We start from the raw sequence: 105017 nt of genomic DNA on the forward strand, positions 1-105017 counted from the left end.
CCCAGGACTGTAAAAGCCCACCGCCTCCCCCAATTTGTCCCATTCCACTGAACCCTTCTTCCTCACAGGAATGGAAAGGAATACTTGGATACCGTATACAGTGTTTGTTCTTTCCATTCTTTCCAAAGAATAGACTGAGCCCTGGTAACCATCTCAGCTTTAAAAGGCCAAGGTCTCCCACTGCGTCCAGGGTCATCTCCATCTGGCCACTGGTTCCAGGTGGCTCTGGAGGAGAAGGTGAGGCAGGTGGCCTTGCACAGCCCTCCCTCACTTAAAAGCAGTTCACTTGCATGTCATCTCCCTGATGTTAGAGAACTCTTGGAGAAAGAAGGACAAACAACTCCTCTTTCTAAAGAACAAAAAGATTAAATAGCATATAATAAGGCATTCAGCTCATGCATGCCCATTGCTTCTCTTCTCCACCCAGGCACCCTAACCAGTCCATAGGCAGAATTCCAATAAAGACACAGTTAATGGGTTTATCCCCTGCATGGCCACTCCTATGAGAAGGCAAAGAACAAATAAAATACAACTTAATTTCTAACTTGCATATGCTTGACTTGTATATGTAGTAGAGCCAGTCAATAGAATGACCCAAGAACTCTGAATCCAGATCTCGGCTTCTCCTCATGGTATGAATCATGGAGCTATAAATGGGTTCAGACAAAGATTTTATGATTCTAGTTTTTTAAAGATACTTTTAATTGCTTCTTACTACTATCCCATTCATCATCCTACCCCTGGAGGCAAGTTACATCATCCTACATCCTGGAGGGTGGTGAAGTAGACAGAATGCTGGGCCTGGAGTCAAATCCAGTCTCGGACACTGGGTGAGTCACTTAACCCTGTTTGCCTCAATTTCCCCAACTGCAAAATGAAAATAACAGTACTTCCTTCCTCAGGTCCTTGTGAGGATCAAATGCACCATGTAAAGTGCCTAGCAGAGTGAGTACCAGGCAGCACACAAATCCTTAATCTGTTCCATCGCCCTCCTCTCTTCCTCATCTCTGACCTTGAGACCTTCAGTCCTCAATTCACATGGCTGAGAATTATAGCATGTCCTTTTCCCCGTCTCATGTCATCTTCTTATGGATGGGGCCAAGGCAAGGCATGGACACAGATACAATCAACTAATGGTTTTAGGTCTTTTATCCCCCATTCCACCGACCTGGGCATAAGGGATAGAGAGCTGTTCTTGGAGAGAGGAGGACCTGATACTTTAGCACATGCCGGCTGGGGGACTCCGGGCAAATCTCTAAGACTGCAAGTTAAAGAGAAGGGACTGCTCTGCCTGGGCAGAAGACATTTCCTATAGGAGGTTCAATCCCTCTTCTCATATTGTCCTCCCTCTCACTCACTCACACACACATTCTGTTTTTGTTCAGAAACTCTGAAGATCTTCCCTTCTCAAACTGATTTTTCTCTGAAGTCAGACTAGGACATCTGCCTCAGTTCTTACCCAGCCTTTACTTGCCTCAGACAAACTGAGATCTTAGCTTAAAAAGGCCAGGGGCTCCCACTGTGCCCTGGGCCTACGTAGCCAGTCTTGTTGATCTATGTCTTGCCACTGGACTTCGATGACTCTGGAGGAGAATATGAGACTGGTGACTCTGCACAGCTCTCCCTCACTTCAAAACAATTCGCTTGCAAGTAAAAATATGAATGATAAACAACAAAAGTCCCTATCTTTAACAAAGGTTCTGAGAAAAACACTTTGTAAAGCACAAAGCACTTTAGAAATAGGAGTTATAATGATGGGAGCTACCCAAAGAATAATATAGATAATACTTTAACACTCTTAGAAATAAAAAAAAAAACCCTTTCATATAAATTTACTGAGCCTTTGTTTAACAAAGCTGCTTATCCCAGGGACATGAGAATGAAGCTAGATCTAAGACATACGTTGCCCTCCCACCCACCCCAGCTCAATTCTGCCTTTCCCCTCAAAGGTATCAGAATTTTAGGGGTCCTGCTGAGTACCTGAAGCTATCTCAAGGGGCCTCCAGAGCTTGAGCCATCCCTTATGCATATTTAGCAGAGGAAGGGACCTCCAAAAGTCTCAGAGACAAAGGGATACTATTATTCTTTGGCTGTGTGCTAGAAGTAAAAAGATTGTTCTATAGCGTGCAAATCCAAGGTTTCATCTTTCCCACAGCAGACACCGAGCAGAAAATGACACCCTGCAAGCATCAGCAGCCCCTCTCCACCCCCAGCCTATTATTATTCTTAGAAGGTGAAACTGTGGTTCAAGAAATAAGACATTCAAAAACCCAGGAGGAAAACTATCACTGCCCCAGCTTTTCCTCCTACGGAGAAAGAAGCAGACAAGAGGAGGAGAGGCAACGTCCTTGATGCAGTTCTGGGAGGCACTCTGGACTAAAAGCACCTTCTTAATCATTCTGCCCTGCCTGAAACAGCTCAAGGATAGTTCAGTGGATAGAGCACTGGAGTCAGAAATCCAGCCTCATTCAGTTACTAGCTGTGTGACCTTTTACAAGTCATTCAACCCCAGTTTCCTCATCTGTAAAATAGGGATGATAATAATAGGGCTTAGCTCCCAGAATTGTTGTCAGGATGAAATGAGTATTATAAAAAGCTAAGTTACATAAGCTACAAATAAGTGTTATATAAATGTTAACTATTGTTATTATTATTGTGTTGTTTAGTTATTTTCAGTAATGCCCAATGCTTCTTAGGTTTTTTGGGCAAAGATACTGGAGTGATTTGCCATTTCCTTCCCCAGTTTATTTTATAGATGAGGAAACAGAAGCAAGCAGGGTTAAATGGCCTGTCCAGAGTTGCACATCTAGTCAGTATCTGAAGCCATGTTTGAACTTGGGAGGATTATCCTTCCTGACTATAGATCCAGTATTCCCCCACTGTGCTATCTAACTGCTTATTGTTATTATCATTATTACTTGGTCCCAAATCCCTACCATTTTTAGTTATACCAACATTATTACACCACAAAAGCAGGGGATGATTTTGGGGAGATTGACGTTCAAGTATGCATGTTTCCTTGTCCAATTGTAAATCTAAAATCCTTTAGCCCTATCCCATCAGTATCATCAAAACAGACTATATTAGACACTACATACAGCTCCATTTTAATCAGGTTAGCTATTATCATTTTGGAAGCATTAAGGAATATGTGTCCGATATGAAAGGGGTAAGTTTCGGTGGTTTGGGGCTAGATAGTTTAGAAACAGTTGGATAAACAGCAGGTACTAGGAAAGAGGGATGGGACATTAACCAGGACAGGCAAGTGTTGTGGGGTGCTCAGCGGGGACCCTGGCTTTCACCAGGACAGCATGAGGGCCTTGAACCTTGAAAAACAGGTTTTGTAGAGTATCACTGGTGTGATGGACCATGGTTTTCACCCAAGGCCATCTCCAGTAGTCATGATCTCTATCTGGCAACTGGACCCAGATGGCTCTGGAGGAGAAAGTAAGGCAAGTGACCTTGCTCAGCCCTCCCTCACTTAAGTCCAATTCACGTGCAGGTCATGGCATCCCCTCCGTGATATCATGGTCATCTTCAAGAACAAAGGACAAACAACAACAATAAGCTCCAATCAACAGGGCAGTGAGGAGAGAATGTGAGAAAGGAGAGCCAAGGTAAAAAGAATGAGCAGACATGGGAAGGGGAGATGAGGGTGGGGGTAGGGAGCTTCTCTTGCCCCTTGAATAGCTAGTCAAGGACCAATTCAGTTCAATCAAAGGCATAGCCCCTTTCCATGTCTATCCCTTCTTTTCTACATCCTATCTACTCCACATTTCTGAACTTCCCATATGTACACCTCCCCCTAGAGTTTGCAGAACATGGATAGAGGCTGATTGTACATAGAAATCAGCCAGAAAATCAGGAACTCTGATCAGGAAGGTGGGGATGGGAAGGGAAAGAAAAGAGATTCTCCATTTAAAAAAAAAAGAATACGCAAATGAAGGAATGAATGAAAAGAAAGAAATGATGAAAGAGAAGCAAGAAAGGAGCTGAAGAAAAAAGAATGGGAAATGGAAGGAGGAATTAAAAAGAAAAGGTTGGAAGGAGACCAAAAAAAGGTAAAGAAAATTAGGATAGAAGAAGTAAGTCCAGAAGGAAAAGCATGGGCTTGGAAATCTAGGTTCTTAGCCCACTAACTAGATATGTAACCTTAAGCCTCTTCACCTCCCTGAGCCTTAGGGTTTTTTTTAATTTTTATTTTATTTATCTTTATGTAAAATGAATCATTAGAAGATCTTTAAGGTCCCTTTCAATTTAACGTTGTATAAAACTACCAAGGAAAAATATCTTGTAATGGTAAATAGACATTTAAGTAATTTTTCAAATAGATAATCTCCCATAAATGATAAATGTGATAACTAATTATTTTGAGTCAATTCCCAGGAAGTATGTTCAAACATCATGTGTGTGTGCATGTTTTTAAAAAGAAACAAACTCCTGGTAAGATGGACCCTTCCAGGTACCCAGACAAAAGATAAACATAATAGACTTGGTTCACATAGACACAGCCAACAGCAGCTTCCTACCCCTCACCTTCAATTATCTGCTTCTCTCCCCCTCCCTTTGATCAGGACAGCATGATGGAAGAGAAAAGGAAAGTTTAAAGACAGTTAAAAGATGCATAGGTGCCATGGTTGTCTACATGTTTTAGAGCAAGAGTTCACTTTTAAATGTATTTTTGATTTATCAGAGAATTGCATTAAAATTTTCATTCTCTAAATCCTAGAGCAATAAATTCTGGTCTCTATTCTCCCAAAGTGATGCTAATGTATAAGGTTTTAACAACTAACAAATATAGGGCCTTTTAAGTTAGCCTGAATATCAATCAAGGCTGTGATGTGGTTTATTGTGAAGGAGAGATTTTGGTTTAGATTATTAGCTGTTCTCCAATCTATGCTCCTGTACAAGTCATCTCTTTGCCTAAAACTAGCTTCATCTTTCCTCTCTGCCTATTAAAAATGTTCCTCACCCTGAGGCACCTGTCAGATTGGCTAAGATGACAGAAAAAGATAATGATAAATGTTGGAGAGAATGGGGGAAAACTGGAACGCTGATACATTGTTGGTGGAATTGTGAACTGATTCAACCATTCTGGAGAACAATCTGGAACTATATTCAAAGGGCAATTGAACTGTAGTTACCCTTTGATCCAGCAGTATCTCTACTGGGATTGTGTCCCAAAGAGAATGAAGAAAAAAGAACCCACATGTGCAAAAATGTTTATGGCAGGCCCTTTTTTTATTCTTTGTTTTTTTTTTTTTTTGTCTATTTTTTAATTATTACTATGGCTTTTTATTTACAAGATATATGCATGGGCAAATTTTTTTCAGCATTGACCCTTGCAAAAACTTCTGTTGCAACTTTCCCCCCTCCTTCCCCTCACCCCTTCCCCTAGATGGCAGGTAGTCCAATACATGTTAAATATGTTAAACACAATATACATATACATATTTATACAGTTCTCTTGTTGCACAAGAAAAATTGGACTTATAAGTAAGGTAAAAATAACCTGAGAAGGAAAACAAAAATGCAAGCGGACATTAACAAAAAGAGTGAAAATGCTATGTTGTGGTCCACACTCATTTCCCAGTGTTCTTTCATGGTATAGCTGGTTCTTTTCATTACTGAACAAATGGAATTATTTGGTTCATCTCATTATTGAAGACAGCCATATCCATCAGAATTGATCATCATATAATATTGTTGTTGAAGTGTATAATGATCTCCTGGTCCTGCTTATTTCACTTAGCATCACTTCATGTAAGTCTCTCCAGGCCTTTCTGAAATCATCCTGCTGGTCGTTTCTTACAGAACAATAATATTCCATAATACTCATATACCATAACTAATTCAGCCATTCCCCATCTGAAGGGCATCCATTCAGTTTCCAGTTTCTGGCCACTACAAAGAGGGCTGCCACAAACATTCTTGTACATACAGGTCTCTTTCCCTCCTTTAAGATCTCTTTGGGATATAAGCCCAATAGAAACACTGCTGGATCAAAGGATATGCACAGTTTGATAACTTTTTGAGCATAGTTCCAAATTGCTCTCCAGAATGGCTGGATGTGTTCACAACTCCACCAACAATGTGTCAGTGTCCCAGTTTTCCCACATCCCCTCAATATTCATCATTATCTTTTCCTGTCATCCTAGTCAATCTGACAGGTGTGTAGGGATATCTCAGAGTTGTCTTAATTTGCATTTCTCTGATTAATAATGACTTGGAGCATCTTTTCATATGGCTAGAAATAGTTTCCATTTCTTCATCTGAGAAATGTCTGTTCATATCCTTTGACCATTTATCAATTGAAGAATGGCTTGATTTCTTATAAATTAGAGTCAATTCTCTATATATTTTGGAAATGTGGCCTTTCATCAGAACCTTTGACTGTAAAAATGTTTTCCCAGTTTATTGCTTTCCTTCTAATCTTGTCTGCATTAGTTTTGTTTGTACAGAAACTTTTTAATTTGATATAATCAAAATTTTCTATTTTGTGATCAGTAATGATCTCTAGTTCTTCTTTGGTAATAAATTCCTTCCTCCTCCACAGGTCTGACAGGTAAGCTATCCTATGTTCTTCTAATTTATTTATAATCTCATTCTTTATGCCTAGAGCATGAATCTATTTTGACCTTATATTGGTGTACAGTGTTAAGTGTGGGTCCATGCCTAGTTTGTGCCATACTAATTTCCAATTTTCCCAGCAGTTTTTGTCAAACACTGAGTTTGTATCCCAAAAGCTGGGGTCTTTGGGTTTTAAACACTTGATTATTATAATTATTGATTACTTTGTCCTGTGAATCTAATCTATTCCACTAGTTTATTTCTTAGCCAATACCAAAAGGTTTTGGTAACCACTGCTTTATAATATAATTTTAGATCTGGTACAGCCCTAGTAGGCTACCTTCATTTGATTTTTTTTTTAATTAATTTCCTAAAAGGAAGAAGATATAGGGCCAGATAATTGGAAACTAGTGGGAGATCAACTATGTGAATACTACAATGATAAAGGTCCTCATTCAATTTCCAAGGAAACATTCTATACATACAACATAATACAATTGGCCTTAAAGAAACCTTTTTCTAGGAAAAAGAAAAGTTTAAAGAACATTCACATGAGGAAGTGTAAGGAAAAAGAGGAAGACAAAGGAGAGATTAAAAGCGATATCACCAGAGGGCATGAGGAGTTAAGGATAAAGGGCGTGTTGAAGGGCATAGTGATTCTTGCTATCACAAGGCAGCTTCAACCCTGCCTAAACTGAACTAGTTCTTGATACACCCCCATCAACTTCACCTTCCTGGATGGAGGAGGGAGGAGTAGTGGAAGGGGCAGTGACACCACCAGCACCTCCCCCCTCCCCCCAGCAGTCACCCCCTCCTATGACTAGATTGCAAAAGGCAGTACTTAAAATCACGGAAGAAGGGCAGGATTTAACTGATTTGAAAATAGGAATATATCCTGTGATTTAACAGTTTGACTCTTCAAGTCAAGAAAGTAGAAGACTTTGAAGAGTTGTATGCAGCTGGGACAAATGAGATACTCCCTGAAGAGGTGAAATCTGTTCCTCTCCAGCCTATGCATCCCTTGCCTCCAAGCACAGTAGGCTTGACCATTTTACCTCCTAAGAGTGCTTACAAAACAATGTTCATCCATACACTGATGTGGGAAATTGGAGAATGTGTAGATAATATCCCAGTCACTAATACAGGTAGACAATGTGTGACTTATCACCCATTGGAGAATGTGTAGATAATATCCCAGTCACTAATACAGGTAGACAATGTGTGACTTATCACCCAAGAGAAGTAGTAGCATAAGGTTTGCTGATACAGACTCCTAATAAGCAATCTAGTGATAGTTGCCCAGATTCTGATTCCAAGCAACAAAATCCAGGAATATACTGGACAGCAGCTGTGACAGCTGTCTCACTTATGCTCACTATCTATATTAATGGCATACCATTAGAAGGATTGGTAGACACTGGTGCAGATCATAGTGTCATTAGAGGTGCCAGCTGGCCCAGTCACTGGCCAAAGATTAAAGCAGACACCTACATGTCTGGCATAGGAGGATCAATAGCAGCTGAAGTTAGTGCTATCCCTTTGAAATGGATATTTGAAGGTGAAACAGGAGTTTTTATTCCACTTCTTTATGGTTGAAAAATTTCCATTAAACCATGGGGAAGAGACATTTTACAGCAATTAGGATTAAAAATGAGTGCTTTTAGGCAGGGCTGCTGTTGAAGGCCTGCCAACACTTTCACGTGTTCCAATTCAATGGAAAACTGATACACCAGTGTGGATAGAACAGTGGCCCTTAGGTAGCGATAAAATTAAGGCCTTATTAGATATAGTACAGGAGCAACTTGACCAAGGACACTTACAACCTTCTCTAAGTCCTTGGAATTCCCCAGTATTTGTTGTAAGAAAGAAATCTGGAAAATGAAGGATGTTGACTGATTTAAGAAAGGTAAATGAACAGATGGAAACTATGGGAACTCTTCAGCTGGACTTCTACAGATGCATCCAAACATAATATTTGTGCTGAATACTCTCATGACTTAACTATAAAGAGAGTAGTCAGAACTCCTTTTCAGTCCACTCAGCAGAATGAATTGCATGCAATCATTCTAGCTCTTATTATCCAGGAGATATAAATATAATATCTGATTCAGCCTATTCAGTAGGTGTGGTACAAAGAATTGCCACAGCCCAAATAAAATTTGTAGCCTCTAATATATATCAGCTTTTTAAGGAACTTCAAGAGCAAGTGAGAAAGCATCCAGGTAAGATTTATATCTTGCATGTCCACTCTCATAGTGGACTTCCAGGTCCTATTTTTGATGGTAATTCAAAGACACATAGCCTTCTAACCATGTTTACCAATACTCCTTAATTTCAGGAAGCCCAGGAATCCCATTCTAAATACTATCAGGCTGCTCGAGCTTTGCGTTTACAATTTGGAATAACAAGAGAGGAAGCTAGGAGCACAGTAAAAGTCTGTACAGCTTGCCTTCCTTTCCATGCTCCTACACTCCCTCCAGGGAAGAACCCTCGTGGTTTGAGACCCAATGAGATTTGGCAAATGGATGTGACCCATTATAAATCTTTCGGTCGTCTGTCTTTTATCCATGTTGTCATAAACACCTTTTCAGGATTCACTTTTGCAATACCAGCAGCAGAAAAGACAGCTGAGGGGTCACTGAATTCCTCACACAAGCATTTGCCATTATGGGTGTGCCACAAGCAATAAAAACAGACAATGGTCCTGCATACACCTCCAAACATTTTGCACAGTATAAGATTTTACACACCACTGGCATATCTTTTAATCCTCAAGGACAGGCAATAGTAGAGAGGATAAATAGAGACATTAAGCTGCTCCTCCAAAAACAAAAGAAAGGGGGAGCCACAAGTAACCCTAGAGAACTTCTAAATCTAGCTCTTTATACAATTAACTTCTTGATTTTTGACAAAGATGCACTGGCTCCGGAAGATAGGTTTTATAACACTCCCCCTCCTCCGCCCCAGAAAGGCAGTGTCCAATGGAGCAGCTCCATTATCTAAAGATAGATAATCACCAGGTGATGTGGAGAGATCCAGGAAGTGGTGAATGGAAGGGACCAGATAGGCTAACTGCTTGGGGGAGAGGGTTTGCTTGTATCTCTACAGATGGAGAAGGAATCAGATGGGTGCTAACAAGCTGTATTCACCTTGTCCATTGGAGAGAGACAGAGCAGATCCTTGAAATGAAGGAGAAGACCCAAGAAACATCAAATGGTTCCACTGCTGACTGTGCCCACCACTGAATAAGCCTGGCAATATAGCATTTGACTCATGGACATAAAAAATTGTAGGACTTCAAAACCCTCAGGAATCATTGGATTCTCTGAGACATAATAAGACTGTTGTAGGACTTGAAAGCCCTCAGGAATCATTGGATTCTCTGAGAAATGAAAAGATTGTTGTAGGACTTGAAAGCCCTCAGGAATCATTGGATTCTCTGAGACATGATAAGACTGTTGCAGGACTTCAAAAACTTGCGGGGGATCATTGGATTCCCTGACATGTGAAGCAATGGACAATAGATTGGTTTTGGACTATCTCTTGGCTACTGAAGAAGGTGTATGTGTGACTGCTGTTTACATACCTCCTTCTAGGACTTTTGGCAACCTTTTACAACACCAGGTTGATTTATACTGTTTGTTATACCGTTACTTGCTTGTACAATTCATGTTTGTTACACAACATTGAGCCTGCACTGGCTGTGGAGAGAGTCATCACTAATAGCCTGTGTGTTATTGCTGTGTGCTTGTGTAATACCTCCCATGCTGATGGGTTTGTGCATATCTCTAGTAAGACCCTTCAGCCCAGAAACCCACTAGCAACCCCCACATCCCTTTGGTTCTTTTCATCTCCACTCCTGAGATGTCCGGGGTGGGGGGTGTGATCACCTCCCCTTGGGGGCTCTCACCTCTCTGAGAAGTCAGGGATGGCGTGGCCACCTGTGTTCTAAAACACAAGAAAGCAGGAGATATAGAGGGCTGAAAACTGAGTTGATGCACAGAGATCCGAGCACTTAAGGCTAATTACCAACTCTGCCCACTACTAATTACCAACTGCAGGCTTGATCTGCTGTAGAGGAGATTGGGTGGAGGATTTGGATGGTGGAGTGAGAAAGCCAGAGTCACTTCTGGCAGACAAAGAAGAGAGGTCATGGAGATTCTGCCTCCGTCCAATTCACTTCTACCCATAAAGACCAAGGATTTTTGCTTATGCTGACTCTGGCTGATTCTAAGGTATCCAGGGTGCTAACTAGGTCATCACAGCTTGCTGTCTTGGGGAGATGAGGAAAGGAGAGAGGGAAAAAATTTGGAACACAAGCTTGTGAAAAGGGGAATGCTGAAAACTATCTTTGCATGTATTTGGAAAAAATAAATACTCTTTTTAAAAGGGGGAAATAAAGAAAAATTTCCTTTTTCTTTCAAATGTTGAGTTCAGGCACTACCTCCTCCATGAAGTGTCCCCAGATTTGTCCTTACTACATATTATCTTTCCCCACTCAGTTTTTCCAAGTTCCTTTTACCCTTGTGATTGATTACTAGCACACCTTATTTCTTGTATTATTTTTATTTGAAATACTTTGTTAGACCATAGACTCCGCCAAGGCAAAAACTCTCATTTTTCATCTTTGTATCTCCCATGCCTAACAATGATGCCTTGGGTAAATTCAGTGCTTAATCAGTGTTGGTAAGAGTTGGACAGAATTGTTAGGAGTAGAAGTGAGAAATTGAAGGCTACAGAAGGAAAGTGCTGGATATGGAGTCAAGGATTTCTGAGTGCTACTTAGTACTTTTTTGTCCTGGGAGCAAGGCTTTCAAACCCTCTGTGCCTCAGTTTTCTCACTTGTAAAAATGAATCTTTGAACTAGTTTAGCTCAAAGATCCTTTCAGTCTGAAATCTATGCTCCTACCCAGTATGCTTAAGTGACCTTAAAATTCCAAACTGAGGGGCAGCTGGGAGGCACAATGGATAGAACAGACTCTGAAGTCAGAAGGAGTTCAGATTCTGCCTCAGACACTAGCTGTGTGACCCTGACCAAGTCATTTAACCCTGTTTGCCTTGCCCAAAAAAAAAGGTCCAAACAAGGAAACTGGGAGGGTGGGAGGGGAAGGAGAGGGAAGGACTTATAAGAAAGGTCTGGTTAAAGAAGATAAGCTTTATTATAGCTATAACCTCAGAAAAATAAAAGGGAGCTTTTGCTGACCCAGAGAAGTGAAATGATTTGATCTTTATCACACAATTAGTTAATAACAGAGTTGGAATTCATGTTGCTCTGAACCTTAATAACAAAGAAAAAACAGAAGGGATCAGAGAGACAGTGCAGAGAACAAGTAGGGCAAAATAAGAAAAAAAAGGGAGAAGGAAGAAGGAGAATTTGAGGAAAGGGCAGGCACAATGGATAATGGAGTTCTCTAATAAATTAAAACATTGTATATTAGAATATAATAACAATTAAAAACAATATTATAATAGCTAATATTTACAAAAGAGCAGTTAAACAATGGAGAGTGTGCCAGGCCCAGAATCAAGAAGACTTGAGTTCAAATGTAGCCTCAGACACAAGCTGTGTGACCTTAGGCAAGTCACTTAACTCTGCCTCAGTTTTCTCATCTGTGAAATGAGCTGGAGAAGGAAATGGCAAAACCTCCCCAGTATCTTTGCTAAGAAAACTCCAAATGGGGTCATGAAGAGTCTGACATGACTGAAAAACAAACAAAATATTTATAAGGGGCTTAGTATGTGCCAGGTATTGTGCCAAGCCACTTTACAAATATTATCTAATTTGATCCTCACAACTCTGAGAAGATATTACCCCCATTTTATACATGAGAAAACTGAGGCAAACAGAGTTAAGTGGCTTGTCCAGGGACACACAGTAAGTGTCTGAGGACAGATTTGAATTCCATACTTCCTAATTCTAGGCCCCAACATTCTATCTACTGTACCACCTCACTACCATAATGAAAAGTTTTATATTTTTCTTGTTATATTACATTAATATAGGAGTAGGAAAGAAGGAAAAAAAGGAGCTGAGACTCCTCAAGGAATAGGATTCAATGACTTTTAAGGTCTTTTCCAGATCTATGATCCTATAAGAAATATCTAGACAAAGTCAAAGTTGGGGAAGGGACAAAAAGAGACAAGCTTTGTCACAGTCATTATTTTCCCTAAGACCTAGAGAAAAAGAAAAGGGAGTATTTGGTTGGCCCACATAAATTTTTTTTTTATTGAGGGCTAATACTGGACTGAAGTAGACCTGACACTGGGCAGACATAAAGTACAGCCCTTCCTGCTTCAGTGACTTTACTGTTAATGATAGATGAGCAATTCAGACACATACTCCCTTTGTAGTAGGACTTTCCACTAAAGTCCTCCTCTGAAGCTTTATTGGCATGTGGAGGTCACCCAAGGCTATGCTAGCAGACTCCATATGCTGACAAGCTCCACAAAGCTGGAAAAGATTCCATTATGTCCCAGACACTGGCTGAATATCTGTCACACAAGGACCAGCCTCACTAAATGCAGAAAGGCTCGAAGAGAAGCCAATAGCTAATAACTTTATTTTAATCCCAGCATTTAATTTTTTTTCCATTAACAAGCATTTATTTTCACTCCCTCATATCTTCCCTTCCCAATTAAAAAAAGAAAGAAAATACTTGAAATGTACATAATCGTGCAAAATACATTTTCACATTGCCCAGGTCCAAAATGTATTCCATTTAGCATTAGGAATCGATAACTTCTCTTTCAGGAGGAAGCATATTTCTTCATTGGTTCCCTAGAATCATGTTTTGGTCATCATACTTGCTGGAATTCTGGAAGTTATCAACTTGTCTTTACATTGTTATTTTTATTGCATAAATTGTTCTGGATCTGCTTACTTCACTCTGCATCAGTTGACACAAGTCTTCCCATATTTCTCTAAAACCATCTTTTTTTAATTGTTTTTTTGTTGCCCAGTAGTGTCTCATTATCTGCAAATGCCACAATTTGTTCAGCTACATCCTAGTTGATGGAAATCCCCTTAGTTTCCAACTCTTTGCAACTACAAAAACAACTACTATAAATATTTTTACACATATGGGTGCTTTTCCTGTTTTTTTTTTTTAATCTTTTTGAGGTAAAGACCTATACACTTTTTTTCAATAAGTGAACACTTATTAAGTGCCTACAAGGACCAAATACTATGCTAAGCATTGGAAGAGATTCTCAATCATTTTGAATATGAAATAATGTTTGCTACAATAATAGCCAGAATTTACATAATATTTTAAATACTTTAGAACTATTCATTTTTACAACAACTCTAGAATGTAGGTATATTATTTTTAAAGCTTTTTATTTTCAAAACATATGCATGGATAGTTTTTGACATTCACTGTTGTGTTCCAATTTTTTTTTCCCTTTTTCTCTCCACTCCCTCCCCTAGATGGCAAGTAATCTAATATTTATTAAACATATGCAATTCACACACACACACACACACACACACACACTTATGCTGCACAAAAAAAATTCTATCAAAAAGGAAAAAATGGGGAAAAAAATCGAGCAAACAACAACAAAAAGAGTGAAAATTCTATGTGGTGATCCACACAAAGTCCTCACAGTCCTTTCTCTGGGTGCAGATGGTTCTCTCCATCACAAGACCATTGGAATTGGCCTGAATCAGTAGATACTATTATTATTTCTATTTTACAGATAAGGAAACTGAGATAAAGAGAGATTAAATGAGATAGAATTTTTAACTCTGATCTTCCTGACTACAGGTCCAGCACTCTAAAGTCAATCCATAAATATTTATTAATGTTATTAATAATTATTATTCACCAATTAGTGATATTAATATTAGGTACATATTGATATGTACCTAGCCCTATGCCAGGCCTGGATATGACAAGATAAAGATATCATTGGGTCAAAGGATAGATACAATTTAGTGACTTTGAGGCCGTTCTAAATTCCTTTCTGGAATGGCTAAAGCCGTTCATAGAGCAATAGGGTATTTAATGTGTTTTTCCACAGCCTTGCCAACATTTGTCATTTATTGTTTTTTGGTTATTTGACCACAGCAATTCAGAAATACAGCCCCGAAGGCTTGGAAGGTATTGTCATCTACAAATGAGGTGGGAAGAATTAAGCAATGAAATCAGAGTTCATACTAAATACTTTAAATTTCCAAATTACATAAAATGAGGAGCTTTCAAAACATTGTGACTCTAGTGGAAGAAATTAAAATAGCAGGGGAACAGTATATATAGTATATAAATTTCCCATTATTCTATCTGTTTTCAAGGATCCTATAGATGTGGTGATTCAAGGCAATTCCAATAGACTTGTGATGGAAAAGTGCCAGCCACATTCAAAGGGAGAACTATGGAAACTGAATATGGAACAAAGCATAGTATTTTCACTTTTTTTGTTGTTTTTGATGTTTGCTTGTTTGTTTTTTCTCATGTTTTTCCCCCTTTTGATCTGATTTCTTGATGAATATGGAATTGCATTTGTTTAATCTGTATTGGATTGCTTGCTGTCTTGGGGAGAAAGGGGGAAGGGAGGAAAGGAGAAAAATTTCAAACACAAGGCTTTGCATAGGTTAATGTGGAAAACTATCTTGGATGTATTTGGAAAAATAAAATGCTATTAATAAAAATAATTAAGAAGATGTTCATAACCCAACAGTTTTTTTAATTTACAAAAAGGTGGCATTTTTATCTACCCATTCTATAAAATATTAAAGAATAATAACAGGATTATGACTTTTCCCAGGAAAATTGGATGGTGATGATGATGAGGATGATGATGATGATGATGATGATGATGATAATGATGATAAGACAAATTGTGTGGGCCAGTGGAAGAATGATAGATTTGGAATCAGAGAACCTGGATCTGAATTTAAGCTTTTACTTATTACCTTGGGTGACTTTAGGGAAGTCATTTAACCTTTAGTCCTCAATCTTCATCTATAAAAGTAAGGGATTGGACTGGATAACTTCTAAAGTTCCTTCTAGCTTTAAATCTATAATCCTATGATGCTTTCAGATTTACCAAGACTTTTACATATGTTATCTCATTCGAAAAAAATATTTTAAATGGCTCAAAAGAATCCTTGGAGAGAAAGACAAATAGAAGACAGTGGTAGAACATCAATGGCTTTTGCCTAGGTAAGTGTGACCTTCAAGATGAAATACAACCACCCTCCATCCCCAGTGTAGTTCTGGAGGTGAGCAGTTTTTAACATACCTGGCAGTCTTATTTCTTTCCTCCCATTACCTTCTAGCTCCAAAGCTGAAGTTTATTTTGGTATTCAATAACGGGCAGGGGGAACAAAGTTAACCTTCTTTCATCCTGAAATGCCCGTGTTTGACAAGACCTGTCTCCTAAAAGCCCACAAGGTGGCTGACAAAGGAGTCTAGAAAATTTATTCCTGCTACAAAATAAAATGGTGCTTTGCATGTAGCCACAATGAATGCAGCCTATAATATATGCATTGAAAGGGCATAGATTGATGGCTGCCATTGCCTGCTGACACCCCCTCCAAGTCCCCACAATAGTTTGCAAAAGAAACCTTTTCAAGCGTTCCGTGCTTTAAGCGGTCCCACATCAAAGACTGAGGCTGTTGTCAGTGGCCGGTGCCTGTATTAAACAGAACTTGTTATACTGCGATATCATTTACTCCTGGCACCTACCTGAAGTTTACACAAAGTGCCATCAATCCATCTGGACATTTTTATGAATTGTAATTAAAGGTACATACCCTACACAGGGGAGCACGTCCTCTATTCACTCGACACTTTAAGTCCGTTTTATAGCAGAACTCTGGGCACTGCTGAGTTGATTGCACTCACAAGGTCCAAAATGGAACTCGGTGAAATTTCCTTAGGGCCTCTACCAGAACAGAGAAGCAGACAGTGAAAAAGGAGGTCTAGAGACAACCTGGGGCTGATGGCACTGGAGGGGAGCCGAGAGAACATGAGCAACGCCTGCCCTGGACCCTGGGAAGGCAGAAAGAGGAAGAGACAGAGGCAGAGAGAAAGAGCAACAGGGAGACAGAGGGACAGGGAGATAGAGAGTGAAACATGGACATATTTAGAGACAAATAGGAAAAGAGGAAAAGGAAAAGGAGTAGAATGAAAAAGGAAAAGGGAAGAGAAGAGACAGGCAGAGAGAAAGAGCAACAGGGAGACAGAGGGACAGGAAGATAGAGAGTGAAACATGGACATATTTTGAGACAAACAAATAGGAAAAGAGAAAAAGAGGAAAAGAGGAAAAGGAAAAGGAGTAGAATGAAAAAGGAAAAGGGAAGAGAAGAGAGGCAGAGAGAAAGAGCAACAGGGAGACAAAGGGACAGGAAGATAGAGAGTGAAACATGGACATACTTGGAGACAAAATAATAGGAAAAGAGAAAAAGAGGAAAAGGAAAAGGAGTAGAATGAAAAAGGAAAAGGGAAGAGAAGAGAGGCAGAGAGAAAGAGCAACAGGGAGACAGAGGGACAGGAAGATAGAGAGTGAAACATGGACATATTTTGAGACAAACAAATAGGAAAAGAGAAAAAGAGGAAAAGGAAAAGGAGTAAAATGAAAAAGGAAAAGGGAAGAGAAAAGACAGGCAGAGAGAAAGTGACAGTGAGACAGAAGAATAGGGAGATAGAGTATGAAACACAGGGACATATTTGGAGATAGACAAATAGAAAAAGAGAAAAAGGGAAAAGGAAGAAAAGGAAAAAGAAAAGTTATGTGACCCTGGGTATATAAATGTATAAAATAAGTAAACAAATTAAACATTTACTGATGATAAATCATAATTTTGTGACCCCCATATTCAATTATGAAATCCCACATGAGGTTATGACCCACAGTTTATGACCTGGATGACCTCTTGAGGTCTTGGCCAATTAAGAAGCCCTGATCTCGTCCAATTCTTTCATTTTACAGAGGGGGAAACTGAGGCCCAGGAGGTTAAACAGTGAGATCAAAGTCACTCAGACGCTAAGTGGCAGAGTCCAGAATCAAATGCAAGTCCTCTGACTCCCCCAGAGGTGCTTCTTAAACTGTACTACCCCATCTTCAATGACAAGAGTGTCTTCTTACTGTCTCATTATAATTCTCTTTAACCCATTCTGTCTTGAACAATTTCTAGAAGAAAAAACAAAGCATCCCAAGAAAACAAATACATGTGGCTCAAGCAATCTGCTCTTCTCCCATCCTTCCCTTTAGATCACTCTACAATATCAAGAAATATTTTATTTTCAAAATTCCCCACTACGGCTGCTTCCTTCCCAGAGGATGATCCCTCCATGTCAATTGTCTTATACAAAAAGGAGAGATGGGACATCTGGGGGGAAAGCAGTCAGGACAGAGACAGCCTCTTTCCCAAGATTGAATGGGCTTTATATTTAAAGGGTCCCTGAGCAATAGAAATTAAAGGAAATGACATAAGGAAATAGAGACTTGGGGATATGGACCACCACCATGAATATTATTTATCAGTTGGATTTTTGGAGAGGTGGGATAAAAGTTGAGGGAAAAAACCATAGGGCCTGTATGACTTTAAAGCCTTTTTGTCCAATAGTTTTATGATTTTTGACACTGAATCTTTTTTTTGACCCTCAAAATTCTTAAAGAGAAGCCAAGGAGAACTTAGTGTGAAATGACATCCCCCAAGGAGGTTATTATAAAAGGGTAACTTTGGGGGGGGCAATTGGGGTCAAGTAACTGACTTAGGGTCACACAGCTAAGAAGTGTCTGTGTTTGGATTGGAACAAAGGTCCTCCTGGCTTGGTGGGTCAGGCAACTTTTTTAAAGATAAATTTAGGGGTAGCTAGGTGGCGCAGTGGATAGAGCAGCAGCCCTGAAGTCAGGAGGACTGGAGTTCAAATCTGTTCTCAGACCCTTAACACTTCCTAGCTGTGTGAACCTGGGCAAGTCACTTAACCCCAATTGCCTCAGCAAAAAAAAAAAAAAAAAAAAGTAAATTTAGCAGGATTAGCTGAGCGAGGCAGCTGGTGACAGAGTGGGTAAGAGTGCTGGACCTTGAGTCAGGAAAACTTCAAATCTGGCAGCAGATACTATCTGTGTGACCTTGACATTCTATTTGCCTCAGTTTCTTCATCTATAAAATGGGGATAATAACAGCATCTCCCATGGTGGTCATGAGGACGAAATGAGATAATAATTATGTACTTAGCACAATGCCTGGCACATAGAAAGCTCTATATAAATGTTAGTTATTAGTATTAACCTGTAGGAACCAAAAAAATGAAAGAACTAAACTTTAAAGGGCATGCATTTACCAATGAAAAACCAATATATAGCTGGAATATCATAATAGTTTCCTAATGGATCTCTTTGTTCCAGTTTCTCTTCCATGCAGAGGGGCCAAGTGGATATTCCTAAAGCATGTCTGACCATGTCACTCCCCTTCTCAAGAAGCCAGAGTGGTTCCCAGTTGCCTTTAAGATAAAATATACAACTCCTCTATTTGATATTTAAAGTCCTTTATAGTCTACCTTTCCAGGCTTATTGGGATTAGAGATTTATAAATGAAGGAGCCCTCACACACTATCTGATCATATAGATGAGGAAACTAAAGAACAATTTCAGTTCAAGTTAAGTCAATTGCCCAAAGTCTCACGGGAAGAAAATGTCTGAACTGAGATTTGAACCTGATTTCATCCAGCACTCTTTACTATGTTAGATCTTTCCCTTCCCCACCCCTTATTCCACACTGATTTTCACACACTCTTTTCCCGCCAGACTAGTATAGCTGAAATTTCTGTATACAACAACCCCGGCTCCAATCTCCTTCCTCACCTTTACCAGGCTATCACTGTTGCCTAAAATTGGAGCATTCCCAGCTGTTCTCAAATTTCAGTTCAAGAATTAGCTCCTACAAGAACCTATTCTGATTCCCCCGGTTCCTACTGCCTTACTCTGAAAACTGCTGTTTACTCTTTATGTTTATCTTTCTGTGTTTTGTGTTTATGCTGTTGCCCAATAAGGTAAGAACTCAGTCTGTGACAGATGGCTCCATGTTGGCAAACCACCTGAAGCTTTTGGCTCAAAGTCAGTTCACCCAAATCTTTTTGCTGTGGTTAAAGGGCCCATTTAGGCTATAGAACTTTTTTTTTTTTTTGATCAGCCAACTGGAGGCTTGATCTGGTCTCTGGGAGTAGGACCAAATCAAATCAAGGACAAATTAGAATTTTCTGGAGAATCCTCTGGGCCCTACACAAACTCAGAATTTCATAGTATATCTAAATTTTTAGATTTCTCCTCACAAGTTCAAACTGTTTTTAGGAAAGGCAATTGATGGTCCAAACTGACCTGCAATTGGCAAAGGGACTGGCAGACATCAGTCAGTCTTAGATAAGAGAGATTCATGAAATCCATTAATGAAGGCCAGGAAAAGAAGCATCAAAGACAGCTGGAGCTAGTTTCAAAACTGCCAATGGACTGGCTTTGTGTTTGTCAACCCATTAGTTTGAGATCGGAGTGCTCAGAAGATAAGGAAACTGAGGCATCAGATCTAAATGGCAAAGTAACCACCATAAAAAAAAATTGTCCACATCTCAACAGTCTCCCCTTAACCAAGATGCAGAGGAGTAGGGTGATGAGATTTAACAAGGAGAGGCAGACGAGAAACCAGGTCATTGTGAGAACCGTGATAAAGCTAGACAGGAATGGTGGGACCAAATTGTTCAATTAGCATGGCAGACACATTCACAGGGTCTTCCGGTGGGGGTGGCAGTGAGGCAGTCTTGCCCATCCTGGATTCTAGACAGAGCCAGGACTCAGCTGCGAAGTATGGCAAGGTAAAGTATTTTGTACTCAAGACCTGTCAGTGGTTTTGGTTTCTTTAAGCCTGTTTTCCCTTTCCTTTACTAGGATATATTTGCTCAGATAATTTCCCTATTTTCCAAATGGAAGAATAAGGTTATAGTGAAATAATAGCCCTAAGTCCTTCCAGAATTAAATTTATAATCTTATAATATCCTTAAGGAACCCATGAACCCTCTGCTTAGAGGCATGCTTGTTAGTTCCCAAAAAATCAAAATTCCCATTTACGCCATCCATGAAGAGTTACAAAATACCTTCCTTGCAATAGCTTTATGAGTTAAATAGTCCAGGTGTCATCCTTTTTATGGGGGAGGAAACTGAGGCTCAGAGATTGTGGAAGGAAGGTGAATTACACAGGGAAAATGTTCTTTATTCTTTCTTCAAGGGGCAGATAAATGTGCAAGGAAACATGCTACACAAGAGTGTTATCCTCGGGCCATAGCGAGACAAGTATCAGAGGAGTAGGAAGATGAGGGGCTTAAAAGATGAAGGAAAGAGACACATCCCATCATGTATTCTGGGAAAAAAGGTCCTGGAGAAACACAAAAAAATGACTGCTCCATGGAACAGATACCAACACACCAGAGAGAATCCACAAAATGCTGGTAAGACACTTTATTCTCTGAAGGTCTATACAGAAGTTAACAGCACCCATGGGTACCAGGCACCCAAAGTCCATTAGGGAACAAACATTTACAAATCTTTCGCGTTCTAAGGACAGTGGACCCTACACAAGCTCTTTTATTCCAGCTCTTCGCTGCTGAAGACACGGCCCTTTCCCCGCTGCCTGAGAGGGATCGGCAGCGGAGGCTCATTGGTCCTGTGTGGGCAAGACAGGCTTGAAAAGCCAATAATTTGTGTCGATTCTTGAGCAGACAAAACTTGAGCCTGTTCCTTGCACTCCTGACAGACTCAGTCTTGGCCCCGCTGCATTCCCCACGCTTGCTGGGCCCTACCTGGTTAATTGGCTGCTGTGTCCGGTTTAATCTTTCCTTAGCACTTTGCACCAGGCGCCTCTTCACAGGACATGGAGGCAGCTGGATGGCTCAGTGGGAAAAGCATCTTCCTGGAGTCAGGAAGGTCTGGGTTCAAATCTGGCCTTCGACACTTACCAACTGAGACACTTAACCCAGCCCGTTTGCCTTAATCCACGGGAGAAGGAAATGGCAAATCACTCCAGCAGTCTTGCCAAAAAAATCTCCATGCACAGGGTGGTCCATAGAGAGTCAGACACAACCGAATGACTGAACCACAATTAGAGCACAGGAACTGATGAGGAAGCCCGGGGTTTGAAAACCATTTCTCTTTCTGCTCCTTTTGTCGCCTCGTCACCCCTTTGGGCAGCTGGCTGGCCAGGCTTTGGATCTGTAACCCCCCAATCCAATTCCAGCCTTCGGTCAGAAGCAGCGGCCTTCTCTCAATGTCTAAGAAGCTGGGAAGTAAAGGGAGCGCAGAGAGCATGTCTTTAACAAACGTTCAGGGCCAAGGAGCACAAAGCCCACTTGGGTTATGTCGTCTGTAGAGAGCAGTTTACTAGGGCAGAGAAGCTGCCCTTCTCCCAGGCTGGGGGTTTAACCCGTGTATTTTGTTTCCTACACAGAGAAAATCTTTGTTCTGCAGTCCCAGACTGTCTCCTTGATGCATCACTCACCTCGTGGACATCCCTACTGGCCACACGAATGACTAGGCAAGAGTGGGTGGCTGGCTGCTGGAAGCACCCCCACTGCTAAAAGAAAAATCGAGTTTGTGCCCCATTCCCCAAAGCCATCGTTTCTACAGATGAAGGCTATACATGCTCTGATAACGGCGATACAAAGTTAACTCTCAGCCCGTGTCTGCCCTTGGCTCTCCCACAGATCATCAGCCCAAGATCGCGTCCCTCTATTGCCTTTATTTTTTGGAAAAGGGACGTGAGAATGGCTTGAGATGGAAAGCCCCCGTGGCATACAAGAAATACTACTATGACTTCTGTCTACACCAAGAGTATGATCCTGGAGGTCATGCTCATTGGGTAAAGTACCAGATAGGACCTAAAAGATTGGGAATTATTTTTAAAATATGCAAATGACACTCTTGACTTTCCAACTGAATTTTAAAAAAAAAAAAACAATTATTGGGACAGGATGTAAGTGCTCAAGACGAGAGGCTTGGAAGTGGGAGATAAGGCAAAGTAGGAAAGAAAACAGTTGTATCACTGAACCTAGACATGTGGCCTGGAAGTTGTACATTCCTAAATGCTCTAGACCAGGGTTTCTTAAACTTTTTCCATTCCAACTCCTTTTAACCCAAGAAAAATTTTACATAGTCATGGGTATATAGATATATAAAAGGTATACAAATCAAACATTTACTGATAATAAATCATAATCTTGTAAGCCCCCACATTCAGTTATGAGACCCCATTTGGGGTTGTGACCCATGATTTAAGAAGCCATCTAGAAAGCTCCCCAATAAATTCTGGATTTTTGATAAGTTACAAGGTTCTAAAGGAAATGTTGGTAGCACCTTCATCCCAATTCTATCTCCACTCTCTAAGTATAGGAGTGGGAAGAGGAGGCAAAAGAAAAAATTTATCTGATTTCAAGGTCCTCCCACCCAAAAAAAAAAAACCTAACTTCCATGGAAGTCCTTTTTGGAAAGGATGTTTTCCCTCCAAAGTCAAGGACCTATCAATCACACATGCATGTCCCAGTGATACTGAATGTCTTGGAGAGCTGCCTATAGTTGAGAGATGGTGACTTGCAGAGTTAGTAGGAGTCAGAAATAAGATTTCAATGCAGGTTTTTCTGGCTCCAAGTCCAGCATTCTATCTACTATGTCCCACTCAAAGGTGAAGGAAACTGAAAGGAAGCTCAAAATATTATCAAACATCCCCAGCTAGCTAAATAATCAGTCAGATGAGCGCATCTCTACAGAAAGGGAGAACAGTGGCAGAGTAGGTGCCTTTGTGTGGTGCTAGGAGGCTTCCTGCTCTATCTGCCCCACTGGCACTCTAATCTCACCTGGTTGGAGATAATATAGTTTCCCCCGAGGTTCCCTGCCCTTAGCTAAAAGGTCACTGACCTAAGCATCCAAGCCTGTCTGGGGACCCACATAAACACCTTCCCAAACAAATAAGCTGTGAAATAAGATGGTCACTCACCTCGGAGGGGAATCCCTGTCCCCTACCTGGGTGAGACCTGAAGACTCACCGGGAACGGGCAAGATATGAATTTTCTGGAGCTCTCTAAGCAAGTCTGGCTGGGAAGGTCTAGCCTGGACCCTGAATTCTCCCCGGGCCTTCTGTGTGGAACCTGGAACCATCTAGAAGCTGCCCCCAGCCTGAAGCTGGTTAACTCAAGTTGAGACTCCCTGAGCCTGCCCCAAACTCTAAGGCCACAGGGACTGGGAAAAGGCCTGAGTCCGCAGTGTGGAATTGAACACCCTGATACCCAATTTCCAGAAGTGCCAACTTCCTTTGGGCTGATTTATGATTGGCACAATGACCTTTGACTTTCCAGATTCTACCTTTCCACCTTTTCAGAACAATAGCCTCCAGGTAACTCCTCCCCAGGCTCAATTCTGTCAAATTACCACTGATTCATGCAGCCCATAGACATCCTATTCCTGAGATTAGGGCTCTAAATCTCTTGCTCCCTCAAAAATCAACAAATACTAGTTCTTTGCATCTGAGACCCATCTTTCTTTATTCCTTCCCAATCCCATGCTATGCTCCATAAAATAAAAACCTATACATTCCCATGCAAGAAAATGACCAGTAGAACCCTGAGTAAATATGGGACATCATTTAGGACTTCTCAAAACCTGCCTCCCCAAAATGTCTGAAACCTTCAGACACACTTTGAAATTGATGTATAATAATGTAAATATCACATTAGTGCTAATTTATGATTTTTTAAAACCCAGAAAACAATGCGTCCAAAGGGGAATTCTTCATACTTTAAGAATTTTCTTTAGATGACTACAGAGGGCAAAAGATTAATCCCCATTGGCCCCATCTATTTATTCAGCTTATCTCAAATTGGACCTAACAGTCCCTAATGGCCTTAGACATCTCTAAACGGCTCTACCCATTTGAGTATAACGAATCTGAGCATTCACAGATGGGTTTGGACTATCTTCAAATGGGCAGGTATTCATATACAGACTATAAAATACATAATAAATTCCCTGCCTTTTCTTTCCTTTTTTAACACCATCACAGAATAACTCACAATTGATTGTGTTTATGATTTTTTTGTTTGTGTTTTGTTTGGTTTTGATTTTTTTATAAAAATACCTTTGTAAACTTCTCTGGGGATAAAAGAGTGCAAGAAAATAAAACCTTAGAAAAATAGGTGTTTTTTTTTAATTCTACCTCAAAATAAACTATGTACATCTGAAACTCTATAGGCCTATTCTACCAGTAGTTTCTTCCATCCGAAAAAAAAGAGTTAAAAAAATAATTGCCCATCTCAGATCCATGTTTTATCCAGCTGAAAGTTCTTGAGCTGCAAATGGTCTCAAAATGGGGGGGCAGTGGCCCTTTTGTTCCTCCCCCGACCCCCAACCCCCATCCCTACTACGCCTCATTGAAAGTTTGAGTCCAAGATGTCCTGGAGCATCTTGCTGACTTGCTTTGGCTGTCCAGCAGCACAGTCCCGCAGGCGGGTCCCCATTTGCTCGTAGAGGCTCTTGGTCAGCTGACATACCACGGAGCGGACATTGCCGCTGTGCCCCGGCAGGACCCCGTTCCCAATCATGTTGTTCAAGAAGTACCAGAGAACAGGGAGGACGTGCCGTTCCACACTCTGAGGCTTCCGAGAGTAGACTGAAGTCACTAGCACTGCGGGGCAGAGGATGGAAAGGAACCTGAGTCACAAATTGTCTCCCGGTACCACCTCCCACCTCATGTGTTGGCTATGGTCAGCCATCCAGGACAGCCCATTCTGGGAGGCCAAACTGACCACAGCCCCTCCAGTTCCATGCACCAGCCCCACCCCCAGATCCATGCCGGCACAATCAAGAAACCTGGGATACCAAGAGTAGCCCGCCTGGTCATCGGGGAAACTGAAAGAGTTAGTGGGCATAAGACACACTCTGGTTTGCCTGTATCCTAATTATAATATCCTTATTCAGTCTGGGTCCATCCCCCATTGAAGACTCATTATACATTATTCCTTCTCTTTTACTCAATGTGAAGCCATTCATAGTTCCTTCTGCTTTCTACAAACTGGTATTTCATCTCTGGCCCCATGTTTGGAAGATGCGGGCTCTTCAAGTTTGAATCTTTATCTTTCCTCAAGCTTCTAAATCAAAGATTTTCTTGATTTCCCCCATCCCCCATGTTGTTAAAGCCTTGTCTTACCCAATTCATCTTTTTTTTTCTTATAGCTTTTTATTTACAAGTTATATCCATGGGTAATTTTACAGCATTGACAATTGCCAAACCTTTTATTCCAATTTTTCTCCTTCTTCCCCCTACCCCCTCCCCCAGATGGCAAGTTGACCAATACATGTTAAATATGTTAAAGTATAAATTAAATACAATATTAGTATACACATTCAAACTGTTACTTTGAAATAATGTACAATTAGTCTGTGAAGGAAATCAAAAATGCAGGAGGACAAAAATAGAGGGATTGGGAATTCTATATAATGGTTCATTGTCATCTCCCAGAGTTCTTTCACTGGGTGTAGCTGGTTCAATTCATTACTACTGTATTGGAACTGATTTGGATCCTCTCATTGTTGAAGAGGGCCATGTCCATCAGAATTGATCATCATATAGTAGTATTATTGAAGTATATAATGATCTCCTGGTCCTGCTCATTTCACTCAGCATCAGTTCGTGTAAGTCTCTCCAGGCCTTTCTGAAATCATCCTGCTGGTCATTTCTTACCAAACAATAATATTCCATAATATTCGTATACCACAATTTATTCAGCCATTCTCCAATTGATGGGCATCCACTCAATTTCCAGTTTCTGGCCACTACAAAGGGGGCCACCACAAACATTCGTGCACATACAGATCCTTTTCCCTTCTTTAAAATCTCTCTATTCCCCAATTCATCTTGTATTTATTTACTTGTTTACTTGTTTGGATACCCAATAAATTACCAAAACAAAAACATTAAGTGCCTACTATGTGCCAGACGTTGTACTAAGTGCTAGGACAAAGACAAAAATGGTCTTTATTATTAAGGAAACTTAAGAGAGGAGACAATATCCAAATAGGTATGTACAAATGAAATCTAGGCAGGATAAATTGCAGTTAATCATAGAGAAATGAAATTAGCATTGAGGAGGACTGGGAAGGCTTCTTTCAGAAGATAGGGTATTAGCTAAGAAGAAAGTCAGGAAACCAGAAGGTAGACTTCCAGGTCTGGCTGACAGTCAGTGAATATGCCCTAAGTTGGGGTATAAGGTGTCTTGTTCAAGGAAAAGCAAGAAGGACAATATCACTGGAGCACAGGGCACATGGAACAGATAAGGCAAAAGAAATCTGCAAAAGTAGAAGAGGGCTAGCTTATGAAGGGCTTTGAATTCCAGAGGAATGTGTATTTGGTCCTGGAGGTAACAGGGAGCTACTAGAGTTTATTAAATAGGTGGGTATCTGTGCTTTAGGAACATCACTGTGGCAGCTGAGTGACTATTACAACAGTTTAGACATTAGGTGATGAAGGCCTGCAGGGCAGCAATATCAAAGGAGAGAAATGGAAATATACAAGAGATGACATGAAGATAAAAATCAGTGAATTGTGGCAACTAATTGGAAATAGGGTAAGTGAGAAACTGAAAATGATAGCTAGGTTGTGAGTCTGGGGGACTAGGACAGTGGAAATAGAGGAGAATTTAGAAGAGGAGAGAGTATGGGGAAAAAGAAATTATTTCAATTTTAGATATATTGAGATGTCAATGGGAAAATCAGTTCAAGATGCCTTATAGGCAGTTGGTAGGAGAGATATTAGGGCTAGATAAATAATTTTAAGAAGTATCAGTATAGAGATGATAAATGGATCTATAGGAGCTAATGAGATCACCAAACAAAACAGTATAGAGGGAGAAAAGAAGGGATCCTAGGACAGAATCTTGGGGGACGTCCATGTTAGTAGGTGTGATTTGAATGGAGATGCCCCAAAGGAGATTGAAAAAGAGTAGTCAGATAGGTAGGAAGTAAACCAAGAGAAAGTGGTTTCCCAAAAACCTAGACAGAAGAGATACTCAAAAGCTACCCAAAGATAAATTAAATAGGTAAACAGAATAGATAAGCTAGATAGATGATAGATAGATAGATAGATAGATAGATAGATAGATAGATAGATAGATAGATGATAGATAGATAGAAATAGTACATTTATTAAGCCCTTCCTATGGGCCAGCACACTGACCTAAATGCTGAGAACACAAATGGCATGGAGATATGGTGAAGGCCTGGCCGAAGGCAAGACAAGGTCAAAGCCTATCAGAACTCAAGAGTGGATCTAGGAATGGAATTCAAGTTCTAGAGGAAAGAGGAGGTGGAGATGATGGCCTGATTGGAGAAAGCAGGATGTGGAACTGGCCTGGACTGTAGTAGAAGCTTCAATCTAAACTAAATCAATCAATCAAATCAATCAAACTAAAGCTAAAGCTAGATTGTTAAAGTTGTGGAGTTAAAGTCCAAGGTTCCAAGGGGAAAGGGATGACCCTGAGTAGAGATCACACAGACATAGTGAGGAAGTGCAGTGGAGAGGAGATGTATGTGAAGATGTTGTGGAGAAGAAATGACAAGTTCTGGCAACTGACTTGACGTGGAATAATTAAAAGTGAGGAGTCTAGGATAACACCAAAATTGCAAACCCTGGGGGACTTGATGGATAGTCTTGCTCTTGATAGTAACAGGAAAGTTCAATCAGAGCTGTCCCATGATGGAAGGAATCAATTCAACATCAATGGAGGTGTCCAATTAGAAGCTGGATGAATACTTGCTGAGGAATTCCTATATAGAAAAGACTGTACTAGATCTCTCCCTGAGATGGCTTACTAGCTCTGAGGGATTGGAATTTTAAGATGCTAAGACTCGTCTCTATTATTTTAAAGAGTTTATTGAAAAAGATAATTCTGTTTTAGATATATTGACTTTGAAATGCCTCCAAGAATCAAGCTTGAGATATCCAATAGAAAACTGATGAGTGGCACTAGAGCTTAGGAAAGAGATTATACTAGAAATACAGATTTTTGAATCATATTCATAGAGATGGTATTCAAATCCATGGGAGCTGATGAGTGAGAGAACACATAGAGAAAAGAGAAATGGGACAAGGGTAGTTAGATGAAGAGATGTGGATGATGAGCCAGCAAAAGAGGCTAAGAAGAAATAGTCAGACAAGTATGAGGAAATCCAAGAGAGGGGAATATCACAAAATCCAGTGGAAAGAGTTCCCAAGAGAGGTGGTCAACAGAGCTAACTGCTACAGAAAAGTTTGAGGATTGAAGACTTAGAAGAGGATCTTAGATTTGGCAATTAATAGATTACTGGTAACTTTTTAAATAGTAGTTTATTTTTCCAAATACATGCAAAGGTAATTTTCAACATTTACCTTTGCAATACCTTGTGGTCCAATTTTTTTCCCTCTCCTTCCTCCCCTATGCCCAAGACAGAAAGCAATCCAATATAAGTTAAACATGTGCAATTTTTCTAAATATATTTCCATATTTGTCATACTGCACAAGAAAAATCAGATCAAGAGGGGGAAAAGCATGAGAAAGAAAAAAAAAAAAAACAAGCAAACAAACAACAACAAAAAAAGGTAAAAATGCTCTCTTTGATCCACAGTCTCCATAGTTCTCTCTGTGTATGTGGATGGCACTTTCCATTATAAGTCTATTAAAATTGCCTTGAATTCCCCTCTTTGTTGAAAAGATCTAAGTCCATCACAATTGATCATCACATAATCTTCTTGTTGATGTGAACAATGTTCCTTCGATCAGCATCAGTTCACATAAGTATTTCCAGGCTTTTCTGAAATCATCCCGCTCATTATTTCTTTTAGAACAATAATGTTCCATTACTTTCATATACTATAACTTATTCAACCATTCCCCAACTGATGAGCATCCACTCAATTTCTAGTTTCTTGCCATTACAAAAAGGGTTGCCAGAAACATTTTTGTCCATGTGGGTCTTTTTCCCTCTTTTATTATCTCTTTAGGATACAAACCCAGTAGAGTTATTGCTGGATCAAAGAGTATGAACAGTATTATAGCCCTTTGGACACAGTTACAAATTGTTCTTCATAATGATTGGATCATTTCACAACTCTACCAACAATGCATTAGGGTCCCTTACTGATAACTCTGGAGGGTATAGCATCAGTTAAGTGATGACGTAAACCTGCAACATGGTTTAAAACAGAATGAGAGAATGAAAGAGAGAATAGTTTTTTGTGTAGAAACTTTTTTGTTAATTTGGTAAAGAAAGGGAAGAGAGATATAGGATTAGTGAGTATGATAAAATCTAGTTAGGGTTTCTTGAAAATAGAGGAGACAAGCGCATATTTGTAGACGGAAGGAAAGGAACCATTACACAGGGAGAGAATGAGGATTTAGAGTGAGAAGAGGGATGAGCAATCTACTAGAGAAGATAAGAAGATATGAGGTATCAAGCAAAAACATAAAGATTTAGTGGGGAAGACCATATATTTCATCAGAGATTAGAACTAAGGAGGAAGCAATGGGGAATAGTGTCAAGACTTATAAGAAATTGTTGAGGACTTGAGAGATAAGGAGAACAGCATAAAGTAGAGATTATGTTGAATGATCTTGGATCTCAATTAGGACAGTCACAGAGATGCCAGGGAAGAACTGAGAATAGACAAGAAGGCTTGGAATAGTCATGGTGGAGAATTCCTTTCTCAATTAGGCAGGAATAAAAGTATTATCTTGATAGAGTGAAGGGCCTTGTTGACAATGGATAACAAATCTGTCATGGACCCATCAGCATGGTTGTGACTTACTCCGGTTCTATGCAGCATCTGAGTGAAGTAAGAGAGGCAAGTAGTAGGAGCATTCTAGGGTTAGGGTTTGGTAACATATGAGCAGCTATAGGAAGATGAGGGGAAATGATTCCAAGGTCAAGGATGAGGTTGGGAGAGGAGGAAAGAAAGAGTATTTGGGGCAGGAGTGAAGTCCTGGGAAAGTACTGGGGAGTAGAAAGTTTGGAGGTCACAGGGAGGACAGAGAAGCAGCTGAGGAAGAATAGGAAAAAACCCCATCAAGCTCCCTGATCTCTGAAATCCTAACATATCTAGCCAGAGCAAACCTAAATACCTAACATAAATAACATACTAAATACAGAGGATAAAACCATGAGAACTAGAGACCAATATCACTAATGAACAAAAAATTTAATTAAGATCCTAGACAAAAAAAGTGGACCATCATAGCAATATGTTCAATAAATCAATCACTAGATTAAAGATAGACCAAGGATACTGGGTAGTTCCATATAAAGAAAATAACACAGTTAATCATATTAGAAACAAAACACTCCAAATCACATGATTTATACCAATAGTTGAATTAAAAAAGCCTTGACAAAATACAATGCTCAGTTATGCTGTAATCTGATAGCACCATTTTCTGTAACACTCATTTTGTACCTAGCATACACTGTCTTGTATAATGGTGATAATGGTGGTGGTTGTTTGATTGTTTCAGGCATGTCCAACTCTTCGTGCCCCCATTTGGGATTTTCTTGGCAAAGACACTGGAGTGATTTGCTATTTCTTTTTCCAGTTCATTTTACAGAAAGATGAGTCTTTTCGACACCAGGCCTGGCAACTTAACCACCTAACTGCCCCTAGCTGCCTCTATGGTGTCTAATCTCCACAAAAGCAATTATTTGTTTACCAGAATAATAGAATGCAAAAGTCAGAAAGGACTTTAGTGATTACTTAATCCAACCTCCTAATTTTTCAGATGAGGAAAATGAAATTCGGAATGGAGAAATGTTCAAAGTCACAAAGCAAGTCAGCAGGAAAGGTAAGACCAATGCCCAGGCTTCCTGCTCTCCTTCCCTGGGTCTTCCTACTTTATTTACATCTGCCACCCAGAGAGACTCTAAATACCTTGAGGATAGGGACTGGAGCTGATAATTCTCTGTACCATTCCCTGCCTCCAGAGTTTACAACATAACAGCCATTCATCAAATACCTATTGATATATGTGTTATTATTGGGAGAGATGGAAAAAAGAAGTAAAGGGATAGGTCTGAGATTTAACAAAAAAAGAAAGAAAGAAAGAAAGAAAGGAGAAGAGGAATAAAATATCTATTGTACCTACTATGTATCAGATACACAGAAGCAGCTGAGTGGTACAATACAAAGAGCACCAGACTGGAGTCAGGAATTCCCGAGTTCAAATCTGGTCTCAGACCCTTCCTAGCTGGGTGACTTTCAGCAAATCATTTACCGCTGTTTACCTCAGTTTCTCATCTGTAAAATGAGCTAGAAGAGGAAATGGCAAACATTACAATATCTCTGCCAAGAAATCTCTAAATGGAATCACAAAGAGTTGAACATGATTGAACAACTACAAATGTGCCAGGAACTGTGCTAAGTACCTTACAAATTTTATCTCATTTGATCCTTATGGCGATATTGTGAAATAGGCACTGGTATTATCCCCATTTTACAACTGAGGAAACTGAGGCAAATAAGAGATTAAGTCATTTGTCAGAGTTACCCAACTAGGAAGGGACTGAGGTTATATTTGAACTGAGGTCTTCATGACTATCTACTGAGCCATCTCATTGCAAAGAATATTGACAGTTGAAGAGGCCAAACAAGAAGAACAAAAAAAAATCTTTGATGCTAAAAAATTGAGCTGAACTGTGATAGACTTGGATCTTTTCAACAATGAGGTGATTCAAGACAATTCCAAAAGATCTGGGGTGCAAAGTGCTATCCACATCTACGGAGAGAACAAGAGAGACTGAATATAGCTCAAGACATAGTATTTTCACCTTTTGTTGCTGTTGTTTGTTTGCTTGGTTTTTTTCTTATTTTTTTTTCCTTTTGATCTGATTCATTTTGCACAGCAAGATGAATGTAGAAATATTTAGAAAAATTGCATAGATTTAGCCTATATCTAATGGCTTCCTGTCTTGGGGAAGAAGTAGGAGAGGGGGAGGGAGAAAAATTTGGAAGACAAGGTATCACAAAGGTGAATGTTGAAAAAACTATCTTTGCACATATTTGAAAAAATAGAATATTGTTGGGAAAAAACAACAATGAGAATTCTATTCTAGAAAGGATCCAATGAGACAGGGCTAGCTATTTAAAGCTATTTGAGAAACAAACAAGCAAAAAAAACCACTACACACAAGGAAAACAGAATAACTGAGGGTTTTGCTCTCCTTGGAATTTAGAGAACTCCCTAGGATAAAGGACAGAAGGTACCCTCACATTTCCAAATTGTCAAATGCCATCTATCAGATGCCTACCTCAGGTCATGATTGTCAAAGACCAACGGTAATTGACTGGCAAAAACTTGACCTGTTACTGGCCAGCACTATTCTTTCCATCGCATTAAGTAGGGTGCAGATTCTAGGTAAGTATATCCAGATGAACCCGGTGGGACAAACATTTGCTCACAGCCAAATTATTTCATACTGCTGCTAATCACCAATGGCAGGATGAAGAAAGGACTAATGATTCTATAATCATGCTGTCACCTCTCTTCTGTGGGCTGGTTTTCCCATAAGTCACAGAGTGAAGCATTCCGGATCAGTCTGGGATGGTATCCATAAAGCAGGTCAGGGATGTTCTCAGCCTCCCAGACTATTTGGCAGGGATGGCAGGGATGACCCTCGACTGTCAGGTTAAGTAAAGGATGCCCTTGCAGAGCCACAAGATAATGCACAATTGCTTTCCTGAATGGCTCAGCCCTTTCAACGATTGATAACCAGACCAGTGGAGAAATGAAGACTAAAGAATACAGGAGCACACAATACAATGATATTGAAACTGTGATTGCCATTTGCCCTTTCAGTGGGCTGTATTTTCATAGATCATGGAATCATAGTACGAGGACTAGCAGCAACCTCCGAGAGCATTTATCTAGTCCCACCCTTTCATTCAACAGGTAAGGGAATTGAGGCTAAGAAAGGTGACTTGCCCAACAGAGAAGACTAAGTAGAACTAGAACCCATGCTCTCTGATTCCAGACCCAGAAGTTCAACCCATGGGCAGCAGGGCTGACCAACAAGTGCTCAGGATCAGGAGCCCAGCTCAGCAGGGGGTACCAGAAATCTAGAACAGGATGCAGTCAATCCCAGGAAGTAGGTTATGATTGAGATAAGCAAATGTAAGTAAACTGGGGACAGAACAAAGGAGACCAAACACCGTTGGCAAGCAAGAAATGCCAGTCCTGGAGCTGAAAGTCTGGATCTGCTCTGCCCTGCCCTGCTTCCCTAGGAGCAATCCTTGCACACCAGTATTGTCAGGAACATGCTGATGAAGCCACTGTCCATGACTAGGGTAACCACGGATGCTCCTCCAGGCCCTGAGATAAAGGCGAAGCAGGAATGCCATTGATCCCAAAGTCCCTCACACTCACTGACAGGACTCTTCTCTGGAGAAGACAAGATCCTCTCAAACTCGGTTATGTGAAAGCATTTCAGACTGGAAGAAAAATCATCCACTTCCCTTATATTCCAGTGACAGACATAATCCCTTCCACCCCCACTTTTGGTTCCGGAGCCCCAGCTTCTGTTTCTGTTCATATTTTCTTTGCCAACTCAGACTCGAGCACTGTGATTGCAGGGACTGGCGACCGTCAGTGGTCTTTCTAGCTGACTGAGACTGCAGATGCCCCCCTGGGAGCCATCACTGCGGAGAAAGGTCCATTAAGCTTAGGCTTAAATGGAGCTGGGGGTAATTAGCAAGAGATTTACTCCTATTAAGCCAAGCTTTTATTGGCCATCTCTCTGTGTCAGTTGAAATTACCATCTCCTCTGCCCATGGCTAGCACTGAGCTTAATGAAGAGTGGCTTCAGGGGAGAAACAGCTGCCATTTTTAGTCTCTTGGAACAGAATGAGGAAATTACAATAAAGTTCAAGGATTGGAGAAAATAATGATCACCTATTTCTAGGCTGAAGCAGATTGTCTGCATAAGGTCAGAAAAAATATCTTCATATCAGGATTAGTGCATGTGAACTGAAGGCAAGTGGCCTTGTATAGAACCTAATGCTTTTCTCCTCCATCCCCCCCAGGACACCCCCAAATCTCTGCTGTTGTCATTTTGGCACCTGGTGACAGGAAGACCAGCAGAGGGACCTAGGGCAAGAACAGGGGTTACAGATGTTATAAATTAGCTGGCTTAGTAGTTAAGTCCAGAGGAGTTATCACTGTCAAGGAAGAGGAGACAGGAGAAATCCATCACTTAGGCAGACAGGAATTCTAGATTTCATAGATGATGGATAAATGAGATCCAGAGTGTAGACTAGCAAATCAGGGGACAATAAGGCAAGGGCCTAAAGAGAAGATTCGAGCAAAATGGAATAAGGTCAAGCGTGCATCCCCTTTGATTCCAGCAGTGTTACTACTGGGCTTATACCCCAAAGAGATTTTAAAGAAGGGAAAGGGATCTCTATGTGCAAAAATGTTTGTGGCAGCTCTTTTTGAAGAGACCAGAAACTGGAAAATGAATGGATGCCCATCAATTGGAGAATGCTTGGGTAAATTGTGGTATATGAATGTTATGGGATATTATTGTTCTGTAAGAAATGACCAGCAGGAGGATTTCAGAAAGGCTTGGAGAGACTTTCATGAACTGATGCTGAGTGAAGTGAGCAGAACCAGGAGATCATTATGCACAGCAACAACAATACTATATGTTGATCAATTCTGATGGACATAGCCATCTCCAGCAATGAGATGAACCAAATCAGTTCCAATAGAGCAGTAATGAACTGAACCAGCTACACCCAGTGAAAGAACTCTGGGAGATGACTATGAACCACTACATAGAATTCCCAATCCCTCTATTTTTGCCCACCTGCATTTTTGATTTCCTTCACAGACTAATTGTACACTATTTCAAAGTCCGATTCTTTTTGTACAGCAAAATAACTGTTTGGACATGTATACTTGTATTTAATTTATACTTTAACATATTTAACATGTATTGGTCAACCTGCCATCTGGGGGAAGGGTGGAGGGAAGGAGGGGAAAAGTTGGAACAAAAGGTTTTGCAATTGTCAATGCTGAAAAATTACCCATGCATATATCTTGTAAATAAAAAGCTATAATAATAAAAAAAAAGAATAAGGGATCAAGGACAGAGTCTGGGCAATAGGAAACTAGGATCTAGGCAGACAGATAAAGTAATAAGCATGGGGCACAAGCAGCAAGAATGGTGTCTAATGCTGAAACAAAGGCTCTATCAGCCAGGGCAGAATAGGTATAAGACTATGGATAAGCATCAACTCACAGGTGGAAACAAGTTTGTTTCCCTGAGCTAAAAGATTTAAAACTGGAAGGAACCTTAGAGATCATCTAGTACAATAACTCTCTGATTTTATAGATGAGGAAACTGAAGTACAGAGAAATTATTTGCCCAAAATCATGCAAGGAGAAAGTGGCAGAATTGGGATTTGAATTCAGGTTGTATGACAACAAATTCAGTGTCCTTTCCACTGTACCACACTATTCCCCAAGGCAATCCTCTGATTAGCAACTGCCTTTCATACCTGAGAGTGGATATCCTCACCTTTCCATTGCCTAGCATCTTTATCATGACTAGAGAGTTTAGTTCTATGTCTATAAACAATGTGTTCATTTCTACCCCCAAGGGATAATTCTTACTATAGTGGGTAAAGGTACAAGAGTTTCAAAGGATTAGTTGTATTATTCCTCTGGAATTCCTCTCTGATCAAAATTGTCAGCAGACTTACACAATTTCAAACCAGGTCTGAAACTAAAATTCATGCTGTTATCGGATGCAAATCATAGCACACCATAATCTCTGAAGAACTTAGATTATGCAGAACCCAAAAGGCAAGAGAGAAACTTAGAAAATATCACTAGGCTGCCACCTTACCCACAAGGATGTGCACACTAAAAGGTATAACAGACATGATCAATGAAAAGTATCATCAGAAAAGAAAAGAGGTAGATTGGCTAATATAACAGAAAAGAAAAGCAATAAATGCTGGAGAGGTGTGGGAAAACTGGGACACTAATGCATCGTTTGAGTTGTGAACTGATCGAACTATCATGGAGAGAAATTTGGAACTATGTGCAATGGCAATCAAACTGTGCATACCCTTTGCCACAGGAATATCACCACTAACTCTATATATCCCGTAGGGAATTTTAAAAATTTGTACAAATTTATACGTATTTGTACAAAAATACTTATAACAATTCTTTTTGTTGTGGCAAAGAATTAGAAATGGAGGGAATATCCATCAATAGGAAATGGCTAAGTAAGTTGTGGTGTATAATTATAATAGAATACTATTGTTATATAAAAAATGAAGGTTAATTTCAGAAAAGCCTGGACTTATATGAATTGATGCAAAATGAAATAAGTAGAACCAAGAGAACTCTGTACATAGTAAAATACTGCAGAATAATCAACTGTGAATAACTTAAATATTCTTAGCAATATAATGATATGAGACAATTCCAGAGAATTTATGATAAACAATGCTATTTACATCTAAAGAAAGAATGTATAACAGTCCAAATATAGATGGGAACATGCTATTTTTCACTTTAATATTTTTGAGAGATTTTTTTTGTTAGTTTGTTTTTTACATGACTAGTATAGAAATATGTTGGGTATAATTGCACGTGTATAACCTCTATCAAATTGCTTCTCATCTTAGGGAAAGGGGAAGGAAAAAAGGTAGGGAATTTAAAACTCAAAATTTTTGTAAAATGTTAAAATTTGTTTTTACATCAATTGAGAAAAAAATAAAATATTGTTTTAAAAGGGAGGAAGGAGCTAAGCAGGTGATTTGTGAAAGTGAGGCCTGACAGCCTCAGAATGTTAAAACTCCAAGGACTCTAGCACATGGGGTAGATGCTTTATGCATAATGTGTGGGAGGACATGGATAAGAATTGCAAAGAAAAAAAAAAAAAGCATGAATGGGCTGCAATCTGAAGCGATAGAAGGAGAATAGTGAGATCACTGGTCCTACTTAGTAAGAATAGATGCCAAAGAATGGAATAAGAGGTTTCCTCACTCTAGGAGTTATAGAACTATTTGCCAGTAAAGAAGTCCACAGCTGGCTTGAACTTGTATACCCATCCCGAACAGCAGCTTCTCCTCCATCAGAGAGATTGCTAAATCCGCTATCTTCAAAAAATGATTGTAAAATGGAAGGGGTAATCTTTCACCTCATGAGTAGGCTCAGGTGTGACCTACATCAGGTCCACTCATATCAAAGTTTACAGCATATCTCATCTACTTAGGCAAATTAGATCTCACTAGATCTGCTCTGTCAAGACTTCTAAAATTGATAGTAAAACATTGTTTTATATCTCTTCAATGACAAAATATTTTTTTAAATCTTTAAAAAACAATGTTATGGTATCTTTTCCTTTTGTTACACTTTCCTTTTCAAACCAATTCCTCTTCTTTCTCAAAGAGTCATTCTTTATTTAAAAAGGGGGGCGGGGAGTAGGAAAAAAGCCAGCCTTAGTCCTCATCCTTTGCCTCTCTGTAGCATTTGATACTGCTAGCTATCTTCCCCTCCTGAATGTTCTAGGATTTTGTGATACTTGTCTCTGAAAAGTCTTTCTTGGTTCTTTGCTGAATTATCATCCCCATCATCCCTCCTAACTATGGGTCTCTTCCAAGCCTCTGTCATAAGTCCCCTTTTCTTTTCATATCATCATTTGATGACTTTCTCAGTTTTCATGGCTTAATTCTTCTCTTCACATATTTTCAGAGATAACGCACAAATATATTTATCCAGTATTCCATTCTCTTTCCTGAATTCCAGTCTAGCATCCTCAACCACTTATTAGGCATTTTGAACTGGGTATCACAGTTGTATCTCAAACTCAATATGTCTAGAATAGGACTCATCACACACACACACACACACACACCCTCTTCCAAACTTCCATTATTGGTAAGTTCAACACTATCCTTTCAGTCACCCACTTTTGCAATATATAGGTCACCCTAGACTCCTCACTCTCAATCACTCCACTCCTTTACTCAGTTGCTAAATCTTGTCATTTCTATCTCTTCACCGTCTCTCACATACATTACCCCTTTCTCTTTACTTATATAACCACGGCACAAAATCAGGCCGTTGTCATCTGGATTAATAAAATAGCCCCTAGAGCAACTAGGTGGCACAATGGATAGAACACCTGCCCTGGTCAGGAGGACAAATTCAACCTCAGCATTCACGTTTATTTGCTATGTGCCCCTGGACAAGTCACTTAGTCCCAAATACCTTGCAAAAATTATAATAATAAAATCAAATACCTATTTTGTCTTCTTGTCTCAAACCTATTCCCACAGATATGAAAGTGACTTCATTAAAGTTGTAAATCCAAGCACATCATCTGTCTATTCAATAAGCATAAATATAAATATGTTTTGTGATAGTTAAGAAGTGGAAATAAAGTAGATATCCATCAATTGGGAAATGGCTAAACAAATTGTGCTACATAGATGTCATGTGATATTATTGTGCTATAAGAAATGATGTGTGTAATGAATACAGAGAAAGCATGGAAAGATCTATATAAAATGGTGCAAAGTAAAGTAAGCAGAACCAAGAAAACAATATATATATATACACACATCTATATTAACTACAACAATATAAATGGAAAGAACACTACGGCAAAATATCAAAAGTGAGTATAAAAAAATTATAAAAATCAATGAGGACTCTAATAAGAGTTATGAAAAGACACTCCTACAACCCCTTTGTGAAGGTGAGAGGACTATAGTTTTACTCAATATACATGTTTTTGGACTTTTTTCAATGTATTGATTAGCTGTGATGACTTTCTCTTTAAAAAAGCATTATTTGTCAAATGGAATGGCTTTTGGGGGGGAAAGGATATTTTGATGCTATAAAAAACAGAAAATATTAGGGAAAAAACTTCTTTAAAAGAAAAAACAAATATTAACTCCTTGGTAATAGAACTCTTTTCTTTGTATTCCCAGGTCTTATCACAGTGCCTAGTGTATAGTAAGCACTTAATAAGTGCCTGTTGACTGACTAAGTGATTGACAGTATAGGTAAGTCTCTATACCAATGGTTCTCCCATCTCTGCTAAGAATAGAGGGAAGAGCATTTTTAGGAAACACATTTTTAATCTCTCTCACTGTTAGTGGTAGAGAAGTTGCAATTGTAGGGTTGAATTCAATAATTTTTTAGAAGCAAAGTATTACCAACTAGCGATAGATACTATGACAAATTTAATTTCTCACCAAGGCATAATGGAAAGAATACAGGCTTTGGAGAAAGATACTCTAGTTTCAAGTCCCAACTCTGCTATTTACTAACTATGACATTGGATAAGTCATTCCTCTTCCATAGAATCAAGTCCCTTACATGCAAAATAGGATCCTGAGATCCCTTCTAGCTCTACTGCAAAAGTAGTGGATTCAGCTTCCCCTTTCCTGCCTTCACTTGCCATCAAAGAGCAAAAAGCCAAATATTGTGCAATATTCAATCCAAAAGGCAGGTTAAAAAGCTTCCTCTGGATCAATTTCATTAATAGCCACGGTGGGGGGGCAGGGAACATACTCCAGTGCAAGAGTAATATGCATCTGAGTTGACTTTTTATCTCTACCACAAACAAGAAGCTAAACTTGGAGTAGTTTATCCTAGCTGAAATCTGAATATGGTGGGATGACAAGCACAGCCTGCTTTCCAACAGTCCATTTTCAGAAACTATGTCAGAAAGAACAGTGAAAAACAATTCCCATTAGTCTCAATATAGTTTTTGATAAAGCATTCTCTAATAGACAAATGGTTAAAGGATTTGAACGAATAGTTACTGAAAGAAGTATTATAAGAATGTTTTATACCACTAATAATACCAAAAACACAAATTAGAACAATTCTAACATTTCACCTCTCTTAAAGTAAATTAGTAAGAATAATAAAAGATGGAAATAGTCAGTGTTGGAATGGCTGCAGAAAGACAGGCACACTAAAATCCTGTGGTTGAAAGTGTGAACTAGTCTAGCTATTCTGAAAACCATTTGAATTATTTAACAAAAATGACTTTCAAAAAAGGGAAAAGGGTATATTTGTACAAACATATAATAGCTCTTTTTGTGGTAGTTAAGAATTAGAAACTGAGAGGATACCCATGAGAAGGAGAATGGCTGAACAAGTTGTGTTATATGGAAATGGAATGTTATTATGCTATAAGAAATGACAAGCAGAATGATTTCAACAAAAAACTAGAAAAACTTTCACGAACTGATAAAAATGAAGTGAACAGGAGAACATAGTACCTAATAACAGCAATACTGTTCAATGAAAAATTGTAAATGATTTAGTTATTCTCAGCAATACAATGATCCATGATGGAGTCATGATGAAAATGCTGCCTCCAGAGAAAGAACTGATGTTTTCAGAATACAAACTCTAAACACACTATTTTTCAACTTCTTTTCTCTTTTCTTCTTTTCTCTTTTCTTCTTTTCTATCTTTCTGTCTTCTTGCACAAAATGACTAATATGGAAATATTTTACATAATTGCACATACATAATCTATATCAGATTGCTTATTGTCTTAGGAAGGATGAGGGGAGGGAGGAAGATTACACACACGTAATATAAGTGTTATATATGTTATACATATATGTATGTATGTGTTTACACATAGATTTACAGCATAAATAAAATTTTGGTTAATCCCAAGTCAGCAATTTTCTCTTATTACTACTAAGAGGCATTCATACTCTCAATAAGATGAAATGCTTGGAGAAATGTGCTTCTCCAAGAGTAAACTAAGGAACGGACAGTTTAAAGTAGTTAAAAATGAAAGGGCGAGACTTTTTAGACACTATGGGAGGGATATATAAGCAAAAGATAGAGTGCAGTAATATGGGAATCGCAAAACCTGTCCAGAAGCCCTGGGTTTCTTACCTGATAGACGTTGCGTAATATCACACATTGCTCGGCCACTCAGGAAACAAAGCCGGCCAGCAAAGGCTTGTAGCAGGGAAAAGTTGTCTGAAAAAGATAGATTGAAACAGTGACAATATAGAAATTTCTTATGTTTCTGGAGTACTTTGTCCTTAGGGTGTAAATAATCCATTAATAGAAATAGACCTCTCCGAAAAACCAAAAGGATTTTTTTTTTTCAGATCAGTAAGATACCCTTAATGTAATGAAGTGGAAATTTACCACATAGGATCCTAGTGGCCAGAAAAAGTTGGTGGCACAGTAGAGAGAGAATAGAGCAAAGAAGACCTGAGTTCAAATCCAGCCTTGGATATTTTAAAATTGTATGACCCTGAGTTTCCTCGAATGAAGAAAATAGAAATAACAGTATTTACTTCCCAGGGCTGTGAGCATCAAATGACTGTACCTAGCACATGGTAGGTTCTATACAAATGCTTGTTTCCTTACCTCCTCTTTCCTTCCCTCAGGGATTAATGGAGAAAAGAATAGAGTCAGAACTCCTGAATTCCAGACCTACTCTGACACATACCCCTCTGTGTGGCTCTCTTTTCTCAAGTTCTCAGTGTCCCCCCAAAAGGAATCCCTAAGACAACAAGTAGAAGAGAAGGTCTACAAACTGCAGGGATAGGCGGGGGTTTCTCCTCACAATCTCCTTACTCTGATGATAGCATTGGGCTGATCAAAAATGGAACAAGTTCTCTGAGGAACTAGGCTTCTTGGAATAAGAGCAGCTGGACTTACACACTAACTCAAAAAAAAAAAAACCCTGTACCTTTCCTTCAGAGAACATAGGAACAGAAATATGTAGTCTTGGTGGAACAATGGATAGAAAACCAGCTCTGGAGTTTGGAGGACCCACATTCAAAATTGGCTTCAGACACACCCTAGCTGCATGACACCGGGCAAGTCATTTAACCCTCAATTTCCTCATCTGTAAAATGAGCTGGAGAAGGACATGGTAAAGCATTCCAGTATCTCTGCCAAGAAAACCCGAAACGGGATGGCAATTAGACACAACTGAATAAATATGACAAAGTCAGCAGTAACACTATATTTACTGGTTGGACTGGAACTTTTTAATTTTTCAAAGTATTTTCTCAGCTGATCTCTCTTTTGACCCTTACAACAACCTAAGAGGGTCAAGATAGGTAACTTGGTATTATTTAATCCAATTTATAGACTGATTCTATGCAAATCAGCTTTTTTATGTAATTCTAAACCTTGAAATGTGGAGAAGACTATATATGTCATCTAATACAATCTCCTTCAAGGCTGTTTAGAAACATAATGGATAAAATTCTGGACCCAGACTCAAGAAGATCTGAGTTCAAATCCTGTCTTAAATACTTTCTAGCTGTGTGATCTTAGACAAAGCATTTAACTTCTCTCTGATCCTCAGTTTCTTCATATGTACAATGAGAGAATTGCACATGACAGATCCTCCATCCAGCTCTAAATCTATGATCCTATGACTAACTTCCCAAACACTATAATCATCTTAAAGATGAAAAAAAAAAAAAAAACTGAGGCTAAGAAACTGACCTGCACAGTAAGAAAGAAGAGAAATAAGCATTTATTAAGGACCTGTTGTATGCCAGGTACTGTGCTAAGTGTTTTGTTATCTCATTTGATCCTTACAACCACTCTGGGAAGTAAATGCTATTACTCATTGTCATTTTATACTTGAGGAAATTGAGGAAGGCAGAGGTTAAGTGATTTTGTCAGGTCACTTGCTAGTTAATATCTAAGGCTGCATTAGAACTCAGTCTTCCAAATACTAGATCCAATGATCTACCTCTAAAAATACCTAGTTATCTCTAAGACACCAAGCCTCAAAGAAGTCACTCAGCAAGTTAGCTACAGACTGAGAATTAGAACTCAGTTCTCCTGACCACTAATTATTTCCCTCTTGATATATTATGTTGTGTCCCTTAAGTTACTCAGATTACATTTTGCCTCATGTATAATAAATTCTTTGAAGTCAAAGACTATGACCAGCTATAGGGAATTTCTCTCTCCTCTCTCTCTCCTCTTTCTCTTCCTCTTCCCCCCCACCTCTCTTTCTCTGTCTCTCTGTCTCTGTCTCTCTGTCTCTCTCTTCTCTCTCTGTCTCTTTCTCTCTCTCGCCCTCTGTTTCTTTCTCTCTTCTTTCCTCCCTTTACTCTTCCCTCTCATCCCGAATCAATGCCCAGGGCTCTTTTGATCCTATTATCTCCTACAGAACAGAAAAAGAACAGGTTGAACTCATTCACACTAGTGTTACCTCTGGAAAGTACTACCATTGTAAAAAAAAAGCATCAAAGGAGGAGAAATTATTAACCTAAAGGAATGATGGAATTTCAGGCACTAATGCAAGAAATCTCTTATTATTCCACCTATAAGTAAGATTATTCCCAACATAAACTACATCCATTTTAAAAATTTCAATAAATTTTATTCCACATTTCCTAAATACCTGCTAAGGACCAGCTACTGTGTCAGGTGCTAAAGATGCAAAGATGGAAAAAAAAATCTCAATGTGTTTTCTGTAATCAAGAAGAAATCCAGACAGATTGCTATAAAAATAATGAATAATAAAAGATCACTTTTAGGTGGAAGGGGAAATGAAATGTCAAATTGTGTCTAGTTATACTTTGAACCCATCAGCACCGGTTAAATAAATATAACTGATGTCTTGAATTTAGCAGCAACTTCATCATCCCTGTGCCACAATTAGCTCTCCCTTGGGCCTGTTACACCAGAAAAGCTTGATTCCTACCTTCCTCATGCTATGGCAGCTACTTGGAAACAGATCTTACATAAAAATACATCTAGTCCTACAGAAGATGAGGAAAGTTTGTAATAAATGACTCGTTAGCTTGAAGCTGGCAGTCATGCTGTACAAGAGTGCTGGGTTTAGAATATGGTCTGGGTTCAAATCCTAGCTCTGTTCTTTATTGTGGATGTGACAATGGGCCAGGTCACTTTATCTGACTCAGTCCCATTTGTTCCATCTGTAAAATGAGAGGGCTGGGCTTGATGACTCCTAAATCCTAAAATCTCCTTAAGTGCAGGTGGCTAGAATATTCCTGTTCCACATTCTGACTGTTGATAAGGATCTTGGATGGGCACACCTAACCCTAACATTCTGACAGCTTCAACAAGTACAAGGGAAAACTCCCTCAGCTTTCAGTGAAGGTGGAGCCAGGGAGCATGTCCACACCTGCAGGGGAGTTGCAAGACAAATGAAGTGTTACAACAAGAAGCCAAACCAAAGAAACTTTCTCTGTATCTGAATCATCTTTTTCAGGGCTGAATTTCTTTCATCAAGGGACCTGATCCAGGGAATGTGCAAAAAAAAAAAAAAAAAAATGCAGTACTGGTAACTGAGTCCTAAGTTTTAGTTAAAAGATTAACATTAATGAGCTATATTGATCTGGGGAGGAGGGGAAAACCACTTTTTCTTTGTGTGCCTCAGTTTCCTTATCTGTAAAACTGGTATAATCAGTGATATGCTAGTAAATGTTTTAACTGTCTAGGAGTGGGGAGAAAATTGTACACACATACATTTTTAAGTTTAAGCTGCACTATTAACATTTTCTCTATCGTTTTAAATCTAGACGATCAACAAACAACAAACCAAATCCTGATTTGTGGCATTTGCCAATTTATAATGTATGAATGCTCACACTGAAAATTTAATAATTGATTCTCCAGCAATTGGCTCCAGTATACTCCTAGGGGTGATATTTATGCTTCTTTTCCAATATGGCATCCAACCTGATCTCTTTGATGTAGGTTCCTCCCTGCAATAGTGGAAATCACCTTCCAGCCAAGTCTCCTTGTTCAAGTGGAACCTGTCTTCCCTCAAATGCTCTACAAGAGGTCCAAACACTGGTTCCTTTTAAATCCCAGGTCACAGAGTTACCAAAGCAACTTGTGAGCTTTGTCCTTCATGCTTGGCTACATGATTGGTCCAACTCCTATTATGAAAATACATCTTTTTAGTTCTATTTTCCCATTTTTCACATATATAATTAATTATTGCCTACATGTTGGAGTCCATGTATATCCACCATGTAATCTCTCCATTGCTCTTTGAAATACCCACCATTGAAATTCTCAGAGACTGTAGTACTCCATTTTTGGTAGCCATACAGTATCACCAGAAAAAAATAAGTTTACATGATGGGATTCTGTTTTCAGAAGCGAGCTTGTGGTCACTGAAAGCAATATTATTTTTAAAAATATATATTCCAGCATGTTCTCTTGTTACTCTTAAATTCTATGCTCAGTTCATTATCCATCTGCAATGAGCTATTCATATAGACAACAGTCATTCTTCTTCAACTACTTGGACAGATTTTTTTGAGTCATTATGGGTTTCATGGATAAGGGGTTGCCCTGTTTCAGTTCCTGATACAATTAGCACAAAGATATCCACAAACAAGAATAATGTCAAACAAATAGAAAAGAATCCTTGAAAACTAAATATTGGCTTAGAAACCCACAAATTAATATCTATGTTGCATTATATTTTTATTTTGATAAACATTTCCCAATTATATTTTAGGGCAGGAGTTTAATCCTTCTGAACCAGAAGTTTTCTCACCATGTATAGAATTTGCCTATTCACGTGAACTCTGCATTTAATATCCTCCTTGTCAGTAGAAAACTCTTTTGGTGGCTACATGTCTTCCTGTTTTATGCTTTCTCTTATATTAACAATCAGAAAGTCACTAAAATATTATCTCTACTATTGAATATTCCAAATGCTCTTATATGATTTTGACATATATGCATGTGAGACATCTTTGGAGAAAAATTTTTAAAATGACATTTTACTCTATTGACTCAAATTCTTTTTTTTTTAATAATAAACAAGAAGCATAGTGAGATCTTGTGGTATCAATATTCTTTAGCTAATTTGTGACTATAAAGACATTGTCTCTTATAGAATATCACTTGAAAAAAGTTGTCTGTCCCTTCTCATATTTTTATTATTACTTCAATAAATGGCTTTTTCTCATAAAAAAATTTCAGGGATGAAAAGGCAAACATATAGCTTGGTAGAAATTTTTTTTGAGGGGAAGGGGGTAATGACATCCATGACACTTTTGGCTTGGTGTTTTCCCTTTTTTCTGAATATTGCTTTCTGAGTTACATCAAAAAATAGCTCCTGAAATATAGTAGGTGCTAAATAAAAAATGTATAAATTAACTGACTTAGGACTTTAATGGACAATACTTGTGCTATATGTCTCAAAAGGTTGTTTTAAGGCAGGGGTCCTCAAACTTTTTAAATAGGGAGCCAGTTCACTGTCCCTCAGACTGTTGGAGGGCTGGACTATAGTAAAAACAAAAACTTTGTTTTGTGGGCCTTTAAATAAAGAAACTTCATAGCCCTGGGTGAGGGGGATAAATGTCCTCAGCTGCCACATCTGGCCCACGGGTGTAGTTTGAGGACCCCTGTTTTAAGGAAAGGACTGTATAAGTTCTGGTAACTTGAAGTATTTTCCCCCATTTGTATTGAAGTTATTAGTGAATTTCTTTTCATAAGGAACTTCATAACCACTTAAGAGTCCCAAAATCTTCTATTGGACAGGGCCTTAGACATCACTTCTAGAAGTGGGAAGGCTTCAACTTACCTATCCTGCCTTCCTACCATGCTTATACCCCAGGAGTCACATACCCTGCTTTAGGTTAGTGATCGCTTTGTTCCATAAATTTCTGACTTCCCAAGGTAGAAAACTTGATGGACGTAAAATCAGGTCTGGGTCTGAGGCCTGCTTCTGATGCCAACTAGCTGTGTCACATGGAGCAAGTCACTTCATTTCTCTCATAACATAAGGATGATAGTTGTTTTGCCTTCTTCTCAGGCTTACAGTGGAGAAAGCACTTTTTGCAAAGTGGTTGAAATACCATATTTCAGCTTGCATGTGAATACTGTCTGAGATTCTTGGAATTATAATACTAAAATACTGCCTGGGATCAGGAAGATTCCTCTCCCTGAATTCAAATCAGGCCTCAGTCATTTCCTAGCTGTGTAACCCCACACAAGTCACTTAACCTGTTTGCCTCAGTTTTCTCATCTGTAAGATGAACTGGAAAAGGAGATGTTAAATCTCTCCAGTCTTTACCAAGAAAACCTAAAATGGGGTCACAGAGAATCAGAAATATCCTAAAAGCAACCAAACAACAACTGAAATACTTATTAACTGTGCAACCTTAAGCAATTTACTTAATTTCTCTGTGCCTCAGTTTCCTTATATGTAAAATGGGGTGATGCAGACTTACTTTAAAAGGCTGTTAGGAAGATCAAGTGAGATAAGGTACTTAAAGCATTTTGTAAACCTTAAAGTGATATATAAATAATACTGCGGCTCATGCAACAATTAAGATCCAACTTTCTCTTCTTTCTCCCAGTCTCCTCTCAAAACTGTGTCATCAACAAACCATGCCTGAGAACATTTCATTCCACCACCTAAGTCACAGAGGAAAATGTTACTGTTGATTCTCTAGAACTAAAACTACTTTTATCGTCCCCCTTGCTCATTTCTGACCAGTTGGTACCCATTCTATATCCACCCTTTTAGCTCTCAGTCTACAACACTGAGGACCAAACTCATGCAGAGACAAAGACCAAAAACACCATCAGAGCAGACCTTACCTTTACCCAATTGGACATCAACCCCAAATGGGTAGAGCTCACCATCAGATCTTTTGCTGTTTATTGCTGAGTGTTTATTCCATGAACAGATTCAAAAGTCAAAAGCTACCAATCCCGAGATTGCATCTCTCCATTCCCCTCCATCTTCCAGACCTATTTCCCTACCACTATGGAAGATTAAATGACAAGCTGCCAAGACTCCCCCCCTCCTCAATCTGAGCTGACCGTGACTTCCCCAAGTACCTTAAGGTGTCTCTAGTTTTATCTGAGGATTAATTTTCCTACTATCCCTTCCCTTAGAGCTTAAGCTTTTAAAACACAATGTTACATTTCAGCAGAAGCTAAATCTAGAAATCTCTTAATCCTAAAATCATTCTTTTCCCCTTAAAAAAAATATGGTTAACATTTTAATTCACTGTCATGTTTGGCATGCAATGGAAAGAATTCTACAGGACTTGGCATCCGGGGACCTATTCCAGCTTGACATGAACATTACTAAATGAGGTAATGGATGCAAAGCTCTTTGATGACCCTATAGAGCCATATAATGTAAGCTGAATGAGAGATCTGAATAAGCATATATGAAGAGGGAGTACATTGTAAGCATGGAGGGAGCCTCCACAAAAGCACCCAAGTGGGAAGATGGAAGGTATCATATTAAGATGAGCAAAAAGGCCATTATGGTTAGACTATATTATGTAATATGTGAAGGGAATAAGATATAAAACTGGAAAGTTATGTTTGAGTTACTTTGCAAACCTCAGCAAATAAGCATCTCTGAGTTTATTTTCTCATCTTAAATAAGGATGATAATACTTATACTATCTATCTTATAGAAATAGATATGATAGATACAAATTAAAATGTAAAGTGCCTTATAAATTTAAAGCATGATGTAGATGTCAGCTGTGATTAGCATTATTGTTAATGATGTTATTCATGCTAAGAGATGGGGGCACTGGCAAGGATAATTAAAAATGGCAGATAATTCAAAGGTTGTTTACATTTACTCTGAAAATCTCTATGCTTCCAATAAACTTCATTCCTTAATTTAGTTAAGCTTAAGCTAAGTGATTCCCAGCCTTTTGTGTCATGGATATCTAAGGTCATATGTAGTTATTTCAAGGAGTCTATAGATAACTAGGAAATCCACTTTTAAACAAAGCAATAGATTTTTCTGGGAACTGAATATTATGTCACTCATATATGTATAAATTTTTTCCAAGCAACATTTTTTAGTCATTACCAGTCATGTCCGATTCTTCATGATCCACTATGGGATTTTCTTGGCAAAGATATAAAGTGGTTTGCCATTTCCTTCCCCAAATAATTTGACAGGTGAGGAAACTGAGGCCACCAGAATTAACTGACGTGCCCAGGATGACATAGCCCGTAAGTATAAGAAGCTAGATTTGAATTCAGGAAGATAAGTCTTCCTGACTTCAGGCCCAGAGCTCTATCCACTGGACCATCTAAATGAAGATCCTATTAAGATATGTTATTGACTCCCTAGTAGCCATCTGTGTCAAACCTTTACCACTTCCTACCCTCTACTTGCTATAATTTCTGATGAGTCTCCCTGCCTTAAGGGAAACTCTTCAATCCAACTTTCAGAGTTGTAAAAGTGACTGACCCATGAACTCCCCATTACCTCTAGGATCAAATACAAAAGACTTTCCAACCTGACTCCAAGCTACCTTTCCAATGTTAATTTACATCACTGCTCTTAAAATACACAATGGCCCAATTACACCAGCCCCTAGCTGTTCCTTCTGCATAATATTTCATCTCCCACCTCCATGCTTTAATACAGGCTGTGTCCCCCAAGCCTGGAACACACCCTCTCTTTACCTCTGCCTCTTAGAATGCCTAATTTCCTTCAACAAATAGGAGACTCATATGCCACCTCCTGGGAGCATGAAGTCACTCCTGAACCCTAGCTTGTACGCCTCTCCCATTACCCAAAAAAAAGCTAATATTTGTTGTTGAATCAATTAGTAATATCTGACTCTTCATGATGCCATTTGGGGTTTTTTTGGCTAAGATACTGAAGTGGTTTGCCATTTCCTTCTCCAGCTCATTTTATAAATGAGGAAACTGACACAAACAGGATTAAATGACTTGCTCGGGTTCACACAGCTAGTGTCTGAGCTCTATTTTGAACTCAATTCTTTCTTTCTTTTCTTTTTTTTTTTTTTTTTGAATATCTTTTTTTTTAATTTTTATTTAATAATTACTTTATATTGACAGAATCCAGAACTCAATTCTTTCTAATGCTATAGAGAGCTCTGATGCTCTATCCACTGTATCACCTAGCTGTCTTGGCTTGTATACTTTGTATACATTTTGTATATACTTAAATGTATCATGCTATCTTTTTGGAAATCTGTCAGCTCCCTAAACATGGCAAGGACTGTTTTCATTTCTGCCTTTATAATTCTAGGACCTAGCACAGTTTTGACACATAGTAGATGTTTAATGATGCTTGTTGATTGACTCATTATGCATTTTCACAACCAACAGTTATGAAAAGTATAACTGTTATTATTTAGGAGTCTTCTTTTTTCTTTTTCTTTCTTTTCTTTTCTTTCCTTCCTTTCTCTTTCTTTTTTAACAGCTAAATAAGAGATATGATGTTGTGGTAGACAGAGGGACAGTCTGGACCACTTGGGTTTGGCAACAATCACTTCACCTCTCATTTCCCAGAGGCACCTCTTAAGGGCTCCAACGATAAAGCTGATGTGTTTGGAGGGAGGGTGTTTCTCCATTTGGAACCCCTCACACCGATGAAATCACAGTGCTGATCCAATAACAATAACATTTTACATTTGGGTAGCAATTTTCAAGACTATTGATCTCAGGGAATCTGGGTAGGTTCTCTCAAGAGTCTAAGTTAATGCTGAGTTGCTGATTGTCATTGTTGAAGGGAAGCCCCAAACCAAGACATTTCTTATACTGATATTGCCCACACACAACACTTCAAGGTTTAAAATATATACATCATTTAATTTGAACCTTGCAACAACCTTGTGAATGCAAATGTTACAGATATTATTGTGCTCATTTTATATATGAGAAAACAGATTCAGAGTGGTTAAGCTATTTAATAATACAACTAGTGTCTGGAACAGGATTCAATACCCAGATTTCTTCTGACTCCAAGGTCAGTACCACATTGCTTCTTTCAAAATGGGTCTTCACACTTGAAAAGTTTGATTTGTGTGAATTATAACTCGTCTTTGAACCTGCAGGCTTAATGAAGCTAGGGAAAGGTAGGCCGAGAATATATACCAGTCCTACACTGAAGATGAACTGGGATCAAAAACTCAAGGGGCAAAAGCTGGCAGCAGATTGTCCAGCTTCAGAAAGGAACTACATTGATCAGAAACTCATGTCTGGCATCTGCAATTAGGTTGATCTAGTGGATAGAGTATTGACTTGTAGTCAAAGCCTCAGACATTTACTGTATAATCCTGAGCAAGTCACTTAAACACTACAGCCTTAGCTTTCCCATCTGGAAAATGGGGATAATAACATCATCTACCTCCTATGGTTATTATAAGGGTTAAATAAGAAAGCATTTGTTAAAGTGCTTTGTAAATCTTGAAGCACTATATAGATGCTAGTTATTATTCAGTATTAATGAAATGATGTCACACATCTGATACTTTAAATTGCACTACTCTCTGCTCCTTGGTTCAAGTCTCAATTTGCTCAGCTATAAAATGAAGATAATGATACCAGCAGTACCTATCTCAAAGGGTTACTGCTAGGTTTAAATGAGATAATAGGAAATTTCCCTTTGCAAAATCTGAAGCAGTATAAAAATATCCTGAGGCAGTATAAACATTAAACAGAAATCAAGCCTTAGGGTCAAGAAGAACCCCCTGAATTCAAATCCTGTCTTTAACACATCCTGGTTATCTGGCCCTGAACAAGTCACATTACCACTTGATTTTCCTAATCTAGGCCACTCAAGGTTTATTCCCCCCAAAATGCATTTTTTTACATGCATTTATCATCCCTCCCTCTTACCTCCCCCTCACATTGAACAAAGGGTCAATTCAGAGGTTGAGACAACAAGTGTGAAAGCTCAGCATAAAGTGCTCTACTTGTGAACCGGTCTGATAGTATCAGAACAGAAGATGCTAAACTCTCAGGTTTGGGGAGAGTTAAAAATTCTCCCAAGATGTGGGGGTCTTATAATCTTCAAGAAGTTAAAGCCTATTTTGCTGGGTGCCGGTTTTCCCAATAAATCCATGTGAGTCGATGATTTAGCAAGGGCCTTGGCCGTGTGGTTATTGGCAATAGCAATCTCACTTACACAGAACAACATTTGGAACAAGCCGTAATTTAGAGTGGGATTTATATTGTTTGTTCGGCCGCCACACACCGGGCAAGTCGTAAATCCCCTTGAAGAGGAAGAGGGAAAATTGACAATATTTATGAACTAGAGACAGGGAGGAGAACCCGATTGAGTTCCTTGATTTGTTGCTGCCCTGAAACTGCACCTCCAGGCTCCAGCCAATGACAGGACTGTTCCCTCTGGTGCTCAATAGACCCCACAAACCATTTTCTCCCGGGAGCTGGACCAAAGTCACCCCTCAAGTGTCATATGATTAATGGTGGCAATGGTTAATGAGAAGGATCTGCTATTTCATCAACATGAAAAACTCCATCCACCAAGAGAGATGGAAACTCATCCACAATTTAGTGGGCTAAATTTAGAGGTGGCTAACAGTGTTATAGGTGGGATTTCATCCCAGATCTTCCAGACTCCAAGCCCAGAACGCTATATACTACATCATGCTGTCCCTCTGGTCTTTGTTTAATGAACTTAATTTCTCCAACAAAGGGAATAGAAATATGGGAAGGAGCTAAGGAAAGATTTTCATATTATCAATGCTCTGGACTCAAGGATGAGGAATGCCTTCTGTCGGAGGGCTAATGGTCCCATTTTATCTTCCTATTTGTCTTTACGTTGGTTTAAAGAGAAATGACAATGTGGAAAGGACATCGTCTGAATCCCACTTCTGCCTCTTACTACCTTGTGTGACCTTGAGAGAGACACTTCATCTCTAGATTTCAGTTTCCTCTGTAACACGAGGGGGTTGGATTAGATGATGACTTTCAAGGTCCCTTCCAACTCTAAATTTACAATCCTGAATAGAACACATTTCATAGTTTTATTTTACCAAAATGTCATAGGTTTATTGCTGTTGTTTGTTGTTTGATTCCTTTCCTGGAAAATTTCTAACTCTCTCCTTAATTTAAATATGACTATGTGAGACCACAACAGTTACAGAGAAATTTAGTTCAATATTTATAAGAGCTTTTGAAAATATCAAAAGGAATATTATCTCTAGTTTCTACTGTATGGGTTTAACTGATTTTATGCTTATTAATTTTATAATTGAATCAGCTTTTCCTCTGAATTAATTTTAAGTTATAAGTTAACTTCTTATCATCCCCCAAAGGTATATTGTCCATCCTTGCTTGTCCTTGAACAAACCCTTCTCTGTAACAAACCCATCTAAGAGCTAGGGAGTCTACTAACTCAGAAGCACTAACAAGGGCTGCAAGATATTGTTAGGTCCCATAAACAATTAATATTCCTTAATTGTCAAAGAGGAATGATCTTTAGCTTCATATGGGTGCTGCTTTCTTTAAAATAACCAATCATTTGTCCCAACCCCCACAGTGCTATCTACTATGTAACCAATTGTATCATCTTCCCTACCTCCCCAACTCTGTATTACCCAAAACAATATTAAGGCTGGTGAGTCCTACATGTGTGTCTTTGAAATATTGAGAGAGACCACTGACCCAAGAGTATCCATCTTTTCCTGTCTAGCGAAGCTGCATGTAACTTAAGCAGCCCACATTTCATCCATCTCCTCTATAGAGTCTAGAACACATACAAGGCATAGGCTGGGAGGATTTGACCATGTCATTTTCTCAGTCAAGCTGCTTTCCACAACTGCCCTTTAAGATCAACTACAGATTCCTCAAGTTTGACCTTTAAAGCTGCTTCAGGGAGGTTTTTTTGTGGGTAAGGATTGTCTTTCCTTTGTATTTCCCTGATTCCTGAATAATAATACAAAGTGCCTGGTAAATGCTGAGTAACTGCTGTGGATCCACTGTCTGGTGGCTTAGATTCAGAACGAGTACCCACAGGCAGGGCAGAGAGAATACTGTGCAGCAGCAGTAGAAAGATGGGACAAAATTGAAAGAACGGAAAAGAAGCTGGATTGGAGTTCAAGAAGACCTGAGCTAATAACTGCCAACAAATAGCTTCATAACCTGGAGAAAGGACTTTTATTTCTTTGGTTTGGTTTTCTCATTTGGGAAAGGAGGAAACTGAACTTCTAGGTATGACCTGGAGAGGGTCAGTGACAAGAAAGATCCCACATCCACCAAAATGTTATTGCAGCACTTTCTGTAATAACAAAGAAACAGAATGTCCATTCATTGGGGAATAGCTATGAATGTGGAGCACGAATGTGATGGAATATTACGGCACTCTGAGAAACGATGGTGATGAATATTAATATCATTATTATGATAATATTATAATAATATTATGTTATAATATATTGTATATTATATAATACATATAATATAAGAATATTATAAGAAATATGGGGTGAAGGTGGACTGCAAGGCAAGGCAAGCAAACGAGGAAAACAACATACACAATGATTAGTACGGTATAAATGAAAGAATAGCAATGACCAAATAATGGAAAATGACCACTGTTAAATTATAATGACCAAGCTTGGCCCCAAAGAAGATTGATTAAGAATGAGCCTGCCTACAAAAATGAGCAAGACGGCTTTGCAGCTAAGGTGCAGAATATATTTTGTGGTTGGTCAACCATTTTCAATCATGGCTGACTTTGTGACCCCAAATGGGGTCACAAAGATACTGAAGTGGTTTGCTATTTCCTTTTCCAGCTCATTTTACAGATGAGGAAACTGAGTCAAACACAGTTAAGTGATTTGCTCAGGATCATGCTGCTAGTAAGGGTCTAAGACCAGAGTTGAATTCAAGAAGAGGAGTATTCCTGACCTCAGGCCTAGTACTCCTTCTGCTGTGTCACCTAGCTGCCCAGGAGAATGTATTTTGTCTTTAAAAAAAAAATGAAAATTGTGTAGCAGAGATTCATGGTTATCATGGACAATCTAATTTTTATGTTCTTTTGTATATTTGGAAATGCTATATGTGATTTTTAAAAATTGTTTTTAAGAAAAAAATGCACTTCCCTTTCTCTATTTGTAGACTTGAGGGGAGGGTGGGAATGGGTGTGGAATCTTGCTTTTGATATATTGATTGATTTTTCTGAACTTTTTTTCCTTCTTTTAAAAATTTTGTTGGGGCATCTAAGTGGCGCAGTGGATAGAGTGCCAGCCCTGAAGTCAGGAGGACCTAAATTCAAATCTGACCTTCCTAGCTGTATGACCCTAAGAGCAAGTCACTTAATCCCAATTGCCTCAGAAAAAAAAATTCTTTGTTGTAAATAATGGCTCCAAGATATATAAGAAAAAGTAGATGATATAAAAACAAAAAATAGCACTCTGTGTGTGTGTCTATAAGTGTAAGTATATTTATAGACAGACAGACAAGCATGCATACAAATACAGGTGGGACTGCTGTGCAATCTGGCGTGTCTGACTCAGACTTCCTGCGCAGTTCTGACCCAGCCTTTACCGGGAGGACAGGGAGATTGGTCGCCGGCTCTGCCCCCGCTAGCTGAGTGACTATGGATCAGCCCCTTAATGTCTCTGAGCCTTAACTTAGCTTGATAAAACGAGGTACTCTCTCAGGTCCCTCCCTGCCGATTCTAAACCCTGTGAGTCCTGGAGGATCCCATCATGCTTGACTAATTGGCTCCCCGCTGAAATGCAGCTTCCTCTAGGGTAGTTCCAGGCTTTTGTTAAACAACACACATCAACACTTCCCAGTGTTGTCGAACAGATGTAGAAGTGAAGGCAATACGTTTATACCGAACCTAAATTGTGAGAGCAGATTTATTCGGGAGGAAGAGGCGCTGACTGGGATAGAACTGAATTCCAGGCAGGAGGCAGTTAGAGCTGGGGGAGGGAAGGGGGTGTTAAATAGAATCTAATCCACCACCAGCATCCCATTTTCCAAATGAAGAGCAGCAGAGAAATTAAGAGATTTACCTAAACCTCACCCATTGAGGTGCAGCCAAGTAGCTATAAGCCAGACTCCTTCCTCTAGATATTCCTATGTTAAAAAGAAAAGTTGCACCCCTACCTCTGCTGCCCCAGAAGCCTCATGAAATCAGAGAATGTTGGAGGCAAAGGGACCTTGAAGGCCATGGAGGCCAAATCTCTACCTAGGGTTCATGAGCTCCCAAGGGGTCGGTGGACAGATTTCAACTTGAATTGGGGGGAGAGAAATGGCATCTTTATTTATTTTTTTTTTTTACTAATCTTTGATTTCCTTTGTAATCCTTTCATTTTATGCATCTGAAAACATGACTGAGGAAGGGTCCAGTCACTTCCAAAAAGGTCCAGGGCACAAAAAAAATGATAAAGCCCTGTCCTAGTCCAATATTCTCATATAAAAATATATATATTGCTGATTTGTTGCTACATCATCTGTATTTCCCGATACATCCTTCCCTCCTCCCTATTCCCAATCTCCAGAAAGGCATCCTTCATGACAAAGAATTTTTTAAAAGGGAAAGAAAATAGTTTAGCAAAACTAACCAACACATCATCTGACTCTGACAATATATGCAGTATTACTGTTAGCAAAGGTAATTGCAAAAACTTGGATTTATATCAAGCTTTATAGTGTATAAAGCATTTCACATCCATGATCTCATTTGATGCTTACAGCCATCCTAGGAGGTAGGCGAAGCTGGGACTATGGTACCCATTTTACTGATGAGGAAACAAAGAGATGAACATGGTCAGAGTGGGCACACCAGAGCCTGAGGTGTAGACATACATGCATAAATGTACATAAAAACATAAATACTAAGTAACACTAACAGGCCTGAATCCCAGCCAATGGAGGAAAAAAAAAAAAAACAGAAGGAAAAAAGTGGAAATAAAGCAGTCTAAATAGAAGGCAAGAGACAAAAAGAGAGGCAGAAGTCTATGGAGGATGGAGGTAAGAATCATTTTTGTTTAATAGTTTAACTACTTTAACACTTTATAGTTTAAAATTCTTCAAGTGCCGCCATCTACATGAAGTTTTTCCTGACTTCTCCAGATGCTAGGGCCCTCTCTGCCCTTGTGACACCATTCCTCTCCTTATATTTACCTTGAATTTATTATGCATGCATGTTGAGGCAGCTAAATAGTATTACAGATAACAGCACTCTGACCTGGACCCTGGAGGATCTGAGTTCAAATCTGGCTTCAGATACTTCCTAGATGTTCAGGCTAAGTCGCTTAACCTTTATCTGCCTCAATTTCCCCATCTATAAAATGGAGATAACAATAGCATCTACCACTCAGGATAGTTGTGAGGATCAAATGAAATATTTGTAAAGCCCTTTGCAAACCTGAAAGTGTTAGCTATATGCCATCAATAAAAGTTTTTTTTTTTTTAGTAATAATACTAATGAAGAATAATGTTCATTTTTCCCTAGAGCAAATATAAGATTCATGGAGACAAAGACTGTTTTATTTTGGTCTTTGAACACCCAGTGCCTGACGTATAGTGGGACTTTCCTAAAAGCTTGCTGATTAATGGGCATCCAGCTCTCCCAACAAGTGCCCCCACTCCCAAGAGTCCCCTCATCTGTTAAATGAAGGGATTCAACTCCAAGCTTTAAGAATCTATCATGATGTGCCCCATCAACAGTCCCAAGGCCGTGGGCTGTCTAGGTTGGCCCTATTCTACATTTATTCCATGAAGTATCACTTGGGATCATGAGTCAGATTCAGTCAGTGCTCCCAGACCCAAACTGCCAAGCCTCACTGGCTCATTGAGATTATTAGAACTGGGAGAAGCCTTAAGACTCACCTAATGTAATCTCATTTTCTAGGCGAGGAAAGGAAGCACCACAGAGAACTGTCTCAGGCAGGGTCACCCAACTTCCAGGGAGGAGAGGGAGAACTCATTCCCAGATCTCCAGAGTTTTAACCTCATTCTCTTCCCTCTATAATGAGAATTCCTCAGCTTTTTTGTCATAGATCCTTTTCATAGATTTAGGAAGCTATGAATCCCTTCTCTGAATAACAGTTTTAAATATATAGTATAAAATGCACAGGATTGTAAAGCAGTTATAATATTGCAAAAGTTATAAAAATATGTTTTTTAAAGTTTACAGATCCTAGATTGAATATACCCCTTATACCATTCTAAAAATCAAGGCCTTCTTAGAAACCATTAATCCAAGAATCAACCAGTATTTTCTGATTAGTAAGCAGGAAAAGTGGGCATTTGAGATTTTCAGCTATTTTAAGGAATGACTAATGGTTAATGGATAAAGAACCAACTTCAGTGACAGGATTTGAGTTTAAATCCTACCTACACCACATATTGGCTATGTGATCCCAGGTAAGTCACCTGCTTCCTCAGGTGCTTAAATAAATCTCTAAGACAGTAAATTGCAGAGCAAGCCCTGATTGCATTGGCAGAAGGAATAGTTTCCTACACCCATGAAGTCACAGGTATGGACCAAAACAAACCAAATCTCCGTGGAGCTTTGGGAGAAAAAGGAGCTGTCTCCAAGCTAGGAGGCAGCATCTCACCTATGTTCTCAATCATGGCATCTAAAGCCATCACAGCAGCTCCGTAAATGGCAGAACTCTTGGAGTTGAGGTTATCTGAGACCACAGTGACCACGGAGACCAGCACCGGGTGCAAGTTGTCTTTGAGGTGAGGGATCATTTCTGTAAAGACCTCGAGAGCACATTGGTTCACTTTCTTGTTGGGATCCTGCAGCCTCGGGATGAAAATATCGAAGATCTGGAAAGACAAAGGAAAAACAAAGACTCGCTGGGGGTTCTTGTGGGTCAAGCAGAGAGGATACAGAAGAAAAAAGAGATGTGGTAGTCAACTAAGTGATCTGTGCAGGCTGTGGGGGGCACAGTCAACTCTAAACAAGTTCATTATCAAGAGATACTGAAGACCGTTATTTCATAGACAGTGGGGTATGGTAGAAAGAGGGCTACAAGTCTCTCTGTATCCCAAAGAGATCTTAAAGGAGGGAAAGGGTCCCACATGTGCAAAAATGTTTGTGGCAGTTCTTTGTAGTGGCAAGAAACTGGAAACTTGAGTGGATGCCCATCAATTGGAGAATGGCTGAGTAAATTGTGGTATATGAATGTTATGGAATATTATTGTTCTGTAAAAAAGGACCAGCAGATAATTTCAGAAAGACATCAGAAAGAACTGATGTTAAGTGAGGCAAGCAGAACTAAGAGAACATTGTATATAGCAACAAGATTATGCAATGATCAAATGTGATGGATTTGGCTCTTTTTAACAATATGATGATTCAAGGCAATTCCAATAGACTTAGGATGGAAAGTACCAATCACATCCTGTGAGAACTATGGAGACTGAGTGTGGATTAAAACATAGTTATCATCACCTTTTTGTTTGTTTTTTCTTTATCGTTTTTTCCCCTCTTGATTGATTTTTCTTGCACCACATGACTAAAATGGAAATATGTTTAAAAGGATTGTACATATTTAGTGCTTACTGTCTTGGGGAGGAGAGAGGTAAGGGGGAAAAGGAAAAAAATTCAGAACACAAAGTCTTACAAAAATGAATGTAGAAAATTATATTTATTTGGAAAAATAAAATACTATTTTAAAAAAGAAAAAAGAAGGCTGGAATTTGACCTAGAAGATTTGAATCCAAATCTTGGCTCTGTGCAGCCTTGGATAAATTACCTAGACTTTCTGAGCTTCTATTCCCTCATATGTAAAAATGAGGGAGTTCGATTCTGAGGGGTGTCAAACTCAAATAGAAAAATCTCTACTGGCTGTACATTGACTTAGAAAAATACAACTTTACATTATCTAACTTTTGTATTTTTTATAAATTAAATTTTATTATTTTTTATTATTTTAATATGGTTGCAGCTATATTTGGACTTTTTTATGGACCATGAGTAGATGGCCTCTAAAGTCCTTTTACAGATCTGTTATTTGAGGAGTAAATAATACATATTGATTATCCACACACCACATGCCTAAATCTTTATCATTTGCCACACATGAGATAGCATAATGCCAAGCACTAAAAAAAAAAGCAAGAAAACCACCTTCTTTCCTGTCCAACAGAGAGATACACAATACTGAATCAGGAGTAAGTATGTCTGACTTTCAGGCTGTGGAGCAATTGAAATACACTTTACTAATAGGCAAAGGAACTAGTGTGAATCCCAGCTTTGTCAACAATTGTATGATACTGGGCTGGTCATTTAACTGCCCCAAGTCTCTACCTTGTCTATAAAATGGGAATAAACCTGTTCTTCCTACCTCACAGGTTTGGTGTAAGACTCAAATTTTTAAAAAATTCCAGGAAAGAGCTTTTGAAACATGAAGCACCACACAAATGTAAGCCATCCCTAACATCACCCCTGCTTCTACCCGTGTGGTCATGGTTTGGTAGATAAATCCTCTAAAACTCAAGTTCCCTTGCATTCAAGGTGGCCATATTAAAAATGAGACAAAATGCCCATAAATCATGTGAAGCAGTGTGATAAAGGACCTGAGGGATCATCTACTTGTTATCTGTCCAAAATTTCCTAGCAATGAGAAACGTGCAAAGTGAAAAATGCTAAGTCTTGTGCAGTAGTCAGCCCTCCATCTCCAAAGGTCTTTCAAGTGGAAGCTGCCTGACCCCTTGCCAGGGGAAAGGACTCCTTCTCAGACAAAGATAGCCTCTCTGAGATTTGTTCCAAGCCCAAGGTGCCATTGTGGCTCCTGGGACAATCTTCTAGTAGAGAGAAGCAACAGACAGGAGATCATGTCTAAAGTCACTTCAAAGCAACAGAGGCAGCCACAGAACCAAAGCCGGGCAGCCCCTTCAAAGGCATTATTTAGCAAGTTTATTGACAAGTAAACTTGATAAAAATGAAACAAACAAACAAAAAACAACTGGCCCTCTCTGCATGACCTCTGTGTCCCAGTGTGCTCACCTGTGTTAGGTTGGCGGTGATAAAATTGTGGTTATTCTTGCAATGGGCAAGGAGAAGGGTAATGCCCTCCATTCGGGTCCGGTATTCCTTGGACTGCAGCAGGGAGCTCAGCTCCTTCAGCTGCTCTATCATCTCTGGGTTACGTATGTTGCTACGATGAACCACCGCTGGCTCTATCTCTGCGCTGCACCTATGAGGGGGTTCAGGGGCTGCTTCAGAGGCAGCCTCCAAGAAGTGCCCCCTCCCAGACAGCCAGCTCCCCACCTCTCCTTCCCCATCATTTACTCCCACCCCTTGGGACAGCTGGAGCCATAGGAACACGAGCTCTGGGGGTGAGACTGCCAGTCAAAACCAACCAATATTGGCCATTGGCTATGGACATTCCCACTCAACCTATGGTTTGAAAAAACTGTAGTTTATAGAAACTCTGTGAATTCTCCCTTCTCTGAGAATGATGGCCCCAGGGACAGCAAACATTAATAAGGTGGCACTGGAATATAGATGTAAACCTGCAAAGGTCCTCAGAAGCCTTCTGTACAACCCTTTCATTTTACAGATGAGAGAAATTAGTTGCAAAGAGAGGTTAAGGAACATGTCCAACATGATGACATGATAACAGTAGTTACATATCAAAGGCATGATCTGAACTTTTTTCAGAAAAAAAAAGAAAAAAGGAGAGGGGAAGGGAGGAGAAGGCAGGAGAGAGGGAAACAGAGCAAAGAGGAAAGGAGAGGAGAATGGAGAGGAGAGCAGAGAAGAGAGGAGAGGGAAGCAGAGAAGAGAAGAGAGGGAAGGAGAGGGGAGAGGAGAAGGGAAAGGAAGGGAGAAGGGAAGAGAGGGGAAAGAGGAGGTAGAGGAGGGGAGAATGGAAGGAAGGGGAAGGAAGAGGGGAGGGGAGGGGAGAGGAGAGGAGGAGAGAGAGGAAAGATTTGTTGATTTGAATGCTTGGAACCAAGTTAAAAATAAAGGTTGAAGGCAATGAAGGAATCAAGAAACAATGAAAGTTTAAGTGTATAGAATGAGAGTTACATTTTTAGGCATGGCCAATATGGAAATTTGTTTGGCCGGAGTGCATATTTGTCCACAAGGGTTTTGTTTTCACTTATTTTCAATTTTTCAATAGTGGGGGACTGGGAAAAAGAAAAAAAATAAATGCTTGTTAAGGTAATAAAAAGGAAAGAAGGAAGGAAAGGGAAAGGAGAAAGAAAGACAGGGACAGAGTGAGAATAGGGGCAGGGAGAGAGGGAGAGAAGGAAGTAGGATGGAAGGAAGTTTGTAGTATGAGGACCTGGGTTTGAATTCCCAGTTTTGCCACTCCCTAGACTTTTGACCTTGCTTGGTCCCCTTTTCCTTCTCTGTAAAATGAGGTCCCTAAATGACTTCCAGGGACCTCCTTTCAGCTTAAACTGTACAAGGTAAACTGAACAACTGCTTTAAATTGCTATGCCGACATTGCCCCAATTTATTCAAATTCAGTGAAAAATAGGACTCAGAACATTATATACGGGAGGATTTCCACTTCCTTCTTATATCAGCACTAGTATGTCTATGCAAGCATTGACATATATATTTTCCTTTCAGTCCCATTGTGGTCCAAGACCTATTTTCCTTCCCACAATGCTATTTCCCATTACCCAGCAGGACAGAAAGGTTCTCCTCACAGACTGGTCCTAGTCAGTCCTCTCTCCCATAGATCTTTAAATCAGAATTCTATAATTCAAAAGCAGTGTCATACCCTTGTTCAGTAATCCGGATTTCCTCAGAGGCTATTGAGTTCTTTATTTTTCGGCCCTTGATAGGTGGAGGCTCTATGTTTTCTTCAACTCCCTAAAAATAATCCATAAATACAGAAATAATGAAGGGACAGGCCCATTCTAGAAATACCACAACACCCCAAAGACCAGGAAACAAACAGAAGATGACCACCATAGGATTGGATTTTCACAACACAAACAGCAGTCCGGCCAGAAATATGCCTTGGCTCTTTACAAACCAGACCTTTAGACTTGATTTCTGTACCATGAGCCTCCAAGTCTGTGAAGGTCAAGCAAAACCCACCACAAGGAAAAAAAGGAGATTGAAACACCTTTCCAATGTGTCTCCAGAGTCTAGCAGGAGATCAGTCAGCGAAGAAAGGCTTGCCTTGGCTTTTCCTCCACAGTTATTAGAAACGCTGGGTCTTAAAAGCAAGGACTGTTTCTTTCTTGTTCTTGTATGCCTGGTATATAGTACAGTACCTGGCACATAGTAGGAGTATGATAAACATTTGTTGTTTGATTTATGGAACACTAAGTGTTATAACGTCTATACCTGACTAGTTTGTAACTTCGGAGTTTAAGAATTCTTGGTTCAAAAACTGGCTATTATTTACTAAGTCTTCACACACAATATGGGCTTCAATTATTTCATCCATTAAACAGAAGTACTAATATTTGCACTATCTACCTCACATAGTTATTTTGGAGAAAGTGCTATATAGACTTAAGCTACTCATGAAAATGTGAATTATTATTTAAAATTCCCATATGTTTCCCTAAAGGGATTAGCAATTAAAGCCTTAAGAAAATCTGAACCAAAACAAAATTTTTAAAAAGTAAAGAGAGAGTATAAGATAATACCTATAGAAATGTTAACTTGTACAACTGTGTGAATTTGAGCAAATTATATCACCGGGTGTCAGTTTCCTGAAAGGGATATCAAAGTCATCTGGTTGAATCCTCTCATTTTATAGACAAGGAAACTGAGACCAGGAAGAATTAGTAAAAAGGTTATGTGCTCAACATGGGTATCACATTTTAGGAAGAACACTGATTAACCAGAGAGCAACCAGGATATTCAATAGACTGATTATCATTATCACTGAAAGAGCTTTAATTAATTTTACATAAGAGGAAACTGATTCAAGATGGGAATACTCAAGATCAGAAGTCATCTGGTCTGAGCCCCTCCTTAAGAGATGAAGGACTGAGGCCCAGGGAAGTCAGATGACTTTGCTCCGAGTGACAACATTGACAGAGCTTTTGACCCTTATATAGTCTAGCATTATTTTTCCTCCAACATGGCTACTTCTTTCAAAAAGAGGATGGAAGAAATCTAGAAGGAAGTACATTATAAGGAATGTGAAACCTCAGAAAGTAATGAGTGAAAACTCCGTCTCATCTCCAGCTCTGCCCTTGCCCTAAAATTTCTTGCAGAGATCATAATTTTGACACTCAATTTCCATTCCTCCATCATCTCCTTGAAGCTGCATTTGACCATCGTCATGAAGTCCTCCTCCAAGCCAGAAGTTCGGACTCCCTCTTCATGCTTGGTACCCACCTTTTGTTTAATGGTTGCCATCACATCACATAGGTCATGAGATGGGAAGGACTGTTTCAGGAATGCATCAAACCTTGAGTTTGACATCAAAGTGTTCATCATCTTCCGGCCACAAAATCTGCAATGAGAAGAGGAAAAAGATAAGACAGCCTTAATGGAAGCTGCCTTCATCCCCTTTACCCACATGGATTGCTCCCGATCAGTATGGGGATTTGACAGCAATTCTTAGAGATTTAGAATGTCATTGTCCCATTTCCCTCTTAAATACATCCCAGAAAGATCTCTCCAGCATGGAATCTTTCTCAGCTGGAAACTGAAAGGCTCTTGGATTGTGAGATCACCTGGAGGATAAGTATGCTGATGGAAAATCTCTGTGTATTGAGACCTCCAGGTGCTTACCCAGATGTGTCAAGTTCAAGATCATAATCATGAACCAAGATCTAGAAGTCATCAATGACACCATATAGCAGGGGTCCTCAAACTACAACCCACGGTCCAGATGTGGCAGCTGAGGATATTTATCCCCCTCACCCAGGGCTATGAAGTTTCTTTATTTTTTTAATAACTTTTTATTGACAGAGAAGTTTCTTTATTTAAAGGCCCACAAAAACAAAGTTTTTGTTTTTACTATAGTCCGGCCCTGCAATAGTCTGAGGGACAGTGAACTGGCCCCCTATTTAAAAAGTTTGAGGACCCCTGATATAGACGAATCCTTCCTATTGAGAAGAAACTGAGGTAGAGTGGGATTCATTGATTTGTTCAGGGTCCCACAGCTCACAAGTGTTTCAGATGAGATTTCAACCTGTGTCTTCCTCACTACAACTGTGGTATTCAGTCTATTCTACATAGACTCCTGAGAGATTTCTATGTTGAACATATCATCTCATTGTACTCTCCGGATTGTTTTGAGCCATGACATTTGACCTCATGTCAAATATACCAAAAGACTCTAAAGAAAATGTACACTTCCATGTATGCACACCACCTATACGCACATAGAAAATTACTTCAATTTTTAAAAACCGAATGTGACCTCCACTCACTTTTTTTCTCAGAACATTGTCACAGAAATTTAGGAAAGACATGAGAAGAGACTGTTTATTAGCAAGTAGATATTTTTACTCAAAGTTCCCAAGTATCCACGACATTCAACTTCATGATGCTAACACAACCACAGATGCCTGGGAACTCTGCGTAAAAATGTTTACTTGCTTGCATACAGACACTCTCCATTTCCTAAGTTTCCATGGTAACACAGAAAAGAACAAGTTGGGGTTACATACAAAAAAATCCACATTGTTCTCTGCAAACATGTGGTGGGATTCTGATTTACTCCCCATAAACATATCTCAAAGTACAAGCCCTTCTAACCCTAACAGTGTAGGCTGCTAGGGTCTTCTATAACATGAAAAATAATTTTCCCCCAGTAGCCTATAAATCTAAAATTTGGAACATCACTATCAGCCAATCCTACTGTTCTTTTCTTTCCTCTTTGTTGTAATGAAGATCATGTTTTTTAAAGGCAATAATAGATAGACGCCATTAATGTCCAGACAGAGGCAAATATAGAAGCATAAAACTAATTTCTATTAGCTCTTTTGATTAGTGGACAGTGTTAACAAGACCACTGAAGTTCTCTGGAAGTTTCCCTAATTCCATAACCCAGATTTGACAATCAAAAAACATCTGCCATTGGTCAATGGGGAAAGCAGATGAACCAGAATAGATGGAGCAAAAAAACAATCCCCACTGTGAAAAGACTACAAAAAAAAAAAAAAGCTCAGGCTGATAAATGGTCAAAAGATATAAACAGATAATTTTCAGACGATGAAATTAAAGTCATCTATAATCACATAAAAAAAACTACTGTAAATCATTACTGATTAGAGAAATGCAAACTAAAACAACTAAAATAACTGCACACCTCTCTGATTGGCTAAGATGACAGGAAAAGATAATAAATGTTGAAGGGAATGTAGGAAAACTGGGATACTAATGCATTGTGGGTGGAGTTGTGAAATGATTCAACCATTCTAGAGAGCAATCTGGAACTAAGCCCAAAGGGCTGTAAAAGTGTGCACACCCTTTGTGCACTGCCACTACTGGGTTTGCATCCCAAATAAATCATAAAGGAGGGAAGAGGGCCCACATGTGCCAAAATGTTTGCAGCAGCTTTTTGTGGTAACAAAGAATTGGAAAATGAGTAGATGCCCATCAAATGGCTGAATACTCTGTGGTACATGAAAGTAATGGAATGTTATTGTTCTATGAAAAATGATGAAAAAGCTGATTTTTAGAAAGGTCTGGAAAGATTTGCATGAATTGATGCTGAGCTAAACAGGCAGAACCAGGAATACCTTGTAACTAATAATAGCAAGAATGTGAGATGATCAACAATGAAAGACTTAGTTCTTCTCAGTGGTTCAGTGATCTAAGCAATTCCAATAAACTTTAGACAGAAAAATGCCATCTGCATCCAGAAAAAGAATTATGGAGATTGAATGTAAATCAACATATGCTATGTTCACTTTTTTCTGAAGTTTTTTTTTCTCTTCCATGGTCTTTCCCTTTTGTTCTGATTTTTCTCTCCCAACATGATTCATAAAGCAATGTGTATTAAAAATAAATTAAAAATGAAATTTAAAAAAATCTCATGCTCCCTGGGACCATGCTCCTTAGTTCACTTTTGAATGACAAAGACAAGCCTTGGAGAAGATGAGAAACTCGGGGAACCAGGTATAGAACACTAAATATACAATCAGACAGATTGGTAGGTGGGTTCTGTTGAACTAATTTTTTTTCTTTTAAAAAAATCTGTTATAAGGGAAGTCTTACTGTGTAGGAGAGAAGGGAAATTATTTGGAAATACTTGTAATGAAAAAGTTCATTTTAAAAAAATATGAAAAACTGGTTTCTTTCTTGCCCAGAGCTGCACCTGGGGAGCAGCATTCGCATTAGGTAGCTAACTAGGGGGTAATATGAAACACTTTTTAATATAATCAGCTGTGTGAAATAAATATTATTTGAATATCAGTCAGAGGACCTGGCTCCAATCTGGAATCATGTCCATTTCTCCCTGTGTGTCCTGAGCCTCAGATTTCTCATCTATAAAATGGGGGGGAAGGAGGCTGACTACACCAGGGCTTCTTAAACTTTTTCCACTGGCAACCCTCTTTTTTGACTGAGAAATTTTGATGAGACCCTGAAAATAAAGGTATATAATAGAGGTATACAAATCAAACATTTACTAATACTAAATCATAATTTCATGACCCCCACAATCAGTTCCAAGACCCTATAATACAGGGTTATAACCCACAATTTAAGAAGCTTTGGATTAGATGACCTATGAGGTCCCTTCTAGTCTTGATCTTCAAGTTGAAATATATAAATGATATCTCCCCTTGCCAAGCTCTACCAAAAATAACTATACTTACACTACAGAGTTGCAAGGGGAGAAACCTCAGAGTTTTTTTTTTTTGGGGGGGGGGGTTTGTAAACCTCAGAGTCAATGCTATCTACTGTTATAAAATGTGTATATATTTGTGCAACCAGGTTCCACAACATGTTGACATTTACTTGCAAGTATACAGGGAAAGGGGGCAGGAAGACACCAAGCTTGCCACAGACACACTGGCGTCTTATCTGGGCCAATGCTGCTTTCTGCCCTTCCTCTGTTCCCTTCTCGTAACAAGGTTCATTGGTTATTATGTTTAATATATCATGTTTAACAATTCTATAGGATAAATTAGCTACCCTCTTGGCTTCCTTCTGTTCATTATTTTCATGAGGTCATAAATTAGAGGCAGTATCACTATTGCCCCAAAGCCCCCATTTTACAGATGAGAAGATCCAAGTGATGGAAATGACTTGCTTAAAAAACACAGAAATTGGAAGTAGCAGTCAGGATTGGAACTTAAGACTTCTTAACTACAAAGCCAGGGATCTTTTTACTGCATCGTGCTGTCTCTCATTCCTTTGCCAGAGTCTGGGGAGAGCTTCACTTTTACAAAATACCTTGTATCTTTGTTGGAGTCCTGGGCAAGCTTTACCATTGTTCGGATCAGCATGTCAGTACTTTCCCGGGTCCCTGAGAGCAGTTTATCAGCCCCGATCTGCTCTATGACATTGCACAGGTGCTCGGCAGCGCATTTTCGGATTAGTGGGTTTCTGTGACTGAAAGAAAGCACAGACAGCATTACCAGGAGTACCAGCCCAGAGTGGGACACCCAGACCTCGCGAGAGAGGACCAGTAATCACTGGGACTTAGATTCAAAGGCATTTCATGTCAATGACCTAAACTCTGGGGAGATACAGGTTCAGCTGCTCCCGGGGTCCCCAAGGAGCATAGAACACAGATAGAAAAAGAACTATCCATTCCTGATCAATAGGCTGGGACAGAAAAAGGGGAGGTAGGAGAAAGGAAGACAGAACACAGGGTTACCTGGCTCCTAAAAACCATCCAAAAACTCATCTCTCTCTCTCTGTCTCTGTCTCTCTTTCTTTCTCTCTCTCTCTCTCTCTCTCTCTGTCTCTGTCTCTCTCTCTGTCTCTGTCTGTCTCTCTCTCTGTCTCTGTCTCTGCCTCTCTTTCTCTCTGTCTCTGTCTATCTCTGTCTCTCTCTCTGTCTCTCTCTCTCTCTCTCTCTCTCTCTCTCTCTGTTTCTCTCTGTTTCTCTTTCTCTTTCTCTCTCTGTCTCTCTCTCTGTCTCTGTCTCTCTCTCTCTGTTTTTCTCTCTCTCTCTCTGTTTCTCTCTCTCTCTGTTTCGCTCTCTCTTTCTCTCTCTCTGTCTCTGTCTGTCTCTATCTCTGTCTGTCTCTCTCTCTCTCTGTCTCTGTCTCTCTCTGTTTCTCTTTCTCTCTCTGTCTCTCTCTCTCTCTCTCTGTCTCTCTCTTTCTCTCTCTCTCTGTTTTTCTCTCTCTCTGTTTCTCTCTCTCTCTTTCTGTTTCTCTCTCTCTCTCTGTTTCTCTCTCTCTCTCTCTTCATTTCCTCCAGGGCTCCTAAGCCCAGTACACTCCTTCTGCATCCTACGCCCATTTATCACCTAGCACCAAGTGCCTTTCTCTCCAAAGGCTCCTCTGAAAACCTGACCTTGATTCCTCCTGGCAAGGGGAAGGAGCACACCACCAGTGTGATCAATCTCGCCGAAGGTGGGAAAATAGTGATAATTAATCTACAGGTTGACACAAGGTCACCAGTCTGACACTCTGAAACAGGAGCCCAGATCTGCACATTATTGCAAGATGCCCAATCTACAGTTGGATACGGTCACCAATCTGTGGCTGGATAGTAGAAGAGAGATATGCAAGCTGATACAAGACCACCCCCTGCAGGTCTTAGACAAGATCACTGATCAGCAGAATAATGAGAGATCCCAGATCTGCAGGTTTGGTGCGACCTCCTAAAGGGTGATGCTCACAAGTCTAAAGGGTTACATCCACAAATGAAAATGGAGTAGACATTTTTATAATACTTAAAAAGAGGAAACAAATCTGGTTGTAGAAAAGCTACACGAGAGGTTTGTCCAACCAGTAGGAAGAACAGAATGTGCAGCTGATGCATCAAAATTTGTTTGATTTTACTCCTCACTGGCCCAGATTTCATCAGAAAGAAACATGTCCTCCTCAGGGAGAGGAAGAGGAGATTCTCCACAAGAACAAGCCTCTTCAGGTTTGTCTCCCTTTGGTGCCTATTACCGGAATCCGCAGGTGCCCCCACCAGCCTGCTTCAGTAACATAACAAGGTGCCTCCTCTCTCCTTCCTGCCCAAGGGCTTGGTGACACACATATGTATTTCATCCAGAAGCCCTAACCCCCTGTTATCTTTTTAATCTCTCAGCATCCCTATCACACAGGCTAACTAGGGGAGAGAACAGGCAGGAGAGGAAATGGGGGAGAAGCCTTCCTGCCCAAAGAAAGGGCATGTAAACTCTAAGGTTATATGAGGAGGGTCCCCATTTTATCATCCTTCTTCCATAGCTCCTTCCATTTTCTTGTTTTCATTCTCTTCCCTAAGCCCTCCCTTCTAAAATGATCCTTTCTTTCCATTCTATCCCATCCCATCCCATCTCCAATTTCCATATCCTTCTCACCCATTGTCCCATTTTCCTTCTATCTGTCTCCTCCTTCCTCCCTGGGCTTCATTCTTCCTGAGTCCTCAGCTCTCTCAATCCATTTTCCCTCCTCCCATCCCCAAATGACAGCCAAATACATACTGTACACCCCCTGTTGTGAGGGCAGCCAAGGATTTAGAAGGAGTCACATTTTCTACCATGGCTCCCAGAGACCGGTCAGCAGCTCTATGGATAAATTCATTAGTGTCCCCCATCTTTTGCAGCAAACATCGGGCAATCTCCTCAACTTCTGGGTCCATGTTCTTCTTCATGGTACGGAAGAGGTCTCCCAGTGTGCTGATGGCCAGGCGGCACACCTTGGAACGGAGGTTGGGAACCTTTGGAGGGAGAGAAAGAAGAAAATTCCTCAGAAGGGATGATAGAATGGCAGGAAGAATTATAAAATTCCCAATGAAAGATGAGAACCAACCCCCACCCCCACTCCTCTGGGTCATACTCAGAAGTCTATCACTTTTCATATAATGTTGAGGCCAGAAAAGTTGAATGGAGGAAGGGTATAAAAAACTAAACTCAGGATAATGGTAGGGCTGGAGGACATTCCATACATAGAGAACAAAGAGAGGCAGAATTCAAATCCAGGCCTTTTGACTCCCAAGTCCAAGATTTTTTTTTCCCAACACTCCACATTTCCTCCATACCCTATACCTTAACACATTAAGTAACTTTTGAATGTAAGCTCATTGAGGATAAGGGCTATTTCATGTTTGTCTTTTTATCCCCAGAACCCATTTGCACATGGCAATAGTAGGTACTTAATAAACACTGCTTACTAGACTGAATTACATATTTCAAGATCCTGGTATTATAATAATGGACACTGCATTATCAAAGTCTGCTGAGAGAGCTGAGAATGGTGAAGGGGCCTTGGTCAGAGTTACATGATGTATTAAGGGAAAGGAATTGCCTGGGAAGCTTTTGCCATAATTTGAGTGTGAGATTATTCAACAACATTCATCCTATAATTTCTATTAAGCATCTACTAAGTGCAATGTACATAAAACTTGATCTGATGGCTGTGTGGATGGGGAATCAATGTAAGAAAGTCTGCAGAAGAATCAGTTTCATTTTCGTCTTAGACTATAGCAAATATTTAATATATATATATATATATGTATATATATGTATATATATATATGTATATATATATATACGTATATATATATGTATATATATATATATATACATATATATATATATATTTTGGACATCTATAGCCAGAGTATGTAGAAGGTTGAGAAGGAAGAAAGAAAGATGATAAAAAATACTGCTCGTGAGTTGCTCAGTGAGCACAAGCTTCCTCACCTCCCCCAAAACTGCCAAGGAAACATCATGTAGTCTCTCTGCAAGGACCTCAGAGTGACAGGTCGCCAGACGTCTGATGCTCACCAGCCCTTTCTCTTTCATCTGCCTAAGAAGCAAAAGCCCCAAGCATCCAGGTCACACAGGCAGATGGGAATCATTAACTCCACCAAAGACCCAAGGGGACCCCAGACCTGAACAGCAGCACCAGCCCCCAGTGCTGCCTCATCTCCAAGGCTGCCCAGATCACACGGATAACATGTTCTTCCCCAAATGATAACATTCATGGCCAGAGCTGAGGTTTCTTCTTTGTATCAAACAACTCACTATCAATATAAAAGTTAGATTATATTTTCTGGGCAAAAACCCATTATGAAACAATTGACTTTACAGCAACTTTGCTTATTTTCACATTTGCAAACTAAATTTAAAAGATTTAAAACTTGAAAACTTAAAAAACTTAAAAGAAAGACTTCTAGTAAATAAGATCAAGTTTCTCAATTCTTCCCCCAACTCTTCATTAATGAACAGAACATCGCAGTGCCCTACATTGAAACCAATCCCCAGGAGGTGGTTCAGGATTGGATACCCCTGAATACTGGAGATATTCAGCAATCCCTGTATAGACCACACAGGGGCAGTGACATGACAGGGCAAAAGCACATATGAGAAGGAAGGCAGGGTGGGTCCTCACCAATCATTGCTCTCAAGCCATTGGAGGGCATTCATCAGGACTAATTCTGGATTTGAGAGGGGCCTCAGCTCTTTGGAGTTGTTGTTTATGATTTCTTCTTCCTCCCATTCCGGAGTACCCACTGTAAACACTGCAGGCAGGGAATTGGCTAGGGAAAAAAAGAAGGGAGGGAGTATGGATGAGAGGAAGGAAGGAAGGAAGGAAAGAAGGAAGGAAGGAACGAAGGAAGGAAGGAAGGAAGGAAGGAAGGAAGGAAGGAAGGAAGGAAGGAAGGAAGGAAGGAAGGAAGGAAGGAAGGAAGGAGGAAGGAAGGAAGGAAGAAGGAAGGAAGGAAGGAAGGAAAGAAGGAAGGAAGGAAGGAAGGAAGGAAGGAAGAAAAGAAGGAAGGAACGAAGGAAGGAAGAGAAAAGCAATAGAGAGGAGTTACATAGAGACCAGTTTGGTGAGCAAGACGAGAGAGAGATGACAAACTTGAGGCCATAAGATTGCTTGCTACCAAGCGTGGCCTGAACAAGATTAAAATGTAATTCGGAAATATTTAACAAAATAAATAAAAATACAAAAAAAACATAAATAATATTATTTTGTGGTTTCCTAATTCAATATGCAGTTGTCTAGGATCTATTTCTATTTGAGTTTTGACACCACTGGGTAAGAGAATAACAGAACTAAACTTCTTCACTTCCACAAGTTTCTTCTCATGAAGCTCACAGTTGTCTACATTTCACTCACAGCATTTCCCCCAAGATACACAATAAATAGGCATACCTAACATGGAGCGGGAAGGAACTTCGATGACAGGTATGGGTAAAGCTTTCAGTACCTACAGATCTCCTGTTGGACCAGGGGAGGAAGTGATTCAGCTGTTTATCTGATTGGGTGCCCTCCATCCTCAGGAGCCCTAACTTAAGGAGAATGTCCATTATTACACAAAAAAATGCTGGCTTGTGATAGGCTGCCTTAGCCATATGACAGACCAAGTCATTCTATGTATTTACAATCAACTCTTCATTTTCTATGGTTGGATGCTGGACAAGCAGAGGCTCTTGGATGAATAGCCATCAGAGCTGATATTCATTTTCTCACTGATAAAATCAGAATCCCCTTAGAGACTGAATTGTTGGATTAGCCTGTGTTTCTGTTTCTCTTCTAGATAAGACAGAAACTGTCCCAGTCCATCTGTACTTTACTATATAGCATGAGGATTAATTAAATGATGTCTGTGAACTTCTTTAAATCAAAATGTTAGCAGTGGAACAAGTGTACTAAATCTCTTACAACCCTGCCACCTGGGGTAATAACTCACAAAATCACAGTCTATCAAAATATCTTAGGGGTCATTTAATGCAACCTTTTCATTTTATAGCTTAGAAATGTAAAGGCAAGAAAGGACATTTGAACAAAGTACTAGTTGGTCCAGACAGCATCCAAGGCCAAGTGAACTCAGGTCTAACCAAGCCACTTCCCAGCATTTTCTATCATCAAGATCCAGTAAGATTAGAGCCCACATGAAGACAGCCTGATTTGAAAAACATAAGCAGGGGCAGCTAGGTGGTGTGGTGGATAGAGCACCAACCCTGAAGTCAGGAGGACCCGAGTTCAAATCTGACCTCAGACACTTAACACTTATATCATGTTGGTAGCCCATCCTGATGGTGTTTTCTATAAATGGGAGTGGTTGTGTTGGGGTAGTTGGTGGTAGTGACAGTTATTACTACTGCTACTGATTACCAACATTCACATTCCACCTCCTCTGATGCATCTTCTAAAGTGCTGTGCACCCAAAATATTGTCTCATCTTTCAGCCAGTCTTCTAACAAAAAGACCAGCCCAAATACAGATAAAGGTCACTTGAGTTGTTTGAATACAAATAGTCCTCACTAAACAAATCAGATAGCATTTATTAGTGATCTGCTACATAGCAGGCTAGAATTAAGGTTCCTGGGAGAAAAAGCAACAATCTCAATCTCAGAGGATACCATTCTGATGGTAAAAAGTAAAAAGAATTAAGAAACCTCTTGATGAGGGCAAAAGAGGAAAGTATAAAAGCTGGTTTGAAGTTTAAACATCAAAAAAAAAATAAGATCTTGGTAACTGGCCCCATTACTTCCTGGCAAACAGAGGGAGAAGTGGAAAAAGTACAGGATTTTATATTCTTGGGCTCAAAAATCACTGCAGACTGTTACTTCAGCCATGAAATTGAAAGATACTTCCTCCTTGGAAGAAAGACTATGGTAAATCTGAACAACCTATTAAAAAGCAGAGACATCACCTTGCTGTCAAAGCAAGTTTTTGGTTTTTCAAAGTTATGGTTTTTCCCAGTAGTAACGTATGACTGTGAGAGTTGAACTCTAAGGAAAGCCAAGTGCTATAGAAATGATGCTTTCAAATTGTGGTACTAAGGAAGACTTTTGAGAATCCATTGGACAGCAAGAAGAACAAATCAGTCAGCATGTAAATAAATTAATTCAGGCTATTCAAAAACTAAATACTGAAGCTGAAGCTTAAATACTTTGGTCACATAATGAGAAAACGGGACTTATTGGAAAAGACCCTGATGTTGGGGAAAATCATAGGTAAAAGGAAAAAAGGAATGGCAGAAGATAGATAATATCATGGAAACAACAAATGTAAAGTTGGACAGACTTTGAGAGACAGAGGAGAAGAGAAGGGCTAGACATGCTATGGTCCACGGGATTGCAAAGAGCAGACACTACTGAATGACTGAACATCATGTAGTAGGCAACATACTAAGTGCTGATAACACATAGACAAAACTGAGCGATCCCTGCCCTCAAAGAGCTTACATTCTATCTGGAGAGATACAATATAAAATAAATGAAAATATGTACAAAATAAATGCAGGTTAAGTTGGGTGGAGGAAGACACTGGCAGCTGGGGGAAGATCGAGGAAGGTTTCATGTAAAAAGTGATTCTTGAACTGAGTTTTAAAGGAATCAAAGAATTCTAAGAAATGGAGATAAAGAAAAAAATTAAATCATGGGGAGCAGTCAGTCAGTAAAAAAGCCTGGAGAAAGGAGATAGAATACCAGACCATTGAATCAAGCCAAGAAAGGCAGGTTGGAAACAGTTTATTAAAGAGCCTAAAACACCAGAGATGTTTGTATTGGATCTCAGATGTAACAGGAGCCACTGAAATTGTTTTACAACAATATGTCTTGGATCTGTGATTTTGTTAGTGTAGCAACTCCCTACACAAATAGGGCTCCCACCTGTGTCTCTTGTAAACAGAAGTTAAGTAACTTTCCCATATTGTCAGAGCTTTTAAGTGTTAGAGGCTAGATTTGAATCCAGGTCTTTTTGAATCACAGTCAAGTAGTCAACCTATTACACCATATTGCTTCTCTCATATTTGGATTTGTATTAAATTTATCTGCATATACATGTAGTCTTTATCCTTTCTATGATATAAGTTAATTCAAGAATTTATTAGGTACTTTCTTTATGCTGAACAATTGAGAAGGTAACAAGCAGATTTAGATGACATATAGTCCCTGCTCTCACAGAGCTTACAGTCTAGTGGGAGTGGAGAAAGGATGAGACACATACAAAAACAACTAGATAGATAGATAGATACACACAATGAGATAGAGAAGAATCAAACAAAATCCTAAATGGAATCTGAAAGGGGAAATCATTATTAACCAAGGGAATCAGAGATTCCAGAGAGGAATTGGAGATTGTGGTAGGCTTTAAATCATAGGTGAAAATGTGACGGGCAAAGAAGTGGAAGTAGTATTTTCTTAGGTAATGGGAATAGTATTTATAAAAGTCTTGAGCCTAGAATGTGTTTGGGGGCCAAAGGGTAGGGCAGTTTGGCCAAAACATGAAGTGGTTAGTAAAAAGGCAGAAGGCTGGGAAGAAAGAATGGTGTCAAGGAATAGCTCCTGAATGTCAAATAAAAAAATGTGAACTTGGTAAACAATAAGAAAGCATATTTGAGTGAAGAGCTATAACATGACCAGATGCAAACAGAAAATTAGCCTGGCCAGGAAAGGAAAAATGGATTGATGAGGAAAGAAAGAAGATGTGAAAAAGATGTGTAAAAAGGGGATTTCATCAGCCCAGGCAGACAGTATTGAAAGCCTGTAAACAACTCAGAGCAGCATGATTAAAGAGAAGGGGACTGATACAAGAAATGTAGGCAGATTAGTTTGCCATTTCCTTCTCCAGCTCATATTACAGATGAGGAATCTGAGGCAAGCAGGTTAAAAGTTCAAAATCACAAAGCTGGAAAGTGTCTGAGGTGAGATTTGAATCCAGGAAGATGAGTCTTCCTGACTACTGACCCAATGCTCTATCGACCATACTACCTAGCTGTCCCTCAAGTCCCTAGAGGGATTAAAAGAAAGGAGATGAATACATGAGATGTTGTAGGCATAGAATCTATAGGACTTAGAAACTATCAGATATGAAAGAGATGAGAAAAATGAAAGAGTCAAAGAAAATCTTGGGGTTTTAAGCATAATAGAAGAAATGAATGAATTCCACTGGCAAAAATAATAAAGTCAGATCAGTACATCCAGCCTGTCTTTTTCTTAAGTTCCCATCTTGCATCCTCAAGAGACTATAAGTCAACTCCAGCTAGATGTCCTAGGATCTCAACCAACTCCACACTTCCAAAACAAACCAGAATGTCATATTTCCACCCAAACCCTCCCTTCCTCCTGATCTTTCATCTGTATTTAAGTGCACCTTCACCTTTCCAGTCACCCAGGTTCACAACATCAGTCATACTCAACCTTCTCTTGGCAACAGCTTCCTAATTATTCCAGCTGTCTCCAGTCTCTATCCAATTCATCCTCTACACAACTACCAAATTAATATTCCTAAAGCACTAGTAAGTCTGACTATGTTACTCCCCTGCTCAAGAAGCTTCAATGGTTCCCTCTTGCCTTTGTATAAAATATAAATTCCTCTGTTTGGCTTTTAAAGCCCTTTAATGTATAGGACTGTTTGCCATCTGGGGGAGGGGGTGGAGGGAAGGAGGGGAAAAATCGGAACAGAAGTGAGTGCAAGGGATAATGTTGTAAAAAATTACTCTGCCATGGGTTCTGTCAATAAAAAGTTATTTAAAAAATAAAAAAATAAAAAATAAAGGAAAAAAATGAATGCCAAAAAAATAAAAATAAAAAAAAAAGCCCTTTAAAACCTGGCTTTAACCTACTTTTCTAAGCATATTACATTATTTTACTCTTCATCATGCTCTCTTCTTTCTAACCAACTCAACCCACTGTCTATTTCCCATACAAGATATTCAATCTTCTGTATCTTTGTCTCTTTCCAGACTATTCTCCATACCTAGAATATACTCCCCTCTAACACTTCCTTCACTAAATCCTTCACTTCACTCAAGTCAAGAATCTATCCTAATGTTCTGAGTGGCTAGTACCTCCTCACCCTGATATTATTTTGAATATATTTTATAGTTAATTTTCAATGAACATGTTGTTTCCCCCTAATAGAATGGAAGCTTCTCTCTTGAAAGATAGTATGGTGTATTGGGTAAAGTGCCAGACTTTGAGCCAGAAAGATCCAAATTCAAATCCTGGGCAAGTCATTCACATCTACAGGCCTTTGTTTTCTCACCTAAAAAGAAGAGGGGATGGACTAGATAGCCTGAGATCCTTTCCAACTCTATATGTAGGAATATGATTTTTTTTTGGGGGGGGAAGAGGAGTAGGATTTTCTTTGCAATAATGAATATTCTCACTGTCATTATATCCCACAGAAACTAGTGATTTGGAACCCCAGTAGGCCATCATCTAAGCCCCATCAATCTATTCTTTATTCCCATCCTCCTCAGGGCTACCATCCCAAAATTCCAGCCAAACACCACCTATCCCTTTCATTGTACCCCCTGGTATGCTTGTTCCACAGGCAACAAATATCCCTTCATCCTAAATCTTTTCATCTATTAGGTTTTATTGAAATTTTTGTTCATTGGTCAAGGTAAGGAAGTTGGAATATTCCACTTCCAAATTCTCTCCCTTCCTTTATCACTCAATAAGCTCTCTATTTGTGAGATCCATGCTATCTATATCTACCACCCAGTTAAGATCCTGGTAATTATTTCTACTAACCCCCAACTCACTTCCCTTTCCTCATCAATGAGTTCAATCTGTGACTCACAATTTTTCTCTCCAACTCCTGGGGAACTTAAACATGCTCCATGACTCTTCCTCAAACACCCTAACCACTGAATTCCTCAACCTATTCAATGCCTATGATCTACTCCTTCCCCTTAGCCACACATAAAGATGGTTATACCCTCACTCATGCAATCATTCATAAATGTACTGCTTCTGTGTTCAAGGATTCAGAAGTTCCTTTATCTGACCATAATCCACTTATTTTTCACCTCTTCCTCTTCCTTTCCTTCCAAATCCTTCTCTTTAATTGCATTGTGACATCTAGTCCTTTGAGACTTCAATTTTTTCCTACACTATCCACTCTCTTCTCTTTCCCACATCTTATTCCTTGGTGAACCAATTCAATTCTAACTCTTCTCCTCTTTGACTTCCTTGTTTCCTTATCCTTTCACCAATTGCAACCTATTGAGCCTTAGCCTTGGATCACTCCCACCATCCACAGTTTCATTTCTACACATATGTTAAAGAAAAAAAATGGAGAAAATCACATAACCGTTCTGATCGGATACACTACAAATTATGTCACACAACCTCAACTGGGCTCCAATCCCTATATGCACAAGCCAACTCCTGTCCCAGTTCACCATGCTTGCTAATCCTTCACTGTCCACTTCTCATCCTTCACTCCTTTGGTGAAGGGGGAGTAAAGAAGCCAAGAACATCTTTGCCATGGACCAAAGGATGACAGTATAATGGTGAGGAAACCAAGGATGGTGTCTTAATGGAATACCTCACAGTGCCTATATTCCTGAAAAACCAGGCTGACCCTCACCTGAGGCATGGCGGGTAAAGCGGGGTCCCTGGCTGGAGACAGGGATACTGGGCAGCGAGGAACGGTTAGCTCGTTTCTTCAAAATAATTCCAAGGCTAGTTCTGCATGGGCTTCCCAACTTGGCAGAAACAGAAAGCGATCCATGAAGGGGAATGAGCCCTGTGAGGAACAGAAAAAAAAGAAAACTCAAGTAGCATTAATTAGGTAACCTAGGCTGAGTGAGCACCAGGGGTCTCTTAGCACACTGCCCAATGTCTTAGAGATGGGCAAGGCAAAAGGCTGAGCCAAATATATGGCAACATCACCGAAGCATTCTCTCAGGGATGTCTGATCTTCCAAGAGACAATAACATTATCTCAGCTTGATATTTAAGAGGAGGACAGTTCACTTCTGGGTGTCCTCATTCTAAAAGTCCTAACTTTCTCTGTTCCAGGTTTCCAAGAGAACCACCCATCCAAATACTCCCTTACCTTCTTTCATCATGCTTCTGGAGCTCAAATTCTGGGACAGAAAGTCTCTCTCTCGCTGCCCCTCCTCTCGTTCCCTGCCCCGCCTGAATAACTCCATTTCTTTCATTTGTTTCAGACGCATCTTCTCCTGGGCTGACTTGGCAATGGTCACTTGAATCTGTACATGTACAATACAAACTTGAATTATACCCCAAAGGTCTTATCAAGCACCCTACTGGCAATTCTTTTGTTCCTAGAACTCTACTGGTTTACAAAGAAAAAAGTGCTCAACTATTCCAGGCCCTTCCAGGACACTTTTTTTTCTCTGCTCCTTCTCTCTTGCCAACTAACAAAAAACCACAATAGGTTTTTTTTTCCCCACTTTGTTTTCCACTGATATATAATCTGAGCTTCTCTGGAACTCAGTTGGATTTGAACCCAGAGCTGAGCAGAGCACACTAAAAGAGGCTTAGGTTATACCCAGTTGAAAATTATACTTGTCTATTCATTTTTGTTTCTTAGCATTAAAGGAAGGGGCAGGCTCAACCAGGAAAAAACAAAAAGGTTCCCATCCTTTCCTGTTTCATCCAGACCTCAGCACAGTAGCTGGACTTGAGATCAGAAAATATCTCTGGTCCTTACTGGCTGTTTGATCTGAATGAGTCACATGATCTCTCTTAGCTTGGATTTGCTCATCTTTAAAATGGGATTAATAATTGTACCTTTCACATAGGATTATGAGCACCAAATAAGACAGTCTGTAAAGCACCTTGCAAGCTTTATAGTGCCATATTACGACCGGCTATTATGACTGTGTCAAGAGGTGGAATTCTTTGATAACTGGGCAGTTGCTCAAATTACCTGGTTGTACCTTATTTAGGCTCATCTGCCCTGATTTGCCATCCTTTCTCCTCTTTGAATTCTGCAGTTCCTTCTACCTAACTTCCTCCACACCTCATATCTATATGGATATAGATATGTATATAAGTATATGTATATATCTTCCACACCCATTCCTTCTCTTTCCTTTTTGTCCCTTTTTCCATCTCTTACTTTCCATTCCCAGAAGAGATTTAGTTCTTGTCCAGTGTCTTCCTCCAAGAAGGTTCAAATCACAAAGGTAAGTGGGGCACCAACAGGCTGCACAGGTCCACTCTCCTCCTGTCTGGACTCATAATTACTTTAAAACACACACACACACACACACACACACACACACACACACACACACACACTATGCCGCCACCACCATCAGGACTGAGAGTCAGCAGCTGAGCCAATTTGTCCTCCTCCATGATGGCTATCATCTCCACGGTCCTTATACCTACCCTGGAGTTGCTTTGTGGCCGGTCCATCTCTTTCAGCAATTGTTGGGTCCTTGTCCGTTCATCTTTGTTAGCATGGCTGAGGGAAGGTGTCGTCAATGGAGATGCGGCCTGCGAGGAATGGGCAGCAGACTTTGTGCCACCAGCTGGCCTGACTTGGGCAGGAGGGACCACAGACCTTGCCTCTGAAGAGGTAAGCATATTCTTGATAGTATTAAGACACCTGGCATGTTTGTCCTGAAACTAACTCTCCAGGTCATGGAGTAGCATTGCTATGGTCACTAAAGCTCCCAAAACTTATTCCTTCTGTCATACACTTCAGATTGAGATAGACAGTAAACCAAATCTTAAAGGACATTAAAACTGAGCACAAAATAAGCTATCTGAGGAACAAATCTACATGCTAGGTCAGGAAAAGTATAAGGATTTAGTTACCTTGTTGTGTGTGTGTGACAGAAGGAAAGGTAAGAAAAGGGAAGGAAGGAGGGGGTAGGGATGAATAAGGAGAGGAAAGAAGGAAGGAAGAAGAAAGGAAGAAAGGAAGGAAGGAAGGAAGGAAGGAAGAAAGGGAGGGAGAGAGGGAGGAAGAAAGGAAGGGAGGAAGGGAAGGAGGGAGGAAGAGAGGGAGGGAAAAAAGAAGGGAAGAAGAAAGGAAGGGAGGGAGAAAGGAAGGAAGGAAGGAAGAGAAGGAGGGAGGGAGGGAGGAAGGAAGGAAGGAAGAAAGGGAGGGAGGAAGAGAGGGAGGGAGGGAAGGAGGGTGGAAGAAAGGAAGAAGGAAGGAAGAGCAGGAAGGAGGGAGGGAAGAGAGGGAGGGAAAGAAGAGAGGAAAGAGAAAAAGGAGGAAGGAGGGAGGGAGGGAGGAGTATAATAGACATTTAGTAAGCATCTACAGGCACTGTACTACACAGACCCTGCCCTCAATAAAGTTCCAACCAAAAGGAGGGAAAAACCAGTATAGGGAATATTTCTAACAGGCACTTCAGAGTCACCCAACATAGGATGTTGGAGCTGGAAGGAATTTTAACGATCATCAAGTTGATCCCCTTCATTTTACAGATAAAGAAAGGGAAGCTTCAGAAGCTTAACTGGACAGCTAGGTGGCGCAGTGGATACAGCACCAGCCCTGAAATCAGGACAACCTGAGTTGAAATGTGATCTCAAACACTTAACACGTCCTGGCTGTGTGACCCTGAACAAGTCATTTAACACCAATTGCCTCAGAAAAAAAAAAAAAAAGACTTAACTCACATCACAACAACTTTGCAAGATAGATGCTGTTATTATCCCCATATTACAGTTAAGGAAAGTGGGAGTTTAAGGGATTTGTACAGGGTGACATTGCTAAGACCGAATTTGAACTCAGGCTTTCTAGAGCTCCATCCAAAGAACTACCTAGCTACTTCATCTAGAAAATGTAAATGATAGTAGCACCTATTTAATGGGGTTGTTGTGGAGCTCAAATGAGATAAAACATTTTGCATACTCTAAAATCTCATTTAAATGCATATTGTTTCTATTATTTTTATTATTATTATTTCACCTCTCAATTATAAAATGGCGATAATAATACTTGAACTAAAATGTCTTCAATGTAAACAGAAATAACCACAAAACCTGAAAACTGAATTATAGAGCAATTAAAGTGTCCAAGCTTGTCTAGGAGTTGAGAAAACACTTCTGTTTTTTCTTTGCAGACATGAAGGACTACAGATTGGAATACCTCATATACTATCAACCACTGCTGATGTGATGGTTTCTTTTTGTTGTACATTTTTTTCTCTCTTTCTTTGTAATTTTTGTTATAAGAAATGCCTTCCTCAGTAAGATAGTGATGGTGAAGGGGGAGGATAGAATGACTACTTTGGAAAGAAGGGAATATAAAAGAAAAATATATTGATCACAATAAAATATTTAAAATATTAATAATACTCAAGTTATCTCCTCCATAAGGCTGTGAAGACAGTGTATGATATAAACCATGAAATTTTACTCTCTCGGTGTAAACCACTAGGGATGCTGAGTGGCACCTGTGAACCACTGCAGAACGCTACACTTTCACAGAGAGGGAGCTAACACCTAAGGAGAGATGGGTGGGGAGCTAAGCATGTCAGACAAGTTTTCCCCTAGGCTTAGAACTTTGTGTCCTGAAATCGGGCACTCCCTGGCCAACAGCCACACCTGCATAATTCAGGGGCTACAATGAACAGGCAATTTTCAAAGAAAGAAATCCAAGCTTTGGACAGCCATATGAAATGTCTTCAAATCAGTAATCAATAGAGAAACACAAATTAAAGTAAATCTGAAGTTCCACACATCAGATTGGCAAAAATGCCAGCACTCTTCTCGCCTCCCCCCCCCCCAAAAAAAAAAAAAAAAAGACAAACGTTAGAAGGACTGAGGGAAACAAGTACTTGAATACACTGTTAGTGGAGCTGGGAACTGGCCCAGCTATTCTGGAAAGCAATTTGGAAAAATGCCCCAAAAGTTACTAAACAGTGCTTATGCTCTGACCCAGCAACTACTACTAGACTTGTTTCCTGAAGAGATGACCAAAGAAAGAGGGACTGGACCCATATATATGTAAATATTTATGTAATCAGGAAGGCTAAGTTCCAGAAGAAGCTGTCCTGGATAATTACAATCAGCAAAATAACTGCTTCTCAAAGTCCCTCCCTCTCCCCTCACCCCCAGGAACACCCTAAGTATCTTTCCGACCCTGCCAAAACTCACTCCTCGGACCTGTTCTGACTTGGACAGCTCTGGCTGTGCATTCCAACCCCTCCTGCAAGCCAGTCCCTGTGGGCTTCACTTCTCCACTCCCTCCAACCAATTAGATCAGATCTAGCAATCTATCCACTCATCTTCTCCTGCCCTTTCTAGGTGACCCAAATCAGCATTTCAAATTTGAATTTCTCCTCGATTTAAAAAAGATGCTTAACTCTCCTGTTCTTCCCCCTCTCCCTACCCAAATCCTTTCATCGAACTTCCTTCCTAGGATTGATTTCATTCTCTTGACCTTTAATCATCCAAGGAGCTCATTAAGCTTTGGGGTCTTAGGATTTCTCTCTCTATAGAATGTCAAAACGGTAATGGACCTGAGATAATACCTAGTTCACATCCCTCATTTGACAGTTGAGGAAAACTGAGGCTCAGAAGCTTGTGACCTGCCAAAAGTGAGACTGTAGCAGAATTGTTTCTCCCATCTAGGCTTCCTTCGCTGTTCTTGCCAACATTTGATGCTGGCTGCCTGGTAAGGATTTAACTGGAAAGTACAATTTTCCCCACCTTCCACTTCTACTGTCTTACTTAAAGCACTATAGCCAAGCGTGTAGGACAACAAAAAGCAGAAGTAGGTATACATACCCATAGACTTGGGGTCTTCTCCTGGGAATTATTCTCCTGTGCCAATCTTAAAAGAAATTAGAAAGAAAAAACCTTTTAAAAGCCATATAAAGAGATAGCAAGGCAGAAATGTCTCTTCTAGGTGTGAAGATGTTGTTTTTCCTTAATTCTGGGACAAGACCATGACATCAGGGAAGGTGATGCCATAACTTGCAAGTAAATTAGATTTAAGTGAGGGAGGCTGGGCAGGGTCAACTGCCTCACTTTATTCTCCAGAGCCATCTGAGTCCAGTGGCCAGGTATGAATCAGGATGACCGAAGATGGTCCTCATTGGTGAAGATAGCCTCTATAAAGATGCAGGGAAGGATTGGGAAAGGGGAAAATAAAATCTAGCTAGAGGAAGCAGTTCTTTTAAAGGAAGAGTTAAAACCTTGAAAGGTTTAGAATTCTAATCAATGCAATGATCAATTATAGTTCCAGAGGATGCAGGATGAACTGTTACCCATAACTCTGACAGAGAGGGATAGATTCAAAATGCAGAATGAGAGCTTTTGAACAAAGCCAATGAAAGAATCTGCTTTTCTTGACTGAGGATTTGTTATAAAAGTTTACTTTCATTTTTTAAAAAATGTCATTCAATGTGAGGAGGAAGAAGGGAGTATAAAGGAAAGAAAATAAATACTTGGAACAAATTGGAAAAAATGATAAAAATTAAATTTATAAAGAGTTTAGCAAAAGGTTTAGATCAGTAGGAAAGTAGTTTAGCAAGCACAGGAGTAGTCACATGATAGAATTCAGCACCTAGTCTGATGCCTAGTACACAGTAGGTACTTCATAAATACCTGCAGTATGAATTAACTACATACAACTTTAAAAAGAGAGGCAACTAGTTTATTATAATAGAAAGAACCCTGAGCTTGGAATCAGCTGTGAGTTTCATCTTTGCCATCTATATGACAGTATGTAACATACTTTAACCTCACTGAGTCTTATCTTCCTGGTTTTAGAATGAGGATAATTATAGCTCTATGAGCAGACTTTCTACAAGGTTGCAAAGATTAAATAAGACAATGCTACCTACTTATCACCCATGTGACCTTTGGCAAGTAAATCATTTAATATTTCTAAGCCTCAGTTTCCTCATCTGTGAAATGGAGATCACTTTTCACTACCTACCATCCAGAGGGCCAAGTGTATTTTGTAGCCAAAAAGCACACAGCGTATTTGCTAAGTTATTATCATTAAGTAGATCATTCCTTTCCCCCAACATGCCCCCTTTACTTTCTGATATGAGAAACTCAATCCCAGAAGCTCATGTTGGAAGGGGCTAGCTAGTGACTACCTAGTCTAATCTATGACCAAAAAAGAATCCTTGATACAACATGGCAGATAAATGATCAACCCATCTTTTCTTGAATACCTCTAAGGAGGGACAGCCCACCACCTCCCAAGACAGCCCATTCCACTTTGAGGTAGGTCAAGTTGTTCCTAACATCAAGTCCAAGTTTGCTTCTTCTCAAACGTTCACTCCATTGCTCCTGGCTCTCCCCTCTGAAGCCACATGGACTATATGCAACAGGCAGAGATATGAGGGAAGGACATTTCATATAGATGAAGGAAACACACAGAGGTGGGAAGGCACGAGCTGTAGGTGACAATCCTTTTTGATCAAATAGATTATTATCAGGCAGATTATACATAGTGGAAATAAATCTAGATGAGCCAGAGCCTGGAGGGCCTTGAGTGCCAGACTAAGGGGCTTAAATTTCATTTGGAAGGTAGCTCATGGTTATTAAAGATTTTTGAACAAAAGAATGACATGATCAGAGCTATCTGTGATTTAGGAATATTAACCAGATGTGTGTAATAGAAATTAGAGCAAGAGCAACTAGATAGCTAAATGCCAATTTAAAAAAAAATAAAGCTAGGTCAGACATAATGAAGGCTTAAACAAGGGAATGGAGAGAAAAATAAAAAGGCAATAGGTATTCTGTAAACAGAATCAGCCACACTAATGGCAATGAGGAGAGAAAAAGAGTCCCCATTGACTCTGAGGGGTTTTTGCCTCAACTGCTGGGGAAATGACAGCTCCATCAACAGAAAGCAAGCAAACCAGGAGGCAAAAAGTGCATAAAGGCAGATTGGGTTTTGGACATCTGTAGAAGACCTCCATAGAGATGCTCATCAAGCATCTAGAAATGTGAGAGTATACTGGGCTGGGGAGAAATTGAGGTTAGAAGTAGATTTGAAAGTCAGACACAGAAAAGTTATGATTGATAACAAAAGGGTAGATGAGATCACTGAGTGCATGGAGTTAGAATTAAGACTGGGAAAGAACTTCGAAGAATGCCTATTTGAAAAGAAAGAAGGAAAAGGGAAAATGCCTGTAAGAAGACAGAAAGGTAGCTGCTAAAAAGGAAAGAAGAGGTCCAGCAGACAGAAAAATTGAGGAGAGAGTTTCATGGAAAGCATGATGGTATCATGTGCTATAAACAAGTCAAGGAGAATGAGGTCTTCCTCTTAAAGGAAGACCTGCTACTTCATTAGGACAATGTCTGAAGGGTGTTTTACCCCAAATAAGCTAAGTTTGCCAAGGAGAAAAACCACCAATGATCTCAAACAGGATATGATAGGACCTCAGTCTTCCAGACTTATGATAAAGCAAAGACCATCCATACCAGAGCTTCTTAATTGATTTTCTGGCAAAGCCTGTGGACCTCTTCTGAGAATGTTTTTTAATGCATAAAGTAAAATATATGGTATTGCTAAGGAAACATATTGAAATATAGTTATGAACATATTTTTTAAAAACTAATTTAGGGATCTCAGGTTAAAAATCCTTGCTCTAGACCATCAATAATAATCCAAGGCACTCAACTATGGATCCCTGAGATCAGGGATCCCAAGCAGACCCAACAGGAGACAGTGGTATGTTCCCTGTCAACTCTAACAATCTCTGAATCTTTAAAATTCCAATGAAGCACCCAGTGTGGCTTACCTTATTCTAGGGACCTCCTGGAATGTGAGTACATCTTGGCCTGGAGGTAGAGGAATAGGATTGCTAACAACAGCTGGCAATGTTACTGACTTGGTCTCTGTTGGCTGCCCGGGCTTTGGGATAGAAGGAATCAGGGCACCTCCCAAAGAGCGCCTCATCTTCTCATCCTTGCAATGCAGGTACTGAAGGGATATCTGTACCTGGAAACAGCATTAGGAGAGTTAAAGTCTAACTAATCCCTCTCATTTCAGTACTTTTAAAGATCTGCAGTTTTGACAGTGTGGGACTCTCCATGAATACAGAACACAACTCCTCTAGTCTTAGTACTTAATCATTCTGAGTTGATATGGTGAAGAAGAAGAGGAGGAGGAGGAGGAGGAAGAGGAGAGGAGGAGGAGGAGAGGAAGAGAAGAAGAGGAAGAAGAAGAGGAAGAAGAGGAAGAAGAAGAAGAGGAAGAAGAAGAAGAAGAGGAAGAAGAAGAAGAAGAAGAGAAGAAGAAGAAGAAGAAGAAGAAGAAGAAGAGGAAGAAGAAGAAGAAGAAGAAGAAGAAGAAGAAGAAGAGGAAGAAGAAGAAGAAGAAGAAGAAGAAGAAGAAGAAGAAGAAGAAGAAGAAGAAGAAGAAGAAGAAGAATTAGAAGAAGAAGAAGAATGAGGCAAAATCTCAACTAATGACCAGGTCTTCATTTACATTCAAACCTTCCAACCTGGGAGGATCTTAGCCTCAGGTCTAGTCTTTGGGAACCCAGAGTTGCTTCCACACTACAATGAGGCATGAGAGCGAGATTTAGACAGGGAGGAAATCCCATAGAAAATAAGAAACTTAGGACATGTATCCCAAGAATATTCCACCCCACCTTCCCCTTCCAGTGGCTGCTCTAGGTAAAGACTTAACAAAAACCAACATTGTTCTCGAGGCCAGTGAGGGAGGATCACCTTCTGGACAACTTTCTTTGTGACCATCTTGGAATCATCCTGCTTCCTTATTTTTTCAACTTAGAAAGTTCCCAAGTCAAGCCCTACTTCCTTTCTTTTCTTCCTAGAATTTTAGACTTGAGAAAGTCAATGATACAGTGATCTTAACCATGCTCCTGTGAAATTATGTGTTCAGGAACTTTGTATGATTTTGAGCCAGACTATAACATTAGTTTCCTATTACTAATAATAGCAACTTATATTTATCTATGTAAATATCATATGCTTATATAATATGTATAAGTATATGTATATATTATAATAATTATGTAAATATATATTTATATCTAATATGTATATATATAAATATATGGAATGTTAAAATTTATAAAATGCTTAACATCATTCTCATCATCTTCCTCCTCTTTCCCTTCCTAGTCATTCTCTTCCTCTTCCAGGTCACCTTGATAGGCAGCATTTAAATAGTACTTTAAGATTTGCTAAGTGCTTTCTGCATTCTATCTCATTTGATTATCTACCTGATCCCATTTATTCCTCATAACAACTCTGTGAGGTGGCTGAAGTGAGAAAATTGAGGTCTAAGGAGGTAAAGTGATTTGTCCAAGTTCTCACAGACAGTAAATGTCTGAGAGAGGATGAAAACCTGGCCTTCTTGAGCCTAGGTCCAGTATTCTAATCTCCCATTTCACATTATTCCCTACTTTATTTCTTTGGGTCTCAGTTTCCTCATCTGCAAAATGAGGGATTAGACCTGTTAGCCTTGACAGTCTCAGCTCCTATGGTCTACCTCATTCCTAATGCAACCCTCATTTTTTCCATTGCTGAATTGTGTGCTGTAAAGTCACACAAAAGTTTAACCTAAGACAGGCATCCATTAATCAATCAATAAGCATTATTAAGTTTAGAAAAAAAAAAAACTTCATGCCTTTTTCTGTGATAAAAATTGACTATTACACATCTTCTATGCCAGAAAGCACATTTGTATTAGAGATGGTCTAGTTCAGACAGAGTTACTTTTATTCTAGATAAATATTTATTAGTTCCAATCTTTCATCCTAATAGGCGAACAAAGCAAATCCCAGGTACTAAGTGACTTGACCAAGTTCACATGGCCAGTTGGTCCTAGAGAGAGCTGGGATAGAAGCCAGATGTCCTTCCTGGTGAGGCTGCCTTGTCTTCAAATTAGGATCTTCTATGTTACTGCTATTATTTATTATTTCTATGTTACTGTGATAAATGATGAATATGAATATGAAATGATGCACATATAAAGTGATATAGAGCAAACTAATTATACATTTCATAATAATAAAATCTGATAAGTACATGGGAGAGAAATATAAGGGGCCCCAGGAGGATATATGATGCTACTGTTGTTAAATCATTAGAGTTTATATATGATTATTTTCCTCCTTTTTAGTAAACTACAAATCATTTGGAATTTATAGTTTTACGTATTGTTTGACTTCACTGTGGTTATTAATTGTATAATAAATATTTTTAAGTTAAGGAAAATATTTGGACCTTGTAGAAAACAGGAATTACAATCTCTTTGGATTTACTTTTATAGAACATGAGGCCCGGTCCCCCACCTACCCACCAAACGCACACATAGTACTTCACCTTGTGTTACTTCAGGGACATGATGCAGTGAAAAGAGGGAGGAGACCCAGTCAAATCCTTGTTCAAATCCTAGTCACTTACAAATGAGATATTAGGCAAGTCACTGAATTTATCTGGTTTTTCTCAATAATAAAATGAAAGTTTTGGAATAAAGCTCAAAGGTTCCTTTCAGATCTCAATTTTATGATCCTATAATTTGACCACTCCCCCCAAAAAATGATTCTTTATACCCAAGATGGACCAGGTTAAGCTATGCTAAATCTATATCTGGAAATTCTTCTGGCTGAAGTAAGGATTGGGCAAGATGTAGCCAACAGCTTTTAAGAAAGAATATGCAAAAATCTGAATCAAGGTCTAGTGCACACATGCTGAGGTTGGCCATTTGAAGATCTGTTCAACCAAGTGGTCAAGTAAGCTGGAGGTCAACCCTAAGTACTCCAACATAGGAACAGGTTCTAGGTTTGAGACAAGACACATATGGGAAGAAGACAAAGGCTTGATTGGAACAGCCAAACTAGGTGAGACTAGAGAAGGTTGTGGCAGGTACTGACCAAGATCAGACTGGGACCAAGGAACTAAATAAGGTAGAAAGGGAGAGACCAGGCCAAGATCAAATGTCACAGCTTAAAATCTCTCCCCAGAGGAGTGAGCTGTTCCCCACCACCACCAAAAAAAAAAAAAAAAAAGCTTATTCTGACAAGTATTGCCTTTTAATAGGAGTAGCACACCCTAGCTAAAGCACCCCTGGGAGGTCTTCAAAAAGCAGTCAGTCAATCAATCAGCATCAATCAATCAACCACCTACTTGTGCTAAGTGCCAGGAATATGAAAATAAAAATGAAATAGTCCCTGCCCTCAAGGATCTTATAGTCTACCAGACATAATATGGCCTCTGTAAGTATCCCTAAGTACCTCTAATGAGATCTGATGGACTTGACTTCTTTAGGTCCTTGTGGGGTAATTGAGATCCAATTCCTCTCCTGGGATCACGACAGATAGGAATGTGATAGAGCTTTTACTCAGGGCCCTGACCTTTCCCTTCTTTAATTATCCTAAGTCTTGGCCAACTTTAGGTCCAGCACTCATCACTTCTCCATACTGCCTTTTCTGGGTCTTGGTTCCCTCGTCTGCAAAATGAAAGGAAAGAACTGGATGGCCTCTAAGGTCTCTGGCTATCCCTAAATCTAAGCTCCAGTGGATTACTGTATCCCCAGAGACTTCCTCACTTTCTCATTGCTAAAATGTATCCAGTATGATCCCACAAAAGTTTGACTCAAGATGGGAATCAACAAGCACCTATTAAGTGCCTGTGTGAAAACTTTAGGAAGAATGGAGCTACTTTATATCTTTCTCTAGAGTGAAAATGACAACTACATGATCTCCTCTTCCAGAAAGTACATTTGTAGCAGAAAAGATGTAGCCCAGACAAAATTATTTTTATCCCGGATAAAACATTTTTCAGTTTCAATGAGGTACAAGAGGTAGACAGCCCTAGCATTCAAAATGGTGAAATCTTTCTCCATAGAGTTTCAGAGTCTAAAATACCTGGGCCTTTAAAGCAACCTTAAGCACCTTTGATTATGCTTTGAGTTTAGGGATGGCAGAAGGCAGGTAGGACAGAGAAGTCAATAATTCTCCCTCCCACTTGGAACTGATAATGCATCAAATTAACATCCTTTGTCAAAGCTTTCAGTACATGTTACCTATCAAGGCTCAAGTGCTCCTTCGTTGGAAAAGTCTCTCTTGAAACTAATTGTTCTCTTCACCTCTTGAAGGCAATTTGTATGTATAGCCTGTGTGTTTCTGAGAGCATGTTGTATCCCCCCAATGAAAGCAGGGATTATCTATCTCACTTTTATATTTATATTCCTAGTGTATAGCACCAGTGCTTGGTATACTGTAGATGCCTAATAAATGCATGTTACTTGATTAGTTGATGACAGATTACAGGAAAAATGAAAAAAAAATCACATAGACAAATAAATGGGTGGATAGACAGAAAGCACCCACAGAGAGATCAACTTCAATGTTGGTTAATAGAAGATATTTACTCCAGGAAGAAAGAAATAGGTGTTACAAACTCAAAATGGTAGATCATACATTATTACCTCTTGGGCAGCTGGAGTTGCCCTTAGCCGACCCTTGCTAATCCTTTGTGGGGCTGAGCCATTCTCCAAAGACCCTTTGGCCTCTGGGGTGGTGGGGATGCTTTGGATGGGAGGCATTGGCCTGGAAACTGTCAGGAATCTCTGAGAGGTAGAGCGGGGCATGGCACTCTTCAGGGAAGTACCTTTAGTAACTCCTCCAGGATCCAAAGAAGCTGCAAAAGGGAAAAAGAGGAAATGAATGGGAGCCAAAAAAAGGGGGAAGGTCTTCCTTTAAAGTGCTTTTCTTGAGAGAAGCAGCATGGCCCTGCAAAAGCTCCTTTTGCCTTGGTCTTCCAAGTATCTATCACAGTGTGAGATGCAGAGTAGTTACTTAATATTTATTAATAAGCATTTGCTTATTCAATCAATCAAGAAGCATTGTTAAACACCACTGCCAGACACTGTACTAAGTTTGAGAAAGGCACAAGCATACTCCCTGCCCTCAGTCTAATGGAAGAAACAGCAGGCTAACAGCTCCAAGTATAAGATAAACCGACAGTACAAAAGGAACAGCCCCACAGCAGTAACAAGAGACCATCTTCCTGGGGAAGACATCCTCAATGAGAAGGAGAGAACAGAAGCTCAGTCCTAGAATAGTCAGCACCAATGAGAATCCCCTGGATTTGGAGCTGCCCATTCTTCCAAAGAACTTTTTCTTTCTTCAGCAGAGCAATTTAAATAAAAAGCTCTGGATTTGGTGACAGAAGATTTGGGTTTGAATACCAGCTGTGATACCCTAAGTGACCTTGGACAAGGTTTCTGCGCCTCCTCATTTGTGTAATAAAAACATTGGATTAAGTGATCTCTAATTTCTTATGACTCTGTGATCCCTGCACTCTACCCACTTTACCTCTTCCCTAGAATTCTAGCCAAGCCCAAGTCAGGACTGGACGCTTCATCCCTGGTTGTTGGAATTCATCAGAGGGACATTTATGGGGAAAACAAAAGTAGAGTCTTTATAAAATCAATCCCCTCTGTCCACTAGTGCTCTTCCCTGATCTCAGAATTCTTGTGGCGCTCAGTCTTTGTCAGTTGACATCCTTGGAGGCCTGGAAGAACTTTGACTTCAAGCTTTCAGATCTAAAAGAGATTTTAGAGATCACCTAATCCTATCCTCCTCACACCCACCCATTTCACAGATAAGGTAGCCATCCCCTAGAGAAGGGAACTACATTGTCCAAGCTCACCCAGCAGCAGAGCTGGGCCAAAACCTGCCTGATTTCCAAGCTTCCCCCTTTCACAAAGCAGAACCACAGGGCGCACCTCGGGGAGAAGCAGACCACCCCTCAGAGAGCCTCCTTTTTTTGAGCTTGTCCTTGATTTGGGTGGTCTCCAAGGCTGCACTGTTGGCTTCCATTTCCCTGACGGTGGCAGGCAGGAGCGGGGGAGCCACTGCAGAATTAGCCTCCGCATTCTTCACATGGCCATTTCTGGACTGCCAAGCCTTTGAGGCAAGACTGGTCTTGAGGCTGGTCAAGTCTCCATTTCTGCCCCACACAGATGACTGCTTTTCCATCTGAACTTTCAGCAGGGACTGGGGAGAGGCTGTGGGCAGATAAAGAAAGATGACTCAGTTGCCTTCCACCTGTTGCAAAATTGAAGATAATCTACAAATGATCTCTAAATATAGTTTTAGAATATAATCAGAATACCTAATGAAGTAAGCAGAATCAAAAAAACTAAAAATATTATATCTACAGATACATGTCTATATGTGTGCACATGTATATAGACAAACATATATGTGTACACATAGATGCACACAAAAACTACAACAATGTAAATTGTTGTAAATCCACCCAGGGCACTTATTGCTCCCTAGAGACCCCTCTCCCTTGGGAGTTTGTTACCTCTAGTGGAGCACAGGACTCTACAAAGGGCTTTTGGCTAGAAGGAGCTACTCACTGGTCACCAGGACCTGGATGGTCACTGAAGTTTCCAACCTGTAACATCTGGTGTTATCTGGAATATCTAGGTTGTTAGACCGAGATAATAGCCGATAATCGATGGTTGAATGTATGTGTATGTATAAACAAATATACATACAAATATACATACATTTAGGTACATACATGTATTATATGTATACATATTATGTATGTATACACACACATACTTGACAATCATTATACACATTTATGTGTATATATAAATATATACTATTTAACCAATAGTTTAATATATATAAAGATAGATATATCTATATATCTAAAAATATATATAAGATATAAACACTTTTGGAAATGTGTAAATGCACATATATACATATATGTGTGTGTATACATACACTCTCTCTTCATCTACCCTGGAAAACATTTTATTTCACTTTAATTCACTCTGTTGGAGACCAATCCACCCTTACCCTCTCCTGTCCATCGATCTCCATAGTCCTGTAGGCTTGAGTTGATATTTCTATTGGGACCGTGGAAGGAGCGGAATCCAGAGCTGGTACTGGACCGGGGGACGCTGCCGCAGTAGACTGCTACAGGAACCCGGAACTTGGCTGGAAACAAAGACAAGGCACATGGGTTTTAGCCCCTCTGGGGATAATGGCTAAAGACATACAAGCTGAGAGGGCTTGGCACCATTCCCAGTGGGCAGTGGGCCAAGGTTCAGGTCCCACTCTGAAAGCCAGACCCAACTTAGCCAGTGGCCGTGGGAAGAATCCAAAAATGGGCCTGTGCCTATAAACTGCCAGGCAAAGGAGTCTCACAGACGATGGATCAATAAGATGAAATTTGCCTTGATTTATTTTTTATGTATCTTGTATGTTCTTATTCACGCACTTGTTGTCTCTTCCTCACTCTTAGAACTTGTTTCTCAAGGAGAGGGGTTATTTCATTTTTTTCTTTGTATGCCCTAGCACAGTGCCTGGCCCTTAGTACAAATTTAATAATTGCTTGTTGATTGACACACATCTTTGAGTCATCTGTATCAAAATGTCCTGCCACCTGTGTCATTGCCCCTCCCTGTATTTTACATCTCCATACTCATCCCTCAGTGCTATGTGGGTGCTAGAGCTGATTTGAGCTTAGAAACCATGTAGTCCGATCCCCTAAGGGCCAGAGAGGCCTTGTCCAGGGTCACCAACAGTTCTTCTAACTTATTAAGCTAGTTTTCTTTCCCAGATATAATTCAGCCTCTGCCACTCTGTGGTTGTAATGGAAGGAGGAGATACTTGACCTAAGCTGAGGATTAACCATCACACCCAGCTCATCCTGACTCAAGGGGAGGAGGTAGAAAACTACCGCACCTGGGAGACTCTTCCCCCTTGGGGCTTTGTTACCTGATGTGACATCATCACGTGTGGCCATGTCTCACGGAGCACAGGACTCTAGAAAGGCCTTTTGGCCAACAGGAGCTACTCACTGGGCATCTGGCCACCAGGACCCGGATGGTCACTGAGGGTTCTAACCTGCAACATCTGGTGGCCTAAACTGGAGAGAAAAAAAAAATACTCTGTTTACTTAAAAAGAAGCAAATACCTCCTTGGAATGGGGCCCTGAGTTGGCCAGCTCCACCATGCTCCATGGAGTGCATGACCTTGTGCCAGAAAAAGGAAGCCTGTGTAAAACAGGTTCAAACTTCAAAGCTCTGTAACTCAGAACCAGGTTTAAATCTGAGTCTAGTAGATGAATCCCCTCAGCCAGTTTTCACTGGCATTAATAAGATCAGACAGTGACCCTTGCCACAATAATGGGGCTTGCCATTTTTGTTACTGAGCAATAGTTCTCTCTTGGGTACTCAACCAGATCAGTCACAGACAGCCCTCTCCTCCAGAAGCAGCCTCTGTCAGCTGTATGCAAAAAGCCAAAAAAAAAAAAAAAAAAAAAAAAAAAAAGAGGGGGAGGTGAAATCTCTCTAATAAACCCATTAAATTCAAATTTTAAAATGTATATATTTATTGACCTATTATGGCACCTATTATGTGCCTGACCCTGTGCAAAATTTTGAAGTATGGAGTTACACAAAGACCAAAATGAAGCAGCCTCGTCCACAGGCTTACATTCTATTGGGAGAAAAATAGCAGGAATATAGATGAGAAGATGTGAAATATGCAAAATAAATACAAAAGCATTTCAGGGGAAGGAGGGGTGATGGGGGCACACTAAAAGAAAAAGGAAGGACTTGAAAGAATCCTTAAAGGGAGCTCAGGACCTCCAAGAAGTGGAAGTGAGAAGGGAAAGTGAGGAATGTGGGATGCCTGGCTTTGAGAAGATACACAGCAGGGAGGTGAAATCTCATGTACTGGGAACAGCAAGGAGGCCAGCTTGGCTAGAATGTAGAGAGGGAGGAAGGAAGAAAGAGGAAACTGGCAGTTATTAAGCACTTGAGATGTGCCAGACGGGCGTATGGTGCACACAGCACCAGCCTGGAGTCAGGAAGACTCATCTTCCTGAGATCAGATGTGACCTCATACACTTCCTCATTTTACCTCAGTTTCCTTTCCTGTAAAATGAGCTGGAGAAGAAATGGCAAATCATTTTATAATCTTTGCCAAGAAAACCCCAAACGGGGTCACGGAGAGTCAAACACAATTGAAAACAATAAAAAAACAATATGTGCCAAGCACTAGGCAGTGTTTTACTAATATCACCTCATTTCAGCGGACAGTAACACGCAATCAGTCTGGAATCAGACTGTGAGGAACATGAATGTGATCAGCACTTGCTAAGAAATTTAACCCAGATAACTCACCTATCACCAAATCACCAATATGATGAGAAGAAAGAGAGTTTAGACATTGCTAGTGAATATTTGATCTCCTTGCTAAATGAAAGATATGAGAACCAAGTTAAATACTGCTAAGTAGCTAAGAACTGCTTCATACCATGATCTTGGAAGGAAAATGGTTAAATGTTATAAAATGTATTGCCTCAAAAAAAAAAAAAAAGAGAGAGAGAAAGTCTGGAGTAAGAAATAAATTTAAAGAAAGCTTGGAAAGAGATTCAATTGAGCCAGTTCATTTATCTATTTATAGATAAAACTAGATGCTCATGAACTGAAAAAAAAAAATTGGAAAATCTCTGTTAAAAGATCTGTTAAAGATTTTAGCAACAAGTTCATTTCTCTATTAAAAAAGATGTCCGGCCAACCACAAATTCAAAATGAAATGATGAAACATATTATCCACTTCCAGATAGAGAGGTAATTGCCTCAGAATTCAAATTAAAGTATATTTTTTTTCTTTCTTTGCTTTTTTGGGGGGAAGGGGTGGAGAAGCATGGTCAAAGTGAATATTTGTTTTCCTCAACTATACATATTTGTAGCAGGTTTCATTTTTCTTGCTTTCTCAATAGGGAGGGAAGGAGAAAAGGGAGAAAGAGAATTCAGAACTGACAATAAAACTGAATTTTTAAAAAGGTGTCCAAGATTATTAATAACCAGTGATCCTTATGTTGTCATCTATCTCTATAAAAATTTATATGAGTAGTTTTCACACCAATATTGGGGACACATATAAGATTGGGTGAGAGACTTATAGAATACAAGATTCTACTATACTTATTGATTGTTGATAATTTAAAAAAAAAAAACTCTTTGATTCAATTAAAAAAAAATGTGGTCTTCTCCCAAAAAAATGTCTTCTGTGCAATGTCCGAATGTCTTCTATGTCAAACTCTAGGTACATGTCAACAAGGTGTCTTCTATGTATATGTCAATCACACAAGATGACATGAAAGATGTAAATAAGATATTTTGATCTTCTGAATATCAATTTTAAGAAAGGTATAAAATAGCAAGATGTATGCTCACCCAGAAATGTTTACTGCTGTCATGGAAGATGTCCAATACAAAGTCTATGTGGAAGAGGAATTATCTTTAAATGGGAAGGTCCTCTGAGTGCTCATGTTGGTAGATGACGTGCTGATTGCGTCAAGCTTCAGAACATTGTAACGCCTCCTAAATGAGATCCATAATCACTTGAGAGTTTGGCCTAGCTACAGAGGAAAACTTGATGAGTAAAGAAGGTTTTTTAGTCTATGTTATAATGTGCAACTGTTTAGACAAACTATAGAACTGAGCTATCAGTAATATTTTATACAAGCCTCATGCAGGGACAATGAATCAGATTCTGAATAAAATAGGAGAAGAGCTAGTAATCTACTCTTCGGAAAAGTATAGTCTTTTTGAGAACCCTAGCTTCTCCTTAAAACAAAAATTATTTTAACATCTATACTCTTTTCAGTGAGGAAAATGATTGCAAATATTGGAATATCATAACCTCCAAGGTTACAAAAAGAGTGCAATGTGTACTTTTTTGTAAAGGACACACATTAATGAGACAGGTAGTCCATCTGATATGTCATAATGACTTCTCAAAATCATTGTGAAAATAAAGTAGGATTGTATTTGTAAAAGACTTTGCAAATCTTAAATTACATAAAATGCTAGCTATTATTATTGTCCTGTTATTATCAAACACCCCAGGAAAGTCTGGACATCATATTCCTCATTTGTAACTCTCCTGAAGAAGCTTTGGGACTTTTCTGTAATGCAGGTAAGTTAAGAGTACAGGAAGGGACCATCTTTCTCCCTATCATGGTGAGAAAACTGTGCAAAGAAGATAAAAGTAGGAAGGAACTATTTTACCTAATCCCCTCATTTTACAGATGAGAAAACTGATATTAGCTATGCTGGGATAATACGGATAATACTTGTGTGATCTTGGACAAGTTACTTCTCTGAGACTCAGTTTATCCATCTGTAAAACTGAGATAATGAGACTTGTACTACCTACCTCATAGGATTACACTTACGATCTCATAAGATCCTAACAACAACCCTATGAGATGGATGCTTTTATAATCATCATTTTACAGTTGAGGAAACTGAAACAAATAGTGGTTAAATGGCTAGCCCAAAGTCATACAGCTGATAAGGTAAGTGTCTGAGGCAGAATTTGAACTCGGGTCCTCCTAACTCTGAGGCAGATAAGCAGTTCAATGATTGTAATTCAAATCTGACCTCAGACACTTACTAGCTGTGTGACCCTGAGCAAGTCACTTTACCCTGTTTGCCTCAGTTTCCTCATCTGTAAAATGAGTTTGAAAAGGAAATGACAAACCACTCTGATTTCTTTTGTCAAGAAAACCCCAAATGAGGTCACAAAGAGTCAGACAAAAGTGAAATGACTAAACTTTTTGCTTCCAGAACCAGGGCTCCATCCACATGAGCCATTGAGGTCTATGTCAGGGACACTTACAGGACTAGTCAGCCAATAAGCATTTATTAAGTACTCATTGTATGCAGAAGCTGTAGCAAACTTGGTGGGACTAGGATTAAATCAACTCGCAGGACTCTTCCTCATTAGATAGCACAGCATGACCCCGCAACTCCTCCTTATATAAAAGAAAGAAACTGGGAGGAGGAAGAGGCTCATTACCAATTCACTTTTCCTAAATTATAGCACTTCTTTTCCGGGAAGGCTGACCCTTTAGAAGCCATGTAAAGCCTGCTTGCGGAAGTCTGTCCCCAGCTTCGCACCAGCCACTCTCCTCACCCCTTTCTTCTCTCCCTCTCCCTGCCCCCCCCCATCTCATTCCCATTCCCCACACGCACCCAGAGGGCGGACAGGGCTCCTAGCAACAGCTTTGGTCAAACACACAGCCAGCCAGTCCTCTGGGCTGGGCTGCCCCAAACCCCAGCAGGGACTCCAGCTTTTCTCCTTCCTTCCCCATCTTACTCTCAGCCACTCCCCATCCCCTTTGCCTGACTCACTCCATAGATAGCCAACAATTCTGGCTTTATAGAGGGAAGGAATAAACTCTAGCTTTTCCTGGCATCAGTAACACAAGCATCTTGCAATCCACAGACTGATGAAAGAGCCTGAAATTCAGGTGTGTGCACACACACTCACACACACACACACACACACACACACACAGTCACACACACATTCACACTCACACACTCTCACATACACACACTCACAAGCTCATATACATTCACATACACACACACACTTACAGGCTCACACACATTCACATACACACAGAAACACACACATATACACACTCACACTCCCACTTGATGCAGTTCTAGGGGCAATCAGAGAGTTGTGGAAATCCTCTTTGGGTCAGAGGCGCAGGTCCTTTGTGAAAGAATTCACAAACCCGAAATATCAAATGGCAAAAATGGAAGTTTATTGTAGGGTGGGAAGTCAGCTTTGCTAGGAAGACCGACTTCTGGCAAAGTCCTATTAGGGAAATGGAGGCTGGCACTGAGAAAAGAATGTCTTCTCAGCGGGCAGGAGTCCTGGCAGTTATGCCAAAGAGGCAAAGCATATTACTTTGGGCCTTCCGCAAAGAATGAGTGAGCAGAAACCTATTTTATGAGCAGATCTTGGCAGGGGACTGAGGGCAGTTTGAGCTGATCCAGGATCTCCCAACTGAAATTACTTTGAAGGCTTTTTCAGCCTAAATTTGAATGAGGATCCAGCTGTCAATGGGGGTGACTTGCCTTAGAAATGGCCCAATCAGGAGGATATGCTCTCATAGACTCTGTAGTCTTGGGGAGGGGGAGGGGGGATAGGAGAAGGGGGAGAGTCAGGAATCAAAGGGGACAGAATTTCAGAGTGTTCATTTTACAGATCAAAAGGGAACAGTTTCACACCTTTGTCATCCCACACACACACACACACACACACGCACATACACCCTCACTCACTCACACACACACACACACACACACACACACACACTCACATGCCCAGAGTGTCAGAGGAAGAAGAAGCATTCCGTCTCACAAACACCTCTGCTCCCTCTGCGCTGCTTGGAACCCCCAAGGGAAGTCACAAGGTACCGAGGGAAACGCCAGCAGTAGTTTTCCAGAGAGGCCCAGCCTAACCTGATTCAGCTGGCCTGAAGCCACCACAATCCCCTAAAAACAAACAAACAACAAACAAAAAAAGACAACTGTTTGGGAGAACTTTGGGGAGAAGAAAAAGAAGGATTTGAAGGCTTCAGTAAGGACAAAGAAAGGTCAGGGGCTTTTACAGCCCTTTTAAGTTAGAATCACCTGGCCCTACCTACCTTAGCCAGGACAGTTATCCATCTTTCTCTTTCTCAAACAGGGCAGGCCTCTTGCCCCTTCCCCCCGCCCCCACCAAGATGCCTGCATTCCAGTCCCCAAGGCCTGCCATGGATGATCTCCTCAACCTAGCTTCTTGGAATCCCTTAGTTATTTCCAAGCTCAGCTCAAATTCATCTTCCTATAGGATACTTTTCATGGTCCCTCCAATGCATCCCCCCAGATTATTTTATCAAAGGGGCTCACACACACATTCACACACACATACAACCCTCCGACACACACACACACTCACAGGCTCACACACACATTCACACACTTACACACAGACACTCACATACACATACACTCACACTCACACACACACACAACCACACACATTCACACACTCTCTCTCTCACACACAGTTTTTATTATTATTATTATATTAGTGCAATTTTAAGCTATTAAAACTGTATTTAGGGGCAATGAGGTGGTGCAGTGGGTAGAGCCTTGGAGTCAGGAAGACCTAACTTAGCCTTAGACTACTAGCTGTGTGACCCTGTGCAAATCCCTTAAGCCCTACTGTATCCAAAGAACCCCAAAACTGTATTGATTTTGGATAAACTTACATGTGGATATGTTGTCTTCTTGAAAGAAATGTAAGCTATTCAAAGGCAAAGACTGATTTTTTTTATTCCAGTATCTCAGTGCTTAACACATAGTAGGTGCTTAAGAAATGTCTATTGATTGATGACATTGTCTTATTTGATTTTCACAATGACCATATGAAGTAGAGTGAGTAGTGCAAGCACATTTTATGTATGGGGAAGTCTAGAGAAGAGGGATTTATCCAAGGTTATAAAAATTATTAGTAAGTGATAGAATTGAGTGCTCCACTGCTTCTGACTTTTAATGATGGGGCAACTATAAATAAAATCACAGGCAGATTTGCTTTATAAAATTATAATCAACAACTCTGGATTCCTTGTAACAGGACTGCAGTACCAAAAAATTCCTTATGCTTTTTCACATGATATTTATAAAATGTTTACGATATTTTAAAGGTGAGAGCTAATGTCTTAGAGCTGTGGTCAATAAACATCCATCTGCACAGGGTGCTGTGGTCTTAGCTCTGCATTTAAAATGTCAGTCTCTGTCATTAAAGAGATTACAACCAAATAGTGTCAAGGTCATCAGACCTCTGTTTCAGGTCCTAACTTAGTTTCAACATCACTTATCCTATCTTTAGAGAGGTTGGTTTTAGGCCACAGAATGAGAGGTGAGTGGGTGTAAGGAGTCCATAATGATCAATACCAAAGAGATTAAGAGGGATTTCACATTTCAAGTAGAACAAGGCTGTTTGTCAGGAGCCACATACATTCCAGAGGAAGTCTGAGCCCCATGTCGGCGAACATGCCCCTGCCCCAAGATATGGAAAGACAGAATCCAAACAGGAGGCAGCCCAGGCAGGAGGCCAAAGGAGCAATGAATTATAGAGCAAAAAGGGAGAGAGAAAAAGAGAAAAGGATGGGGAACGAGAAAGAAGGATGGGGATGGCTCTCCTTTCTCTCTGAATGACTATTTGACTGTGCTTCTGATTTGATTCCTCCTTCTGGCTCCTCTTCTGTACCAAACTAAACTTATTGTCTTTCTCAAAGTCCAAAAACACTGTTCTGTGAACTATGTCCATCCAAGCTCCATCTGCCTGCTCTGGAATTCAGACACCATCCAAAGCATATTTCCACATCTGTGCCCCTCAAGAGATTCAAGTCAATTCAATTTTTCCAGATGTTGAACAGCACCTAAAGTGTAGATACTATCCCAAAGAAGTGAGTTAGAATACAATCTCTGCCCTCAGGGAGTCAAAAAGAGGCCAGAAGACATCAGCACAGATAATTATTATGCACACTATTACAGGATGAGGGAATTTAAGGCAAATTTGGGCTCACTCAGGTTTATAGCCTCCAAATATTTCCTTCTTCTTGAGCCTCCATATAAACTAAGTCATTGATTTTGCCCTCCAAGGCTCTCAAATTCATTTATCTATCCAGTCACTTAGCTCCAGTTCAGACCCTCCAAAGCAGATGGAGAGGCAGCAAGAGCACAAAGGATAAGACACTAGAATTCATTGTTGAGAAGATCTAGATTCACATGCTAGGTGCATGACTCCGACAAGTTAGTGAACCTTTCTCTGCCTCAGTTTATTCATCTATAAAAAAGGGAGTTGGACTCAGTGGTTTAAATGTGTCTATGGCTTTGTTTGGACTATTGTTACTGACTTGTAACTTATCTCCCTGAATCTACTTTCTCTCTTCTCCAAACCACTCTTTGTATAAATGCAGAAATGATATTGTTAGAGTATAAATCTGACCATTTCCCTTCCCAGCTCAAGAATTTTTAGTGGCTCCCGACAATCTCAGATTGTTTTTTAAGCCCTTTATAATCTCCCTCATTCTACCTTTCCAATCTTATTTCACAGAAGTCATCTTGACAAACTTTGTAGGGCCTTCTGGGAAGAGATTTCTTAACCTTTTCTTGTCGATTCAAGATTTTCTATTAAGAGTATCAATTTATGCGTTTGTATCTTAAAGAGATCATAAAGGTGGGAAAGAGACCCATATGTGCAAAAATATTTGTGGCAGTCCTTTTTGTAGTGGCAAGAAACTGGAAACTGAATGGATACCCATCAATGGGGGAATGGCTGAACAAATTATAGTATATGAATGTTATGGAATATTAGTGTTCTATAATTCACAATCAGCAGCAAGATTTCAGAAAGGCCTGGAGAGACTTACATGAACTGAAACTAAGCGAAATGAGCAGAACCAGGAGATCATTGTACATGGCAACAGCAAGATTATACAATGATTCATTCTGATGGATATAGCTCTCTTCAACAATAAGATGATTCAGGCCATTTCAAATGATTTCGTGATAAAGAAAGCCATCTGCACCTGTGTGACTCTGAGAATTGACTGTGGACCACAACATAGCATTTTCATTTTGTTGTTGTTGTTTGCTTGCATTTTGTTTTCTTTCTCCTTTTTTTTCCTTTTTGATCTGATTTTTCTTGTGCAGCATTATATTTGTGGAAATATGTATAGAAGAACTGTACATCTTTAACATATATTGGATTACTTGCCATCTAGGGGAGCGGGGAAGAGAAAGGGAGGGAAATATTTTAGAACACAGGATTTTGTGAGGGTGGTTGTTGAAAATTATCCATGTATATATTTTGAAAATAAAAAGTTTTAATAAAAAACACTTTAAAAAATCAATCAATAAACATTTTTTCAGTGCCTACTATGTGAAAGACATTGTGGTGATACTGGGAATGAAATACAAACAAACAAATAAATAAAACATTCTCTACTCTCTAGGAACCAAAAAAAATTTTTTTTAAGAATATCAGGTTAGTTCCAGGTTATAGGACAATGAA

General features: G+C 39.7%; 1 protein-coding gene across 1 annotated transcript; it reads right to left on the bottom strand.

The window, feature by feature from the left end:
• Positions 1-20868: 20868 nt before the first annotated feature.
• TOGARAM2 (TOG array regulator of axonemal microtubules 2) lies at positions 20869-94102 on the bottom strand. Its single transcript, XM_051973598.1, has 17 exons — positions 93827-94102; positions 92525-92736; positions 87861-88060; positions 84883-84928; positions 81523-81702; positions 80216-80372; positions 79746-79904; positions 72801-72948; positions 72110-72215; positions 70889-71124; positions 68692-68850; positions 64675-64792; positions 63092-63183; positions 61357-61546; positions 58955-59171; positions 41529-41615; positions 20869-25237 (listed from the first exon to the last, which is right to left on the bottom strand). Exons 1-17 carry the CDS (start codon positions 94077-94079, stop codon positions 24981-24983), a joined length of 2817 nt encoding a protein of 938 aa, XP_051829558.1. The 5' UTR covers positions 94080-94102; the 3' UTR covers positions 20869-24980.
• Between the last annotated feature and the right edge of the window lie 10915 nt (positions 94103-105017).

The sequence above is a fragment of the Antechinus flavipes genome, chromosome 2 (assembly GCF_016432865.1).
Source record: "Antechinus flavipes isolate AdamAnt ecotype Samford, QLD, Australia chromosome 2, AdamAnt_v2, whole genome shotgun sequence".
NCBI classification, from domain to species: Eukaryota; Metazoa; Chordata; class Mammalia; order Dasyuromorphia; family Dasyuridae; genus Antechinus; species Antechinus flavipes.

Bases quoted from the DNA above. Each gene is read 5' to 3' on its own strand.
- TOGARAM2 (XM_051973598.1), bottom strand. From the start codon at position 94,079: ATGGAAAAGCAGTCATCTGTGTGGGGCAGAAATGGAGACTTGACCAGC. The intron at 81,703-84,882 runs GTATGTATACCT...ACCTCTTCAGAG, and splicing joins AGAAGACCCCAAGTCTATGG to GCAAGGTCTGTGGTCCCTCC. The intron at 79,905-80,215 runs GTAAGGGAGTAT...TGTTCCTCACAG, and splicing joins CAGAAGCATGATGAAAGAAG to GGCTCATTCCCCTTCATGGA.